The 144,179-nt window shown below is 44.3% G+C and overlaps 1 protein-coding gene across 1 annotated transcript; it reads right to left on the bottom strand.

Moving 5' to 3' along the window:
* Positions 1-41,538: 41,538 nt before the first annotated feature.
* On the bottom strand, positions 41,539-136,364 carry LOC122922779 (3 beta-hydroxysteroid dehydrogenase type 7-like). Its single transcript, XM_044273502.1, has 7 exons — positions 136,293-136,364; positions 112,048-112,218; positions 99,479-99,634; positions 94,574-94,682; positions 85,063-85,162; positions 76,612-76,774; positions 41,539-43,130 (listed from the first exon to the last, which is right to left on the bottom strand). The coding sequence occupies exons 2-7, from the start codon at positions 112,193-112,195 to the stop codon at positions 42,703-42,705; spliced, it is 1,104 nt and encodes a 367-aa protein (XP_044129437.1). The 5' UTR covers positions 112,196-112,218; positions 136,293-136,364; the 3' UTR covers positions 41,539-42,702.
* Between the last annotated feature and the right edge of the window lie 7,815 nt (positions 136,365-144,179).

Genomic DNA, 144,179 nt, shown 5'->3' with positions numbered 1-144,179 from the left:
CAAAAAACATATACGTTAAACGGATGCCTCAGACTGATGCCATACAGTGGCATCCGTTCACCATAGAGTTCCGTTGTAAAAAAAAAAAAAGTTTATACTTTTTTTTTTTACTGGACTCTGCAGGATACAAGAACGTGGTGTGCGGCATTTTTGTATTTATATTTTTTTTTTCTAATGTATACGTCAAATGGGGACATAAAATGTAATGTGAACCCATCCTAATTGTCTTACAGTACAGTCTGCATAATGAACTATCTTAATGTATGGGGCTTAAACCCAAAAGATATCACACAAAATATCAGAAACCTGTTGGTCTATTAAGAAGATGCAGGCACAGTGATGAATAATACTGGATAACCATTCAGTCATATATCATAAATATATATAACTTATTTAATTTCTATTAAGAATCTATATGGGACAGAGATAAGATATATATATATATACACACACATGTTAAAATACAGAGGTTTAAATGTAAACGTATAGTGAATATATGTAATTTTCTGAATGTACATTATTATATTTGCATTATATTATGTGTAGTATATATTTATGCTCATTTACATTGTTAAAATACATTTCACACAAGCATAGATTGTGACTGGGTAAATCTTTGGGATAACTATAAGACCAGATTCGCACCAGTGCTTTTCATTTCCATTGATTTGCTCGGTTATAGGAGCTGAACAGTGAACATGACACCGACAACGCCGATCAGACTCTGTTGACCTTTGGGTTTTCATCATAGTGCCTGTCATTTTACCGCACAAAATAGTACTGTATAATATGCTATTTTGTCAGTTTTTTATGATGAAATTTCCAAGCCTAACGGAGCCTCCAACACAGATATGGACCAGCCCTAATATGCTACTTTTCAAAATAGTAGTTAGTCGAAATACTTAAAAGAATTACAGTAATATTTATTTTATCCAGCACTAACCAGGTATGTGCAAGATTATCAGATAACATATACACTTAGCTAAATTATTATCTATTATAACTAATTAATTAATATCATAACTAATTAAACGGTAACATCAGAATGCCTCAGGAATACAGCTTAAATATACTAAAGTTCCTGACGATTGGGGCTATTATTGAGGATGAACGTTCCTGATAGTTGCCCTGTGTAAAGGTGCCATCAATCACCCGATGAACAATAAGGCCCCTTTCACACGGGCGAGTTTTCCGTGCGGGTGCGATGCGTGCGGTGAACGCATTGCACCCGCACTGAATCCTGACCCATTCATTTCTATGGGGCTGTGCACACGAGCGGTGATTTTCACGCATCACTTATGCGTTGCGTGAAAATCGCAGCATGCTCCTCTTTGTGCGTTTTTCACGTAATGCAGGCCCTATAGAAATGAATGGGGTTGCGTGAAAATCGCATGCATCCGCAAGCAAGTGCGGATGCGGTGCGATTTTCACGCATGGGTTCTAGGTGACAGTCTATTCACTGTATTATTTTCCCTTATAACATGGTTATAAGGGAAAATAATAGCATTCTGAATACAGAATGCTTAGTATAATAGTGCTGGAAGGGTTAAAAATAATAAAAAAGTTAACTCACCTTCTCCTCCTGTTCGCGTAGAGGCCGGTCTGTTCTTTAGCTGTGGCTGAAGGACCTTTGATGACGTCAGATCACATGCTCCATCACCATGGTGATGGACCATGTGATTGGAGCATGTGATCTGACGTCACCTCAGGTCATTCAGTCCACAGCTAAAGAACAGACCGGGATCTACGCTAAAAAGAGGAGAAGGTGAGTTAACTTTTTTTATTATTTTTAACCCTTCCAGCACTATTATACTAAGCATTCTGTATTCAGAATGCTATTATTTTCCCTTATAACCATGTTATAAGGGAAAATAATACAATCTTCAGAACATCAATCCCAAGCCCGAACTTCTGTGAAGAAGTTCGGGTCTGGGTACCAAACATGCGTGATTTTTCTCACGCGAGTGCAAAACGCATGACAATGTTTTGCACTCGCGCGGAAAAATCGCGCATTTTCCCGCAACGCACCCGCCTCTTATCCGGGCAAAAAACATGACGCCCGTGTGAAAGAGGCCTAAAACACTTGGGTGATAATTTTGGCCTGCACCCAAAAATCTGAGCATAACATTGTCCTTTGTAATCAGGGAAAAAGGGGTAAAAAGGGGTTATCCAAGACGTAATCAGACCTCCAGAAGTGGCGGACCCGCAGTGGTGATGATACTCAACTAGCCTCCACTACTGAATTCAGTTTGGGTGGCTTCTGCTTCCCTCTGTGCTGATATCAACATCTGTCGATGGGGGGACACTTGTCATATGGGACACAAGGGGAGCAGGTCACCGCTGCCGTCTATGACTGGCTGCAGCCGTCACATGCACCCCTGTTGACGAATGTTGATAAGTGCTGGTCCGGGAGCCACACAGACTGAATCCAGCGGCGTGGACCAGGTGAGTATCATCACTAGAGATGAGCGAATCGAATCCCACAAAGTGGAATTTGTTCCGAATTTCAGGATAAATTCGATTTGCCTCGAAGCCGAATTTCCTCGTGCTTCGTGTTAACGAATCAATTTAACCTGAAATAGTGTAAAAAACAAAACAAATCATACTTAGCTCCTCTCGCGCCGCACAAGATTTCGCTCCAGATCTTCAAGCAAGATGGCGGCGGCCTACCCATCACGAGCAAATGGAGGCAGTAAGTTTGATTAATTTTTTTTTTTAAATGTTAATTTCACACTGTTTTTACACTTATATGCCGTGATCATGTATGAACGCGGCATCTGAGGGGCACAATGGCGGGGGCGGCACTATCGCAGCTTCCTGTCATTGCACCAGCTACTTACAAAAAAATGCGCTTCGTGAAGAAGAATACGTCCATTTTTCGTAAAATTCGGCTGAATCGAACTTTTCATAAACTCGCTCATCTCTAATCATCACCACTGTAGGTCAGCCGCGTCTGGAGGTCTGATTTAGTCTCGGATAAGCCCTTTAAAGGGGTTTTCCAGGAATATTAACTCTTAATGGAAGGCTCCTAGGCTGCGTCATCCACTTAATGATTCATGGTTACCTGCTCTCTGTCATTCCAGTCCTTTGTACTGGCCCCCGTTCCTCTACCTTCCAGTCTCTTGCATGGATATAGTGACCTTAGCTGCTGCAGCCAATAACTGGCTTCAGTGGTGATGTGGCTCTTGGGGACATAAAGCTAGGCATTGGCTCTTGGGGACATAAAGCTAGGCATTGGCTGTAGCGGCGCAGGTGTCATTCTTAAAGAGGTTCTCCTTTTAATATTGACGACCTATTCTCAGGATAGGACATCAATATCAGATTGGCAGGGGTCCACACCTGGCACCGCCACCGATCAGCAGTATGAGGAGATGGCGCACGCAGTGTGCATGTGTCATCTCCCGTGTCTCTTCCTGCTGCTATGTCTATGGCAAAGCATCAGCGAACAGGAAGAGATTAGGGAGACAGCACATGCATACTGCACGTGCTGTATCCTCATGGGGATGTCAGACCCCCTCCGATCTGATATTGGTAACCTATCCCGAGGATAGGTCATCAATATTAAAAGCCCCTTTAAGTCCTTTAGTAAGGACTGCTTTACACACCTCTGTAATACATACAACTGATCCTTATCTCCCCTGACTTCAGCCACCTGGGGACAATAAGGAGGATGGTGAGGAGATGGTCAGCCACACCTACAGATATCGGTGGGTTTGGCTGACACAGCATTGATATGTTTGGCCAGCAATAGTCTTCTGCTCCAGATCTTAGGAGATTTCACATTGCTTTACGGTTTTGTGGCCTAAATAAGGGGTGGGCTAAAACATTTTTGAATGCTGGATCAAGGGCATTTCACAGAATTTTTATGTACAAATGTTTTTAGATTTTCTGTAGCCTCTAGACCCACAGGGATGACCTGACTTTCTGTGAGTGGCAGGAATTGGGAGCCACAGAGGTGTCTAATGTAAAAAATATTCAGCCTTTTTTTTTTTTTGCATTTGATTAACACAGTAAAGGCTGACGTGAGCACCTAATATTTAAATCCATTAAATTGGAGCTCTGGCGTAATTTTCTACTGTTTCGTACAGATATATCAGCAGCTAAAATTGGTGGCAAGGAATGATACTGATGAATGATGGGACTTAGACACAGCGGGCATAGTATGCTCTTAAAGTCCACAGGCAATACAATAGAAATACCTGATCCAGTGAGTAAGTGCATAGTATCAGTTCTTACATAGCTATATAAATCTCAAGTGTGTGCTCGAAGCAAACTGCTGCTGTCCTTGTTCATGCTGTCATCTACTTATATTTCCAGTTTTATTGCCTGCCTATTGCTAAAAAAGGACGATCCTTTATACTGTAATTACATTTAGATTATTACATCCTAACCCCACACTAGTCATCAGTTTTCCTTCTATAATAAAGAAGTGTAAAGATCTCATGTTCTGAAAAGTAAATATTCATTTCTGTATAGCTCAGCCTCTCATCATGTTTCATATATTGTTTAAATATTTACTTTCATATCCAATCTTCATGTCATCTGGTTTATAAGTTTGGACCAATAAAAGAAAATAGATGGTACCGGAGAGCAGTGCATCAGATTGGAGGTATCAGGTCATTAGATTCTAGGGAGGAGGAGGAGCAGCAATCAGGGGTAAATCCACAGGAGGTCACACCCGACCCTAGTGTTTGTGGGGGACTAAAAGCGTACCTGCCACAAAAGAAGACACCCAAATTCTAAGTACCACATTTCCATCCCTTGCCTAGAGGAATGCGTCTATGATTATACAGGGACAGCAGAGAGCTGCTCTAAAGATGATAATGGTTAAAGGGGTTATCCAAATGATTAATGTAACATAGTACATAAGGCTGAAAAAAGACATTTGTCCATCCAGTTTGGCCTGTCATCCTGCAAGTTGATCCAGGGGAAGGCAAAAAAAACCTGTGAGGTTGTAAAAAATCTCAATCAGACATCATGTAGTTCAGCTATGCTCAAACTGCGGCCCTCCAGCTGTTGCAAAACTACAGCTCCCAGCAAACACGAACAGCCTACATACAGCAGGGCACTGTGGGAGTTGTAGTTTTACAACAGCTGGAGGGCCGCAGGTTGAGCATGCCTGTACCTCACATGGATCCAGAGATCTCCCCATTCATTGCTCTGCTAGATTAATATCAAGCTGGCAGCTGAGGGGACGTGTCCATGTTTTTCCTATCACAACTTACAAGGCAGTTGAAGGATGAAACTGAGCATGTGCGGCCTTCTCAGTGAGACGGACAAAGAAACAAGAAAAGGAAAAAACAGCAGGTGGCGCTATACAGATACATTTATTGAATAACTCTGTAGCGATACAACATTTTTTATTACATGCAATTACAAAAGAATTCAGGTCCAGGTGCTGGTTTGAAAACGGTAGAATAATTTTTTGTGGGACAACCCCATTAATTAGAAATGATCTGTAACAGATCGCTTAAAATGCAGATTTACCTAATCTAGTAGTCATGTGCCATAATGACTGCTGTTAGTGTTGGGAAGATAACAGCTTGTAGTCCGCACCTTAGAATTGGAAAAGTGTATGTGCAGCGTGGCATCACCTTTCAGTATCATTTTACATTATGTTTTTATATTCTACATCTACTTCACTTACACTGATCTTGGGCTATAACTATTTTTTTATTGTCAGTTCTCATTCATTTAGCCGTTGGCTGCTAGACACCGCCTAAAAAGTTAACCAAGCAACTTCCCCCCCCCCCCCCCCCTCCCCCTCCCCAGGCTGCTGTATAGCCTCTGGGCACATCCCACACAGTGCAAACACTAACCCTAAGTTCACACCTGCGCGTTCAAACGCGCTGTAAAACGCTCAACACATAAAAAACCAATGCTTCCCTATGGGAATGGTTCTCACCTGGGAGTTTTACAGCGCGTACGATCGCGCTGTAAAACGCCCGACGCATAATCAAGTTCTTGAGCTTCTTTGGGGCGTTTTGACGCGCGTTTGTGGCCCTAGGACACTGCAGTCAATCACACAAACGCGCGTTTACTATTACAAAAAACGCGCATAAAAACGCGTGACAAAAACGCGCGTTTGAGAAACGCTCAGGTGTGAAAGCAGGGTAAATGAACAGGGGCTTGTTGGAGGTAGAAAACTAAAGCTGACAGGCAGCTCCCAAAATCCTGAGATAGGCCATCAATATCAAAATCCTGGACATCCCCTTTAAATGTAGACTCCACATATAATATAAATACTATACGTCTGTATATTTACATCTCATTACAGATGAGAGCCAGGCTAGAAATCGGCAGATCTGGCTTTCATTCCATATGAATTGCCTACTATATAATCTATACGGTAGATAGAATGGGACTGCCAGTGCTGCTGCTTGTTGTACCGTTCATTTGCCCCACAGAAAGGGGTTTTCATAATGAAAAAATTAATCTAAACCTTTTTCTTATATAATATAAATTTACAGTAGGTGTAGCAACTTCAATAGGATCTTGTTTCATTACTTACAGTAACCAACCAGAAATATCAAACAATAAAGCATTCTTTGGACTCCATGCAAAGAAGCTAATGAAGATGAACGGTGTTGCTTATACCAGTCAGTCTGGTAATTGCCTTAATATTCTAACCTTAAAGGGATTGTCCAGGATTTGGATATTGATGGCATTTCCTCAGGATAGCCCATCAATATCTCATCAGCGGGGGTCCGACACCCCGTTCCAGAGTAGTTTTGACGCTGGAACTACACATCTCTGTCCATTGTGTTGTGGATGGAGCTGGTTACTGCCGCTCTGCTCCCATTCACTGCAATAGTAGCAGCTCTGCAGTCCAGTAACTAGCTCCACTACACAATGGTCAGAGCTGTGTCGGTATGGCATCGGAGTTAGGGCTCATGCACACAACCATATGGATTTTTCAGTGTTTTGCGGTCTGTTTTTTACGGATCCATTGTTCCGTTTTTTGTTTCCTTTCCGTTTCGTATGGCATATACAGTATATAGTAATTACATAGAAAAAATTGGGCTGGGTATAACATTTTCAATAGATGGTTCCGCAAAAAACGGAACGGACACGGAAGACAATACGGATGCATTTCCGTATGTGTTCCGTTTTTTGGGCGGACCCATTGACTTGAATAGAGCCAAGCACTGTGATTTGCGGACAAGAATAGGACATGTTCTATCTTTTCACGGTACGGAAATACTGAAACGGAATGCACACGGAAACACTTTTTGCTGAACCATTGAAATGAATGGTTCAGTATATGTACCGCATACTGAACTAAAAAAAACGGCCCGTATACTGAACGCAAAATACTGTTGTGTGCATGAGTCCTTACAACGAATCAACTGATTGGCATGGTGCCAATCACTGTTGGGCACCTGCAGATCATTATGAGGATAGGCCATCAATTCCTGGACAAGCCCTTTAATATTCTAACCTGCTGTGGAAAAAGGAAATTGAATTTGATTACTTTCTCCAGGACACTGGAGTCATATGAATATGATTATTATAATTTTTTTTACTGTAACTCCATGTTCTGCTCATCTGTATTTTTCACTCTTATCTATAACATGTCCTCCACAGCCGGTTGAGACCACAAATGGTTTCACTGTCTAATGAAGACAGGTCTGCTAGCAATGCCGCTGAAGTAAGATGCCATTAGCTTTCCAATATATCCTTGATTGAGGGGAATCTTCTAAGATGTTTGGGACAAGATTCTAGTTTGGTAATACCGTACAAATGGTGACATACTTAGTGATATCAAGGAATGGCTGCCTTTTAGTTTGTGCAGCATTCATGTCTTTTTCCAGGATAAATATAGCTGCATACAGAGATATTTTCATTTGTAAGCGTTATGGTCTCCACCCCTCAATTCCACATGAATATTTACATTCCATCATCCAACCTGTCAGGTTTGCATACTTTAGAAATGCAGGTGCACTGAAGCTTGAGATCTTTGAACACTCCACTTCCTCATAGTTTACACCGGTCACTTCTTAGTTTTCTGGAATGCATCTCAGGGCACTTTCACACTAGCGTTATTCTTTTCCGGCATAGAGTTCCGTCCTAGGGGCTCAATACCGGAAAAGAACTGATCAGTTTTATCCTAATGCATTCTGAATGGAGAGCAATCCGTTCAGGATGCATCAGGATGTCTTTAGTTCAGTCTTTTAGACTTTTCAGGACGGAGATAATACCGCAGCATGCTACAGTTTTATCTCCGGCCAAAAAAAACAGAATTAATTTTTTCCATAGGAATGCATTAGTGCCGGATCTGGCATTCAAATTGCTGCATTGACTGATCCAGTATTCCGGTGTGCGCATGCGCAGACCTTTAAAAATGTAAAAAAAAATATATACTGGATCCTTTTTGCCTGATGACACCGGAAAAAAGGATCCGGTATTGCAATGCATTTTTCTGACTAATCAGGCATTTTTCAGACTGATCCTGATAAAAGTCTGAAAAATGCCTGATCAGTCAGAAAAAATGACTGAGGCAGGTAGTTCAGGCAACGGAACTGCCTGCCGGAATCAAACAACGCACGTGTGAAAGTGGCTTTAAAGATCTGGGGGAATCAAATCAGGCAATTTGTCATGCAAAATATAATTTAAGTCCAGGGGTTAAAAAAAATGGAAGGAGTAGGAGCTCCAATATGACGAAAGTCCGTTCCCTCAAGACTATATGAATTTCTACATGGAGAACTTCACTCTATAAACATCCGGTGGCTCTATAGGTCACATTTATCAAAATTGTCAAAGGGAAAAGGTAACCTTATCACTAGTGATGAGCAAAGTTTTCCAAAATTCGATTTGGCAACAAGAAGTTGAAGAAATTTGATTTGTTATGAAGTAATTCATCACGAATCGCATTCTATTTTATGTAGCGGGCACAATGAGGGGAACGGCGATCGTGTCGCCCCCAGTCATTGTCCCCCTCAAAATGCCGAGTTCAACGATGATCACGGCATCTCAGAGTCACATTGAGGCCTATCGGGTGAAAAAAAAAAAAGTACTCATACTCACCTCATCCATTTGATCGCGGAGAGGCCATCGTAATTGAAGTAAACTCGCCAAATCTTGTGTACGCTGACATAATGACGTCACCACATCATTGCACTGGGCGGACCGCACCTGACCAGCGTTATGACATTACACATCAGTGCGCGCAAGATTTGGTGCGTTTTCTTCCATCAAGATGGCCTCAATAGCCTGTCTGAGATCAAGTTGATGAGGTCAGTATGTACTTTTTTTTTTTTATTCGTAAGCATGAAGCGCGAGGAAAATTGCCTTCGTGACGAATCAAATTTTTCAAGAAATTGGATTGAAGTCAACATCGTTAACTTCGATTTGTTCTGAACTACTCATCACCCAAGGCAACTAAAGTTCATCAGAGTCCATCAGCAAGAACATTATTTGGTCTGAGTGTGTTTTCTTCTCAGAGAACTTTGGTCATAACATTTGTACCCTCTGCAGGATTATTATTTATTTTATTTGCTCACTTATATAGCGCTGACATATTTCGCATTGCTTTACAGACATTATCATCAAGCTATTCCCAGTGGGGCTCACAATCTATGGTCCCTATTAGTATGTCTTTGGAGATTATAAAAACTTAAACTGGAATGAGGGTGCATTTTAGTATCCATGTTACAGACAATATCGTGACCTCCTGTGGTTCTACTTAAGTTTTTCCGTATGGCATATACAGTATACAGTAATTACATAGAAAAAACTGGGCTAGGCATAACATTTTCAATAGATGGTTCCGCAAAAATGGAACAGATACGGAAGACATACGGATGCATTTCCGTATGTGTTTTTTTTTTTTTTTTGCGGACCCATTGACTTGAATGGAGCCACGGAACGTGATTTTTGGGCAATAATAGGACATGTTCTATAAAATAGGACATGTTCTATCTTTCAACGGAACGGAAATACGGAAACGGAATGCATACGGAGTACATTCAGTTTTTTGCGGAACCATTGAAATGAATGGTTCCGTATACGGAACGCAAAAAACGGCCCTCAAAACAGAAAAAAAAACGGTAATGTGAAAGAGGCCTTAAGCACATTTTTAAATTGTCTTGTTAGCTGATGAGTGTTTATTTTACATTGAGAACACACTGTAGCATATTAAGTTCAACCTTATATATTTTAAAATATATAATAATACAATAAAAAATATATCATAATAAAATAAAAAATTGAAAATAATATACAAGTGCATTATATCTTTCTGCTTACTGGTGCCAACCTGAGGGTTTCTGGACACTTTTGCTAATCACTGACAATATTTCACCTATCCTATGTGCCAAGCCAGGGCTCCTTTTACTTTGAATTTGCCACCATTCTTAGGCTTCATACATATGTTTGTATTGTAGATCAGAGTTCTCTGGATCTGTAAAGTTCTATTGGTATAGCTGTATGATACGCAGCCTTAGAGACTGTGCACTATGCCACGTGCTTTGTCAAGTTCACAAGGTCTTATGGCAGAAGGATCACAAATGATATTTAGGAAGTGCTAGTTTTGAATAGTTATATGGACCCCTATCCTATATAAAACTCTGTATATTAGTTTATGGTGGTTAGTTTAATACTCACCATGAAGGGGGTTACAGACACAGTGCAAATAGTGCATTAAAGGTTGCCTTATATCTGGTTTACCAGGAATAGACTAAGCAAGTGCAGCACACAGTGTTATTCTATTCAGATCTTTTTTATTACGTGTGTATAATATATTCATGCATAAAGGGCATCTGTCAGCAGATTTGTACCTATGACACTGACTGACCTGTTACATGTGCACTTGGCAGCTGAAGCATCTGTGTTGGTCCTATGTACATAAGTTCCCGCATTGCTGAGAAAAATGATGTTTTAATATATGCAAATGAGCCTCTAGGAGCAATGGGGGCGTTACTGTTACACCTAGAGGCTCAGCTTTCTGCAACTGCCGCATCCTGAGCACTTTGACTGACAGTGCTGGGCAGTGAAAAACATCATCATGCCTGACCATGTCAATCAAATTGGAGAAGGTGCAGCAATTGATCAGAAAGCGTAGTCTCTAGGTGTAACGGCAACGCCCCCATTGCTCCTAGAGGCTAATTTGCCTATACTAAGCCTCATTATTCTCAGCAATGCGGACACATGTGAACATGGGACCAACACAGATGTCTTCAGCTGCCAAGTGCACATGTAACAGGTCAGCCAGTTCCATAGGTGCAAATCTGCTGGCATTTCTTTTGATTGGACCTTTGATTGTGGATTTCCTGTGACTTCTGAGGCAGCGCGGTCCAATCAAAAGAAACGCTTTCACCTGTGTGAACTGTACCCACTTCACCATTGGGACCTGCGACGCCACTAAGCAACGTACTTTTTTGAGGCTTATTTATTATTTGCAAATCTGCTGGCAGATGACCATTAAGAATAATGAACCAACGACACTCTTGTACACCGTTACCATCCCTGTCCCCTCCACTTCAGGAGAACTCTTTCAAAATCCATTTGTAGCATGAAATGTCTTGCTGTATGTATTCCATAGATTAGATTGCATATAAAGTGTGCCTGTTACCCCGCTTCCCATGATTACCTGTCAGCGTGCTGTGGCATGGATATTAGACTTCGGTGTGCATGTAGTTGTTTCGCTATCATTTATTTGTCATCCTTTTATATATATATATAATTTCTTAATCATCCTTTGCTTTGTGAATGCTCAAAGTTTGGTGTATAATATAGAATATAAATATGCTGAATATAAAATAGCACTAAGCAGGGATGTAGCTAAAGGCTCAAGGGCCCTGGTGCAAGACTTCAGCTTGGGCCCCCCGTCCCTCAGTGCTTTGTGGCCAGGGGCAGGGAAGCGCATAGCCTTTATGCTGCCTGAGGCAAACATTGAAATGCAAGCACTTTCTATAATACCGGTGTCTTCTTATGGGGCACAAGGGTCTTTGGGCCGCTCAGGCTCCTGGGTCCAGTGGCAACTGCTACCTCTGCACCCCCTATAGCTACGCCCCTGGCACTAAGTAACCCTCTGTCCGAGCCCTATTAAGGTGTATCACGTCACTTTGAAGGAGGTCTATGATCTTTAAACATCTGTGTCCAAGACGATGCCCTGGACAAGATGGTCAGTGTTTGATCTGTAAAGATTCCTGTGGTCTGTTTTTTGCCCTCCGTGTGTCATCCATATTCCATATATACTGCTAGGCTGAAGAAGGTATTTCCAGAGCATCCTTTACCCATGCCAGTAAAAACCAGTGACAGAACATGGATGCCATCCGTTCTCTGTCAGTGGTTTTCACAAACCCTAAGGGCTCATGCACACAAACATGTACCAGTCAGGCCCATGCTGCGGCCCGCAAATTGCGGTCCACGACGTATGGGCACCAACTGTAGGGCCGCTGTATGCGTTCCGCATCCGACTGTCCACACCGCAAAAAATGTATTGCATGCACTACTTTTTTGTGGTGCAGAGGCACGGACAGAAAACCCACGGAAGCACTCTGTAGTGCTTCCGTGGGCGTCCAAATCGAGTCTCTGTTCTGCACGGTATCTCCCGGATAGCGGACCCATTCAAGTGAATGGGTCCACATTTGTGATACAGTGTGCACACAGCCGATGCCCGTACTGCGGGGGGGGGGGGGGGGGGGGGGGCTATGGTGGCACTGTTATACTATTGTGTCACCATAGCCCCCCATGAACTGTGCCTGCGTGCTGCTTATAGTGGACAGTGCCCTCAGACAATGAATGGGGCCAAACGGAAGCATTTTTTCCTCGGTATTGAGACCCTATGACTAATACGTACCCCGCTCCCCGCATCGCTCCTGATGCTTACCCGGCTACCACGGCTGGGAGTATGGAAGGGGAGGAATCAGGGCAGGTGCTGGGGTGGGCCAGTGGTGGTTAGTTGTCGGAGTTAGTGGGGCCCCATTCAGATTCTTGCTATGGGGCCCAATGATTTCTATGTACGCCCCCTGCGTGTTGGATCCGCATAATGGACCAAAGTAGTGCATGTCTCTGTCTCACGACAGACGTCTGGATAAACACATTAAAATCACACAGCACACATCTGCAAGACCCCCCAACAAACAGGCAGACCACATGGTTAGGTGTCCTGGAAGGCAAAACGAGGAATGAATAAAAAAAACAGAAGTCCTCTCCTGATTTTGGCTTCCAAACCTGCAGCACCAAACCTGACTGTGTGGCCGTACCCTTTTAAGAGGTGACTTTTGTGACCATAATATAATTTGGTCTAATGTACATTAAAAAGGAACTAAAGTTACTCTGCAAATAGTGTGGATTAGAAATGTCCTTTTGTGTATACAGCTACTGTGGGGAGGCGTGTGTTTCCATGGTCACAGACTACAAATCTGTATATAGTCTTGTCCTGCTGTCTGTTGGTTACCAAGACGAGAGGTGGATTTTTTAAGATTGTTTTTTGTTGCGATGACCAAATCTGTATGAGGTACCAAGCATTATTGTTTTGTATTGCCTTACTATATTACTATATAAAATTTTTCCATGTAATTGTGAATTTGCACATTTTGTATGTTTTTAAGCAAAACAGTGAATATGCATAATTTGCGTTATTTTTGTTATTTTTACTGGCTTGTTTTCACCTGTTGAAAGTTATATAAAGCAATATCAACTGATTTGCCTGGGTCATGTTTTATTTGCGTGATGTCTTTTCAGGAGGATTTAATATGCAAAGAGGTATCTCCCAAGGAAAGAGAACCATCTTGCTGGCGCCACCTTGTAGAAGTGGCTCCTTATGAGTCAAAATCCAACTTTTTAACAAGCTTTAGGCCCCTTTCAGACGAGCGAGTTTTCCGCGCGGGTGCAATACGTTAATGCGAACGCATTGCTCCCGCACTGAACCTAGACCCATTCATTTCAATGGGTCTGTGTACATGAGCGTTGTTTTTCACATATCACGTTGCGTGAAAATCGTAGCATGTTCTATATTCTGCGTTCTTCACGCAACGCTGGCCCCAAAATCATAGCATGTTCTATATTCTGCGTTCTTCACGCATCCACAAGCATCCACAAGCAAGTGCGAATGCAATGCGTTTTTCGCAGAGGGCTGCCAAGAGATGGCTGCCAGAAACTGAACGTGATCGCAGACAAAACCGACGGAACTTTCTAGCAAAATCGCGCATTTTTACGTCTGCAATTTCGTTCCACATTTCCGTTCCCGAAAAAAAATTGAACATGTCCCCTTCTTGTCCGCTATTGCGGACAAGAATAGGCATATTCTATTAGTGCCAGCGATGTGCGGTCCGCAAAATGAGGAACGCACATTGCCGGTGTCCGTGTTTTGTGGATCCGCAAAACACACTATGGACGGAGCCTTAACTGAATGGAGCCTTAACTGAACGCATCCGGACCTACTCCGTATCGCTCGTTTGCAAGTAGCCTTAGGACAGGAATGAGCAACCTTCAGTAGCCCAGCTGCTGTGAAACTACAACTACAAGCATGCAAACATAACCTCTATAATAGTAAATAAAGCATTCTGGGAGTTGTAGTTTCAGAACACAAGGACAATAGAAAATAGCCAAGCCAAAAATCCATTTGTAGACAGCTGATTCAGGGTGCTTGTTCCTGGTCAGTACGCAGTAGGATGCTGGCTGTCTGTGAGCGATGCCTTGCATGCAGGCCTTATGGATGCCTTATTTTTACGGATCCATGTTTTGGAGACCCCAAAATACATACGGTTGTGTGCATGAGCCCTTAAAGTGTGCCTGTGAGCCTGTCACGCTCGTGTGTGGGAGGAAAACACCACACCGAGCACAGGAGGGAAAGGGGGTACAGCAATAAGGCCTAGAAACTAGGGAAGGAAGATGGACACCTCTTAAAGAAAACCCTAAGGCCTCTTTCACACGGGCATCGCGTGTGAGGGCCGGATAGGATGTGGGTGCGTTGCGGGAAAATGCTTTTCCACACGAGTGCAAAACATTTGAATGTGTTTTGCACGCGTGTGAGAGAAATCGGCATGTTTGGTACCCAGACCGAACCCGGACTTCTTCACAGAAGGGTTAGGTGTTCTGTAGATTTTATTATTTTCCCTTATAACATTGTTATAAGGGAAAATAATATCATTCTTAATACAGAATGCTTAGTAAAATAGTGATGGAGGAGTTAAAAATAAAAAAAATTAACTCACCTTAATCCACTTGTTCGCGCAGCCTGGCTTCTCTTCTGTCTTCTTCTTTGAGGAAAAGGACCTGTGGTGACATCACTGCGCTCATCACATGGTCCGTCACATGATCCATGATCTCAAAGAAGAAGACAGAAGAGAATGTGGTTTTGGGTGTATTTTTACATATACCCATGCTGGATGAGAGAAATATCTCTGTAAAATTGACAACTTTGTATAAAACAAATGGGAAAAGTTGTCTTTTACAGAGATATTTATCTCACCCAGCATGGGTATATTTAAAAATACACCCCAAAACACATTGCCCTACTTCTTCTGAGTACGGCAATACTACATGTGTGACACTTTTTTGCAGCCTAGGTGCGCAAAGGGGCCCAACTTTCAATGAGTACTTTTAGGATTTCACAGGGTATTTTTTACGCATTTGGATTCCAAACTACTTCTCACGCTTTAGGTCCCCTAAAATGCCAGGGCAGTATAAATACCCCACAAGTGACCCCATTTTGAAAAGAAGACACCCCAAGGTATTTTGTGAGGGGCATGACATTCTACTGTCTGGGCATTGTAGAACCTCAGTGTCACGGAAGGTGTACAGAAAACTAGAAGACACAAAATGATGATCCGACTGACTGGATCCAAAACTAAGGAACAAAAGGGAGAGCCCTGCAACAGACCTGGCTCTCTCCCTAACTGCTCAGCCTATGCAAAAATCTCAATGGTAGATGATCGCATATCCTCGTACCTTGACTGTATAACACCTGAACACCCTATAATAGTCAGGGGACACGACCACCGGCTCCCTACACTTGATACGGAGGGAGTCAGGGTCACCTGGGATCCAGCAAACAGGAAAACACAAATGAATGAACAAAACTTATCTGTAGAAGACTCAGTAGTAGCATCCAGCATGCACACACTCCAGGAAGTTGTATAAACCGCAAAGTGAAGCAGTATGGGAAGGGATTTAAAGGGATGCAATCAGTGCAACTACATGACAGCTGAGAGAGGCTAACGAGATGAGAAAACGAAAGCAAAACAAAAGGAACCTCAAGTAGGAGGTTCTGAAGAACGTCTGTCAGAGCTTCTCAGATGTCTGGTGGTGACAGTATCCCTCCTTCTACGAGTGGACTCCGGACACTCAGAGCCCACCTTCTCAGGATGGGACCTATGGAAAGCACTGATGAGATGAGTGGCCTTAATGTCCGTCACTGGGACCCACATCCTCTCCTCAGGACCATAACCCTCCCAATGAACGAGGTACTGGAGAGAACCGCGGACAACACGAGAATCCACAATCCTAGAGACCTGAAATTCAAGATTACCATCAACCACAATCGGAGGAGGAGGCAAAGACGAGGGTACAATGGGTTGGACATAAGGTTTTAATAAGGACTTATGAAAAACATTATGGATCTTCCAAGTCTGAGGTAGGCAACAGGATTGATGACGGACAAGATTCTGTAAGGCCCAATAAGTTAGGACCCAACTTCCAGGAGGGAACCTTCAATTTGATATTCTTAGTAGACAACCACACCAGATCACCAACTTTCAGGTCCGGACCAGGCACACGTCTCTTATCCGCCACACGCTTATATCTCTCACTCATGCTCTTTAGATTATCCTGAATCTTTTGCCAAATAGATGACAAAGACGAGGAGAATCTGTCCTCATCAGGTAAACCAGAAGACCCCTCTCCAGAGAATGTCCCAAACTGCGGATGAAACCCATATGCACGAAAAAATGGTGACTTATCAGAGGACTCCTGATGACGGTTATTTAAAGCAAACTCAGCAAGGGACAAAAAAGAACACCTATCCTCCTGATTCTCCGCCACAAAACAGCGCAGATATGTCTCCAGATTCTGATTGACGCGCTCTGTCTGGCCATTCGACTGCGGGTGGAAAGCAGAAGAGAATGACAACCGAACCCCCAAGCGAGAACAGAAAGCCTTCCAGAATCTGGAAACAAACTGTGTGCCCCTATCAGAGACTATGTCTGAAGGAATACCATGCAATTTGACAATGTGATCAATAAATGCCTGCGCCAGCGTCTTAGCATTGGGCAAGCCAGGAAAAGGAATGAAATGCACCATTTTGCTAAAACGGTCCACCACCACCAGAATCACAGTCTTCCCCGAGGAACGAGGCAGGTCCGTAATGAAGTCCATGGACAGATGTGTCCAAGGACGGGAAGGAATGGGTAACGGAAGGAGAGGACCTGATGTCCGTGAATGAGGGACTTTGGCACGAGCGCAGGTCTCACAGGCTACCACAAAACCCTCAACCGACTTACGAAGCGCCGGCCACCAGAATCTCCGAGCGATGAGATCCACTGTGGCTCTTGCCCCCGGGTGCCCAGCAAGGACAGTATCGTGGTGCTCCTTAAAAATCTTGTGTCTTAAAGCGAGAGGCACAAACAACCTCCCAGGAGGACAAAGATCAGGAGCCTCTGACTGGGCTACCTGAACCTCTGCCTCCAATTCAGGATAAAGAGCAGAGACCACCACACCTTCAGCCAAAATGGGACCCAGGTCTTCAAAATTCCCACCTCCCGGAAAACAACGTGACAGGGCATCCGCCTTCACATTCTTAACCCCAGGGCGGAACGTGACAACAAAATTAAACCTTGAAAAGAACAAAGACCATCTGGCCTGTCTCGGGTTTAGACGCTTGGCTGACTCCAAGTAGGCCAGATTCTTATGGTCCGTAAACACGGTAATAGGGTGTCTGGCTCCCTCTAGCCAATGGCGCCATTCCTCAAAAGCTAACTTGATGGCCAACAACTCCCTATCTCCCACATCGTAATGTCTCTCTGCGGAGGAGAGTTTCTTCAAGAAAAAGGCACACGGTCGCCATTTGGCAGGAGAGGGACCCTGAGACAAGACCGTACCCACACCCACCTCAGAAGCATCAACCTCAACTATGAAGGGTAGAGAAATATCAGGTTGTACCAAGATGGGAGCGGAAGCAAAACTCTCCTTGATATTAAAAAAGGCCTTACGCGCCTCTACCGACCAGGAGGAAAAATCTACCCCTTTCTAGTCATATCAGTGAGTGGTTTAACAACAGAGGAATAATTCAAAATAAACTTCCTGTAATAATTGGCAAAACCCAAAAAACGCATCAGCGCCGACCTTCTCGGGGTCCATGTGAAAACCAGAAGCGGAGAGAAGAAACCCCAGAAATTGAATTTCTGGAACTGCAAACACACATTTTTCCAGTTTTGCGTATAATTTATTCTCCCGCAGGATGAGCAAGACCTGACGTAAGTGTTCCTTATGAGTTTTGAAATCAGGAGAAAAAATCTAAATGTCATCTAGATACACTAATACAAATTTCCCCATTAAATGATAAAAAATGCTGTTCACAAAATGCTGAAAGACGGCTGGAGCATTCATCAAACCAAAAGGCATGACCAAATTCTCAAAATTGCCCTCAGGGGTATTGAAGGCCGTCTTCCATTCGTCTCCTTCTCTGACCCTGACCAGGTTGTATGCCCCTCTTAGATCCAACTTGGAAAAAACTTTAGCCTCAACAATCTGGTTAAACAGGTCCGGGATCAGAGGAAGCGGATAAGGGTCACGAATTGTGATACTGTTCAGCTCCCTGAAATCCAGACATGGTCTTAAAGAACCATCTTTTTTCTTAACAAAGAAAAAACCAGTGGCAACAGGTGACTTCGAGGCTCGTATGTGTCCCATTCTCAGACTCTCAGAGATATAAGCACGCATAGCGACCCTTTCAGGTTGGGAGAGATTGTATAAACAAGATTTAGGCAACTTGGCGCCTGGGGTGAGATTAATAGGGCAATCGTACTCCCTGTGAGGGGGCAAGTCCTGAACACCACTCTCAGAGAACGCATCCGAAAATTCAGAGAGAAAAGATGGTACAGTCTTAGTAGAAACCTCAGAAACAGATGTCGTGAGGCAATTCTCTCTGCAAAAATCACTCCAACCATTTATTTGCCTCGCTTGCCAATCAATGGTGGGGTTATGTTTAGTGAGCCAGGGTAGCCCCAACACTAGAGGAGTAGGCAACCCGCTTAGGACGAAACATGACACATCCTCAACATGAGTATCACTCACAATCAAACGGATATTGTGAACTATGCCCTTTAACGATTTCTGAGAAAGTGGAACGGAATCAATAGCAAAAACAGGTATATCCTTTCCCAAAGTGCATACCTGGAAACCATGAGTTATAGCAAATTGATTATCAATGAGATTGACAGCTGCTCCACTATCTTCAAAAATCTCACAAAAAATGTTCTTGCTCTCTAGCGCCACCCTGGCAGGTAGGACAAAACGGGAACTACAAGCAAATGGAAAACCTTCAATTTCCGCATCAACCTTGCCAATAGTAACAGATGGAATGTTTTTAGAGGATTTTTTTCTTTTAGTTTCTTTATTACTCTCAAAAAACTGCCTGAATCTCCTAGAGGGACAAACATTTGCCAAATGATTTATACCTCCACAACAGAAACAAACCTTCCTATGAGAGCTGAATCCTCTATTGTCAGAGGCAAGCAAACCCAGCTGCATGGGCCCCTGCTCAGAAAGGATTGAGAGCGACTGAGACCCCTGTGCACTGAATGAGATCGCCACACTGTCCTTGGACTGAGTATGACAGTAAGGAGTGATCTCTCCTCTCTCTCTAAGACGCCTGTCAATACGAACGGCCCGAGACATGGCAGAGTCCAAGGAGGTAGGTCTCTCATGAAAGGCAAATGCATTTTTCAATCCCTCCGAAAGACCATGGCAAAATTGACTTTGGAGTGCAGCATCATTCCAACCAGTATCAGCTGCCCATCTCCAAAATTCTGAACAGTATATCTCTGCGGACTGTTTACCCTGGCATAAAAGACGTAGTCTAGACTCAGCCAGAGCAATACGATCCGGATCATCATATATCTGACCCAGGGCTAAAAAAATTCATCCACTGAACAGAGGGGCCAGAAGAATGGGGAAGTAGGCAAAAATGGAGTTTGCAAGCCTCTCTAAAACGAACAAAATTCTCACTACCCCCGGAGAACGTATCCGGGAGCGAGATCTTAGGCTACTTTCACACTAGCGTTCGATCGGATCCGTTCTGAACGGATCCGATCATAATAATGCAGACGGAGGCTCCGTTCAGAACGGATCCGTCTGCATTATATTAGCATATAAAAGCTAAGTGTGAAAATAGCCTCGTACGGATCCGTCCAGACTTTCAATGTAAAGTTAATGGGGGACGGATCCGCTTGAAGATTGAGCCATATTGTGGCATCTTCAAACGGATCCGTCCCCATTGACTTACATTGTAAGTCTGGACGGATCCGCACGCCTCCGCACGGCCAGGCGGACACCCGAACGCTGCAAGCAGCGTTCAGCTGTCCGCCTGTCCGTGCGGAGGCGAGCGGAGCGGAGGCTGAACGCCGCCAGACTGATGCAGTCTGAGCGGATCCGCATCCATTCAGACTGCATCAGGGCTGGACGGAAGCGTTCGGGTCCGCTCGTGAGCCCCTTCAAACGGAGCTCACGAGCGGACCGACGAACGCTAGTGTGAAAGTAGCCTTAGGCTCAGAACAAACTCCATGAACGCAAGCTGAACCGGTCACCTGAAACTGAGAAACAGTTTTACGGAGATCTGCTACCTCCAATGAAAGACCCTGCATGTGTTCAGTCAAAAGTGAAACCGGATCCATGCTTGAGACGGTTTTGGCGGTTTATAATGTCACGGAAGGTGTACAGAAAACTAGAAGACACAAAATGAAGATCCGACTGACTGGATCCAAAACTAAGGAACAAAAGGGAGAGCCCTGCAACAGACCTGGCTCTCTCCCTAACTGCTCAGCCTATGCAAAAATCTCAATGGTAGATGATCGCATATCCTCGTACCTCGACTGTATAACACCTGAACACCCTATAATAGTGAGGGGACACGACCACCGGCTCCCTACACTTGATACGGAGGGAGTCAGGGTCACCTGGGATCCAGCAAACAGGAAAACACAAATGAATGAACAAAACTTATCTGTAGAAGACTCAGTAGTAGCATCCAGCATGCACACACTCCAGGAAGTTGTATAAACCGCAAAGTGATGCAGTATGGGAAGGGATTTAAAGGGATGCAATCAGTGCAACTACATGACAGCTGAGAGAGGCTAACGAGATGAGAAAATGAAAGCAAAACAAAAGAAACCTTAAGGAGGAGGTTCTGAAGAACGTCTGTCAGAGCTTCTCAGATGTCTGGTGGTGACACTCAGGAAACATGACAGGTGCTCAGAAAGTCAAAGTGAATAAATTAATTTTTTTGCACCATAGTTTGTAAACACTATAACTTTTACCCAAACCAATAAATATACACTTTTTGCATTTTTTTTTTATCAAAGACATGTAGAACAATAAATTTACAACAGAAAGTGAAAAATGTCATTTTTTTGCAAAAATGTCAGTCATTTTCGATTAATATAAAAAAAGTAAAAATGTCAGCAGCAATGAAATACCACCAAATGAAAGCTCTATTAGTGAGAAGAAAAGGAGGTAAAATTCATTTGGGTGGTAAGTTGTATGACCGAGCAATAAACCATGAAAGTAGTGTAGTGCAGAATTGTAAAAAGTGGTCTGGTCATTAAGGGGGTTTAAGCTAGGGGGGCTGAAGTGGTTAAGGTGAGTTAAATGTATTATTATTATTTTTTAACCCCTCCATCACTATTTTACTAAGCATTCTGTATTAAGAATGCTATTATTTTCCCTTATAACCATGTTAAAAGGGAAAATAATAATGATCGGGTCCCCATCCCAATTGTCTCCTAGTAACCGTGCGTGAAAATCGCACCGCATCCGCACTTGCGGATGTTTGCGAATTTCATGCAGCCCCATTAAATTCTATGGTGCCTACGTTGCGTGAAAAACACACAAAATAGAGCATGCTGCGATTTTCAAGCAACGCACAAGTGATGTGTGAAAATCACCGCTCATGTGCACAGCCCATTATTCTACATGTCTTTGATAAAAAATGCAATAAGTGTATATTTATTGGTTTTCGCAAAAGTTATAGCGTTTACAAACTATGGTACAAAAATGTGAATTTCCGCATTTTGAAGCAGCTCTGACTTTCTGAGCACCTGTCATGTTTCCTAAGGTTCTACAATGCTCAGACAGTAGAAACACCCCACAAATGACCCCATTTCGGAAAGTAGACACCCTAAGGTATTCGCTGATGGGCATAGTGAGTTCATGAAAGATTTTATTTTTTGTCACAAGTTAGCGGAAAATGATGATTTTTTTTTTCTTACAAAGTGTCATATTCCACTAACTTGTGACAAAAAATAAATACTTCCATGAATTCACTATGCCCATCACAAAATACCTTGGGGTGTCTTCTTTCCAAAATGGGGTCACTTGTGGGGTAGTCATACTGCCCTGGCATTTTAGGGACCCTAATGCGTGAGAAGTAGTTTGAAATCCAAATGTGTAAAACATGCCCTGTGAAATCCTAAAGGTGCTCTTTAGAATTTGGGACCCTTTGCCCACCTAGGCTGCGAAAAAGTGTCACACATGTGGTATCGCTGTACTCAGGAGAAGTAGGGCAATGTGTTTTGGGGTGTCTGTTTACATATACCCATGCTGGGTGAGAGAAATATCTCTAAAAGACAACTTTTCCCATTTTTTTTATACAAAGTTGTCATTTCACAGATATATTTCTCTCACCCAGCATGGGTATATGGTACGGTGATACCACATGACTGACAGTTTTTTGCAGCCTAGGTGGGAAAAGGGGCCCAAATTCTAAAGAGCACCTTTAGGATTTCACAGGGCATTTTTTACACATTTGGATTTCAAACTACTTCTCACGCATTAGGGCCCCTAAAATGCCAGGGCAGTATAAATACCCCACAAGTGACCCCATTTTGGAAAGAAGACACCCCAAGGTATTCCGTGAGGGGCATGGCGAGTTCCTCTAATTTATTAATTTTTTTGGCACAAGTTAGCGGAAAATGATTTATTTTTTCTTTTTTTCTTACAAAGTCTCATATTCCACTAACTTGTGACAAAAAATAAAATTTTACATGAACTCGCCATGCCCCTCATGAAATACCTTGGGGTGTCTTCTTTCCAAAATGGGGCCCCTAATGCATTTTTAGACATTTGGATTCCAGACTTCTTTTCACGCTTTAGGGCCCCTAAAATGCCATGGCAGTATAAATACCCCACATTTGACCCCATTTTGGAAAGAAGACAACCCAAGGTATTCCATGAGGGGCATGGCGAGTTCATAGAAGATTTTTTTTTTGGCACAAGTTAGCAGAAATTTTGTATTTATTTTTTTCTCACAAAGTCTCCCTTTCCGCTAAAGTTTAATCTTTCATGGACTCAATATGCCCCTCAGCGAATACCTTGGGGTGTCTTCTTTCCAAAATTGGGTCATTTGTGGGGTGTTTGTACTGCCCTGGCATTTGAGGGTCTCCACAATAATTACATGTATGGCCAGCATTAGGAGTTTCTGCTATTCTCCTTATATTGAGCATACGGGTAATGAGATTTTTTTTTTCCGTTCAGACTCTGGGCTGAAAGAAAAAATGAACAGCACAGATTTCTTCATTCGCATCGATCAATGTGGATGAAAAAATCTCTGCACAAAAAAAAAAGGAGGGGAAAGGCGTCTGCCATGACATAGGAGCTCCGCCCAACATCCAAACCCACTCAGCTCGTATGCCCTGGCAAACCCGATTTCTCCATTCACATCAATCGATGTGGATGAATAAATTATTACCGGGATTTTTTTTAGATTTTTTTTTATATACAAAGTGTTTTCCAAAGCATATGAACACCGCCCCTGAGCTCATAAGCCTCGGCAAACGTATCTTTTTTACTGCAGAGGAGAAATCTCGTCTTGCAGCGCCGCATACACCAACTTTTGTGTAATCTGACAGCAGCGCAATGCTTCTATCAGAATGCACATCAGTGCTGCAGCTGGTTCATCGGTTGGTCCACCTAGAAGGTAAAAAACCAAACAAAAAAAACTGAACAGAACATTAACTTTTATAAACTTTATTGAACATTTGGAACAGAACATTAACTTTTTTGCTTACCGGTGATTAAGTGTGTGAGTAAAAGGGCCCTAAGATCCCTGTGTGCCTGTCCTGTGTCACGCAATCCCTATGCTAATAGTGTACCTGTGTGTGGTACTTCCGGAAACACTCCCCTAAGCATAGGGCAGGGTGGTCAGGGCAGTCAGGACAGAAATAGCGGGTGTCACGCCTTATTCCACTCCTGCTTCAGACACAACATCTTTTTCGGGGTGGTTCTTGGGTTGAGGTACCAGCAACGACATTGGGGAAATGTCGCTCGTGTAGACGGCTCACTACACTGGTGGATCGGGCCACGGAGCCTCCTGGATACAGGAGGTTCTCGATGATCTCTTCCTGAAATTTGAGGAAGGATCCTGTTCTCCCAGCCTTACTGTAGAGAACAAAACTATTGTGCATAGCCAATTGAATTAAATATACAGACACCTTCTTATACCAGCGTCTGGTGCGGCGGGACACTAAATAAGGAGCCAACATCTGGTCATTGAAGTCCACCCCTCCCATGAGCAAATTATAGTCGTGGACCGAGAGGGGCTTTTCAATGACACTGGTTGCTTGTTCTATTTGGATTGTCGTGTCTGTGTGAATGGAGGAGAGCATGTAAACGTCATGCTTGTCTCTCTATTTCACCGCGAGCAGTTCTTCGTTACATGAGGCAGCCCTCTCCCCCTCCTTGCAAGATGGGTGGTAACGAGCCGTTGGGGGAAGCCCCGGCGACTAGGTCACGCGGTGCCACAGCAGCCAATCTGTTCTATAAACAAATGCCTGAAGAGGGGCACACTTGTGTAGAAATTGCCCACATAAAGATGGTACCCCTTGCCAAATAAGGGTGACACCAAGTCCCAGACTGTCCAAGCTCCAGGGTCTGATCTTTACCCTCATAGACTCGAAATTTGTGCGTATAGCCTGTGGCCCTTTCACTGAGCTTATACAATTTGATCCCATACCGGGCGCGCTTGCTTGGGATGTATTGTTTGAAGCCAAGGCGCCCGGTAAAATGTATCAGAGACTCGTCTATGCAGATGTTTTGCTCAGGGGTATACAAATCTGCTAATTTGGTGTTAAGGTGGTCTATGAGGGGCCGAATTTTGTGGAGCCGGTCAAAAGCTGGGTGGTCTCTGGGACAAGAGGTGCTGTTGTCACTTAAGTGCAGGAAATGCAGGATGGTCTCAAATCGTGTCCTGGACATGGAAGCAGAGAACATGGGCATGTGATGAATTGGGTTTGTGGACCAATATGACTGCAATTCATGCTTTTTTGTCAGGCCCATGTTGAGGAGAAGGCCCAGAAAAGTTTTAAATTTGGAAACTTGGACGGGTTTCCACCGGAAAGACTGGGCATAAAAGCTTCCTGGGTTGGCGGCTATAAATTGAGTGGCATACCGATTTGTTTCTGCCACAACTAAGTCCAAGAGCTCCGCAGTCAAGAACAGCTAAAAAAAACCCCAGTGCCAATCTGATCTAAACTGTCTCAACCCGAACTCCAGACTGGGCGGTGAAAGGGGGAACTACTGGTGCGGCTGAAGTTGGGGGCTGACAATCAGGGTTTGCCAGCACCTCAGGGACTCTAGGGGCTCTACGGGCCTGTCTATGCGGTGGCTGCGACGGGGGAACTAATGCATGTGCCACCGTACCAGCTTCAACTGCTCTTCTGGTGCTCGCCACTTCACCATGTTGTACGGCAGTGCTGGTACTAGGTCCAGGATGGGCTGCGCTGCTGGTGTATGCCTCACCACATAATCCGACAGCGCCAGCCCCACTCTGCTGCCCTTGAAGCGGATCCTGCGCAACCTGTGGTCTAGCAACATGGGGCCGGGTACGCCTGGTGGTATCAGGGACCTCAACCTCATCGTCCGAACTTTGGGTCAGACTGCCACTGCTTTCTACAGGTTCGTATTCTGACCCGCTGGATTTGTCAGATGAGGGTTCCCATTCCTCATCCGACTGGGTCAGAAGCCTGTAGGCCTCTACAGAAGAATACCCCTTACTTGCCATTTGGTCAACTAAATTTAGGGGGTATTCCCTGAGACTACCCAAGAAAAAAAGCAAGCCTGTTTTACAAATGGGAGGCTAGCGAAGTACAGGAAGCAGCTGTGATTGATAAAAAATATCAAAACTGATTTTTTTTATCGCCGCAGCGCTTGTGAAGTGATTGTGCAGTGATAAAAAAAAAAAATATATTTGGTCACTGCGGTGGGGCGGGCGTGGGTGAACGCATGTGTGGGTGACCGATCAGGCCTGATCGGGCAAACACTGCGTTTTGGGTAGAGGACGAGCTAAGGTGACACTAATACTATTATAGATCTGACTGTGATCAGTTCTGATCACTTACAGATACTATAAAAGTACCAATGCTGATTAGCGATACGCTAATCAGTGACTGCGGTGCGGTGGGCTGGGCGCTATCTGACGCTAACTACCTAACAAAGGGGCCTAAACTAACCTAAAACCTAACTGTCAATACTAGTGGAAAAAAAAAAAGTGACAGTTTACACTGATCACTTTTTTCCCTTTCACTAGTGATTGACAGGGGTGATCAAGGGGTTAATTGGGGTGATGAGGGGGTTGATCTGGGGCTAAATGTGTTGTGTCTTGTGTACTTACAGTGATCTGTGCTCCTCTGCTGGGACCAACCGACGAAAAGGACCAGCAGAGGAGCACAGAAGCCATTTAACACATTATATTTATAAATATAATGTGTTAACTGGCTTGTGATTCGATTTTTTGAAAATCACCAGTCTGCCAGCGATGATCATTGGCTGGCAGGCTGGTGACAAACTCGTCCTTTAACTTTTGCCGGACCGCAATGCTCATGCGCGGGCCGGCTATGCGCGTCATCTCGCGAGATGACGCACTGAAGCGCGAAGGAGGAATGAATCGACCGCCTCCGGAACGCAATCCTGAGGTGGTTAAAGAGGTTGTCCGGTCCCAAAATAAAAAAAAAATGATGTGCTCCTAACACCCCTCACCATGCATACATATGCCCCCAATGCCTGTTTTTTTTTTTATGTCTGAGCTTTCCTTCCCCCCTGCAAGACACCACATTATCCTGGCAGATCTGTTTACTTTCTCCCCTTCTTGTTTTGTTGAATACATAACTTTATTGACACACAAGCCTGGCTGCACTGCACAGAGATGAGTCACAGGCTGGACACGCCCCCACTCTGCTCTGTTTGCAGCTGTTACACCCAATACAACTCCTGTGTCCATCTTTCTACACCCAGACATGAATCTACTTCTCACCCAGTGTCTAAATCCCATTACTGACCGTCCACAGGCTCTGCCCTCATGTGTATCTAATCCTATCCTGTGTGATACAGTCTGCTGAGCTGTGTATCTAATCCAATCACTGACCGTCTGCAGGCTCCTCCCTCACTATCTCCACAGTGTGATAAACAGCTGGAATCATCAAGCGTATTCGATCACATCTGTATCTAATCCTATCCTGTATGTATGCCTGATACAGAGCCTGTTGTGTGCGAAACTGCCTGCTGAAGTGTGTATCTAATCCCATCTTGTATGATCCTGTCTGCTGAGCTGTTTATCTACAGTAAACCCTTATGCACACGACCGTATCCATTTTGCGATCCACATTTTTTGCAGTCCCATTGAGTTCTATGGATTTGAGGTCCTAATTTTGAAGATCAGAATAGGACATGTTCTGTCTTTACTGGAACTGACATAAAAACACACTGATGACGTCCATGTGCTTTCCACATCCGTATGTCAGTTCTGTGAAAGATAGAACATGTCCTATTCTGATCCACATAATGCAGATCTAAAACCCATAGAATTCAATGGGATTGCAAAAAAAAATGTGAATCAGACACGGAAAGTATCCTTACTTAGTGGATCCGCGACTTGCAGACCGCAAAACAGATACGGTTCTGTGCACGAGCCCTATCACTTATACTCAGCGCCCATAACAGTGACGTCCACAGTGCCCCCATAACAGTGACATCCACAGTGCCCCCCATAGCAGTGACGTCCACAGTGCCCCTATAACAGTGACATCCACAGTGCCCCCATAACAGTGAAGTCCATAGTGCCCCATACCAGTGACATCCACAGTGCCCCTATAACAGTGACGTCCACAGTGCGCCCATAACAGTGACATCCACAGTGCCCCCATAACAATGACATCCGCAGTTCCCCCATAACAGTGACGTCCACAGTGCCCCCATAACAGTGAGATCCACAGTGCCTCCCATAAGTGACATCCACAATGCCCCCATAACAGTGACATCCACAGTGCCCCCATAACAGTGATGTCCACAGTACCCCCATAACAGTGACATCCACATTGCTCCCATAACAGTGACATTCACAGTGCCCCCATAACAGTGACATCCACAGTGCTCCCATAACAGTGACATCCACGGTGCGTACATAACAGTAACATCCACAATGCCCCATAACAGTGCCATCCAATGCCCCATATTTGTCAGCCAGTGCCCTCTTGTGCCATCCAGTGCCCCCTAGTACCACCCAGTACCCCCACTATGCCATGCAGTGCCCCATTTTTTGCCATACAGTCCCTCTGTCATCAATTGCCCCCCTTGTGCCATCCAGTTCCCCCATTGTGCCATCCATTACCCCCTTGTGCCATCCAGTGCACTCATTGTGCCATCCAGTACCCCTTTGTTTGCCATCCAGTGCCCCTGTTTGCCATGCATTGCCCCCTTGTGCCATCCAGTGTCCCCATTGTGCTATCCATTGCCCCCATTGTGCCATCCATTTCCCCCTTGTGCCATCCAGTGCACTCATTGTGCCATCCATTGCCTCTTGTGCCATGCAGTGCCCCCTTGTTTGCCATCCATTGCCCTCTTGTGCCATCCATTGCCCCCTTGTGCCATCAATAGCCCCTTATGCCATCCAATGCCCCCTTGTTTGCCATTCAGTGTCCCTGTTTGCCATGCATTGCCCCCTTGTGCCATCCATTGCCCCCATGTGTCATCCACAGTGCCCCATGTGCCATCCACAGTGCCCAATGTGCCATCCACAGTGCCTAATGTGCCATCCACAGTGCCTAATGTGCCATCCTCAGTGCCCCAGTGACATCCAGTGCTCCATGTGTCATCCACATTGCCCCAATGTGCCATCCACAGTTCCCTAGTGACATCCAGTGCCCCCATGTGCTATCAGTAGTGCTCCCATTGCCACCATTGCCATCCAAAGTGCCCCATGTGCCATCCACAGTGCCCAATGTTCTATCCACAGGGCTCCATGTGCCATCCTCATATCCCCAAAGTGCCATCCACAGTTCCACGGTGCCCCCCGCCCATGTGCCAGTCAGTGCTGCCAGTGAGATCCACAGCATAGCAATCAGCCACTATGGCAGAACGCTATGCTGTCACTCCTACACAGCGCTTACATCGTGCTGTGCAGGAGTCCGTACAGGCTTCACATAGAAGCCTGTACACTGCAGAGAGCGGCCCGCAATCCTGCGAATGCACACTAGAGTGGGGAGTGAAGACGGCTGGCCAGCGCTTCCTTCAGCAGGAGGCGGTGACGTCACTCGTGAGGATCCGTCTCCTGCTGGAGAAAGGAAGAGAAGACAGGAAGATAAGAAGACGGACTTTGCCTGGAAGCACAGAAAAGCCATCTGGAGGGACCACGTGACCAGGAGGCAGATCTTAAGAACAGCTGCACTCTGGAAGGTAAGCATGTGAGCAATAATCTTTCCTCCATAGGTTAGCTTTTAATCGCCAAAAAAAGGTTAAGCCTGGAGAACCCCTTTAAGGTTGAAAACACACATAGGTATTTTGTGGCAGTTTTCTGTGGGTTTTGTGAAATGCAAACACACAAGTGTTTTTGCCTAGTGGTATTTTTTCCTAATTGATGACATCCCCGTATCCAAAAGAAAAAAAACTCTAAACATAAAATGCCATAAAAAACATGCAGTATGAAAACAACTGCAAGCTGTTTCTATGGCGGTTTGGTGTGCAGGGACCCTAAGACCTCGTTCACATTTCCGTGTCCATTTCACATCAGTGAAAAATTCAGTCCGTGTTATATCCATGAAGATGTCTGTGAAGCAGGGCCGGCCTTAGGTGTTCAGGCGCCCTGTGCGAGATAACCTTGTGGCGCCCCCCCCCCCCCCAAAAAAAAAAAAACACTGCTTGTTGCTGGCATCATGGCATAGGCTGGCTGACTATCCAACCAAGTAGTTACCAGCCCTCACACCCCAAAGGCCGGTGTAATGTTATACTTCCCTAGTTCGTGAGATTTCCCTACCCTCGTCACTTCCGGTCGCACCGGACATGACGTGAGGAGGTGTGCCGCGCAGGCGCACAACGACAGGTTAGGGAAATTTCACAGCAGAGTGCGCATGCGCCAGGAGCCTCGCCGGCGGTTAGGGTAGGGAAAAACTATGGGCCAATGCGCAGGCGCAGTGATCGGATGGATGTTCTCAGCTGAACACCGGCCGACACTGCGCATGCATCGGGAGCCTCACCAGCGGTTAGGGAAGGGAAAAATTACGTACGGGCCAGTGCTTTTTCCCTACCCTAACCGCTGGTGAGGCTCCCAGCGCATGCGCAGTGTCGGCCGGTGTCCAGCTGAGAAAATTCGTTTCCAATGTAGTATTAATAACTAAACAATTAAATAATAAACATATTGCATTGTCTACTTACCACCAGGACAATAAGATGATCTGGACTCTGGCTGCAGTCTGGCTCTGGGGACTCCATTGTCACTCTCTTCCCCCCCCCCCTCCCTCTCTTGTCACTCTTTCCCCCCCGCCCCTTCCCTTGTCACTCTCATTATCCCCCCTCTCCCTTGTCACTCTCATTATTCCACCCGCCCTCCCTTGTCACGCTCATTATTCCCCCCCCCATCACTCTCATTATTTCCCCCCCCCATCACTCTCATTATTCCCCCCCCATCACTCTCATTATTTCCCCCCCCATCACTCATTATTTCCCCCCCCCATCACTCATTATTTCCCCCCCCATCACTCATTATTTCCCCCCCCCATCACTCATTATTCCCCCCCCCATCACTCATTATTTCCCCCCCCCCATCACTCATTATTTCCCCCCCCATCACTCATTATTCCCCCCCCCATCACTCATTATTTCCCCCCCCCATCACTCATTATTCCCCCCCCCATCACTCATTATTCCCCCCCCATCACTCATTATTCCCCCCCCCATCACTCATTATTCCCCCCCCCCCATCACTCATTATTCCCCCCCCCCATCACTCATTATTCCCCCCCCCCCATCACTCATTATTCCCCCCCCCCATCACTCATTATTCCCCCCCCCATCACTCATTATTCCCCCCCCCCATCACTCTCATTATTTCCCCCCCCCCATCACTCTCATTATTTCCCCCCCCATCACTCTCATTATTCCCCCCCCCATGTCACTCTCTTTCTTTCCCCCCCCCATGTCACTCTCTTTCTTTCCTCCCCCCTCCCCCCTTGTCACTCTCTTTCTTTCCTCCCCCCTTGTCACTCTCTTTCTTTCCTCCCCCCTCCCCCCTTGTCACTCTCTTTCTACTCCCACCTCCACCTCTAGTGTAGCGTGGCCGAGCTCTGTTAGGTCCGCGGTACAGGAGCATTTGTTTCCTGTACCCGGCCGGACTGAAAGGAAGTGCACACTAAGTGAGCACTTCCTGTCAGTCCGGCCGGGTACAGGAAACAAAAGCTCCTGTACCGCGGACCTAACAGAGCTCGGCCACGCTACATTAACAGGCGCAGGATTCTTTAGAGCGGCAAGCGCTCAGCCTCAGCCACTCAGGCGGCGCAGAATGAGGGGCGCCGCCAGCCGCCCCCAACTTATATAAGTAACTTTTTTTTTTTTAAACCGCAACGGGCGCCGGGCGCCCCCTGCTGAATATAGGAGGAGGGGGGGGGGGGGGAGAAAACATAAGTGCCGCCTCGCCTGCCCATATTACATTGCGGGCTGTCGGCCGCCCGGCGCCCCTGTTGCTATGGCGCCCTGTGCGGCCGCACAGCCCGCACACCCCAAAGGCCGGCCCTGCTGTGAAGCATCCCTGTTTGGTCAGTGTGTCTGTTTTGTACCCTCTGTGCGTCATCCATTTTTCACGGATGCTGCTTAGCTGAAAATTTCCAGTGCATCTCCTATCAATGGTCAGTGAAAAACGGATGCAACACGGATGCCAGATGGATGACATCTATTTTGGGTCTCATTCACATTTCCGTGTTAATGTCACGTCTGTGAAAAAAGCATACGTGTTTCATTCGTGAAGGATCCATGGTTGGTCCCTGTGTCCGTTTTTACCATCTGTATGTCATCTGTAACTCACTGACGTTACTCAGCTGAAAATTAATTTCCAAAGAATCTCCTATTAGGCCCCTTTCACACGGGCGTTGCGGATTGGGGCCAGATTTGCTCAGGGTGCATTCAGGGAAAATTGTGCGATTTTGACACTAAAACAAGTCAGTTTTCACTGCGATTGCGTTCCATGTTTGCATTTTTTCAGCATGGGTGCAAAACATTGTAATGCGTTTTGCACGCGCGTGAGAAAAATCGGCATGTTTGGTACCCAGACCCGAACCCGGACTTCTTCACAGAAGTTCAGGTTTGGGTTAGGTGTTGTGTAGATTTTATTATATAATAATAGCATTCTTAATACAGAATGCATAGTACAATAGGGCTGGAGGGGTTAAAAAAATAAATAAAATAATATAACTCACCTTAATCCACTTGATCGCGCAGCCCGGCTTCTCTTCTGTCTTCTTCTTTGCTTTGCACAGGAATAGGACCTTTGATGACGTCACTGCACTTATCACATGGTCCGTCACATGATCTTTTACCATGGTGATGGATCATGTGACGGACTATGTGATGAGCGCAGTGACGTCATCAAAGGTCCTTTTCCTGGAACTTCTGGGTACCGTTGGTGGACAGCCATTTTCAGGTCTCTACAGAGATGTTCAATTCGGTTTAAAGGGGTTGTGTAACATTTTTTTTAACAGACCTCACAGAGTGGCCATACCCGTGGAGGTGATCTAAGGCCAGGTTCATACTTCAGTTATTCCCATTAGTTATTGAGAGCCAAAACCTGTAGTGAAACCTACTCAAAGCTAAGGTATAATGGAAAGATCTCCATCTGTTCTGTGTTTTTGACCGGCACCTAGTTTTTACTTACAATAACTGATGGAAATAACTGACCAAATAACTGAAGTGTGAACACATCCTTAGACCTCATGCACACGACCGTTGTTTGGGTCCGCATCCGAGCCGCTGTTTTGAATGCGGACCCATTCACTTCAATGGGGCCGCAAAAGATGGCTCCGTTCCGTGGCCCCGCAAAAAAAAAAAAGTCCTATTCTTGTCCGTGCTTTGCGGACAAGAATAGGCATTTATATTGCGTTCCACAAATTGCAGAAGGCAACACGGGCGGCTTCCGTTTTTGGCAGATCCACGGTTTGCAGACCGCAAAAAACGGTATGGCTGTGTGCATGAGGCCTTACTTACCTGATTGGGTTTCGGCTCCATCGCGGTCCCGGATCTCTTGAAATCAGCATCCTGTTGATGAAGATCATGTGACTGATGATGTGCAGCTTCTTAACCATGGAAACTCATTTTCATGAAGTTCTTGATGCACAGTTCTTGATGTCACTTCCAGGGGCAGCTTGGAGCTCTGTAGTGAGTGATGAAGCAGAGCATGGTGATTTTTACATGCCACATGTGGCAGCCCTGCTTTGCGAGTGTGTGCACTCTATCGTCTTGTTGTTTCTCCTAGATCAGGGATGACCAACCCGCGGTTTTCCAGCTGTTGCAAAACTACAACTCCCATCATGCCCAATCTGCCTACAGCAACCAGCGTACAGCAGGGCATGGTGGGAGTTGTAGTTTTACAACCTGCGGCTCTCCAGCTGTAAGCCAGCCCTGTCCTAAATCCTTATCCTTTAAAATAGTAGCATAATGGATATGGATTGGGGAAGATCTTCATGTAGTGACTTGTTGCAAAGGTGGCATCCTATCACATTTCCAAATTTAAACTTACTGAGCTCTTCACTATAACCCATATAACTAACCAGTGTTTGTCTTCAGAGATAACATGGCTGTGTGCCTGATTTTATACACCTTTTTTAAGTGGGTGTAGCTGTAAGGTCAGGGGTACACAGCAATCTTGGCTATGACACCCACTGTGCAATTGGTTTTAGCAGTGGGGTCTGGGGTCACTGCATGACTTGTAAGCTGCCGCAACTGCAACCTGCCGTCCCCCAGAGCCAATATCACATCCCAGGTTTAGAAGGAATGCTGAGTGGTATAGTGTGGCCTAAAGGTCTCTTTATGTCAAGGTGCTCCTACCTGGATACTGCTGGACCACAGGCTTTGGCTCTGAAGCAGAATAAATGGGGAATCATTGAGGTATGAAGGAAAATAACTTGAGTCCAGACCTTGTGGTGAAATTCAATGGCAGCTTTACTTGAATAAACTTTCCTCCAAACGATTTGCAGGCTTTGTCTTTGTTCCAGCAGGCTTTAGCATAAACTGGCAGGCAAACTCAACTCTGCTTTCTCTCTTTCTCTGCTGTACTGACAGGCTTTCTTAATCACTTTGTTTTCTTTCTGTATGCTGCACTAAATTCTGCTTAAGTCTGGCTTCTGTAGTTCTGATCTACTCTGGTATCCTTGGATGGGGTGCCGTTGACTGTTATTCCCCTCCTGACACTCAGTAAACAACTTATTTTCAGCCGAAGAACAATTTCCTCTGACTGTTACTTCATTTAGGTCTCCTTGGCTCCAAAATAGAATAATCTAGAACTTCCATATCTCCTTCTGGTAGCAAGCAGGACTGGCCCACTTCTGCCCAAAGTGGGGAGAATGGAATCGTGAGTTCCATTCTATCTAAGTAAAGCTCTGCCATTTGCACTGCCACCTGCTGGTGGACCAGGCATATTACATGTAATAAACAGTTACATAGATTATCATTGCACAATGTAGTGGACCTGGACAGAAATACACAGATGACAATTATGTTAGCCCATTGGAGACAGTAGCAGGGTGCAGGAATGGTAACACCACTCCGGGGTGTTACACAACTGCAACAAATTTTGGGTTGAGATTGCTGCAACTTACAAATCACACTACAATTCCACTTAGATCAATGGCCGCACTATTAGACAACAATATTTAGTAACACAGCGGGTATTGTAGCCAAGATGGCCATGTAGCCCTAGCCTTAAAGGCTACAATCACTTTTTTAATTGGTCTTTATTAAATATTTTCAGCCCCTTTCTCTGTACAGCCTTTAGATTCTCTAGTACCAGGCTTTGTGTTTATACTGTTTCCTGTGAGGCAGCTCAGCTAACAGCTCCTTATCTATGATCTCCTGACTTCATAAACATTCATTATAGCTCAATTGGTATCTTACTGATAAGAATATGGCTTAAATAAGTGTTTGTTAAAGAAAAAGGAAACATAGCCAGCAGATAATGGCTCAAACGGAAAGTAAGATGCTCACAGCTAGGCAAAGAGTTAACCCTTTATCACAAAAACTGCAGAAAATTTTCAATAAAGACCCAATTAAAAAAAAAAGATTTTTAAAAATGCAATAAAAAAAAAAATGCCCCCAAAGGTGTTAATAGCCTTTGAACATGAACAGAACAATTATCAGGGGTGCCCACATATTTTTGGCCATTTAGTGTGTGACTGTGTGAAGGTTCTGAACTTTATAAACATACAGTACACTACTAACAAAAAGTTAGGGATATTTGGCTTTCGGATGAATTTGAAGTTCACGCTACAGTGATATCATATTGTGAAAGTAGGGCATTTAAGTAGAAGCATGCAATAGAGATTTCCTAATCTGAAACAATTTATTGAAACAAAAGCCAACAACAGTGGTTGGTATACCCCCACAGAAAAATTCTGTGTCTCAATAACTTGTCATGTGGCCTTGAGCATCAATTGCAGCTTGACAACGCCATCTCATGCTGTTCACAAGTTGACTTATTGTCTGTTGAGGCATGGCATCCCACTCGTCTTAAAGGGTGGCCCTCAGGTCATTAAGGTTCTGGGGTAGAGTTACGAGCCTCTACATGGCGATTCAGCTGATCCCATAGGTTTTCAATGGGATTCAGGTCTGGAGAAAGTGCGGGCCACTCTATTGAGGTACCCCAGTCTCCAACAGCCATTCCCTAATGAATATGAAATGAAGATGAATTTAGGCCTGTGTTGTTCATGCAGAGGCACAATGACTGGATTCATTATGTAATTCTAGTAGTATGGGCTTGTCACTGTACCATTCACAAAGTGTAGGGCAGTTCTGTATTGACTAGACACACCTTCCCACGCTATAATACCACCACCAAAGGCTTGTCTGATGACAACAGTGGCTGAAGCATGGTGACATCATTTCTGCTCAGCGTCAGGGCCGTCTTTGCTGCAGGGCAAAAGGGGCAGTTGCACCGGGCCCAGTTGCTCCTGGGGGCCCAAGGTAGCTCCGTTTCCCGATACACTATGCAGTCTTCTTCAGAACAACTTTCACGCAAGCACGTCATCGGCGCCGTCACGTGGTTGGTAAAGGGGGTGTGTGGTAAGTGGTGCCACGGCGGAGCAGCCAGCAGCAGGGACTAAGTCTCCGCCTCCGGAGCTAAAGGGATTGGGTGGTGAGTCACGGACTCACGTGACCACCAGTGACTCACTCACCTTACACAGGCAGACCTGCCACTGCCGCGCCAGGAGGAGGAGGTAGGTAGAGGCTAGAGCTGCACGCATATTGACTTTATTTATATTGGAAATTTATACCAGTCTGTCGGGTTGGGTTCTCTCTGTCTGCTGAACTGTGGCCTGGGGTCACCCAGCCACATTTACTAATCTTTGCTCAGGAGTAGTGTTGATCACGAATAGTCGAATTTCAAATTTTTATCGCGAATATAGGTACTTCGCAAATATTTCTAATATAGTGATATATATTCGTAATTTTGTTTTTTTTTTTAAATCAGTACACATGATCCCTCCCTGCTTCTAGCTTGCGGGCCAATGAGAAGGCTGCAGTATATTTGACTTTAGGAGTAGTGTTGTTTTGCGAATTTTCATAATGCAAATTCTAAAGCAAGAATATATAGCAATATATTCGAAAAAAACAAAACAAATATAGAGCAATTTAGCTAATATAGTGCTATAATCTTCTTTGTCTAATAAAATTTGCATTACGAAAATTTGCATATTACACGATCATTACCTTGCTGATTTTTCTAGTAAAAAAATCGTAGAATATAACGAATATTCAAATTTGCGAATATTAGACGAATATTCTACAAAATATTTGCGAAATATCGCAAATTCGAATATGACCCCTGCCGCTCATCACTACTCAGGAGGGCCCTCATAAATAAAGACCCACATGAACTGGTAATTTTTACTAAGGAATATAGTTTAACCATTTATGTGCAAAAGAGAAAATCAGAAGTAAGCTCCAATCAGATATCTGCACATAGACCAAGAGATGACTTAGTGACTTCTTTATTTCTCATTTGGACATAAACGGTTAAACTATATTCCTTAGTAAAAATGACCAGTCCACACCACACCATGAGGGCCCCCCTGAGCAAAGGGTGACACCAGCCATGGCAACGCCACTGCCTCTATCTGTAAGTCGCTGGAGTGCACGGCAGGCTCGCTTTTCTGAAGGAAGTGGAACTGTGAACTGTCTGAACTCTGGCTGTACAGTCAGTAGTGGCATGTGACACATGTGGCAATAATAATGTGTCTGCTGGCCTGCAGCCTGGTAAAGACCTGTGTCATGTCAATTATGCCATACATACGTGTACAGATACCGGTCCTGTACTCCTGTGAGGCTGCAAGGCAGGGGTGCGGTGTGGACCACTCCTGAGACTGCATGTGCTTAGGCCTCATGCACACGGCTGTTGTTTGGGTCCGCATCCGAGCCGCCGTTTTAGCGGCTCGGATGCGGACCCATTTACTGTGTGTTGTGTGTTGTGGTGGAGGGCGTGATTGCATGCTAGGGTGTGTGAAGGCGGGATCCAGGGGGCCCAAGTAAATTCTTGCTCAGGGTCCAACCCAAAGACGACCTTGCTCAGCGTGAATCGACTTTCATCACTGAACAGAACAGAGGCAAACTTGTCTTTTATCCAGCGTAAATGCTCCCTGGCCCATGCAAGACGATGACGCCTGTGGTCAGGTACCCTTGCAGGTCATCTAGCACTCAGACCACGTTGATGTACAGTTTTGAATGGTCTGACCTAAAACTAGGGTGCCTCTCACCTCCCTTAAATGTGCCTAGAGTTGTGTGACATTCATCATCCGGTTCCACAGGACATTGTTCACAATGAAGTGGTCATCACTGTGGGATGTGACCAAAGGACATCCACTTCTATGCCTTTCTGTGACTCTTCCAGTCTCTCTGTATCTCTGTTGCAACCTGCTGATGACACTCTGTGACACTTCTAAGCTCAGTGGCCACTTCTGTCTGAGAACATCCTGCTTGAAGCCTCGCAATGGCGAGGTACTGTTGATCAATTGTTACGTGTGGTCTTGGTCTCATGATGTCAAAATGTGAACAGCATGATGAGGAGTACTGTTTAAATACCAATTCTAATTGAATCAGGACATTTATTGGGTGATTCATGGATCAAACACCTGTTGTGAATTGTGCCATTGAGCTTCATGTTAGAGAACAGCAAGTTGTGCAAAAAGTACTGAAACACTGAACAGTTGGACATGTGCATTCAAAAGTTCATCTGTAAAGGTTAGAGTGCATTTTAGGTTTATCCTAATATTTCACCCACAAGCCAAATATCCCAAACTTTTTGTGAGTAGTGTATAATGTGAAATTAATCCTTATTGACTTTTGGAAATAAAAACTAAAAGAGTTGGAGTAGCACAATAATTTACCATTGCTTTAGTGATCATTCATCCATTTTACAAGAGTAGACACCTGGCAAAAACTTTTTTTTTTTTTTTTTTTATTCAGAATTGTTAGTGGTCACAGTGATTCTTGTTTCTTGAATAACACAAATGTATTTTATTCGAACAGTTTATTGGTTCAATCAAAGAGAAAAGCTTAATAGGAATACAGCATTGTACATTGTGACATAAATATAATACAGACACCTTCATCACATAAGGATTCACCTACAAATATATTTAATTCTTGTTGAGACAAGCAGGGAAAACATAATGAGTTCTAGAGCTTTAAGGCCCCTTACAGGCGAGTGCGTGTCACACTGCGAGTCCGCAGCGCAGCTCCCGGCCTGGCCTCCCAGCACTGACGGGGGTCACATAGCATTATATTGATTTATGATGCTATGTAACCCTTACAGTTCTGGAATGTATTAGATGACACTGACATAATGCTGTTAGTGTCATCTTATACATTCCAGAACTGTAAGGGTTACATAGCATCATAAATCAATATAATGCAATGGGACCCCCGTCAGTGTTGGGAGGCCAGGCCGGGAGCTGCGCTGCGGACTTGCAGCGTGACACACGCTCATCTGCAATGGGCAGGAAAAAATTGAAATTGTCATTGGCAGGGACTTCGTAGAGTCAGCAGAAGCAATAGCAGTGCCAAGAAAGTAGAGATTCTGTCTAAGGCCTCATGCACACGACCGTATGTATTTTGCGGCTCCCAAAAAACATCATTAGTGAAACTACATATGGTCTTGTGCATGAGGCCTATTCCTGTAATACTAATGAATGTTCAGGTACAAGATAAGGCTCCATTCACACGTCCGCAAAATGGGTCCGCATCCTTTCCGCAATTTTGCGGAAAGGGTGCGGACCCATTCATTCTCTATGGGGACGGAATGTGCTGTCCGCATCCACATTTGCGGATCCGCACTTCCGCATCCGTGCTTCCGTTTCCGCCAAAAAATAGAACATGTCCTATTCTTGTCCGCAATTGCGGACAAGAACAGGCATATTCTATTATGTCGGCAATGTGCGGTCCGCAAAATACGGAAAGCACATTGCCGCTTTCCGTGTTTTGCGGATCCGTGTCTCCGTGTATCCGCAAAACACATTGCGGACGTGTGAATACAGCCTAAGTGAACATACTGAGCCAGATTTACTAACACCAGTCTTAGGAAAAGTGGCGTGTCTTCTGGCTGTGTGTACGCCAAAAACTGAAATCCATACTAGCTATGAACTGGTGTAGATTTCAACTATAATTTAGTCCAGTTCCATGCATAAATTATAACTAATCTGCTAGGCAGTGGATGTGCACCCCCTTCCACTAAACACAAATTTTTTACTTTAAAATTTGTATTTGCATCACGATTTTCTGACAGACATAACTTTTTTTTTATTTCCTTCTACATAGTAGTATGACGACTAGTTTTGTGGGATTTATTGGTACCATTTTATTGGTATGAATGACTTTTTGATCACTTTCATTCAATTTTTGGGGGATAAGATGATCAATTATAGATTTTTATTTTTGTATTTTCAGATTTGAATAGTTCTGGCATTTTGGGACACAGCAATACTTATTATGTTTATTTTTTTATTTATTTATTCATTTTATATGTAAAATTGGGAGTTGTATTCTTAATAATTTTTTTTTTTACTTTTTATACACTAACTTTTAGTTCTCTTAGAGGACTGGAACCTACGATCTTCTGATCGCTTGTCCCAAAGACTGCAATAGAATACCATTGCAGTCCATGAGATTCTGGACTGCCAAGCCATGCCTCATGCCAAGCCGTGACTGAGGCACGTCTTTTCAGGCAATTAGCCAGGACAGGCCTTTAAACCTCTACAAGGCCCCAGGCTGTCATGGCAATTGTTCGAAGATGCAGAATTTTGGCGCCGGGGCTATGATCAGAAAGCAGAGGGAGTCCCCCTCCCTCTGCCTAACCCCACAGATGCCGGTGTCACTATTGATAGCAGTAGCAGATAGCAGGGGTTAAATGACTGGGACTGGCATCATCTCCAATTCCTGTCAATGCAGCCAGGCACCAGATGTGTTATACAGATGGCACCTGGCATGTAGGGAGCAAACTCAGCATGTGAGTTCGCTTGATAGATCCCCTTAACACTGACCATGTATATGTACGGGATTTTGTGTTAAGGGGTTAATAAATGTGCCTATTTGTGTGTGACACCAATCTGATATTGCTATATTAGTCCTGGACTTGAGTGAAAGGGTTTCTTCACTTTGGACAGTTCCATCAGCGTTTGGTCAGTGATTTCCATCAGTGATTGTGAGCCAAAACCAGGATTGGAGCCTCCACAGACATAAGGTATAAGGGAAAGATCTGCACCTGTTCTGTGTTTAGATCAACACCTGGTTTTGGCTCAGAATCACTGATGGAAATAACTGATCAAAACACTGAAGTGTGAATGAGGCATTAGAAGGGTTTCTTAAAGGGGATGTCTCACTTTAGCATATTGCATTTATCATGTAGAGCAGGGATCAGCAACCTCCGGCACTCCAGCTATTCTGAAACTACAACTCCCAGAATCCTCCTTTCACTTCTGTGGGAGTAACAAGAACCATGTAAGTTTGTATGCTGGGAACTTTAGTTTCACAGCAGCTGGAGTGCGAAAGGTTCCTAATCTCTGATGTAGAGGAAGCTAATACAAGCCACTTACTAATGTACTGTGATTGTCCATATTGTCTCCTTTGCTGGCTGGATTCATTTTCCTATCGCATTATACACTGCATTCTTCCAGGGGTTACAACCACCCTGCAATCCAGAAGCAGTGGCCATGCTTGCACCCTATAGGAAAAGGTGTCAGCTTCTCTGGTGGCAGGGACCACGGGAGTGCCCATAGTCCGGCGCTTTTTCCTATGGATTGCAGGGTGGTAGTAACCCCTGGGTATGAGCAGTGCATAATGTGATGGAACAATGAATCCAGTCAGCAAAATGGACAATCACAGTACATTAGTAAGTGCCTTGTATTAACTTTCTCTACATAATAAATGTGCTGAAGTGAGACAACCCCTTTAATGATAAGCAGACGGCAAAGTGTCCACCTACTGGGACTCAGGGGAAATTGCGCATTGCATGGTGCTCATACCTCAAAACTATATACCAAATCCTAAACCATCATGCCAATTAAAGGGAATCTGTCACCAGCGAGCTCCCTATCAAACGTTTTTTTATAAACATCTATTTCTGAGTGATACTTTTTCTTAATATACAAATTAGGCAATTGGTGCAACAAGGACCTTGACATTGCTCTTTTTGCACCCAAGCCTGACTCCTTTCTGTGGTTGGCCCTTCCCTGGCTGCTCTACCACTGCCTGGCTTTGTCAATCAAAGCAGCGAGGGAGGTGCTGGCCACAGAAATGAGTAGAACTTGGGTGCAACCAGAACAACGATGACACCCTAATTTGCATATTAAGAAAAAGTATCATGACTCAAGAATGTAGCCTCGGATCAACAAAAGAAAAGCAACTTTCTAATCTGGTGGACCACAACTATGATCCTATGCAAAAAGGTTGATAGAGAAGGTCCTGATGACAGGTCCCCTTTTATATCCTTTTAGAAAAACTCTGGGAATCTAGTTTAGCAATAAATTGCTATTTTTGTTTTAATTTTTCTTGACCTAGAATTTCCTGCTTTAACCATTTACATGTTCTTTGCTTACTCTCCTCCCAGGTGTAGAGGGGTTTGTAGCCAAAGTGTCTGAAGGCTTTATCAGTATCATAGCTGTATGAAATGGTGAGTAATTTCAATATGGTGAAAGTTATGAAGGGCTTCATATTCCAAAAAGGACTGACAATGAATTTTATTAAGCTGTAAAAGAAAATAATTAGCCACATCTTCCAGTACGGGATGTACTTTCCAATTTTTAAAGTAGGGTCGATTTCTGTTAGCAACGCATGGTTTAATTGGGCCCACTGTTTGAAGGGAGTTTCATCATAAGCGTAGTAGGCTTGGCCAGCAAGTACGTCTGGATGGAGTTGCATCTGCCGTGCTGCAAGTACGTGCATCCAAGCTATGTTACCTGGAATATAGTTAATATTTGCGTTTATCATTTATGACCATTTTGTGAAAACAATAGCCCAATCTATAGTTATATGGTGGTAATTAGTGTGAGGAATATGGATTAATATTTACTGTCAGCCATGTCCTCACACCCCCCATTTGCTGACAGATAGCAGAGGTAGTGAACTCCACAGGAGGGCCCTGCTTCAAAGCCCCAGCCTTATGGCAGAGAACTCCTAGCAGGCCACATTTATTTACATTTCACACCTCCAGTCAGACAACCCGGATCCTGCAGGAAAACCCCCAGCGGGAGGTATCCGTCCATGCTAGGATCAATGATACCTTCCAGACATGTTGGCACCTACATTTCATAAGGAATTATGAATCTCCCAGCCATCGCAGGCGCAAACCGGATACATATTTGTGTCCCGGTGGCCACGATGTACTATGGTCTTTGTTTGATGGGGGGATGCCAGGGAAAGGAGATATTCATATCTCCCCACAGAAACCAAATAACGGTACAATGTTTGGACTCTAGTTGTAGCCGGAACCCAGGTGGCTCAATTGGTCCCTAACCATATTTCTGCGACATTCTGGTCTGGGGCTGTGAGCCCTAAGGGGTTTTATGGGTCATTTGCTCCCAGCACCAGAGAAGGAGGGGTAGACCCTACCCATAGGCGGGAATGGGAGCGGCCGGCTACAGGTCATAAGCCCATGCAAGCCAGCGGGCGGTGTCTTTCTCTGAAGAAGGGTCACCTCGTGTAATGTGTTTAGGGGGACCAAGGAACTAGCTGAGATCGCGGCCCTTCATGTGACTACAGCTAAGAACACACCACAACCCAAAGGAACTTTCATCTTACCCGGTAACTGACTTTTACTGTGCTTAACCCTGTTTTACCCATATAACCTGCATCTGTAACCTCAGACCACTGTATATATTCTCTGTGTATATTGTGTTATATCTAGTGTGCCCTTACGGCGATTAAATATATAATTTAATCTTGTGCTATCTTGAATCTCGATCACAAATTCCCACGTCCGTGTTTCGGCCTAGTTATAAGCTACCCCGGGTTGGTTTCTCACCCTATATAATCTCGTTAGCGGACCGGGCTTATATCAAACGAAAAGCTGGTGGCAGATACCCCGGCTGAGGCAGCGCTGTTTTCACTGCGGCAGTGAAAAGGCTCTCTCAGCTTGTTGCCTCTCTGTGCCCGCGTGGACAGGAGGTGTGTATGTAAACTGCTCCAAGCTGACCTGCTCCTCTGGAGACTGTAACGTCACGTTTTTGGTAACCCGTGACCATACTGCGTTTCGTGAGCTCGACTTAGGCGATGCCAAGCGGGCACAAGGTGTGGTATTTGTCACAATTTTCAAAAATTCAAATCGAACGGTTTGCTGAATTTTAAAAAAAAATTTGGTTCAGTCCGAATTTAATCTCAGCGATAAAAAAACCCGGCTATTTCCTGGCTGCAGAGAGCCTTTATAGTGGTGTAGAACACTGTGCCTTGTAGTAACATGCATAGGGAGTCTGCTGTGGTAGTGAAACAATACTGTGAGTCAGTGTGACATGCAGATGACAGGCGTTGCTCTTAGAATCACTGCACACTTCACTTATTTGGGCAGTCACGGGGCCAAAACTGACCAAAAAACTCAAGTATGAACTCAGCCTTACAGGTCGATGTTAGCGCCAAGAAGAAGCGCACTCCTTTTACACCGTCGTCAGCTGATTCCACAAAGATGTCTACAGAACCTGATCTATTAAACGCTTATACAAGTAGAGCCCCGTGACAAAGTGGAGAGGGTGTCAGCAGTAAGTTTGTGTTGATGTCACTGATTATTTTGCCCTTCCTCTGATCCGTCAAAACCATTTAAAAAAATGGATCCTGTCTGTGGAGCATCCGCCTTCACTCGGTTAGCATTTGGTCAGTAATCCATTGGTATTGCTAATGCCAAAAAAAACAGGACTGGACTTAAAACAGAGATGACACGTGAATGGAATATTTGCATGTCTTCTGTGTTTTGTACCCACTTATTTAAAATAAGCCTTAGTATGTGCAGGTCTCACAGCCACTGTAACAGAACTATAACATCTATGATGTTCCCTTACTATAACATGTAGTAAGCACGGCAGGGATCATGTGTAAGACATGTAAGACGTCCGGGGGGTCCCGAAACATTGTGGACAAGGTCCGAGATGAGAGTTGCCCATGTGTTCAATACTGGATGTTATTGATGGCCAGCTCCATGATGAATCCCAGCACTTGGATTAGGTAGTCCTTACTGAGGAACTTCATGCCGTCACCTTGACGAGCTGGGTTGCTGATAAGTGGATACTAAAGTGTCTGAAGAAATGCGAGTAAAGACATTGGAATACATTGTCCACTTCCTTATCATCATTCCATAAAGTCTTGAAGTCCTCTGCGTGGATAACATAAGAAATGTCCATGCAAGGTTTGACGGGAACAGAGAAAACAAGCTCTGTGGCCGACACTCATCCAGACATATCATACCCGGTCCACATGGCTGCCAGCCACGTAAGGTCCTGAGTAGAGATGAGCGAACTTCTGTTTTAAGTTCGGCGTCTAAAGTTCGGGTTTGGATTAGCGGAGAATCCCGATCTGGATCCGGATATGGATTCCGACTTCCGTTGTGGTCCGTGGTAGCGGAATCAATAATCGGCCATTATTGATTCCGCTACCACGGACCACAACGGAAGTCGGAATCCATATCGGGAACCATATCGGGATTCTCCGCTAACCGGAAGCCGAACTTTAGACGCCGAACTTAAAACAGAAGTTCGCTCATCACTAGTCCTGAGAACTAATCACCAGCTTACCAAAACAACAAAGTTTCTTTGGAACCACGTCCCTACGATAGCCGTTATACAGGAAGAGTGGGAGGGAAGTAAATGTCTCTGGTAACACCTCCAATAGATCGTCCTCTGTGTACATCCTGCAGAACCAGCCAGTCCACACAGTCTGTTCCTCTGTGCTTGCCTTGGTGAGTGGAGGCTTGGATGAAATCTGTATGAGCACAGCCAGTGGAGCTCTGTCCTTTCCTTTAAGTCCAGGTAAACAGGAAAATTTTGCTTTTAGTTTCAGCTCTGAGCCCACTTCAATGGCAAGACCCTTCTGCGTCTGTGGGCAGACAGGTGCTTGGAATACTCTTTCAGTCTGGTGTATGAGAAATTATACATCGGTGTCACGCTGTACATTGAGTCCATTGTTTTTGAAGGAGCAAAGCAGCCTGTGCTGGATCAAGATTTGCCTCCAAAAGGGTGCACTGCAGGATTTTTATTTTAGACAAGCTTTGCGATGCAGACCGTTGATGTGCAGAGGTCAAGCTTCCGGCAAGATACCTTGAGCTGTGAAAATGACTGCTCCTTCGTGACGATTACCTACTTCTGGGAGTTACCACCCCATTGGTAGGTGTTCGCATATCCTTGCGATAAATGATGTTTCCGTTCACTGATTGTAAACAGAGATCTTGACAGACAAATGTATCAATCTCTGCCACCATCTTTCTAGGCCATGTCTCTAGTCCCCTGAACAGCCAGATATACCAGCATCTGTTCCAGGACATGAAGCAGTGGAATGACGTTGTTCATCCCGTAGTCCTGGTGACTGACAAATAACGTGGCCTCCTCAAAGGGCCTGAGCAAACGGCAGGTGTCACGCATGAGCTGCCACTGGCTGACATCGAAGTTACACAGGGGAGTACTCATCTCCGCTTGGAACATCAAGAAATTGTTTATGGGCTTTCTCTGTTCGTATAGTCGGTCCAACATATGGAGGGTGGAATTCCAACGGGTGGAAACGTCGCATATCGGCCTATGTTGGGCGATGCCGTTCTGCCACTACAGCTCAAGGAGGGTGTGCTATGCGGTGTACAAGTGGTTGAAGTGCATGCAAAGTTTCCTGGCCATTTTTAGGATGTCTTGCAGATAGTTGAAAGACTTCAGGAAACGCTTGACAACCAGATTGAACACATGTGCCATGCAGGGTGCATGGCTCAGCCCTTCTTGATGCAGCACTGACACCATGTTCTTCCCGTTGTCGGCCACTATGGTTTCCGATTTTGAGTTGTTGAGGAGAAAGCCAGGATTCGATTTGTTGATGAAAGACACAGAGCTGTTTCTCCCCTGTGTGACTCCGTTCACCTAGGCAAATAGAAGTGTAGAACAGCGTGACGCCGCCATGCCCTGCACATGTGGTATGCTGGAGGAGCACTGTGAATTGTCCCTGCAGTGGAGGCTGAGGACACGGTGGAGGATGAGGAGGCAGAGGCGGACATTGTCGCAGGACCAACAGCGTGAGAACGTGGAGGCGGAAGCGGCGTCACCTGGCCAAATTGCTGTGTGGCTGGGCAGGAACCACATTTACCCAGTGGACCGTAAAGGACATATATTGTCCTTGACCATAGTTACAGCTACCGACCAATTTTGCAAAAAAAGGCTGCATCACAAACAAATTTCACCACTGAATGGCTAATCGACGTAATTCGGTTCATACAGAAGAAGGTCTACAATCACCCATCAATTTTCCCCATAAAGGCCGTTTCACTAAAACATTTCACCAATGAATGGCTAATCGACGTAATAAAAGAAAGTCTACAATCAATCATCAAATTTCCTGTATTCTTTTTCCTATTAATAAAAAAAAATATATATAAAAAAATATATATAACAATCACAATTCACAGCAGAACGGCTAATAGGATGTACGTATCCATCCTATTAATACACTCTGTAAACCGCTGAACGGCAAATATTTTTCTTTTGCCACTAATACACAACAAAAAGGGCTTTAGAACATATAACTGCACTGCAAACAGCAAATATATTTTTCTTTTGCCACTAATACACGCCAAAAAGGGGTTTAGAAGATATAAGTGCAACACTGAACGGCAAATATATTTTTATTTTGCCACTATTACACATCAAAAAGGGCTTTAGAACATATAACTGCACTGCAAACAGCAAATATATTTTTCTTTTGCCACTAATACACGCCAAAAAGGGGTTTAGAACATATAACTGCACTGCAAACGGCAAATAGGCCCTTATTTTTTTCCCACTTATACACGCCACAGAAGGCTTTGGAACATATAACTGCACTGCTAAACAGCAAATATATTTTACTTATGCCACTAATACATGCCAAAAAGGGCTTTAGAAGATATAAGTGCAACACTGAACGGCAAATATATTTTTATTTTGCCACTATTACACATCAAAAAGGGCTTTAGAACATATAACTGCACCGCTGAACGGCAAATAGGCCCTTATTTTTTCCACTTATACACTCCACAGAATGCTTTAGAATATATTACTGCACTGATGAACGGCAAATATATTTTACTTTTGCCACTAATACACGCCAAAAAGGGCTTTAGAAGATATAACTGCACCACTGAATGTGAAATATATTTTACTTTTGCCACTAATGCACGAGCCTCAGTGGCTCACTGGAGCCACTGAGGAAGGGGAGAGAGGTCCCTGAAACGCGTCTGGCAGAGTTCACCCCCAAAAAGAAAGATCCGGATTAACTGTACAGAGCCGAGGACTATACCATTTGTGGAGCGCTCCATATAAATCTTTCGAATTGAGATCCGTGCGAAAGACCGGACCAAACAGGCAAGTCCCGCGAGACAAACACCACGTGACGCGGAAGTCTAGGACATGGACGCCAAGCGGGAGGAGAAGACGCCGGTACTAGGTGGTGAGTGAAAAATCTAAGTGGCGTTCCAGATACAACAGGGGTAAGGAACTCTTTCACGCCCTATCCACCAACTATACCTAATAATTACATGAACCGGCATACCAAGGTAACGTCCCCCGACTGTATCCACCGTCCGTGCTGTCCCGATTTCAGGGAACACCATTGAGGGAACACAGCGATATTTAAGTAACTGATATATTCAAGTTCATTCTCTCCAGTCCTATACCTGGACCTATTTTCCATGAACTATCAGCGATTTTTATAATCCAATCAATTGAAGGACCAGTTATCCATACACTTCATCTAGCTCCATTAGTGTACATCTCATCTGTGATTATTATGTATATCATTTTATTTTAGTTCATTTTTAGGATTTTTATTGATGTTAATAAATGTGTTTTTATATTATATTGCTGTAATAAATTGCCATGTTCTATGTGATCCACATAATTGAGTGCCAGTCTCATACTATCTTTCTCTAATTTTCCTCATACTGATTGGGTGATCAGTTTTTGACTAGAGCACCAGTTCCATACCGTAAAGAGGGTGAGCTAGTTTTGCACCTAGGGTCTTCTCGCATTATATCATTGCACAATTCCCATCCAACTTTCAAGCAACTTGTTCATGCATCTCACCTCCCCCCTCCTCAGTTTGTTTAACCACCTCCCGACCGCCTAACGCGCCGATGCGTCCGGGAGGTGGTTGATTTGTTCCTCCTGGACGCATCGGCGCGTCATCTCGCGATACCCGAGATTTCCTGTGAACGCGCGCACGCAGGCGCGCCCGCTCACAGGAACAGAAGGTAAGCGAGTGGATCTCCAGCCTGCCAGCGGCGATCGCTCGCTGGCAGGCTGGAGATGTGATTTTTTTTAACCCCTAAAAGGTATATTAGACGCTGTTTTGATAACAGCGTCTAATATACCTACTACCTGGTCCTCTGGTGGTCCCTTTTGTTAGGATCGACCACCAGAGGACACAGGTAGGTCAGTAAAGTCGCACAAAACACTACACTACACCCCCCCCCGTCACTTATTAACCCCTTATAAACCCCTGATCACCCCATATAAACTCCCTGATCACCCCCGCCTGTCATTGATCACCCCCCTGTCATTGATCACCCCCCTGTCATGCTCCGTTCAGACGTCCGTATGATTTTTACGGATCCACAGATACATGGATCGGATCCGCAAAACACATACGGACGTCTGAATGGAGCCTTACAGGGGGGTGATCAATGACAGGCGGGTGATCACCCATATAGATTCCCTGATCACCCCCTGCATTGATCACCCCCCTGTCATTGATCACCCCCCTGTAAGGCTCCATTCAGACATCCGTATGATTTTTACGGATCTATGGATACATGGATCGGATCCGCAAAACACATGCGGACGTCTGAATGGAGCCTTACAGGGGGGTGATCAATGACAGGCGGGTGATCACCCATATAGATTCCCTGATCACCCCCTGTCATTGATCACCGCCCTGTCATTGATCACCCCCCTGCATAGCTCCATTCAGACATCCGTATGATTTTTACGGATCCATGGATACATGGATCGGATCTGCAAAACACATGCGGACGTCTGAATGGAGCCTTACAGGGGGGTGATCAATGACAGGCGGGTGATCACCCATATAGATTCCCTGATCACCCCCTGTCATTGATCACCCCCCTGTCATTGATCACCCCCCTGCAAGGCTCCATTCAGACGTCCGTATGATTTTTACGGATTCATGGATACATGGATCGGATCCGCAAAACACATGCGGACGTCTGAATGGAGCCTTACAGGGGGGTGATCATCCCATATACACTCCCTGATCACCCCCAGTCATTGATCACCCCCCTGTAAGGCTCCATTCAGACGTCCGCATTTGTTTTGCGGATCCGATCCATGTATCCAAGGATCCGTAAAAATCATACGGACGTCTGAATGGAGCCTTACCAGGGGGGTGATCAATGACAGGGGGTGATCACCCATATACACTCCCTGATCACCCCCTGTCATTGATCACCCCCCTGTAAGGCTCCATTCAGACGTCCGCATGTGTTTTGCGGATCCGATCCATGTATCCATGGATCCGTAAAAATCATACGGACGTCTGAATGGAGCCTTACAGGGGGGGTGATCAGTGACAGGGGGGTGATCATCCTGATCACCCCCTGTCATAGATAACCCCCCTGTAAGGCTCCATTCAGACGTCCGCATGTGTTTTGCGGATCCGATCCATGTATCCATGGATCCGTAAAAATCATACGGACGTCTGAATGGAGCCTTACAGGGGGGGTGATCAGTGACAGGGGGGTGATCACCCTGATCACCCCCTGTTATTGATAACTCCCCTGTAAGGCTCCATTCAGACGTCCGCATGTGTTTTGCGGATCCGATCCATGGATCCGTAAAAATCATACGGACGTCTGAATGGAGCCTTACAGGGGGGTGATCAATGACAGGGGGGTGATCAGGGAGTCTATATGGGTGATCACCCCCCTGTCATTGACCACCCCCCTGTCATTGATCACCCCCCTGTAAGGCTCCATTCAGACGTCCGCATGTGTTTTGCGGATCCGATCCATGGATCCGTAAAAATCATACGGACGTCTGAATGGAGCCTTACCAGGGGGGTGATCAATGACAGGGGGGTGATCCGGGAGTCTATATGGGTGATCACCCCCCTGTCATTGATCACCCCCCTGTCATTGATCACCCCCCCCCCCCCCCTGTAAGGCTCCATTCAGACATTTTTTTGGCCCAAGTTAGCGGAAATTTTTTGTTTGTTTTTGTTTTTTCTTACTAAGTCTCATATTCCACTAACTTGTGTCAAAAAATAAAATCTCACATGAACTCACCATACCCCTCACGGAATCCAAATACGTAAACATTTTTAGACATTTATATTCCAGACTTCTTCTCACGCTTTAGGGCCCCTAAAAAGCCAGGGCAGTATAAATACCCCACATGTGACCCCATTTCAGAAAGAAGACACCCCAAGGTATTCCGTGAGGGGCATATTGAGTCCATGAAAGATTGAAATTTTTGTCCTAAGTTAGCGGAAAGTGAGACTTTGTGAGAAAAAAACAAAAAAAAAAAATATCCGCTAACTTATGCAAAAAAAATAAAAAATTCTATGAACTCGCCAGGCCCCTCATTGAATACCTTGGGGTGTCTTCTTTCCAAAGTGGGGTCACATGTGGGGTATTTATACTGCCCTGGCTTTTTAGGGGCCCGAAAGTGTGAGAAGAAGTCTGGGATCCAAATGTCTAAAAATGCCCTCCTAAAAGGAATTTGGGCACCTTTGCGCATCTAGGCTGCAAAAAAAGTGTCACACATCTGGTATCGCCGTACTCAGGAGAAGCTGGGGAATGTGTTTTGGGGTGTCATTTTACATATACCCATGCTGGGTAAGAAAAATATCTTGGTCAAATGCCAACTTTGTATAAAAAAAATGGGAAAAGTTATCTTTTGCCAAGATATTTCTCTCACCCAGCATGGTTATATGTAAAATGACACCCCAAAACACATTCCCCAACTTCTCCTGAGTACGGCGATACCAGATGTGTGACACTTTTTTGCAGCCAAGGTGGGCAAAGGGGCACATATTCCAAAGTGCACCTTTCGGATTTCACCAGCCATTTTTTACACATTTTGATTGCAAGGTACTTCTTACACATTTGGGCCCCTAAATTGCCAGGGCAGTATAACTACCCCACAAGTGACCCCATTTTGGAAAGAAGACACCCCAAGGTATTCCGTGAGGGGCACGGCGAGTTCCTAGAATTTTTTATTTTTTGTCACAAGTTAGCGGAAAATGATGATTTTTCATTTTTTTTCTTTTTTCCTTACAAAGTCTCATATTCCACTAACTTGCGACAAAAAATAAAAAATTCTAGGAACTCGCCGTGCCCCTCACGGAATACCTTGGGGTGTCTTCTTTCCAAAATGGGGTCACTTGTGGGGTAGTTATACTGCCCTGGCAATTTAGGGGCCCAAATGTGTAAGAAGTACCTTGCAATCAAAATGTGTAAAAAATGGCTGGTGAAATCCGAAAGGTGCACTTTGGAATATGTGCCCCTTTGCCCACCTTGGCTGCAAAAAAGTGTCACACATCTGGTATCGCCGTACTCAGGAGAAGTTGGGGAATGTGTTTTGGGGTGTCATTTTACATATACCCATGCTGGGTGAGAAAAATTTCTTGGTCAAATGCCAACTTTGTATAAAAAAATTGGAAAAGTTGTCTTTTGCCAAGATATAGACAGCTATAGTTAATTGGTACATTAAACTGTGCATATTTATGTGTGATTACAACAGTAAGTATTTAGTAAAGACTCCACAAGTTGGGGGGGGGCTGCGCACTTGGGAAGCTCAGCCTCTGTTGGTGGTGAACCTTGTCCCAGCCCTGCTTATAGGACACACTCTCCTTACCTGCGGACCAGACCTGCCTCCTACTGCCATCTTCCAGGCCCAAACTGCGGTGTCTCCCTTCACATTTTGCAGCCTTCTCATCAGCTAGGTCCCATAGGCTCTTAGGACTATTTTTCACAGGAGTCCGTTCAGTGTGAGAAGTATGCGCCCATGGACCAGAGGCATTATAATGATTTATAATGCTGTGTGATCCTGCTCGATCTTAACTCTAATGAGTTGTACTCACATAATGCTGTCAGTACAAATCATTAATTAAGCTCCGAGTGAGAAGGTGCTTGAGCAATAAGGGTATTAGCTTGGCTAGTTCCTAGCCTAGTCGTATTTTGTTGTCTGCCTTGTACTGACCTTTTCCTGTTTCCTGACTCTGATTCTCCACTGTCTTACCTGACCTGTGCCTGATTTGTTGTTCTGACCCTGTGCTGCCTGCTCTGACCTTGGTTCTGTTTCCCATATTTGCACAAACTCTACAGGCCCTGACTTCGGCCTGTTACTGACTGACTATAGTTTTGCTTGGCCCCTTGGTGCCCCGCATTGTTGTCTCTGACCCCTGTGGCTCAGCTACCAACCATGAAGTAACTATTCCAAGAGGTAGAGCTCTGATTATTCCCTGCAGCAAAGTCCAGATCCCCGTATAAAGGTTAAAGGGTGACTACCAGGGGATCAACAGAAAAACTTCAGTAGGTCTAGCTCAGGGTATAACTAGTTGGATTGACCTAGTGGTCCAACACACACTGCAGCAACATAAGGTAGCTATCGTTTCTGTTACAGTTCATGCTACATCTGTGCAGAGCAAAGAGAACTGACTTCGGTGTCGGCTCTGTGTTCTGCACTGAGGAGCAGCAAAAACCTCAAAACAGATGTCTGCAAATGAGTTTCTGGCTTAGGCTACTTTCACATCTGCCTTTTTGCTGGATCTGGCAGGGATCAACAAAAGCGCTTCTGTTATGATAATTCAACCGGCTACTTCTGTTCTGAACAGATCTGGTTGTATTATCTCTAAAATGACCAAGACAGATCCGGCACTAAAATCATTGTAAGCCAATGGGCGCCAGATCCATTTCCTTTTATGTCTGAGAAAACGGAACAGGCACCATTGACTTACATTGTGTTTCCTGCTGGATCCATCTTGATCAGCATCCCATGATGCACACAAAAACGCTGCTTGCACCGCTTTTGTGTCTGGCATGGGAACGCAACCAAATGGAACGGAGTGCATTCTGGTACAGTTTTGTCCCCGTTAGCAATGAATGGGGACAAAACTAATGCATTTTCCTCCGGTTTGGGGGTCCTATGATGGATCTCAATACTGGAATGGAAAACGCTGATGTGAAACTAGCATTAGCTATTCCTCAAGGCCCAGTTAACCACTTCATTCCCATGCAGATAGCACATATATACACGTTCTGGCAGCTCTTTAATAGCTCTTCACATCTCTTGGATTAAACCTTCTGCCTCTGCATTGCCGCTGTCACGGACAGTGTATAGTCCGGTAATGCCGACAAGGGACCAATTAGAATTTTCCCTTGCCAGCGATTGCTCTGTTTGCAGACTAACCAATCGGAGAGCGGCTGTGTAAAAAATGCCTGTTTCAGTCTCTGATCTACACTCTGCAGATCACTGATCAGAGCCTGAAATCAGGTGCCCCCTGGTTCGGTCCCCCTGCTGTATCTAATGGTGGTGACTCAGTTCCGTTTATTAATTTTAGGTTATAAATTAATAATTAGTAATTTTTTATTTTATTTTTCTTCTATGAAAAAAAAGTGAATTAACCCCTCTCTGCCACAGTCTTGGCATTAACGGGGTTAATTCACAGACTGCAGGATCACAGTTAGGCCTATTGCACACGAACGCGTGCCCTCCGTGGCCGTATTGCGGACCGCATTTGCGGATCCGCAATACACGGGCACCATTCCGTGCGCATTCCGCATCACGGATGCTGACCCATTCACTTCAATGGGTCTGCAAATCCGGAGATGCGGAATGGTGTAGATCGATAGCACAGAACGGAACCCTACGGAAGCACTACACAGTGCTTCCGTGGGATTTCGGCCCGTACTTACGTTCCGCAAAAAGATAGAACATGTCCTATCTTTTTGCGGAACGGCCGGATCGCGGAGAGATTAAAGTGAATGGGTCCGCAATCCGCTGCGGCTGCCCCACAGTAGGTGTTAGTGCAGGCATGCTCAACCTGTGGCCCTCCAGCTGTTGTAAAACTACAACTCCCACAATGCCCTACTATAGGCTGATAGCTGTAGGCTGCTCGGGCATGCTGGGAGTTGTAGTTTTGCAACAGCTGGAGGGCCGCAGGTTGAGCATGCCTGTGTTAGTGCATTGCGGCCCGCAATTTGTGGGCTGCAGCATGGCCACGGGGCGCACACGTTCGTGTGCAAGAGGTCTTAATGTTATAGCCAGCAGGGAGTGCTCTCATATCAAGGATATTCCCTCAGCGTACCCCTGCTAACTTTCCTTCACTGTGAATCCCTGTGACAGCTTGTCACAGGGTTTATATGCGTGGTGACCTCTTTCGGGATCTTCACTGTGACCGCAGCTGTCTAATAACAGCACAGACATCTGCAGTGCCATGGGGCACTAGCAGATCGTAATGTAACCCACAACTTTTATACGTCGGGTCACAGATAAGAGTTTACCGCCACCATGTATATAGCCGTGCAACGCTAAGCAAGTGGTTAAAAGGTTGAGCATTGGGATGCTACTTTACATCTGGTCTGACATCAGAGGTTCAGCTTTCTTTTCATTTTGGAAAGAGCTAATTTGTATAAAGGTTTCTTGGGATATATAGATCTTAATTAACATACCGGAAATCTTCCTCTGAGTTTGTACAATACTTGTTTCAGTTTGTTCACTGATCAAAATGACACATCATTATATTGTGGTTAACAGCGCCATCATGTGGACAAACTAAGACCTACCAGTTAGTTTCAAATCCAAATTTTCAGTTACTTTTTTTCTATTTCAGCATTAAGATTTCTGTGCATTATTATTACGTTGCTGTAGCTATGTACCAAAACACAATCATGCTAAAACTCTTGCAATTAACTTGTTGAGCCTGTAGATTCTTTATTTTATCAGAGAATTATGTGAAACAGGACCACAAGAATTACTTTGTGAAGGTGCATCGTGGGTGACGCCAAGGAGATGCAGCGGCAGCCGTGCGGGGAGCATTAGCGATGCGAATGTCGGGGAGCGGGATAAGTATAATCTATATGAGGTGCCTGGGCATTTAGGGGGGAGTCATTATTAGGGATGAACGAATCGACTTCGGATGTTTCATTATTTGCATAAAACTTTGTTTCAATACTGTACAGAGCGAGCACTCCATACAGTATTAGAATGTATTGGCTCTGATGAGCCGAAGTTATTACAAGGTATAATGTTTTTTTACAGTATAAATCAATTTCTGAAGTTATTATGCGAAGTCTCGCGAGACTTAGCAAAGTAATAACTTTGGCTCATCAGAGTCAATACATTCTAATACTGTACGGATCACTCGCTCCATACAGTATTGAAACAAAGTTTTATGCAAATTGACTTCGAATGTTTCATCCGAAGTCGATTCGCTCATCCCTAGTCATTATATTGGTTGGTTAACTCATTTAATGCAAGGCACTTACAAATGTATTGTTATTATCCATATAGCCTCCTATGCTGGCTGGATTCATTTTTCTATCACATTATTAGTCATGGACGAACATCGGCCAGGGCGGTTCGCGAACGCGACCGCGCAAACCCAATCAAATGTTTACTTTAATGGCAGGCGAACCTGAAGAACCTTCAGCTCATATTTGCAGCTACCAAATTCTTAGTAGGAGTGCACAAATTGTCCCACAACATGGACAGTGACATACCAGAGGGGGATCAATGACAAAAATTCCAACAAAAAATAAGGGGACGTTTTTATGAATCTTAAAAGGGAAATTCTCTGAAATGTGCCCTGTTGGAGCCTAGAAAAATTCTATTTTAGGCCACGGGAGTACGGGCCTTAAATATTTGGCATTCACCTGACATAAAAGAAATTCTGATTATGTGGCTCGACATTATGCGGTCAATGGATAAAAATTGTACTGTAGGCCACTGGACTACAGGCCCCAAACATTAGGCATTCACTGGACAGAAAAGATCAAGTGATTATGTGGCTGGAGGTATATAAGACAGTCATTGGATATCAATTTTACTGCAGGCCAGTACAAATACAGGTCAAATACATATGTTTAAATGAACTAAAAATATAAAATTGGATTAAAAACGTGGCTAACAAAAATCCCCCTTTTGAAAAAAACCCTAATGATAATAGTTGAAATTCGATAACACAAATGCTGCACTACCCAAATGCACTATATAGAAAGTATATTATTGATATACAAACCGGATTCCCAAAAAGTTGGGACACTATACAAATCGTGAATAAAAACTGAATGCAATGATGTGGAGGTGCCAACTTCTAATATTTTATTCAGAATAGAACATAAATCACGGAACAAAAGTTTAAACTGAGAAAATGTACCATTTTAAGGGAAAAATATGTTGAATCAGAATTTCATGGTGTCAACAAATCCCCAAAAAGTTGGGACAAGGTCATTTTCACCACTGTGTGGCATCTCCCCTTCTTCTTACAACACTCAACAGACGTCTGGGGACCGAGGAGACCAGTTTCTCAAGTTTAGAAATAGGAATGCTCTCCCATTCTTGTCTAATACAGGCCTCTAACTGTTCAATCGTCTTGGGCCTTCTTTGTTGCACCTTCCTCTTTATGATGCGCCAAATGTTCTCTATAGGTGAAAGATCTGGACTGCACACTGGCCATTTCAGTACCCCGATCCTTCTCCTACGCAGCCATGATGTTGTGATTGATGCAGAATGTGGTCTGGCATTATCTTGTTGAAAAATGCAGGGTCTTCCCTGAAAGAGATGACGTCTGGATGGGAGCATATGTTGTTCTAGAACCTGAATATATTTTTCTGCATTGATGGTGCCTTTCCAGACATGCAAGCTGCCCATGCCACACGCACTCATGCAACCCCATACCATCAGAGATGCAGGCTTCCGAACTGAGCGTTGATAACAACTTGGGTTGTCCTTGTCCTCTTTGGTCCGGATAACATGGCGTCCCAGATTTCCAAAAAGAACTTCAAATCGTGACTCGTCTGACCAGAGAACAGTCTTCCATTTTGCCACACTCCATTTTAAATGATCCCTGGCACAGTGAAAACGCCTGAGCTTGTGGATCTTGCTTAGAAATGGCTTCTTCTTTGCACTGTAGAGTTTCAGCTGGCAACGGCGGATGGCATGGTGGATTGTGTTCACTGACAATGGTTTCTGGAAGTATTCCTGAGCCCATTCTGTGATTTCCTTTGCAGTAGCATTCCTGTTTGTGGTGCAGTGTCGTTTAAGGGCCCGGAGATCACGGGCATCCAGTATGGTTTTACGGCCTTGACCCTTACGCACAGAGATTGTTCCAGATTCTCTGAATCTTCGGATGATGTTATGCACAGTTGATGATGATAGATGCAAAGTCTTTGCAATTTTTCGCTGGGTAACACCTTTCTGATATTGCTCCACTATCTTTCTGCGCAACATTGTGGGAATTGGTGATCCTCTACCCATCTTGGCTTCTGAGAGACACTGCCACTCTGAGAAGCTCTTTTTATACCCAATCATGTTGCCAATTGACCTAATTAGTGTTACTTGGTCTTCCAGCTCTTCGTTATGCTCAAATTTACTTTTTCCAGCCTCTTATTGCTATTTGTCCCAACTTTTTGGGGATTTGTTGACACCGTGAAAATTTGAATCAACGTATTTTTCCTTTAAAATGATACATTTACTCGGATTAAACGTTTGATCTGTCATCTACGTTCTATTACAAATAAAATATTGGCATTTGCCATCTCCACATCATTGCATTCAGTTTTTATTCACAATTTGCTTAGTGTCCCAACTTTTTGGGAATCTGGTTTGTATAACACCCCTGCTTTAATCAGTTGTTTTGGGGGGCAACTGGTTAATCACACCAATAGAAATTATTCGTTCCAATGTCGTTTGTCACTCTGTGTAGCTGAGGTAACGCAGCAAAACCTAAAAAAAATACTGCGCTACATAAATGCACAATATAGAAAGTATATTATTGGTATATAACACCCCTGCGTCAATCAGTTGTTTTTTTTTGGGGGGGGGGGGGGGCAACTAGTATATCACACCAGTAGAAATTATTTGTTCCAATAGCGTTTGTCCCTCTGTATAGCTGCGGTATCGCAGCAGAACCGCACACAACTGCTGCACAATACAAATGTACTATAATATACTTTCTATGTTAGAAAGTATATTATAAGTATATCACACCCCTCAGTAAGTCACACCTATCGATAGCACACCTGTGGCCCTATTAGGTAGCGTTTGGTGTCCCTAACAGTCTGTCCCTGCTCCACACAGCAACCTCTCCCTACACTGGCAAAAGACTGAATGTAAAATGGCGGCCAGATCGGGTTTATTTATAAGGTAGGGGGTATGTCCATGTGCTGAAATGTCTCAATTGGCTGTCCTGTACCACCTGATGGATGTGTCATGGGTCAAAGTTCTTCACAATGTAAAGGAATATGACACCGGCGGACATTGCCATATGTTCACCCATTCGGCGAACCGCGAACGAGCAAAGTTCGCAGCAAAACGACCGCTGGCCGAAACGCAAGGCCATCTTTACACATTGTACACTGCTCATTTCCATGGTTATGACCACCCTGCAATCCATCAGTGGTGGCCATGCTTGCACACTATAGGAAAAAGTGCCAGCCTCTCTGGTGGCTGTGACTGCAGGAGTGCACATAGGCTGGTGTTTTTTTCTGTAGTGTGCAAGCACAGCAACCACTGATTGGGTTTGGTACCGGCTAGGACCCCAGTACCAAACCCGACTTTGGATTCCTAATTTTAAATGTTTTTAAAGATGCAGACATTAAAACAGAATTCATTCACCGAAGTATTGCACGACTTCAGGTGAAATAATTTTTTGCCTACACGGAGACAGGTTCCCGTTTCAGCATTAAAACCAAAGTGTTTGAATCTATGATCCGAAGCTCAATTTATAGAGCTGAGGAGAGAAAATTTGCTTTGTTGTCTGAGAGGCCTCTTGGTTGGGGTCTGGGGAGGAGTGGTAATATTTTTCTTTATGATGTGTACTGAGTACACATGAGGAGTATTCTAGTCCAGGTGTTACAGGCAAAATATATGTAAATTAGTACAGCTTACATCAAGCAAAGCTAATTTGCATATCTTTGGATGTCTGGGAAAATGTATGCAAATTAGCTTAGAAAGCTTAACCTGCCTGACACCAGCAAAGGTAAGATATACTAATTCGCATATATGTTTCCCATGCGTAAAAATAGTACTCTCCCTGGACCCCGACCAATACCTCTCAGGCAGCTAAGTTAATTCTCTATGTTCTGCTATGTTAAAAAAAAGAATGCTACTTGCAGGTATGAGACTCTCAGTTTTCTTTGTTTTAGAAAGTAGACTGGTTTGCATGTCTCTTTTCAAGAGAAGAATTACACAGAAACAGAAAATAAATTTGCTCATTTCTTTTGTAGATGGCTATAACATAAGGAAGTGGTGGCTCATTAATGAAATATCAATATTTAGTTGATGCTATGCATCGTGAGTTTATATATTGATATCAGCGATTTAAATACTGTATTTTTCATCCTACCCCCTAATGTTAATAGGACCCCCAATCAGACCTCAGAACAGACCCCTAATGTTAAAAAGTTGCCCAATCAGACTTCAGATAAGACCTCCATATTAATAAGTCCTCCAATCAGACCTCCATATTAATAAGTCCTCCAATCAGACCTCAGATTAAAGCCCAATGTGAATGACCACCATTCAGACCTCGGTTCAGACCCAATGCTCAGATCAAAGTAAAAAAATAAAGCAACTTACGTCTCCTGCTCTGGCTTCCGCTGTCATTCAGCTCTCTTCTTGTTCTTCCTGCTGTGCGCCGTGCTGTGACCCAAAGCACACAGGGTGAATGCTGTGCGCAGTCACAGCACAGCGAGCGGCCGAGGACCAGGAAGCGGAGAGTACAGAGTCAGGGGAGAGTTGTATTCACCACTTCCCAGTCCTCCTGTACTATTGAGTACTTCCATAATGGAAGTGTTCATTAGTATTCGCCCCATAAAGTGTGTCTTATACGGCAAAAAATATGGCGTTATGCATTAAATGTGTTGTCAATTATTTGTTGAATGTTCTTTTTTTTCAAGCTGCAAATTAAGTCAATTTTTCCCCTAGTGAACACAAGATGGTGCAATTCACCATGTTTTAGTACATACACAGATAAGTGCACATACTCCATATATATATATATATATATATATATATATACACACACACACACACACAGCAGCTATTACACTGTATATGAAGCTTAGAGAAAAATATTTAAAAATGGCAATTACAGTACTTATTTTCAGGTTGTTGATACCACCAACCCTGGGTCAGGTAGACCAAGAAATATTTCAGATGAAATTGCCAGGAAGTTTGTCAGTTGGCATAAAATGGCCACTTACATATAATATACAGCACCTAGGCAATAAGCTGATATCTTGGCATAACCCCTTTTAACACTTTCCTTACCATCCAACTTAAATTGACATGGCGGCCGGGCACTTAAATATGGCGCCTGCAGCTGCGTGCAGCGGGAGCCATAGTCACCAGGTGTCTCCTGTTTAAAACAGCAGATACCCAGCACTAATTGGCAGTAATTCCGGTCGTGTACTTTCAACCCTTCAGATGCCGTGGTCAAACGGAAGCACACGTGGGGGATCTGGATGCCCTAAAACCCGGAAGTGCACGTGGGGCATCAGGAGAGCTGGAGCAAGTATGTGGCAGCCCCTGTCCTCCTGTGTGACAGGAGACTGCTGCATATTCGTTTCTATGGAGTCCCTGCTGCACGCCCCTGCAGGTGTCCCAATGATTCTTTAGTGGAACAAAATAAGGACATGGAGGCAACGCCAATTGAATAGTGGAGAAAAAAAAGGTTCTTTTAATCCATGTTGCAGCAGTCAATGTTCGCATCATCTCTAAATGATCAGCGTGGACTTAATCGTTCAGTGGCCAAGATTCAAGTAGTGGTCCCATGACAGTGGGGATGGTGTCTTTTCCCATTCTTCTGATCCATCAGAAGAACAGCCTAAAAAGTGATTCCTGTACTTTGAGCACCTGCCTTCAAACCATCAATATTTGGTCAGCATTTGGCCATCTGTGTCTGAAATCGGTTTTATTCAGATGGAAAAAAAAAAGTCCTGCATGCAGGACTTTTATGGCCTCTGGCCCCATGCACACTGCCGTGTTTCACAGCCGTGTGCGGGCCGTGGAACCGCGGCCTGGATCCCTCCTGAGAGCAGGAGCGCACGGCGTCACTGGTTGCTATGACGCCGTGCGCTCCCTGCTGCCGGCACAGTACAGTAATACACTGGTATAGATCATACCAGTGTATTACTGTATTGCGGCGGCAGCAGGGAGCGCACGGCGTCATAACAACCAGTGACGCCGTGCGCTCCTGCTCTCAGGAGGGATCCAGGCCGCGGTTCCACGGCCCGCACACGGCCGTGAACAACGGCCGTGTGCATGGGGCCTCTATCACACGGTCAGTATTTGGTCAGTTTTCTGCATCAGTATTTGATCAGTATTGGTAAGGCAAAAACAGGAGTGGGTCTAAAACAGTGATAACATGTGATGAAAATATTTGCATGTCTTCGGTGTTTTCGACCCACTTCTGCTTTTGGCTTTCAAATCCTGATTAAATCCTGATGCAAAATACTGACCGTGTGATAGAGGCCTTATGGACGCTCAAACGACAAGACCCGTTTTTTTGTTATTTTTCTGTTCTTCTGAAGGATCAGAAGAATGGAAAAATAAACAGTGATGTCAACACGGCCAAACAGGGACACTAGTGGCCCTGTAACAAAGTGGGGAGGGTGGCAACAGAATGAAGAGTGACAATAGTGGCCCCGGAACAGAGTGTGGGGGGCAATAGCAGTGGCAGTAACAGCACAAGATGGTGGCAGATCACAGTAGAAGCAGTAGCAGGTATGTTGCATCAGGCGGATGACAGCATCAGAATAGTTTTCTTTTTATATTTCTGTATCAAAGTTACTCATCATTATTGTGCATCTATCAATGACTAAGGGTACTTTCACATTAGCGTTTTTCTTTTCTGGCATAGAGTTCCATCCTAGGGGCTAAATACCGGAAAATAATTGATTAGTTTTATCCTAATGCATTCTGAATGGAGAGTAATCCATTCAGGATGCATCAGGATGTCTTCAGTTTAGTCTTTTTGACTTTTCAGGATGGAGATATTACCGCAGCATGCTGCGGTTTTATCTCCGGCCCAAAAAACGGAACACTTGCCTGAATGCCGAATCCGGCATTTTTGTTCCATAGGAATGTATTAGTGCCGGATCCGGCATTCAAATTGCCGCATTGACGGATCCGGTATTCCGGTCTGCGCATGCACAGACCTTTAAAAATGTGAGAAAAATAAATACCGGATCCGTGTTGCCTGATGACACCGTAAAAACGGATCCGGTATTGCAATGCATTTTTCTGACTGTTCAGGCATTTTTCAGACTGATCAGGATCCTGATCAGTCTGAAAAATGCCTGATCAGTCAGAAAAAAGGACATGCGTTTGCATACAGTTTGCCTGATCAGGCAGGCAGTTTAGGCAACGGAACTGCCTGCCGGAATCAAACAACGCAAGTGTGAAAGTGCCCTAAGGCCTCTTTCACACGGGCGTCAGTTTTTTTGCCCGGATAAGAGCCGGGTGCGTTGCGGGAAAATGCGCGATTTTTCCGCACGAGTGCAAAACATTGTCATGCGTTGCACTCGCGTGAGAAAAATCGCGCATGTTTGGTACCCAAACCCGAACTTCTTCACAGAAGTTCGGGCTTGGGATTGATGTTCTGAAGATTGTATTATTTTCCCTTATAACATGGTTATAAGGGAAAATAATAGCATTCTGAATACAGAATGCATAGTAAACCAGCGCTAGAGGGGTTAAAAAATAAATCAAAAATAATTTAACTCACCTTAGTCCACTTGAACGCGAAGCCGGCATCTCCTTGTGTCTCCTCTGCTGATGAACAGGACCTGGGGTGAGCTGCTGCATTAAATACCGGTTAAGGACCTTTGATGACGTCACTCCGGTCATCACATGGTACGTCACATGATCTTTTACCATGGTGATTCACCATGGTAAAAGACCATGTGATGACCGGAGTGACGTCATCAAAGGTCCTTAACCGGTATTTAATGCAGCAGCTCACCCCAGGTCCTGTTCAGCGCAGAGGAGACACAAGGAGATGCCGGCTTCGCGATCAAGTGGACTAAGGTGAGTTAAATTATTTTTTCTTTTTTTTTAACCCCTCTAGCGCTGTTTTACTATGCATTCTGTATTCAGAATGCTATTATTTTCCCTTATAACCAATAATGCGGATGCTATGCGATTTTCACGCTTCCCATTCACTTCTATGGGGCCTGCGTCGCGTGAAAATCGGACAATATAGAGCATGCTGCGATTTCCACTCAACGCACAAGTGATGCGTGAAAATCACCGCTCATGTGCACAGCCCCAAAGAAATGAATGGGTCAGGATTCAGTGCGGGTGCAATGCGTTCACCGCACGCATCGCACCCGCACGGAAAACTCGCCCGTGTGAAAGGATCCCTCCTGAGAGCAGGAGCGCACGGCGTCACTGGTTGCTATGACGCCGTGCGCTCCCTGCTGCCGGCACAGTACAGTAATACACTGGTATAGATCATACCAGTGTATTACTGTATTGCGGCGGCAGCAGGGAGCGCACGGCGTCATAACAACCAGTGACGCCGTGCGCTCCTGCTCTCAGGAGGGATCCAGGCCGCGGTTCCACGGCCCGCACACGGCCGTGAACAACGGCCGTGTGCATGGGGCCTCTATCACACGGTCAGTATTTGGTCAGTTTTCTGCATCAGTATTTGATCAGTATTGGTAAGGCAAAAACAGGAGTGGGTCTAAAACAGTGATAACATGTGATGAAAATATTTGCATGTCTTCGGTGTTTTCGACCCACTTCTGCTTTTGGCTTTCAAATCCTGATTAAATCCTGATGCAAAATACTGACCGTGTGATAGAGGCCTTATGGACGCTCAAACGACAAGACCCGTTTTTTTGTTATTTTTCTGTTCTTCTGAAGGATCAGAAGAATGGAAAAATAAACAGTGATGTCAACACGGCCAAACAGGGACACTAGTGGCCCTGTAACAAAGTGGGGAGGGTGGCAACAGAATGAAGAGTGACAATAGTGGCCCCGGAACAGAGTGTGGGGGGCAATAGCAGTGGCAGTAACAGCACAAGATGGTGGCAGATCACAGTAGAAGCAGTAGCAGGTATGTTGCATCAGGCGGATGACAGCATCAGAATAGTTTTCTTTTTATATTTCTGTATCAAAGTTACTCATCATTATTGTGCATCTATCAATGACTAAGGGTACTTTCACATTAGCGTTTTTCTTTTCTGGCATAGAGTTCCATCCTAGGGGCTAAATACCGGAAAATAATTGATTAGTTTTATCCTAATGCATTCTGAATGGAGAGTAATCCATTCAGGATGCATCAGGATGTCTTCAGTTTAGTCTTTTTGACTTTTCAGGATGGAGATATTACCGCAGCATGCTGCGGTTTTATCTCCGGCCCAAAAAACGGAACACTTGCCTGAATGCCGAATCCGGCATTTTTGTTCCATAGGAATGTATTAGTGCCGGATCCGGCATTCAAATTGCCGCATTGACGGATCCGGTATTCCGGTCTGCGCATGCACAGACCTTTAAAAATGTGAGAAAAATAAATACCGGATCCGTGTTGCCTGATGACACCGTAAAAACGGATCCGGTATTGCAATGCATTTTTCTGACTGTTCAGGCATTTTTCAGACTGATCAGGATCCTGATCAGTCTGAAAAATGCCTGATCAGTCAGAAAAAAGGACATGCGTTTGCATACAGTTTGCCTGATCAGGCAGGCAGTTTAGGCAACGGAACTGCCTGCCGGAATCAAACAACACACGTGTGAAAGTACCCTAAGGCCTCTTTCACACGGGCGTCAGTTTTTTTGCCCGGATAAGAGCCGGGTGCGTTGCGGGAAAATGCGCGATTTTTCCGCACGAGTGCAAAACATTGTCATGCGTTGCACTCGCGTGAGAAAAATCGCGCATGTTTGGTACCCAAACCCGAACTTCTTCACAGAAGTTCGGGCTTGGGATTGATGTTCTGAAGATTGTATTATTTTCCCTTATAACATGGTTATAAGGGAAAATAATAGCATTCTGAATACAGAATGCATAGTAAACCAGCGCTAGAGGGGTTAAAAAATAAATCAAAAATAATTTAACTCACCTTAGTCCACTTGATCGCGAAGCCGGCATCTCCTTGTGTCTCCTCTGCTGATGAACAGGACCTGGGGTGAGCTGCTGCATTAAATACCGGTTAAGGACCTTTGATGACGTCACTCCGGTCATCACATGGTACGTCACATGATCTTTTACCATGGTGATTCACCATGGTAAAAGACCATGTGATGACCGGAGTGACGTCATCAAAGGTCCTTAACCGGTATTTAATGCAGCAGCTCACCCCAGGTCCTGTTCAGCGCAGAGGAGACACAAGGAGATGCCGGCTTCGCGATCAAGTGGACTAAGGTGAGTTAAATTATTTTTTCTTTTTTTTTAACCCCTCTAGCGCTGTTTTACTATGCATTCTGTATTCAGAATGCTATTATTTTCCCTTATAACCAATAATGCGGATGCTATGCGATTTTCACGCTTCCCATTCACTTCTATGGGGCCTGCGTCGCGTGAAAATCGGACAATATAGAGCATGCTGCGATTTCCACTCAACGCACAAGTGATGCGTGAAAATCACCGCTCATGTGCACAGCCCCAAAGAAATGAATGGGTCAGGATTCAGTGCGGGTGCAATGCGTTCACCGCACGCATCGCACCCGCACGGAAAACTCGCCCGTGTGAAAGGGGCCTAACAGTCAAAAGCACATGAAGTAGTAAAAAGTCCATGCTTAACGAATAAAGTCCTTTGTGCATAGGTCCTTGTAGAGGTTCAGCACATGCAGCATTGGTCAAGAGGGTGGACCCCCGAAATGTAGCTACATGCTTGCTAGGCACTACATGTGCTGAACCTCTACAGGGACCCATGCACAAAGCACTTTATTTGTTAAGTATGGACTTTTTACTACTTTATGTACTTTTGACTGTTAGGCCTTGTCGCCCCATTCACACAACCGTATTTTTGATCCACATCCAATCCACATTTTTTGCGGAACGGATGTGGACCCATTCATTTCAATGGGTCTGCAAAAAATGGGACAGCACAACGTGTGCTGTTTGCATCTGTATCTCAGTTCCGCATCTCCGCAAAAAAAGATTTTGCGGCTAAGAATAGGCATTGTTACAATGGGTCTGCAAAAAAAAAAAAAAAACGGATGCAACATGGACATTACACAGATGTCATCCGTATTTTTAGCGGATCTGCATTTTGCGATTCTCAAAATACATATGGTCGTGTGAATGTAGCCTTAGTCATTGAAATATGCACAATAATGAGGAGTAACTTTGATAAAGAAATATAAAGAGAAAACTATTTGGGGTTTTGGTGAGACTTTTCATGTATGGTCTGAATTGAAGTCTAGTTGGGATATCGACGTGTATGCACCTTTGTGGTCCTGTTGTGCTATAAAAACTTTTGTGTGCCACCGTTTATTGAATTTAAGCATCAAAATAGTGGCAGCTGCACGTGGGCAGAAGTATTGGGCCATTTGTCACATTATTCCGGTGTGGCAGCACACTACAGTCAGATCACTACTGCCTAAATGATCTAGTCTGTTGTATCAGGCACCAGTGTCTGGAAAGTATAAAGGTTAGTCTACTTTCACACTCGCGTTTTGGCTTTCTGTTTGTGAGATCGGGAGGGCTCTCACAAGCGGTCAAAAATGAATCAGTTTGCATTCTAATGTATTCTGAATGGAAAAGGATCCACTTGGAATGCATCAGTTCAGTCTCCATTCCGCTTTGGAGAGGGAGATGGTGTCCATCTGATGAAACTGAGCCAAACGGATCCGTCCTGGCACACAATGTAAGTCAATAGGGAAGGATCTGTTTTCACTGACACAATCTGGCACAATAGAAAACGGATCCGTCCTCCATTGACTTACAATGGTGTTCTAGACAGATCCGTCTTGGCTATGTTAAAGATAATACAAACATATCCGTTCTGAACGGATGCAGACGGCTGTATTATCTGAACGGATCATTCCATGACGGATCCGCACAAAATGCGAGTGTGAACGTATCCTTAGTTTCTCAACATTTTGGGTTGAAAGATGAGTTCTCTTTGTGGTAACTCTGCCACACTCCACACTAAACACTCGCTCTGATGCCACACTACTGGCGGGGCAGGAAAGCTTGCCCAGGGCAAACTTGGCCAGTTGCGGCCACAATTCAAGTTTAGCTGCCCAGTAGTCCATGGAATCTTGGATCTGGGGCGACTGATTCTGGTTCAGGTTCTTCTCCATATCCTGCTGCTGGGTGGTTTCTTCAGTAGGTGACTTAAATTGCTGCTGATGGAGCTGGTGCTGCTCCTGCCCCCTCCCCCCTCCAACAGTCATGGCAGTGGAGCGTAAGCTCAGAGGATCCCCCGGTCAGACCATCGTGACGATGGGTGATGGTGCGTGTCGGCAGCGACCAACTGACTACAGAGGATGTCTCGACAGTAGTTGAGTTTTTCATCCCTCTCAGAAAGTGTAAAAAAGGCCCCCATTTTGGACTGGTAGCAAGGATCTAACATTGTGGAGAGCCAGTAGTCCTCCCTTTGCAGAATGGTGATAACGCGGCTGTCACTATACAAGCAACTCAGCATGCATCTGGCCATTTGCCAAAGGGACTTGAAGGGATTCCCTGTCTCCATTTCCACTGCATACTGTAACAGTCTGTTGGGGTCATCTGCATCGTCTTTGTCGTCGCCACCCTCTAGCTCTTCATGCTTCTGCCTTCCTCCTGTACCACCTAGTTCTGTATGGAATTCTTGGGCGTTTATGTCCTCCTCCTGTGCCAATTTAGCCTCCACAGGACCCAAGTGGCCGTGAGATGTAGGCACCATGTCTTCTGTCCCCTCGCCAGTCAGATTTATCATCATCCCCTCCAGGACCTGGAGGAGCTGAATGACATCATTCATCCCATAGTCCTGGGGACTGACAAATAAAGTGGCCTCCTCAAAGGGTCTGAGCAAAATGGCAGATGTCAGGCATGAGCTGCCATTGTCTAACTTCAAAGTTACACCGGGGAGTAGTCCTGTATATCTGCATCATCAAGAAATTGGTCACATGTTTCCTCTGCTCATACAGGTGGTCCGACATGTGGAGCTCCAATGTATGGAAAACTCCCATATGAAGTGATGTAGGGGAAGACCATTCTGCCTTTGCAGCTCAAGGAGGGCTTGTTTTGCATGGTAAGAGTGGCTGAAGTGCATACACATTTTCAAGACATTTTGCAGTTGGGTGGAAGTCTTCAGGAATCGGATGACAACAAGACTGAAGACATGCGCCATGCAGGGCGCATGGGTCAGCCCTCCTTGACACAGCGCAGACAGAATGTTCTTATTCATACTGTTGTCTCTTTGCAATCATCTTGGTGATCGGTTGCTGATGAAACATGTGATGAGTAGGAGGAGCATCAAGAGCAATAGAAGAAGGGAAGGAAGCCCTGATTGCTGGAGAGGGCATGTGGGCCACTGGGAGATGCAGTGGTTGCTGTGTCAGGCTGTACCACTATGTTAGTGCCACGGTTTTCTCAGGCCACTTTATGGTGATGATGCATGTGTTGATGCAGGGCCGTGGTGCCAACATTAGCACCCTGACTGCGATTAACCTTCTGCTCACATATCCTACATACTGCCATAACGTCCCCCAGCTACTTGAGAAAAAACTTCCCATACTACCGAGTATGGCGTTTCACCCCCACCACTCTGTGGTGACGGCCTACCGCTGTATGAACTGTTGCACCTCTAGTTGTTTCCTAACTGCTGTCTCATGGGCCTGCTGCCACCCTCACTCCCTGATAAGGATGATAATTCCCCCTTTTCACCCAGCTCTTACGTACGATCTGCTACATCATAATCCACTGCTGTCTGGTCATCACTTTTGTCACCCTCCCCAGTCTCATGGCCATGTCTCTGACCACTTGCAACACATTCTCCAACCCAACTGTCATCATCGCTAGTTGCACGCCTAAGGACTAGTGTAGTGGACTGCACCTCCAAGTCTTTGCTGGGCTGTAGCTGCTGACTGTCTTCAATAAGCTCGTCCTGGCTGAAAAGCAGAGCAGATTCGGCAGCCAGGAGGCAATTGCAGGACAGGTAAGGACACAGAGGTTGTTCCTGGGCAATACCAACTGTGTATAGTGTCAGAGGGAACCCACCGATTCCTGGCTGTGTGTATCTGTTGTCACCTAAGATGATGCTGAAGAGCGAGTCAACCATTTGAGTACAGCTGGATGGTTGGTCAAAACACGACCACTGGTTGACAGTGGGAGCTATGGCCTGTTGCTGTGGCTGCTGCTACCACCACCCCTTATTCCGCTGATACTTGCTCCAGCTACAGGAACATTTTTGCCACTGCCTATTCCTTTTGAGGGCCCAGGCAACTGTCTGTTGGCCATAGTGTACAGTAACTGAATCAGTAAGGGTACTTTCACACTAGCGTTTTTGTTTTCCGGTATTGAGTTCTGTCACAAGAGCTCAATACCGGAAAAAATGGATCATTTTTATCCTAATGCATTCTGAATGGAGAGCATTCCGTTTGGGATGCATCAGGATACATCAGTTCAATCCCTCTTACGTTTTTTGGACGGAGAAAATACCGCAGCATGCTGCAGTTTTCTCTCTGGCCAAAAATACTGATCACTTGCCGGATCCAGCAATAATTTACATTGAAGTGTTTTCGTTCCGGCATTAAGTGTTCCGGCAAAACGGATCGGTCTTACCACTATGAGCATGCGCAGACCTTTAACCCCTTAAGGACTTGGCCCTATTTCACCTTAAGGACTTGGCCCTTTTTTGCAAATCTGACCAGTGTCACTTTAAGTGCTGATAACTTTAAAACACTTTGACTTATCCAGGCCATTCTGAGACAGTTTTTTCGTCACATATTGTACTTCATGACACTGGTAAAATGAAGTAAAAAAAAAAAATTTGATTTATAAAAAAATACCAAATTGACCAAAAATTTGTAAAAAATTGCAAATTTCAAAGTTTCAATTTCTCTACTTCAAATTCCTTAGGCATCACGCTGCCTTCCATGCCATCGGGTCCCCCCTACAGCCGGATCTATAGATGACGTACTGGTACGTCATGAGTCCTTAAGGACTCGGGAACCATGCCGTACCGGTACATCATGGGTCCTTAAGAGACGGATCCGGTATTTCAATGCATTTGTCAGACGGATCTGCATCTCAGTTTGCGTCCTGCGACAGAACTGCCTGCTGGAATCCTCTGCCGCAAGTGTGAAAGTACCCTAATGTAACAGATTAAGTATGAATAGCGCAGTAGCTGAACTAGAAAAACATACCTAAATATTAGACCTCCTGTTGACAATGAGTCTGATGCACAGTAAGTCTATGTATAACAGAACAGATTAAGAATGAATGGTGCAGCAGATGAACAAGATGTAAAGGGCAATTACACTGAGCCTGCACTGTCCCTGCAGTCTCCCTATGCTCTCCTTATGCCTCCCCTTCAGTGTGTAAAAACTCCCCCTACGATCTCCCTCTACACTGTCCCTATTCAATATTTTACAACTAAAAGCTTTGTTAACCACTGTCCCTAGCGATTGGCACATCTATACTTATTCCCAGCTCACAGTAAAATGGCGGGATTAAACTTTTATAGGGCTGTGACACCATCAGAGAGATTTGCTGATTAGCTGGCTGCATGGTATTATGGGTCATTGTCACGGTGTGGTTCACTGTGACGTGGATTGCCATGCAGGCTGGCTGCACGCCTTTTGCGTACTGGCTGTGGTGTCCCGTGCAGGCTGGTTGCTTTTGGCTGTGTGCTGGCTGCAGTATCTTGTGTGTTCCTGCCCGTGTGTGTGTGTGTATACCCACCTTTGGCTGTATTGTCTCCCTGTCGGTATTAAGGTCTGTTGCGCTCTTGCATAATGGCTGCGGTGCTCCATGTATGCTGGTTGCTAGGGGCAACGTCCTTTATCACAGCTAGGTATGCTGCGGTTTCTGGTTACCTCTGACCTGTTTTGGTACCTCCCTGTTTGGTTCTGCTGGGGTTAACCTCCCCTGTTCGGTTCCTGGGTGTGTCCTTTCAGGTGCGCTCGTTAGGCTGCTATTTCTGCCTTTGACGGTGGAGCATTTGGGTCGGTCTGTGGGTGTTTCACCCTTCTTCTCTGTCTGGTCTGTCTAGGTTTGCCTTGCCAGGTTTTTCCCTTTTCTAATGACCCCAGGGGTCCGGCCATCTACACCTTGGTATGTTCTGCCTGGTTCTGTAAACTGTCTCGTCCTGGAGGCCCTCCCCCTTGGAACCTCCGGCACGTGACAGTCATATCACATTACCGAGCTTCTTACTTTCACTTTGTAGCACATGTAGCTTTTTTTTTACAAAAGAAATGATTCATTACCACGAAGCACAATAAAATATGGATCAAATTAAATTAGATTAACTTCAATTCACTGAGGAAAATTACTGTATTTTTCTTTGTACTGTATTTTTCGCTTTATAAGACGCACCGATGATAAGATGCACCCTAGGTTTTAGAGGATGAAAACAAGAATTTATTTTTTTTTTTCATCAGACCTCATATCAGATCAGACCCCCATAAATATCAGGACATTGGATCAGACCCCCATATCAGCCCTCCATCTCAGACCCCATCAGACCTTATATCAGCCCTTTATTTCAGACCCCCATCAGACCTCAGATCAGCCCTCAATGTGAGACCCCCATCAGACCTCAGATAAGTCCTTTATTTCAGACCAGACCTCAAATCAGCCCCCATTGTCAGACCCCCCCATCAGACCTTATATCAGCCCTTTATTCCAGACCCCCATCATACCTCATATCAGCCCTTTATTTTAGACCCCCATCAGACCTAAGATCAGCCCTCAATGTGAGACCCCCATCAGACCTCAGATAAGCCCTTTATTTCAGACCAGACCCCTATCAGACCTCAGATAAGCCCTCATTGTCAGACCCCCCCAATCAGAGTTCCTTGCCAGAACCTCCATCAGACCTCACATCAGAATAAAATAAAAAACTTCTCTTACCTCTCCTGCGCCACGGCTCCTCTCCATATCCTGCAGCAGTCGCGCTCCCATGTCTTCTCCGCCCGCGAGTCACCTGACTGACTGCAGCGTCAGTTCATAGTGCGTGCACTACGTCCTGGCGCTGTACGGGGTCAGGACAGTGCAGCGCCGGCCCCAGGAATGAAGACCGGGAGGGTGAGTATTACAAGCGCTTGCAGCACTTCATTCCCTACTCCCGGCACCTAAAGCATACTAGTGAGCGCTTCCATAATGGAAGCGCTCAGTAGTAATCGCTTTATAAGACGCACAGCACAAAAAAGTGCGTCTTAAAAAGCGAAAAATACGGTAACTGTCAGAAGAAATGCAGAGTATTGCCGCAATAATCATTTACATATGCTGTTTAATAAAATTGAAAGCACCCCCCCAAAAAAAAAAATTTCATTGCGACCGCGTGGACAGTAAAAGTACGTAAGTGGACGATTGAGGCGTGATGCTTATTTTTAACACACAGGTAGATTGCTGCCACACTGTAGGTATTGCTGCAGTAATCACATATATATGCTGCTTAATTAAATTGAAAGCACCCCAAAAAAAAAAAATATTGCGACTGCAAAACTGGAAACTGAAAATACGTGAATGGATGATTGATGCATGACGTTCAATTTAAGCTTAACACACACAGGTAGATTGCTGCCACACTGTGGGTATTGCTGCAGTGATCATGCATATATATGTGCAATATATATATATATATATATATATATATATTTAGCACACATATATACATGATAGATTGATTTTTCCCTCTCCCTGACTCCCTATCATCATTTTCTTGGCAGACACTGTAAGACCCAACCACCCTCTTTCACAGCCCAATACAGGATGGCGTTCTGCTTGTTCTGCTAGGGCACCTCCCTGCTTGTTGCAGCGCTGATTGAAAAAATTGACAAACAGCCAGGATGAGACAATCTGGGAAAGCCATCCCCCCACTTCCTCTCAGGGTCATGTGAGAACCCTTCTTCTTCCTCCCTAGAGCTTTTTCCCCACTGACATGTGCACTAAAATGTGCCGTTTTAGTGGATTTGTCTGAAACTAACCTGGAAAGATTTGGGTTCATCTGCCGTCTAAAAAAAACAGCAAAGTTCTGGTTTGCTCATCCTTAGGGCTCATGCACACGACAGTATTTTGCGTTCAGTATACTGGACGTTTTTTTAGTTCAGTATGCGGAACATATACTGAACCATTCATTTCAATGGTTCAGCAAAAAATACTGAAGTGTCTCCGTGTGCATTCCGTTTCAGTATTTCAGTATTTCCGTGCCGTGAAAAGATAGAACAATGTCCTATTCTTGTCCGCAAATCACGGTGCTTGGCTCCATTCAAGTCAATGGGTCCGCAAAAAAAACGGAACACATACGGAAATGCATCCGTATGTCTTCCGTATCCGTTACGTTTTTGCTGAACCATCTATTGAAAATGTTATGCCCAGCCCAATTTTTTCTATGTAATTACTGTATGCTGTATATTGCATACGGAAAAACGGAACGGAAAAACGGAACGGAAACAAAAAACAGAACAACGGATCCGTAAAAAACGGACCGCAAAACACTGAAAAAGTTATACTGTCGTGTGCATGAGCCCTTAGCCTGGATGTATTTCTGGAGTGTAATAATATTACAGATTATAGTTACTAGAATTCTGGACAAGGGTCGTTGATCCAGGGAGTTAGGCTAGGTCTACATGACACCATTTGTTGCGCGACAATTTTGTCGCACCAATGTTGCACGACAATTTTTATAATGATAGTCACTGCAACATGCTGCGACTTTGATGCTACAGTCGCAAAAAATCCATTCGAGATGGATTTTTCGCCAACTATTGCGTCGTAGTCGCAGCATGTCACATGTCGCATTGCGACACCATAGGCTACCATTATAAAAATTGTTGCACGACAAATGTTGCAGTGTAGTTGTGCCCTATCTGTCGCGCGACACATGTTGTTGTGTAGACATAACCTTAGGCTGCATTCACACGTCCATGGTGTGTTGCGGACCCGCAATTTGCGGGTCCGCAACACACCAGCCCGTCACCCCCCATAGAAATGCCTATTCTTGTCCGCAAGCTGCGGACAAGAATAGGACATGCTCTATCTTTTTGCGGAGTTGCGGACCTAAAGATCGGGGCCGCGCACCGCAAAATTGTGGAACAGATGCGGACCCATTCTGCGGACGTGTGAATGGAGCCTAATTCTGATTGCCTGATTGGAGTCAGGAGGGAATTTTTTTCCCCTATGCTTCTTCATCTTTTCTGTCTTTTGATCAGAAAAATGGCTGACACCATTTTGAGAAATTGAGAAATCAAATCGCCAAAAATTTGGATTCAGGTTTGACCCACATTTTTTGAAAATTAGATAATTTTTTAATCAATTCTCTATTCTCTATATATAAGATATTCAATAGAAAGTGTATTGTCAGCTAAACAAAGGCTGCATGAACGTACCCAAATACTATAGGTTCAAACTAAAGAAATGCTTGTCTGTCAAATATAATTCTTGTGGTTCTTTCTTTAACCCTGCTTTCACACCTGAGCGTTTCTCAAACGCACGTTTTACGCACGTTTTTGTTGCGCGTTTTTTGTAATAGTAAACGCGCGTTTGACGCGCGTTTGTGTGATTGACTGCAGTGTCCTATGGCCACAAATGCGCGTCAAAACGCCCCAAAGAAGCTCAAGTACTTGATTATGCGTCGGGCGTTTTACAGCGCGATCGTACGCGCTGTAAAACGCCCAGGTGAGAACCATTCCCGTAGGGAAGCATTAGTTTTCATGTGTCGAGCGTTTTACAGCGCGTTTGAACGCGCTGTAAAACGCTCAGGTGTGAACTTAGGGTAAAGGATAGTGTTTTACATTCATTGGGGAAGATGTTACCTGTGTAATTTAGCTGTAAAGACAAGTCTGTTTTGCTTAGAAACAAATTAGCCCAGATTATGATTAATCTTACCAATATATGTGTAGCTTTGTTCTATATTTTCAGATTGAAAGTTGTTAATGCGATTACAATTTGATTTGGCAGATTTGTAATTGTTCAATGTATTTGGTGACTTTTCACCATAGATGGAACTTGGTCGAATCGCACATGTTGTCAATTTATTTCCATTGCTGGTCTGCAAAAGAATATAAAAAAGTGACAAGTTGGTCACTGAATATTGTATGTAACTTACAGGTACATACAAAGTAAATACCGCACACTAGAGGAAATACAAGTAACCTGCACCCTGTCTAAATTCTCAGGCTCAGGGTTTCCACATACAGTTCTTTTATGCAGTTTTTAAAATCAAGCCAGGATTTTCGAAATCTTATCCACTTTGCTTTTACTGTAAATGTTGCAGATTTACCTCCTGAAATTCCACTGAGGAGAATCCACAGCATTAACATCACGTGTGGCTGTAAACTTAAAGGGGTTGTCTCACTTCAGTAAGTGGCATTTATCATGTAGAGAAAGTTAATACAAGTCACTTACTAATGTATTGTTATTACCCATATTGCTTCCTTTGCTGGCTGGATTCATTTTTCCATCACATTATACACTGCTCATTTACATGGTTACAGACCACCCTGCAATCCATCAGTGGTGGTCGTGCTTGTGCAATGGGCGCCTTCCCCTAGGGCCCTCTATATCTATAACGCGTCCCAGATGTAGGTATGCCGAGTGGTATAATGCGGCCTAAAATATCCCTTTATGTGTGTCACGGTGCTCCTACCTGGATACCACTGGACCCCAGGCTTTAGCTCCAAAGCAAAAAAGAGGGAATAATTGAGGGATTTGAAAGAAAGATGGAGTCCAGACCTTGTATGTAGTTGAACAGCAGCTTTACTTGAATAAACCTTCATCATAAACAGTCTTCAAGCTTTGTATTGGTCCCAGCAGGCTTTAGCATGAAACTGGCAGGCAAACTTCACTCTGCTATATCTGTTTCTCTCTGACTCTGCTATACTGACAGGCTTAAATAGAATCTTTGCTTTCTTCTTGATGCTGCACTTTCTCTCTGTAGTCTGACTCTAGGTGATGCCAGGGAACCTTCCTCCTGGCTCTTGAAGCTTCAAGTATTGACCTCCATTGCCAGCAGAGCTTAAGGTGCTCTGGCTGGCGTGGGCTCGTCCAGCAGACACGTGCCCCCTGCACATCTGTCCTCTAGCAGGGGGTAAGCTAGACTGACTAGAAATTGGTCCCCACCCTTCCTGCAGAAGAAGGGAGCCATCTACCTCTCCAGAGGGGAGGGGGGGGAGGGCTTAGAATTGAATGGTAAGTTCCATTCAATCTAAGTATAGCTCTGCTGTGTTTTCTGCCACCTGCTGATGAACCAGGCACATTACATATTAACATAACAGTTACATAACAAAAAAGGAATGCACACTGTGGAGGACCTGGAATAAATACATAAGATGACATGAGGTTAGACCAGTAAAGACAGTAGCAGGGTGCAGAAGTGTAACACCACTCTGGGGTGTTACACCTGCACACTATAGGAGAAAGCGTAAGCCTCCCTGGTGGCCCAGACCATGGGAGCTCACATAGGCTAGTGTTTTTTTCTATATTGTGCAAGCACGACCACAATGGATTGCAGGGTGGTCTGTAACCATGGAAATAAGCAGTGAATAATGTGATGGGAAAATGAATCCAGCCAGCAAAGGAAGCAATATGAACAATGCAGATAAGGCTACTTTCACACTGGTGTTTTGATTTCCGTTCGTGAGATCCATTCTGGGATCTCACAATCGGTCCAAAACGGATTCGTTTTGAGGTTTAATGCATTCTGAATGGAAAAGGATCCGCTCAGAATGCATCAGTTTGGCTCCATTCCGTCTCCATTCCACTTTGGAGGTGGACACCAAAACGCTGCAAGCAGCGTTTTGGTGCCCATCTGACAAAACTGAGCCAAACGGATCCATCCTGACACACAATGTAAGTCAATGGTGACAGATCCGTTTTTCACTGACACAATATGGCACAATAGAAAACGGATCTGTCCTCCATTGACTTTCAATGGTGTTCAAGACGGATCCGTTTTGGCTATGTTGAAGATAATACAAACGGATCCGTTCTGAATGGATGCATGTGGTTGTATTATGTGAACGGATGCATTTGTGCAGATCCATGACGGATCCGCACCAAACGTGAGTGTGAAAGTAGCCTTAAAGGCAATTTTCACCTTTTGGGGGGAATTTTTTTTAAAATTACTGTATGTACTCATTTTTAGCTAAAAATTATTTTTTCAATTGGTCTTTATCACTAATTTAGAACCCCTGTCTCTATGAAGCCTTGCGTTTCTCTAGTAGCAGGATCTGAATTTTCACTCTGTTCCATCAGGAAGATCAGCTGATGCCTCCTTATCACTGACTGCCTAAAAACTCATAGCTCAATTGTTATCTTACTCATAAGAATGTGGCTTAGGCTACTTTCACACTTGCGTTTTGGCTTTCTGTTTGTGAGATCCATTCAGGGCTCTCACAAGCGGTCCAAAACGGATCAGTTTGCATTCTAATGCATTCTGAATGGAAAAGGATCCGCTCAGAATGCATCAGTTTGCATCAGTCCAGACTCCATTCCGGTTTGGAGACTGACACCAAAACGCTGCTTGCAGCGTTTTGGTGTCCGTCTGATAAAACGGAGCCATACGGATCCGTCCTGGCACACAATGTAAGTCAATGGGGACGGATCCGTTTTCACTGACACAATCTGGCACAATAGAAAATGGATCCGTCCTCCATTGACTTTCAATGGTGTTCAAGACGGCTCTGTCTTGGCTATGTTAAAGATAATACAAATGGATCCGTTCTGAACGGATGCAGACGGTCGTATTATGTGAACGGATCCGTCCATGACGGATCCGCACAAAACGCGAGTGTGAAAGTAGCCTTACATAAGTGTTTATGACCTTTTAGTAATTTAGAGCTAGGCACGATTCACACAGCTAAACAAACAGTTAACACTTTGTGACAAAATGGCTCAATATTTTTTTAATAAAGACCAATTGAAAAATAGATTTTTAGCCCAAACTGAGTTAAATGCAATCATAACAAAATTGTGTACATAGCCTTTAAATGTACTTGAAATGCTACAGATTTTTGACCTTATATCCATACAATGTGGACATGCACTAAATTAGCTAATTATTTTCAGTTGCTGATACAGCATCAATATTTTCTACAGTGTAATAGAGACAATAGAAAAGAGTTAAGGTACTGTATGTTCACTTGATGGATTTTGAAAATCCACCTACAAAATTCAGAGTGGAATCCACACTTTTTTTGGGCAGTTTTTGACACTTTTTTTTAATCTATACATTACAAACCTGCTTGTGGTTTTTGGCATGAAAAAACTGTGCAGAAAATGAACAAAATACACATGGATATGCACCGATCAGGTTTTTTTTTTAATGCTTCCCTTTCATTTCAATGGGAAATTCAGCACAGATTCCACCCCGAGATAGGACATGCTGCCTCTTTTCTCCATGTGGAAAAAAGGCAAGTGCTGCTTCTTATTGAAATGAATGGGAGGCTGTTTTGAGGCTTTTTTTTGGAGATAATTTTGAAACATGGAAATGTGCCAAAATCAGCGTAAAAAACTCAGTGTGAACTGACCCTCACTGAGGCCTCATGCACACGACCGTTGTTGTGTTCCGTGTTCGTTGCTCCGTTTTCCGTGATTTTCTGCGGACCCATTGATGAGTCAGTGGAAAATTCGGAAAATGCACCGTTTGTCATTCGCGTCCGTGATCCGTGTTTCCAGTCCGTGAAAAAAATATGACCTGTCCTATTTTTTTCACTGACAACGGTTCGCAGACCCATTCAAGTCAATGGGTCCGTGAAAAAACACGGAGGCACACAAGATTGTCATCCGCGTCCGTGATCCGTGTCCGTTTTTTTTTCTATCATTTGCAAGGCAAACTTGACTTAGATTTTTTTTCTATTTCCTTCGGTCTGGTGATCCTCCAAAAATCAAGGAAGACACACGGAAACAAAAACGGACACGGATCACGGAACACCGGAACCCCGTTTTGCAGACCGTGAAAAAATAATGTTGTGTGCATGAGGCCTAATCAAAATGAGCCAGAAATCACAATATGCCACATTTATAAAGGTTTTTAGACCCTTATTGTCCTCTTGTGTTAGTAGAAATGGAGTATGGTTTAAGATGAGTCAGCATGTGGCAAAATTACATCAATATTTTTGGGCAAAGTGTCTAATAATGCACTAAATTTATTATTCACCATGACACACTGGGGAAGATTTATTAATAGTGTTGCACACTGCACTGTCGTAACATTAGATCAATTTACCATTCTGGCGCATGGACCTTTACAAATGTAAACTATATTAAATTCTGCGCCAGATGTACACTAGAATTCTGTCCATGTGCCAAAATCTGTCTGAGTTTCAGAACTGTGGTATGCCACTAAGGCCTCATGCACACGACCGTTGTGTGCATCCGTGGCCGTTGTGCCGTTTTCCGTTTTTTTTCGCGGACCCATTGACTTTCAATGGGTCCGTGGAAAAATCGGAAAATGCACCGTTTTGCAGCCGAGGCCGTGATCCGTGTATCCTGTCCGTCAAAAAAATATGACCTGTCCTATTTTTTTGACGGACAACGGTTCACGGACCCATTCAAGTCAATGGGTCCGTGAAAGAACATGGATGCACACAAGATTGGCATCCGTGTCCGTGATCCGTGGCCGTAGGTTGCTTTCATACAGACGGATCCGAAGATCCGTCTGCATAAAAGCTTTTTCTGATCTAAGTTTTCACTTCGTGAAAACTCATTTCCGACAGTATATTCTAACACAGAAGCGTTCCCATGGTGATGGGGACGCTTCTAGTTAGAATACACTGCAAACTTTGTACAAGACTGCCCCCTGCTGCCTGGCAGCACCCGATCTCTTACAGGGGGATATGATAGCACAATTAACCCCTTCAGGTGCGGCACCTAAAGGGGTTAATTGTACTATCATATTCCCCTGTAAGAGATCAGGGCTGCCAGGCAGCAGGGGGCTGACCCCCCCCCCCCTCCCCAGTTTGAATATCGTTGGTGGCACAGTGTGCGCCCACCATCGCCCCCCCCTCCCTCCCTCTATTGTAATAAATCGTTGCTGGCACAGTGTGCGACCACCATCGCCCCCCCCTTCCTCCCTCTATAGTTAAAAATCGTTGGTGGCACAGTGTGCGCCCACCATCGGCCCCCCTCTCTCTATAGTAGTAACAACCATTGGTGGCAGTGTGCGGCCTCCCATTTCCCCCCCCCATCATTGGTGGCAGCGGAGTTCCGATCGGAGTCCCAGTTTAATCGCTGGGGCTCCGATCGGTAACCATGGCAACCAGGAAGCTACTGCATCCCTGGTTGCCATGGTTACTTAGCAATAGTACAATTGTAGAAGATTCATACTTACCTGCTTGCTGCTGCGATGTCTGTGACCGGCCGGGAGCTCCACCTACTGGTAAGTGAAAGGTCTGTGCGGCGCATTGCTAAAGAACTGTCACTTACCAGTAGGAGGAGCTCCCGGCCGGTCACAGACATCGCAGCAGCAAGCAGGTAAGTATGAATCTTCTACTGTTGTACTATTGCTAAGTAACCATGGCAACCAGGGCTGCAGTAGCTTCCTGGTTGCCATGGTTACCGATCGGAGCCCCAGCGATTAAACTGGGACTCCGATCGGAACTCCGCTGCCACCAATGATGGGGGGGGGGGGAATGGGAGGCAGCACACTGCCACCAATGGTTGTTACTACTATTGAGAGAGGGGGGGCCGATGGTGGGCGCATACTGTGCAACCAACGATTTTTAACTATAGAGGGAGGAAGGGGGGGGCGATGGTGGGCGCACACTGTGCCACCAACAATTTTTAACTATAGAGGGAGGAAGGGGGCGATGGTGGGCGCACACTGTGCCACCAACGATATTCAAACTGGGGAGGGGGGGGGTCTGCCCCCTGCTGCCTGGCAGCCCTGATCTCTTACAGGGGAATATGATAGTACAATTAACCCCTTTAGGTGCCGCACCTGAAGGGGTTAATTGTGCTATCATATCCCCCTGTAAGAGATCGGGTGCTGCCAGGCAGCAGGGGGCAGTCTTGTACAAAGTTTGCAGTGTATTCTAACTAGAAGCGTCCCCATCACCATGGGAACGCTTCTGTGTTAGAATATACTGTCGGAAATGAGTTTTCACGAAGTGAAAACTTAGATCAGAAAAAGCTTTTATGCAGACGGATCTTCGGATCCGTCTGTATGAAAGCAACCTACGGCCACGGATCACGGACACGGATGCCAATCTTGTGTGCATCCGTGTTCTTTCACGGACCCATTGACTTGAATGGGTCCGTGAACCGTTGTCCGTCAAAAAAATAGGACAGGTCATATTTTTTTGACGGACAGGATACACGGATCACGGCCTCGGCTGCAAAACGGTGCATTTTCCGATTTTTCCACGGACCCATTGAAAGTCAATGGGTCCGCGAAAAAAAACGGAAAACGGCACAACGGCCACGGATGCACACAACGGTCGTGTGCATGAGGCTGGCTTCACACGGGCGTGACGGATTTGATCCGGATGCGTTCAGGGTGTGTTCAGTGAAAATGTTGCGATTTTGTCACTAAAACAAGTCAGTTTTGTCTGCGATTGCGTTTAGTTGTTCAGTTTTTTCCGCGCGTGTGCAATGCGTTTTGATGCGTTTTTCACGTGCGTGATAAAAAACTGAAGGTTTACAAACAACGTCTCTTAGCAACCATCAGTGAAAAACTCATTGCACCCGCACTTGCTTGCGGATGCAATGCGTTTTTCACGCAGCCCCATTCACTTCTATGGGGCCAGGGCTGCGTTACAAACGCAGAATATAGAACATGCTGCGATTTCAAAGCATTGCAGAAGTGATGCGTGAAAAACAACGCTCATGTACACAGCCCCATTGAAATGAATGGTGCCAGATTCAGTGCGGGTGCTATGCGCTCACGTCACGCATAGCACCCACGCGGAAATCACGCTCGTGTGAAAGGGACCTAAGGGTCCATTCACACGTCCATTGTTTCTTTCCTGATCTGTTCCGTTTTTTGCTGAACAGATCTGGACCAGATCTGGACCCATTCATTTTCAATGGGTCCTGAAAAAAATCAGACAGCACAATGTCTGATTTTTTTTCAGGACCTATTGAAAATGAATGGGTCCCGATCTGGTCCAGATCTGTTCAGCAAAAAACGGAACAGATCAGGAAAGAAACAACGGACGTGTGAATGGACCCTTAGGTCCCTTTCACACGAGCGTGATTTCCGCGCGGGTGCCATGCGTGACGTGAACGCATAGCACCCGCACTGAATCCGGCACCATTCATTTCAATGGGGCTGTGTACATGAGCGTTTTTTTTCACGCATCACTTCTGCAATGCTTTGAAATCGCAGCATGTTCTATATTCTGCGTTTGTAACGCAGCCCTGGCCCCATAGAAGTGAATGGGGCTGCGTGAAAAACGCATTGCATCCGCAAGCAAGTGCGGGTGCAATGCGTTTTTCACTGATGGTTGCTAAGAGACGTTGTTTGTAAACCTTCAGTTTTTTATCACGAGCGTGAAAAACGCATCAAAACGCATTGCACACGCGCAGAAAAAACTGAACAACTAAACGCAATTGCAGACAAAACTGACTTGTTTTAGTGCCAAAATCGCAGCATTTTCACTGAACGCACCCTGAACGCATCCGGATCAAATCCGTCACGCCCGTGTGAAACCAGCCTTAAACTGCGCCAGATATATAACAATGGCTGATGCGAGCTGATAAATCAGTTGCATCTTTAGACTGTGTAGTCTATCATGTTTACGCCACCTAGTGGCCTAGTCAGCCCCACCTATTCAGGGCTCCCTCAACAGTATTACACAATTACAGTATATACAATGACACTATATACAGTAACATGACATACAGTATATAAAGTATATGTAGAAAACGGAGGAAATGGAGTGAGCGATCTTGACTAGGCTTAGTAGTGAGGGTTACACGGGAGGAGCGGGTTGCTGGGTGTGGGGGTGTGTGTGTGGGGTGTTCAAATATTTGCTGTGAGGCCCAGTCAGTTCTAGTTACACCACTAACACGTTACACACCTACACACACACACTTGGGTAAAATTAATAGGCAGCCAATTGTCTTATTTTGTCAATATGTTTTTGAAGTTTGAAGGAAATCTGATCTTTTAGCAAAAAGCCAAAAATCACAGCTAAACACACAGGGGCAGATTTATCAAAACTGGTGTAAACAAAAACTGGCTTAGTTGCCCGTAGCAACCAATCAGATTCCACCTTTCATTTTCCAAAGGAGCTCTAAAAAATGAAAGGTGGTATCTGATTGGTTGCTTGGTTTAGTTTTACTTGCACCAGGTTTGATAAATCTCCCCCATAGATTATACTTGCATTGCATTACCTGCTTCCCATTAGCCAACAGGGTTAGTTTTTCAGCTTGAGCCTTCGTTTTTCCGTATAAAAGTAATAGTTCACCAGAGTAGACTGTGTCTTCTGTGATCCTTAAAATAAAATGTGCACAGATGAGTAGAAACATCTCAGAACAGCCTGGGTAAGTCAAAGCGTTTTAAAGTTATCAGCACTTAAAGTGACACTAGTCAGATTTGCAAAAAATGGCCAAGTCCTTAAGGTGAAATAGGGCTGAGTCCTTAAGGGGTTAATTGACCCAGTCAATCTGCCAACATCTTGTATTGAAAAGCTCCAGCTGATAATGATGAGTCATAAATATTTATGAGCTCCTGACTCTCCCCGCCTACCTGCTGCAGATTGACAGTTATTTTCCATAGGAATCAGCAGCAGGTGGGCAGGGGAGTGGGTATATCTCTGAATTAAATAAACGCTGGACTCAATGACATCACGCTGGACTCAAATCAGCTCTGTAGCATGTGGCATCTTTGTGTGTATATTATGAGGTAACCATCTGTCATACCAGTAAGTGAATACATCTAAGGCACTTTTTAGTAGTTAATGATTCTATATAATTAGTTAGATTATAATCAAATATCCACATGACAGGTTCCCTTTAAGGAAGATCAAGATATGAAAAGTTGGGCTAGATGTGGCCGCCTTTGCTCACTGTGGAAGACTCAGCGAATAGTCTTATAGGGGATCTCCGACAAAAAATATTCTGCAGTTTTCAAACTAGCATCTAAATCTGAATACTTCTCTATTTGCGTGTACCGTAATTAAAAATTTTGCATAGCCAGTGAGTTATTCAAAAAAATGTATCTGTATAGCATCACAGCATCACTATCTTTTTTTTCTTTTTCTTATTTCTCTGTCCATCTCACTAGGGTGGATGCTTCTGCTCAGTTCCTTTCCTTCAACTGCCTCCTGAGTTGTGATAGGTAGAGAGCTGCATCAGAAAGCACCCCCCCCCCCCGATCTACCAACTTGATATAAATCTAATAGAGCAATTGAAGCAATGAATGGGGAGATCTCTGGATCTATGTGAGGTACAGGGCTTTGTTAGAAAGAGATTGCCATGTATAATATAATGTGTGATTTTTATAAAAAATCTGATTTGTGGCTGCAAAGAAGTTTGTCTTGGAATTTATCAGACTTCTGGCCTGCAGTTGATTTTAGGCATAAGCCTGTACCATTGCATTTTTTTAAAATCTTGGAGACTCTCAACATGGATTATAGTAGGTAGATTTATCAATGCAAAAGATTTTCTTTTAAAAAAAAAAAAGGGGTTTTATTGCACAAAAGTAGTAAAACGTCACGCCATGTTGCGGCAGAATCTTCAACTTCTTCCCTGATGTAGCCAAGTCTTAAAAGGGGGCATGGCATGCCCGTCTCATTCTTCATTTTCTATGCCTGGTTTAGGCCTAGAAAAATGGTCTACATGTAAGACAGCAAAGGCTGGCGACTCTACATAACTTTGGCGATCCACCACCAGCAAAGGAACCTATTAAAACCATCGTCAAAAATGCTGGTCCAAATAAATGTATTATGTATTTGATATTGCTGTAATCATACTGACCCGGAGAATAAATAGACATGTTATTTATGCCAAAAAAATTTACTCTGCAAAATTTATAACATAAACTCAGTGGCCGTATTGCTGTTTTTTCCCATCTCCCTCCCAGAAAGAGTTTATAAAAGTTAATCAGGAAGTTTTGTGTACCCCAAAATGGCACCATTAAAAACTACAACTTATCCCACAAAAAACAAGCCCTCATAAAGCTACATAGACGGAAAAATAAAAATGTTATAGCTCTTGGAAAGCGACAATGAAAAAAGACAGAAAAACACTTGGTCAGTAAGGCCCAAAACAGACTGGTCAGTAAGGGCTTAAGTATATATGGCGCATCACATGAACTAGATAAACAAGCCTATATATTAGCCCACTTGTTGACAATGAGTCTGAAGCACAGAAAGTATATGCAGAACAGATTAAGAATGAATGGCGCCGCAGGTGAATAAGATGCACAGGGCGATTACACAGAGCCTGCACTGTTCCTGCATTCTCCCTATGCTCTCCGTACAGTGTATAAAAACTCTCCCTAAAATCTACCCGCACTGTCCGTATCCAATATTCTACAGTTAAAAAATTGCTAAAAAAACTGCCCCTAGCTCTTGACACTTCTCTCCCTATGCTCAGTTCACAATGAAATAGTGACGACCGCTCGGGATGAGGCTTTAATAGGGCTGCGATTGGCTGGAGGCACGGTATTATGGGTCACGTCGCATTCCGGGGCTTCTTACTTTCACTTTGTAACACGTGTAGCCGACATTTTAGGAAAAAAAATATTCATTCCCACAAAGTGTGAGGAAATTAGGATTTGTTGCTAATCGAATTTTTCCTGAAATTCGGATCAAAGTCAATTAGGTTCATTTCAATTTGCTCAAAACTATTCATAATAATTAAGGATTTTTTTTTGGACGAGTTTTTGTTAATGTTCTGTTTTACCATCGAGTGGGAGTGGGAGTGGGGTGGCAGAGCTCCTTTTGATTAGTGCCAAGGAGGTCTGTATTTAGAAATGAGTTTTTAGGGCTAGGGCACTGAACTGACTTTCAGTCCTTATTAAATGAAAGCCAAGCTAAAATATATGTAAAGAGTAGTCTTGTGTGACCAGATAGTTTCACGTTTTGGCAGTGGGATTGATACCTTGATCTACATGTTAACTGGACCATAAAAGGAGGCAATGAGTAAAACATTAACAGGTAACTACAGAGATGATGGATCAAGACATGAACACATTTATGATCACATATTCACCTTTGACCCTTGAAAAGGCGTTAATATGTCCACCATAAACATTATGTATGGTATGTGCATCAGTGAGAAGCGCAATGGAAAAAGTCACTAGAAAGTGACACCAAGTTCAGTAACCTCGGTCAAGTGAATGGCCATGAACATTATCCAGTGCTATCAAATGAATGTATACTGCAAGCAACTCAAACTCTTGAACTCCATTTATGTGGATGAAGTCAGTAATGTTAATATTGTATGTCAGCTATGCAGGATGCCTTCTGATGTCTCAGTGCCACAAGGTAAGCTGGGTTAATGAATTACATTTTGAGGCCAAAATCTCAATATATAATTACCAACCTGGCTTTTGAAAACTATTTTTCTTCAGTCTGTGTGTGTGTGTTTGGGGGGGGGGGGGGGTTTGCAGGTAAATCATTAGTCAGAAACACAGAATTGGTGATTGGGCACTTCATTAGGTTAAAAATTAATTGGGAAAAATCACAATATATAAATCATTTAATGTGGGAAAAGTCAATAATCAGCTATTAATATATACAATAATATATACAAATACAGTACATAAAAAAAAATCACAGAATAGAGTGGCCTTACTAGGAGGAAATGCTCAAACCCCAAATACTGTAGCGTATTTATAACCAGTGGAGCAGATCCTCCACATGTGATCCGTTGCTAACGGCAATCCCCAGAAAAAATGCATACAATGAAGGATGCCGGCAGCGGACCACATGTACCACAAAAACATCCTACACAAAAGATCAATGCAAATGGTGCACCACACTAATATGCAACTGACAGTACAAAGCTAAACCCTCACACTGATGTTACAAAATGAGATTTTAGCCAATATATTCCTGTCAGGAACATATAGGAGCCTGTGCACCCCGCGAAGGTATCTCAGTGAAGTGTGGGACCTACCGCTAACCTACCTATAGTGTGTGAACACTGTCCGATAGGTGCCAAGGTCTGGGGATTGCCGTTAGCAACGGATCACATGTGGATCTGCTCCCCCGGTTATAATATTTGGGGTTTGAGCATTTCCTCCCAGTAAGGCCACCCTATTCTGTGATTTTTCTTGATATGTATTGAATGTGCAGACGCTTATCGTTGGTAACATTCTAGTGCACCTGGTAGCCTGTGTCACATGGCCTGCCATAGGTGGGGCTCGCAGCCTCCTCCCCCCTCCCATTGTGTTAGTGATCTTACTTTGGAGGTATGTGGGAGTTTGGCTGTGAGTCAGACCTTGGAACCTTTCGGACAGTGTTCACACACTATAGGTAGGTTAGCGGTAGTTCCTGCACTACACTGAGATACCTTGGCGGTGTGCGGGCTCCGATATGTTCCCGACAGGAATATATTGCCTAAAATCTCATTTTTTAACATCAGTGTGAGGGTTTAGCCTTGTATTGTCAGTTGCATATTAGTGTGGTGCACCATTTGCAGTGATCTAAATACAGTACATTACTTTATAATGTTAATCCCCTATTTGAGTCAATAAGGGGTAGAGTAAGGCTACTTTCACACTAGCGTTCGATCGGATCCGTTCTGAACGGATCCGATCATATTAATGCAGACGGAGGCTCCGTTCAGTACGGATCCGTCTGCATTAATAACTTAGAAAAAATTCTAAGTGTGAAAGTAGCCTGAGCGGATCCGTTCAGACTTTCAATGTAAAGTCAATGGGGGACGGATCCGCTTGAAGATTGAGCCATATGGTGACATCTTCAAGCGGATCCGTTCCCATTGACTTACATTGTAAGTCTGAACGGATCCGCTCGCCTCCGCACCTGCCTGTCCGTGCGGAGGCGAGCGGAGCGGAGGCTGAACGCCGCCAGACTGATGCAGTCTGAGCGGATCCGCTCCATTCAGACTGCATCAGGGCTGGACGGAGGCGTTCGGGTCCGCTCGTGAGCTCCTTCAAACGGAGCTCACGAGCGGACCGACGAACGCTAGTGTGAAAGGAGCCTAAAAGTATAGCAGGGGCTTCACCTATCACTGATCATATACATTTTGTGAAAATAGTTCCCTTTATATTGCTACACTCTGAAGTTTGGATTTCAAAAATAACTAAATAATATATAATATTTGGAAGGGGGGAGGGTTATATGGTGACAAGGTCCTCATAGAATTTGCAATGAGGTGTTGCAACTGCTAGAAGAGAATGGGGGTTTTGCCCTGCTTTATTGGGCCAGGTATTTTTGCCAGATCAGCTGTGTTATGTATCAGTGATTGTAGACCCAATGTGACAACTGATTGGTTTGACTTTGGGTTAACCCTAAGGAGTAAGGATGTTATTCTGGCACTGCCCTGGTATTCACCCTTTCACTCCTATACAGGGATTTGAACTTTACTGCAGGGGAGCAATCCGACTGCCACCTCTTGGGAAAGTCCCAGTATAGTTGGCATCTGACTCAGGATGCAAAAACTGCGTCTAAACTACAGGAAACTGCAGGAGCAGTCTAAACAGTCACGTAGGCTTGAATGCTGTTTTTTATTAGAGATTCAGATAGCACACTAGTAGTGTAGATGAAGGTAGACACAGAACAGACTTGTAGAGAAGGACATAGACAGACACGGCAGACAGACAGGGTTAACTCCAACACAAACTGAACTGAAACTGGAAATGTAGGATAGAACAGGCAGGGGGGAACCCGGCTTCAGCACAATAGGAACACAGGCAGGTAATAACGCAGGATAAACACAGGTAAATCGCAATAGCACTAGACTATAAAACACTTTTATGAGTCACCAGGGAACCTAAAGCTTAAAGGGGTTCTCAGGGAATTAAGAAAATGAAAATACACAAATATTACTTTATTATAAATATATTCCCAAATACCTTTCATTAGTTATAATGGCTCATTTTGTCTAGGAAGCAATGATTAGGAGAAACAAAATGGCTGCCATCCTGTTAGTACACACAAAGCCTGTCTAATCACACAGGAGGACAAGTTACTTCACAACACTAAGATAAAGAGCTTCCTTAGTTCCCGTAGAACCCTTTTAAGCGCCCTCTGATTGGGGAGGGTACCTTAAATGCCCAGGGACCTCCAGCCATTGGCTGGGGAAGAATTTGGAACTTGCCTAAAGGCAAAGAAGGCATAGATACTGGAAAGCTGGCAGGTCGGGGGTTGGGCAGTATGGTGAGTAACACGGTGGGTATGGACCTCTGTCCTAACAAGTTGTGTCAACTAAGGGATCTTAGTTTGTGTATACTATTAAAAATGAGTTTTTACAAAAGTTTTGAAATACAGAGCGTTACAATAGTTAATAGTCTTGGAGTATCTTGGAGCATTATCTGCTGTAATACATACATAAGTAGTAGGGCAGATAAGGAGTTAAGATCACTTTACAATTTACACCTACAGTTGCGCTGAAATACATTGTTGGGACTGCTGTGCCTGCGCACAAGAGTCCCCTCCGTTATGTTAGTCCAGCACAGCAGTCCTGACTATTTCAGCACAGCTTTGAGAGCTGACAGTGTCCCCCACAGGGCCGTAGAAAAATAGAAAAAGAGAGATCTGGACTCCCTATGTGTAGTACTACTCATGTATTACTGCAGATAAAAGTCCAAGATTATGGTAATAGATTCCCTTTAAAGATGGAATGATTAAGTTTTAACTATCTATTTAACTAAAATTTAATATATCCAAGTTAATATTCCTCAGATATATGCAAGTGTGGTTAAAAAGATTTAAAAGTGTTATTCATCTTCAGATTTTTTTAAAATACTTCCTCCAACCAAGAGACTTTACCTGCTCCCCAATGCTTGGTTCTGTCTTCAATGGGCTTTGGCCCCCATATGTAAACTTTCAGAATGGACTGGGATCATATGCACCACTGCAGGCAATGACTCGCACATTTCTGCATTGACATGCCTCCATGGCAGAAGTTTATATGTGGGGACCGAAGAAAGAAGTGAAAAAAGAGCTGGAACTGAGCATCGGGGAGCCGCTATTTTTGCACCCCTCAACAGATCCCGCTGGGTGGGTTAGGTTTTATTTAAATAATAATCTGAAGTTAGAAAACCACTTTAAAAAATAGTCTTTCTTTTTAAGGAATTTAAGTTGAGGCTTCTGGGAATAATTATGAAAATAAATCCAGAAGCTGTATCTCAAGCTGTAAGTAGTTGCATGAAGTTCATGATGTCATCTTGTCAGAGGTGTGAAAGGTGCATATTGTTTCTCTGAGTGCCTAACATTTCTTTGGAGATCATAGGCTATATTGTACACCTGACTTTTTTTAACTCTACAGGTTTAATGAAATCAGTCCTAGGTGTAAAATGGGAAAAAGCAGACCATGTACATTTATTTTGGTGGTGCCCTAAATTATTTAGATAATGGACTGATATTACAGTTTTTGAAATAACAGTCCCAAAGTATCTGCTTGTAGGCATCCTGGGGTATACAGCAAAACCAGTTCAAAAATAGTGGTAATTTGATTATTATTTCAGGATAGATTATTAATAGCAAAAAATCTGGAAGAATACAAGAACACTTACGAAAAGAGACTAGTGGTACATAATAGGAAAGTAGAGAAAATGATTTTCAGAATAAAGATATGAGTAGGCTATATGATCAGATGTGTGAGCCCTGGGTGAAGAAGATTAGGATACAATATAAGCAGGGAGTATTTTCTACATTTCTTCCTTTATTTTCTCTCCCCCTCCTTTTTCTGGTACGGGGAATTTGGGTGGATAATAGAAGTTTATAGCTTTTGATATTGTGCAAAATGGAATAATTGTATTATAGTTTTAAAATAACATTTCTAAAAAAAAAAAATAATTCCTCCTAGTCTACAAAGCTCTCCACAATGCTGAACCATTATACATGTCTACTCTTATGTCGATCTGCTAACCTACTCATTCTTTTTGATCAGATCATGACTCTCATCCTCCATGATTATATATTCTTACTCTTGACTTCAGGACTTCTCCTGTCCTGCATCCATTCTGTGGCCCATCAGACGTACTCCTACTACTATTACCTGTTTTAAGCTTGACTTGAAAACACATCTTTTCAAAGATACCTATGTCATATAATATTCCTTGGGAACATGGCCATATCACAAACTGACCTGATCACAGTTATCAGTTCTTACTATTGGTGATGAAATACTATGACGTGGCATTATGTGTAGTGTTTATAGTGATAGAAATCTCTATATAGGCAACTACAACCAGTGATTTGAAAGCCACACATGGCTCATGACCATCTCCTGTGTGGCTTGCCATAGCAGCCCCGAGTGCGCACAATACTATATGAAATTAACATCACAGGCAAATACTAAACACAGGACAGGGCAGATCTGGTGGGATAAATACCGGCATGTCAAATTGAAATCTCAATTGCAAATAAAAGGCCATGATCTTGTGTTTTTTTTTTATATTTAATATGTAAATATGTATTACTTGAATGTAGCTTTTAATCATTAACCATCATAAGTTGAAAGCGGTTCACATGGTATAAAGGTGCAGACTTAAATACAAGCAGGGGCGGACTGGGAACTTAAAGTGGCCCTGGAAAAAATACTAAAAGTGACCCCAAAGTGGTCCAAGTTGATGGAAGGCAGGGCCAACACAAGTAGACGGGGCCAGCAATACCATATTTTGACACACTATACCACCCCAACAGAGCCAAATACCACAGTCCACCACAAAATACATTCCCAAAAACGTCCACTGACCGGCCGTGAGGAAGGCTCAGGCAGCCCCCTGGGCATCGGTCCAACGGGAAATTACCCTGTAAGGTGTATGGCCAATCCGCCCCTAAATACAAGAGGTTCCTCAAGTTACAGTACAATATTAACGTGTTTTAGAATGATCATGGAAATTTGAGAAAATTGTAAGTTGAGACCTTAACTCTATGGAAAACTGGTAATTGGTTTTGAAAACCTAAAATGCCAATAAAGAATAGTAAGCAGATAACTGATGTAAATAAAGCAAGTCCTTACACATAATAGAAATAACTACCAGAAGTGATTTTATGTAGAGTACAGGGGCTTCTTCAGGGTCTTATACAGTAAACCAAGTATAGAAGAAATATAAAATGAATCTACCCTCAACTGGCATCCACTCATCCTGGCACAGTAAAATGCCCACGCTGACTGGCTAGATCTTTCAGCCAACTATGTTTGCTACAGAGGTTTGTAACATTGTACTGTATTTTGAATGTGGTTTCAAGTTACAGTGGCCCAGGGAAAACCACTTTAACCTGAGGCCATTGTAACTTGAGGGACCACTATATTGTATCAACAGATAGAATTATGGTGATCGTTATTATCAATCAGATTTCCGTTAAATCTGTGACCACATTCTCTGTTACACAATCCTCACACTTAGGCCTCATGCACACGGCCGTGGTTTTGGTCCGCATCCGAGCCGCGGTTTTTGTAGCTCGGATGCGGACCCATTCACTTCAAGGGGGCCGCAAATGGTGCAGACAGCACTCCGTGTGTTGTCCGCATCCACTGCTCCGTTCTGTGGCGCCGGAAAAAATATATAACCTGCCCTATTCTTGTCCGCTTTGCGGACAAGAATAGGCAGTTAAAGGCTGTCCGTGCCGTTTTTCGCAAATTGCAGAACTCACACAGATGCCAACCTTCTGCTATACATTGATTGGGCATTAGAACTCTCTTTTTAGGGTTTTGTCTCAAAACATTCATTCTGTATTAACAAAGCAATGGAGATTTTTCTTACCTCAGCATTGGATCACAATTTTTATTTGGTCCTACTGCTGCTATTGAACTCGTGTAGACTAAATAAGGCACATTCATGGCCAGACATGCATTGATAACATTCTCGGTCCCTGTGTGTATAATAAAAAACAATATTATATGCATTTGAGTACTTTAATCAAACACTCTAAAAAAATAGAAACAATAGAAAGTGTAACTCATTCTTACCACTCGGCATTCCTAAAAACCTGGAACACGTTGCATTTTGTAAGCAGATTTGTACCTGGCTGACCTGTTACATGTATGCTTGGCAGCTGAAGGCATCTGTGTTGGATTCATGTCCATATGTCCCCCCATTGCTAAGAAAAATGATGTTTTAATATGTGCAAATGACCCTCTAGGGGCAACAGGGTTATTGCTATTACATCTTTTCCACTTTGATTGACATGGCCAGGTGTGATGAGGTTTTCACTGTCAATCCAGGTGCAGAAGGCATTGCAGGTACACAGAGAGTTGAGCCTCTAGGTGTAACAATAATGTCCCTTTTTCTCCTAGAGGCTCATTTGCAACTTATTTTTCTCAGCAATGTGAGCACATAAGAATATGGGACCAACACAGATGCTTCAGCTGCCAAGTGCACATGTAACTGGTCAGCCAGTGTCATAGGTACAAATCTGCCGACAGATGCCCTTTAAAGGGAAACTGTCACTAGGATTTTGTGTATAGAGCTGAGGACATGGGTTGCTAGATGGCCGCTAGCACATCTGCAATACCCAGTCCCCATAGCTCTGTGTGCTTTTATTGTGTAAAAATTTAATTTTTTATACATATGCAAATTAACCCGAAATGAGTCCTGTCCCTGACTCATCTCACGTACAGGACTTCTCAGGGTAATTTGCATATGTACCAAATCGTTTTTTTTTACTCAATAAAAGCACACAGAGCTATGGGGACTGGATATTGCGGATGTGCTAGCTGCCATCTAGCAACCCATGTCCTCAGCTCTATACACAAAATCCCGGTGACAGGTTCCCTTTAAGTTTTTTGAACTGTCAAGCCATTATTACAGGGGAAGTAAACTGCCATCCAACAACAGGTTTTAAAACACCTATTAAATGTTTTACTACTTCTGAGCAGTGTAGTTTATTGCTTGAAATGTCCATAGAGCACATTATATGTGGGACAGACATCTAAACAAAAATTTGCCTCAATGAATATAGGTCTAGTATCAAAAGACAGAAATATGGTAGTCTGTGCGGCATTTGTATGATAAGATATTTTTTAGGTATTTTCAGTGTTATGTTATATATTTCATCAATATGTCTATGCTTACTCTATTTAAACCCAGTAAGGGGGAAGAGCCTCCAAGTCCCGACACATCGTGTGGTTGGGGTGGAGGCTGAAATGGTGCTGGACTCGGCATCCAGGAGCACATCATTCATGGGACAAACTAATCCTCTTGCCTCCAGGCTGTGCTAGGATTGCTGGGGGTGCGGCAATTTAGCTTCCAGCCCTCCCCTAATGCACACAGGTACTGTATGTCTTTGGGGATTATTGTGCATCATGGTTTTATTGCAGTTTTTGTTGCATTTGAGGCAAAAATCGGAACAAACCCGCAATGTACAAGAACTGTTAGGAGAAGGTAAAGGGCCTTTGAGATAATGTGTGCATGTCACATGACCAATCATGTCAAAGAGACATTTTTCTCCTTCTCTGCCTAATTTTGTAAATCTGAAGTGTGTCACTTTATGTGGTAAGAACTTTTGAATACTTTTCCTTATCCAAGTGAATCTGAGATTGTTTTTTTTATTACACATTGTACTTTGTGTTAGAGGTAAGATTCAGTTGATATCTTTTTCATTTATTCAAGGAAAATTTGGAAAGATTAGCAATTTTCTAAATTTGAATGTGACTAAATTTAATACAGATAAACATACCTCACAAAATAGTTATTAATTAACATTTACCACATTTCCACTTTAAGTTGATTTTGAATTTTAAAAGCAATTTATAAAATTTTCTGGAAAATTTCCAAAATTGACTTTCTAAAAGACCGGATTAGTTCTGAAGTCACTTTAAGAGGCTTACTTAATATAAACTACCCATAGATGAACCTATTTTAGAAACTGCATACCTCAAAACTGATTTTAGAACCTTTGTTAAACCCTCAGGTGTTCCACCGGAATTAAAGTAAAATGGAGGTCAAAATTAAAAGTTTTTCCTGGAACAGCAAGGGTTAACAACAAAAAACTATATTGATTACCTTGATTCTGCAGATTCTGAGTAAATAATTTTAATTGGCATTTTCAATGATTGGCGATTCAAGCCATAGATCGCAATAATAGAAAGCATAACAATGTACGCCTACGCAGTAGGCTAATCAGTAGGACAATGGTGTACATTAATAGTTTGCATAGTGAGTAAGGTCTGTAACAATTAGACCGTAACATCAAGAAGGTAAAAAAGGGGGGGGGGGGGGGAGAAACGGGGGGGGGGGGGGGGGAAGAGGGGGTGGTAGGGTAGACCCTGTCACAGGTCATCATAATTCAAGGGACCCAGTTTGCCTTGCGAATGATGCTTTGCCCTAATCTCAATCCAGGATCGGGAACCTCCCTTCACTTTAGGGGATGTAGTTTGAGTTATTGAGCCATGGACTCCAAGTGAGAAGCCTGGACTTCAGAGGAATAATAGTGGAAGGCACTAGGTTTTCATACCTGCACGATTTGTTAACATATGACCTCTGCTATGGTTGGCGAATGATTCTGCAGATTACAGAAACACTGCATATATGATCGTAAACTGCTGTATGAGCACACAACAGATCTTAGAAGGGAAGGAGTACCGTATGGCTTTTGGAAGGCAGATTTTGTTGAAATGGTTTTCAGGCACCATGTTGCATTTGAAGCGAAAAGCGAATTTTTAACGCGAATATCGGCACTTCAAGAATTTGCAAATATTTAGAATATAGTGCTACATATTTGTAATGACGAATATTCATTATAATTTTTTTTAACACAGTACACATCAGGTGATCTTCTTCTTCTAGCTTGTGGGCCAATGAGAAGGCGTTGTCACTGCTTGGTAACATCCCTAGCAACCAATAGAAAAGTTGCCTGCCCCTTACTATACAAGTTGCACGTATTGCGAAAAAATATGCGCATCATTAATTGCCGAAAATTCGAAAGCGCAAATATGTTGGAGCACTCTATCTGAATATGAAGCTATTCTAATGTTCTGCCGTGTCAACCATTTTCTCCTTACCAGCTTGAAAAATTTAGCATAAGTAACCCATGTCGGTATTTTACACTCATTACGCGAACAATACATAGCCGATTTTCGCAATCAAGAATATCATCTCAAATTTGTGAATATATGACGAATATTCTACAAAATATTCAAGAAATATCGCAAATTCGAATACTACACCTGACGCTCATCACTTATTAACAGGAGTAAAAGATCACCTCATTTTGCTTCACATTTTATCCTGAATATGACAACAGCTCATATGTGGTTGTAAACTGCTGTATGGGCACACAGGAGTGCTCAGAAGGGAAGGAGCGACATCTGGATTTTCTAACCTGGAATTTGCTAAAATGTTTTTTAAAAGCCATAACATTTTTATTGACTGAGTTTTGTGCTAATTTTTATGGGATGGGGTAGTTTTTATTGGCACCATTTGGCTTTTTGATAGTTTTTAATCAATTTTTTTAATGAGGCGAGGTGAACAACCATTGCAATTCTGTCATTGTTATTTATTTTTATTTTTTATGAGGTTCACCATACGGTATATTTAATATATGACATACATATGATCTTTTTTACCCTTTTTTTTGAGGATGAGGTGACAAATTATATGTGGTTTATTTTTTCATTTTTTTTTAACCATTTATTAATTATTGGATACTAGGTAAAGCAATTTTTTTTGTGAGGATGAGAGGATGAACTGTAGCTCCAACCTCACTGGCAAAATCACGAGTGGCCTTGGCGGTGAATAGTAATGGCAGTGAGTGGGACCATATGCTACAGGCAAGGGGAAACAAGACATAATGGAAGAAAGCTGCTGGAGACAACAGAACTGGCAAAAATAACATAAATGAAAGTGTGACTATAAAGCAGTAACAACATTGAAAGCATAACACATCACTAAAGCATGAGAGGGCATTGTAGGGTGGATGTCCAGTCCAAGGCTTATTAACATCTATTTACATTTTTAGTCACACCCACCCGTCCCAATTAACATTTATTTGAATATTGGACAGCTTTAAAACGCAAATTGTAAAATAAAAACGGAAAAGGTGATATGAAAAGTAAATCAGCAGTTGTGCTCCTGGTATCTACACATACATCTATCTATGTATGTATCAGTATAGTGTATGTTTTTTAACGATAACAACAAAATAATAGTAATAAAAGTTAAATATACAGGGTAGCTATATGGGGAGTGGTTAATTCTGACCTTGCTATGAAGCCCCACAATTTCTGTGTACTCTCCAGGTGACAACCAAGTGCCTCTCTTTCTCTGGAGAACCTAACATTCACATACATGATGTGAACAACCAACTGAATTCAGCCAGATCGCCGCTAACGAGCACTCGTAGTAAAGCTCGTTACCAATGATCTGGCAGTGTGGTACTGCCCCAGATTACCTGATGAACTAGCACACACTCATTTACAGGGCAATCCAGATTTTTAAGCAGGCAAACAAGTCAGTATGGGGATGAGTGATGACATTAGCGATCACTCCTCCCCATACTATGGAGGAGATCGCTGCATATAATAGCAACAGTCTCCTCCACTAATCAGCAGGCTATTGCCAGGAAGGAACACTTCCTTCCCAACAACCTCCTGAAAAATCTTTTACTGTAATACAGTCTTAAGGCAGCAATATTGACATGAAATGATATGAATAAAATTTTCAACTTACCTCCAACATTTATAGCTTCTAGTTTCTTTAAAGGAAATCTATTATAACCTTCCACAAGAGCAGCAGTGTGAATCACTACGTCAACGCCTTTAACAGCCGATGAAATCTGGTCAAAGTCAGTAATATCTCCTTTAATTAAAGTAACTGTGGTAGATGCTAAAAATTTCAATAAGAGACAATGGTGAAGTCAGAGACCCATTGGCAGACATTTACCAAAGTATGTAAGCTATTAATGTGGCGTAGTACAAAGTCACAAATATTTTGTGACATTTTTATTTAACCTAACCCCATCCCTTCAGCCCATGGCCCTTCTGCTGGCCCCCTCTTGCCCCTACCTGGTGTTGCCTGAGGCGATCGCCTCACCTGGCCTCATTGGTGGCTTACCTCTGCCCACGGCCCACCGGATTTGCTTTTATTTATGACAGAAACGGGTGGAAATGATAGTTCAAATCTAGTTTTAAAATCTTATGTAAATGGTGCAGAAATTTTCCATGTGGAAATTAACCTGCAGTGAGGATTTTGAAATCTGCAGCGTACCAATTGTTTATGCAAGGTGAAATCTGAGGCAAATCTTCCACAAAATCTGCAGGAAACACATGCAGATTTTGGTGCCTATTTGGTGCAGAAATGCAGTTAGAAGCAAATGAAAATCTGCATAAATTTAAAGGGCATCTGTAAGCATATTTGTACCTATGTAACCAGCTGACCTGTTACATGTGCGCTTGGCAGCTGAAGGCATCTGTGATGGTCCTATGTTCATATGTGCCCGCATTGCTGAGAAGAATTAGGTTTTAATATATGAAAATGAGCCTCTAGGAGCAATGGTGGCGTTGCCTTTACAACTAGAGGCCAGGGGCGTACATACAGGGGTCGCAGGGGTCGCACTTGCTACCGGGCCCGGCACTCCAGGGGGCCCGGCCGCCTGTGGACCCGCCCTGCAGTAGTGCTGTGCCTGTATAACCCGGGGTGTGCCGGCCTGGGGCCCGCCCCCCCCCAGTGTTGAGTTTCCTTGCTGCCAGCCCTACCCTCCCTTGATTCTCCTCCCCCTGAGTCTCCTCCCCGGTCGGCGGTGCGGCGTGCCGGACATGACGTTGAGATGCAGGGAGAAGGCGCCGGAAAAGAAAGGAAGAGGGAGAGCGCTGCGCAATGAAGTCGGTCTGGCTTTCAGAGTGAGTGAGGTCTGATGGGGGCTCAGAGTTGGGTAATGTATGTAAAGTTATGACTGGTGACTTGTGCTATGAAGTAATGGGGGGTTTTCTGTTGTCTTGGGGTGCAGCTCATTTGTGTAGGCACTTCTATTGAGCTTCTAGTATATGCTTGGATGTAGCAGAGCTGGTTTTGTCATGCATTTCTTTTGCCTTCATATGGGAAAATACTTCATTGGCCTATCAATGGTTTTATAACTAATTCTGCTATATTTCTGTAGCCTACAACCTCCGACTGCCCAGTTGGGCTGAAACTACTACACCCAACATGTTCTGGCAGTAATAGTAAATGGATATTGGAGCAATTCTGAGCTACTAGTCTATATAATACATATGTAGCCTACATATTTATTATATAGACTAGTAGCTCAGAACTGCACCAATATCCATTTACTATTACTGTCAGAACATGTTGGGTGTAGTAGTTTCAGCCCAACTGGGCAGTCGGAGGTTGTAGGCTACAGAAATATAGTTAGTTATAAAGCCATTAATAGGCCAATGAAGTATTTTACCATATGAAGGCAAAAGAAATGCATGACAAAACCAGCTCTGCTACATAATGTAGCAGAGCTGGTTTTACGTGGGAATACCGTGGGTTATACCGAATATCAACCTCTTGTATATAGTAATATACAGTATATAAAATTATATATATATATATATATATATATATATATAGTACAGACCAAAAGTTTGGACACACCTTCTCATTCAAAGAGTTTTCTTTATTTTCATGACTATGAAAATTGTACATTCACACTGAAGGCATCAAAACTATGAATTAACACATGTGGAATTATATACATAACAAAAAAGTGTGAAACAGAAAATATGTCATATTCTAGATTCTTCAAAGTAGCCACCTTTTGCTTTGATTACTGCTTTGCACACTCTTGGCATTCTCTTGATGAGCTTCAAGAGGTAGTCACCTGAAATGGTCTTCCAACAGTCTTGAAGGAGTTCCCAGAGATGCTTAGCACTTGTTGGCCCTTTTGCCCTCACTCTGCGGTCCAGCTCACCCCAAACCATCTTGATTGGGTTCAGGTCCGGTGACTGTGGAGGCCAGGTCATCTGGCGCAGCACCCCATCACTCTCCTTCATGGTCAAATAGCCCTTACACAGCCTGGAGGTGTGTTTGGGGTCATTGTCCTGTTGAAAAATAAATTATGGTCCAACTAAACGCAAACCGGATGGAATAGCATGCCGCTGCAAGATGCTGTGGTAGCCATGCTGGTTCAGTATGCCTTCAATTTTGAATAAATCCCCAACAGTGTCACCAGCAAAGCACCCCCACACCATCACACCTCCTCCTCCATGCTTCACGGTGGGAACCAGGCATTTAGAGTCCATCCGTTCACCTTTTCTGCGTCGCACAAAGACACGGTGGTTGGAACCAAAGATCTCAAATTTGGACTTATCAGACCAAAGCACAGATTTCCACTGGTTTAATGTCCATTCCTTGTGTTCTGTGATCTGAGCTGCTGTTAACCTGCGATTTCTGAGGCTGGTGACTCGGATGAACTTATCCTCCACAGCAGAGGTGACTCTTGGTCTTCCTTTCCTGGGGCGGTCCGCATGTGAGCCAGTTTCTTTGTAGCGCTTGATGGTTTTTGTGACTGCCCTTGGGGACACTTTCAAAGTTTTCCCAATTTTTCGGACTGACTGACCTTCATTTCTTAAAGTAATGATGGCCACTTGTTTTTCTTTACTTAGCTGCTTTTTTCTTGCCATAACACAAATTCTAACAGTCTATTCAGTAGGACTATTAGCTGTGTATTCACCTGACTTCTCCACAACGCAACTGATGGTCCCAACCCCATTTATAAGGCTAAAAATCCCACTTATTAAACCTGACAGGGCACACCTGTGAAGTGAAAACCATTTTAGGTGACTACCTCTTGAGGCTCATCAAGAGAATGCCAAGAGTGTGCAAAGCAGTAATCAAAGCAAAAGGTGGCTACTTTGAAGAACCTATAATATGACATAATTTTAGTAGTTTCACACTTTTTTGTTATGTATATAATTCCACATGTGTTAATTCATAGTTTTGATGCCTTCAGTGTGAATCTACAATTTTCATAGTCATGAAAATAAAGAAAACTCTTTGAATGAGAAGGTGTGTCCAAACTTTTGGTCTGTACTGTATATATATATAATAAGGCTGTTAACAGCCTGCATTTGTGGGAGGGGCGTCTGGCTATTTATCCCCCTACATGCCGCTCAGCCAGGCGCCCGAGCCTCACGCAGTACTGCGGCATCGCGCTCCCTCCTCCGGTCAGTATTGTCACTTCCGGGTTACCGTGGTCACGTGCCGCCGACGTCAGCCTCGCCACACGCCAGTCAGGTAATCGGGGTGCAGCCTGCCCCGCTCCAACTGTGTATCGCGTCCGGCCGGGTCTAGGTCCGGTGGTGCAGGGTTGAGATGCCGCTCTCCCCCAGTACGTTCCGCCCACGCAATTACAGGCGGCTGGGTTGGGGGAGCGGTGTCCTAGCTTCGTGCCCTTCCGGTCACATGCCGCTCAGGATATGTGTCAGGTAGGATTTAAAGGCTCAGTTAGTGTTAGAGCCAGTGTGAGGCAATTTTTGAGACTGGTAATTAAAGTCTAAACTGTGCTTCCAGCGCAGGAGGTGTTGACAAATTCAGGTTTTTATGTTGCAGGGGTACTCCCGTTTTCTGGGGGGGGGCAGCTTCATTTGGGCTCCCCAACCCCTCCAGCGGGTTACCGGCGGGTTAAAACACCGTGCATGTGCTCGTTCAGAGCTCAGGGCAGCGTTACATAGGCTGGATAAAAAAATAAAATAAAATGTGTATGGTATGGATATGTGTGAACATGTTTGTGTGTGTGTATGTATGTATGTATGTATATATATATATATATGTGTGTATATGTATATACATATGTATATATATATATATATATATATATATATATATATAGCAGAATTAAGCATCATAGTACCAGAATTTGCGGTCTAGGTGGGGGAGCTTTTTACTTTACTGTTTTAAGTCAGCGGGTTTTCGTTTCGTGTCCCTGGATCGCCCAGGTTGTCAGTGTCCCTGGATCGCCCAGGTTGTCAGCGTCCCTGGTTCGCCCAGGTTGTCAGCGTCCCTGGATCACCCAGATGGTCAGCGTCCCTGGATCGCCCAGGTGGTCAGCGTCCCTGGATCGCCCAGGTGGTCAGCGTCCCTGGATCGGCCCCGGTGGTCAGCGTTCCTGGATCGCCCAGGTGGTCAGCGTCCCTGGATCGCCCAGGTTGTCAGCGTCCCTGGATCGCCCAGGTTGTCAGCGTCCCTGGATCGCCCAGGTTGTCAGTGTTCCTGGATCGCCCAGGTTGTCAGTGTCCCTGGATCGCCCAGGTTGTCAATGTCCCTGGATCGCCCAGGTTGTCAGTGTCCCTGGATCGCCCAGGTTGTCAGTGTCCCTGGATCGCCCAGGTTGTCAGTGTCCCTGGATCGCCCAGGTTGTCAGTGTCCCTGGATCACCCAGGTTGTCAGTGTCCCTGGATCGCCCAGGTTGTCAGTGTTCCTGGATCGCCCAGGTTGTCAGTGTTCCTGGATCGCCCAGGTTTTGTCCCCTTTTTTTTTTTTTTTTCCTAGGGTTTTACATCTATTCTGATGTCGGTTGTTCCTTCTTTTAGATTGGGCAGTTGTTTCAGCGTCCCTGGATCGCCCAGGTGGCCAGCGTCCCTGGATCGCTCAGGTTCTGTCTTCGTTTAAATGTCTGTATCCCTGGATCGCCCAGGTTGTCAATGTCCCTGGATCGTCCAGGTTGTCAGTGTCCCTGGATCGCCCGGGTTGTCAGTGTCTCTGGATTGCCCAGGTTGTCAGGGTCCTTGGATCGCCCAGGTTGTCAGGGTCCTTGGATCGCCCGGGTGGTCAGGGTCCCTGGATCGCCCGGGTGGTCAGCGTCCCTGGATCGTCCAGGTTGTCAATGTCCCTGGATCGCCCAGGTTGTCAATGTCCCTGGATCGCCTAGGTTGTCAGTGTCCCTGGATCGCCCAGGTTGTCAGTGTCCCTGGATCGCCCAGGTTGTCAGTGTCCCTGGATCGCCCAGGTTGTCAATGTCCCTGGATCGCCCAGGTTGTTAGTGTCCCTGGATCGCCCAGGTTGTCAGTGTCCCTGGATCGCCCAGGTTGTCAGTGTCCCTGGATCGCCCAGGTTGTCAGTGTCCCTGGATCGCCCAGGTTGTCAGTGTCCCTGGATCGCCCAGGTTGTCAGTGTCCCTGGATCGCCCAGGTTGTCAGCGTCCCTGGATCGCCCAGGTTGTCAGCGTCCCTGGATCGCCCAGGTTGTCAGCGTCCCTGGATCGCCCAGGTTGTCAGCGTCCCTGGATCGCCCAGGTTGTCAGCGTCCCTGGATCGTCCAGGTTGTCAGTGTCCCTGGATCGCCCAGGTGGTCAGCGTTCCCGGATCACTCAGGTTGTCAGCGTTCCTGGATCGCCCAGGTGGTCAGCGTTCCTGGATCACCCAGGTTCTGTCTTCGTTTTCTAAAGCCACCCTTCGGGGTATTCAAAAGGAGGGGAAGGGGTCCGTGAGCCATAGGCAACCTGTGTCCGGTAAATTATTCAGGGATCTTTTTCGTCATTGGATGGTAATCCTTTTTGGGCCCTTCACTAACCTGATTTTGAAAGCGGCCATGTACAGACGTGGACAAAATTGTTGGTACCCTTTGGTCAATGAAAGAAAAAGTCACAATGGTCACAGAAATAACTTTAATCTGACAAAAGTAATAATAAATTAAAATTCTATAAATGTTAACCAATGAAAGTCAGACATTGTTTTTCAACCATGCTTCAACAGAATTATGTAAAAAAATAAACTCATGAAACAGGCATGGACAAAAATGATGGTACCCCTAACTTAATATTTTGTTGCGCAACCTTTTGAGGCAATCACTGCAATCAAACGCTTCCTGTAACTGTCAATGAGACATCTGCACCTCTCAGCAGGTATTTTGGCCCACTCCTCATGAGCAAACTGCTCCAGTTGTGTCCGGTTTGAAGGGTGCCTTTTCCAGACTGCATGTTTCAGCTCCTTCCAAAGATGCTCAATAGGATTGAGGTCAGGGCTCATAGAAGGCCACTTTAGAATAGTTCAATTTTTTCCTCTTAGCCATTCTTGGGTGTTTTTAGCGGTGTGTTTTGGGTCATTGTCCTGTTGCAAGACCCATGACCTGCGACTGAGACCAAGCTTTCTGACACTGGCTAGTACATTTCTCTCTAGAATTCCTTGATAGTCTTGAGATTTCATTGTACCCTGCACAGATTCAAGACACCCTGTGCCAGACGCAGCAAAGCAGCCCCAGAACATAACAGAGCCTCCTCCATGTTTCACAGTAGGGACAGTGTTCTTTTCTTGATATGCTTCATTTTTTCGTCTGTGAACATACAGCTGATGTGCCTTGGCAAAAACTTCGATTTTTGTCTCATCTGTCCACAGGACATTCTCCCAGAAGCTTTGTGGCTTGTCAACATGTAGTTTGGCATATTCCAGTCTTGCTTTTTTATGATTCGTTTTCAACAATGGTGTCCTCCTTGGTCGTCTCCCATGTAGTCCACTTTGGCTCAAACAACGACGGATGGTGCGATCTGACACTGATGTTCCTTGAGCATGAAGTTCACCTTGAATCTCTTTAGAAGTCTTTCTAGGCTCTTTTGTTACCATTCGGATTATCCGTCTCTTAGATTTCTCATCATTTTTCCTCCTGCGGCCACGTCCAGGGAGGTTGGCTACAGTCCCATGGATCTTAAACTTATGAATAATATGTGCAACTGTACTCACAGGAACATCTAGTTGCTTGGAGATGGTCTTATAGCCTTTACCTTTAACATGCTTGTCTATAATTTTCTTTCTGATCTCTTGAGACAGCTCTTTCCTTTGCTTCCTCTGGTCCATGTCGAGTGTGGTACACACCATATCACCAAACAACACAGTGATTACCTGGAGCCATATATATAGGCCCAATGGCTGATTACAAGGTTGTAGACACCTGTGATGCTAATTAGTGGACACACCTTGAATTAACATGTCCCTTTGGTCACATTATGTTCTGTGTTTTCTAGGGGTACCATCATTTTTGTCCATGCCTGTTTCATGAGTTTATTTTTTTACATAATTCTGTTGAAGCATGGTTGAAAAACAATGTCTGACTTTCATTGGTTAACATTTATAGAATTTTAATTTATTATTACTTTTGTCAGATTAAAGTTATTTCTGTGACCATTGTGACTTTTTCTTTCATTGACCAAAGGGTACCAACAATTTTGTCCACGTCTGTATCTCACCTTTTATGGATTCCTCCGGCCCGGTGAGGTTCTGGCGGGTTCAAATCGCCATAACCATCCTCTGAAGCAGCATCTGTTATGGGGCCAGGGCCATTACACTCCCCTGCTACCTTCCACCAAAACCATTCAGACGGGACCCCCGTCTGAGGTAAATGCTATCCCACGCTGAACGATTGGTGCCCAGTTCAGGTGCTGCATCAACTGCTAGGCCTCATCCAAGGTTTATCACCAGATAGCCCGCTCCTGCCACACGCAGGCAAGCTTCTCAGCACCCTCAGTTTATATCTTTCATCCGTGCCCTCGCCCAGGGTCTAGGCTATGACCCCAGGGTAAATTCGGGCCACTCATGTCGCTAGGGGCAGACTCCGCTGCTTCTCGGCATCAGGTGCCAGCTCATGTCATCCGGTCCATGGGGCGGTGGCGGCCCTCCTGCTTCACTAGGTATATACCCAATCCTCGAGTAGAGATATCTCGCGCCTTTCGATCACTGGCTTTGTAGTTTGCAAAAAAGTGTTGTACCTAACTGATGTTTTTTGCCCCCTTTTTCACTGGTGTACCCGCGCCGTGGCTCCCGGCACAATTCAGCCACTATGTTCAGGGCAGGTGTCTCTGCGTGCGCCGACGTTGTCCTAGCCCTGACCATAAATAATAAGGCTGTTAACAGCCTGCATTTGTGGGAGGGGCGTCTGGCTATTTATCCCCCTACATGCCGCTCAGCCAGGCGCCCGAGCCTCACGCCCCTCCCTCCCGCCCTTTTTCTCTAAACTCCCTTCAGGTATGCCCCCTTTTTCACTGGTGTACCCGCGCCGTGGCTCCCGGCACAATTCAGCCACTATGTTCAGGGCAGGTGTCTCTGCGTGCGCCGACGTTGTCCTAGCCCTGACCATAAATATATATATATATATATATATATATATATATACACACACACACACGCGGCGGGTTGGGGGGGGGGGGGCGTCGACGGGGAGTGGGCCCCATGGATCAGTTTTGCACCGGGGCCCCATGGATTGTGTGTACGCCACTGCTAGAGGCTCTGCTCTCTCTTGCTCTCTTTGCGACTGCCACAACCTCTCCAATTTAATTGACAGGGCCACGCAGTGAAAACTTCATCACACCTCCCTCTAGGTGACAACGCCCCCATTGCTCCTAGAGACTCATTTGCATATATTAAAACATAACATTTCTATTTTTATTCTATTTTTATTATTATTTCCATCTTTATTTATCCTAGGTCCAAAGTAAATTCGCTCGAAACTATCCAAGACCTATCGCCGTACAGCATTAAAACCTATGGGCTCCAGCAAGGCAAATTCGTTATCACCGAAGTCTTGAGAGACTTCGGTGAATAACTTCGGCCATTGATTTTTAAACCTCAAAACCGATATAAAAAATGGATCCAAAATCAGCATCGGTACGGACTGGTATCCCAGTAGCCAGGGCCGGCTCCAGGTTCATGTGGGCCCTTGGTTGATAAAGTCTCAGTGGGCCCCCTTGTGGCATTTTGCACGGCGCTTACAGCAATGAAACTGCATGTATTATAGATTAAATACCTTACCCACAGCCTGCTACAGAGCGGATATATGTGAATCAGTCCTTACGTGCCTACTTTTATTTTCTACCCAGTGTTTCAGTCCCTCAGGTTTACTCACAGATATGTGCCCCCTCACAGTACATATGCAAGATATAACCCCTTCATAGTAGATATGCCAAGATATGTACCCCCTCATAGTAGTTATGCAAGATGTGCCCCCTTCATAGTAGATATGCCAAGATATGTGCCCCCTCACAGTAGATATGCCAAGATATGTGCCCCCTTCACAGTAGATATCCCTAAATATGTGCCCCCTCACAGTGGCCTAGTGCCCCCTTCACAGTGGTTATGCCGAGATGTGCCCCCTTCACAGGAAGTGAAATAAACAAACAATAAATACTCCTCGCCTCAATCATCTGGCTCCTCCCATGATCTGCGCTCCCCATCAGCAGCAGCAGGATACTGTGACACATTGCGCTGCTGTGTAGGAGGCGCAGAGGCTGATTCCTCACCTGCCCGCTCCTCCTCTTACACAGATCAGCAGGACGATGTGTAAGAACATCGCGCTGCTGCTGCTGCTGTGGAGCGCTGGCAGCTCAATGGTGGAGCGGGGAGCGAATAGTTCCCTGCTTCAGTGGCATCCCTAGGGTGTGGCACCCGGGGCGGGTCCTTTCTCTGGCACCCCCCATACTTAAAAAAAAAATGGTACCCCCTCACAGTAGTATTGCCCTCATTGTAAACCTTCACAGTAGTTTTGTACAGATGTGTGCCCCCTCACAGTAGTTATGCCCACATTGTGCCCTCTCACAGTAGTTATGCCCTCTCTGTGCCCCTTTCAACATTGTAATGCCCTATCTGTGCCCCCTTCACAGTAATAATTCCCATTATGCCCCCTTCACAGTAATAATCCTCATTGTGCCCCCTTCATAGTAATAATCCTATTGTCCCCCCTTCATAGTAGAAATCCCTATTGTGCACCCTTCTCAGTAATAATGCCCACTGTTCCCCCTTCACAGTAATAATGCCCACTGTTCCCCCTTCACAGTAATAATGCCCATGGTGCCACCTTCGATGTAGTAATGCCCTCTGGCTCTGTGCTCCCTCCATAGTAGAAATTCCCATTGTGCCCCCTTCACATTAGTAATGCCCTCTGTGGCCCCTCCAGAGTAGTAATACCCTCTATGGCCCCTCCATAGTAATAAAGACCTCTGTGCCCCCTCCATAGTAATAAAGACCTCTGTGCCCCCTCCATAGTAATAAAGTCCTTTGTGCCCCCTCCATAGTAATAAAGACCTCTGTGCCCCCTCCATAGTAATAAAGACCTCTGTGCCCCCTCCATAGTAATAAAGTCCTTTGTGCCCCCTCCATAGTAATAAAGTCCTCTGTGCCCCCTCCATAGTAATAAAGTCCTCTGTGACCCCTCTATATTAAAAACAAAAAAACACAGTAACTACTCACCTTGTCCCATTCCTGAAGCCCACATACCTCTTTTCCCTGCAGGTACAGATCGCTTTGCAGCACTGTGTGGGCAGAGCTTATGCAGATTACTGGACTGCAAGCTCCGCCCACACAGGCTGGCAGCGCCATCCGTGCCTGTAGGCTCAATGGTGGAGCGGGGAGAAGTCTTCCTGCTTCACCATTCAGAGCGCCGCCAGCCTGAAGAAGAGGAGGAGCGCGGGGAGCTGAGCAGTGGTGACCGGACCGCAGCTCCCTGCGCTCCAGCAATGAGCGCTTCCATCTGTATTGATGGAAGTGTTCATTGCTTCTGGCCTCTGGCAGCTGTGCTGTGGGCCCCGCAGGAACTGTCGGCCCCGGCACTTGCCCGAGTATGCCAGGTCTGACAGCGGCCTTGGTGGTAGCGAAGCCGACTTCAGATCCATGTTTTAAAGCTTAAAAATGAAATCCCGAAGTTATTCGGCGAAGTCCCACTGGACTTCGGTGATAACGAATTTGCCTTGCCTCGGAGCCCATACATTTGAATGCAGGTCATAGACTAATCTCTGTATAGCAATCAAACAAAGTTTTGAACAAATTGACTTCGGATCTAGGATCCGAAGCTCGATTCGCTCAACACTATTTATTATTATAGATTGTGCTGTGTTTCTGCACCAAATCCACACCAAAATCCATATTTGCTACCTGCAAATTTTAATGCAGATTTGCCCTAGATGTCACGCACCGCAAAGGGCAAAATCTGCTCTGAAATTCCGCACAGTTGATATGCTGATGGGAATCATTTTTATTATTCAACTTGAAAACCATTTTAAAACTGGGATCTGAAGTTGGCTTCGGTACCCAGGTACCAGCCGATACCAAAGACGACTTCAAAACACAGTTTTATAATGGTTTTCAAGTTTAATAATTGAAGTCCAAAGTTATTCCATGAAGTCTCATGAGACTTCAGACATAACGAATTTCACCTCCGCGAAGGCAATAAATTTGGATGCTGTATGGAGACCCGTCTCTGTACAGCATTCAAACAAAGTTTTGAATAAAGCAACTTTGGATGTATGATCCGAAGCGCACTCCGCTCAACACTAGTTAGGTGTTTGGATGGGTGCAATGCAGGGCATGTAGAGTTCAATGTGCAATGGCCTGTGTATGGTGCAAGAGTCAGTAAGCAGGCCAGATTAAATTCAATAAAAGTCTCTTTATACTGTGGTGCAAAATAGGAGTTGTAGTATATCTAAAATAGCAAAACACAGTTCCAACTGTACACAGTGCAATTCTATCCCAGATAGCGATGTATGGATTTAGGCAAGCATGGAAATTATGGCCCTCTTCTCACACTATGTTGCTAGAGTCTTTCTCATTAGAATCTGTGGCTGGCAACTGTAATTTTGCCATTATACATGTAATGCACATGGTGGTGTATAGGTTGAATGATACAACTGGCCAATCTGTTCCTTTAATGTGTATCAACTGTAATCCTTCCACAGCGGTAAAGTCTGAATTGCCCTCAATGGCGGTTTCCATACTGACTGACTCTTGGTGCTAGACCAGGGATCAGCAACCTTCGGCACTCCAGCTGTTGTGAAACTACAATTCCCAGCATGCTCCATTCATTTCTATGTGAGTTCTTAGAAGAGCAGAGTAAGTATGCATGCTGGGAGTTGTAGTTTCACAACAGCTGGAGTGCCGGAGGTTGCCTACCCCTGTGCTAGACCATGTAGATTTCTGAACTTATTCCTTTCGCTCTTTTCTCTCTTGCTGTAAATCAAACAGGGACTTGTTAGTCTTTGAATCCTGAGGAGCAAGGAGAAAGAAGATATGAACTTTGCTTCCTTCCTGTCCCTTCTCCCTCCTCAGATTTTCCTAGAACACTCTAGAGCTAGGAGTGGAGCCAGCCGCCACCTAGCAACCTCTTGCAAAGGGCTATGAGAATTATTTAACTCCGTTACCATACAGAGCTATGCTGTGAATATACAATGCATTAACAATACATGGCATAACATTAGATTACATCATAGAAAATAAAACCCAGATATCCCCTGCTCCGGGAACTGTACTTGACTATGACCTTGAATGATAATTTCTTGTATTTACCTGTTTCTAGATTTCTTATAGCTTCAGTTTCATTGAGATCAAAAATTTTAACCTCCTTCACATACTCTTCTTTGAGTAAAAGTTTTACAATACATTCTCCAAGAAAGCCACATCCACCTGTGACTAAGTACACCAGATCGTTCGCCATATTGAGGATAGTATAGGAACTGCCTGTTATAAAATGACAAATTTATTCGATAAGGAATAAAACAGCAGAAAATGTAATATCAGTAGTTGCATTTCTCACTAGAGTCATGGCGAATATGATGGACTGGGTTTCACAAAGTTTCCTGAATATAATAGCAAAGCATGCTACACTATTTCAGCCATTAAAGACCAACCAAAAGCAGACAGAACAGAAGTAAAGTATGAACAGAGCCTCAGCACTGACATCTTGTCATATGACAACTACTTTTTGAATTGTGATCTAATGCACATTTAGCCTGTTGATGCTACCATTGAAACATTAACCCACTAACAACCTGGCAAATATGCAGTGAATTGGCCGGAAAAATACCATTGTACGCAACGTTTTCAGTTCTGCTGATTCTTGCCGTATTTGCCGTGGTGCAGCCGGATCTGTTTAATAGGGGCAACGGGCATTCAGGTAGCGTCCTGCAATGCCAGATTCAGAGAACTCTGGAAGGCTCTTCCCTAGTGGAACAGGCTGCCGGATATCTGTAATGCTAGTGTGAAACTACCCTTAGGCCTCATCTTCAGTTTGTGCTCAGACTTAAAAACATTTTGGCATACTTGCTGTTAGGTATGAAATAGGAGTACCTGCACCATATCCCCCAGCGGTAGTTGTTCTTGGGGGGGATATATTAGGGTTAGAATGAACGAACGATAAACAATGAGCACCACCTTAATGGGTTATCCCATGACGAATATAAAAAATGAAAATCAGACATCATATAGTACATGACAACCTCTTTCTAAGGGCACATGCACACGACCGTATGTATTTTGAGGTCAGCAAAACATGGATCCGCAAAAAATACGGATGACGTCCGTGCGCATTTTGTATTTTGCGGAACGGAACAGATGGCCACTAATAGAACAGTCCTATCCTTGTCCGTTATGCGGACAATAGTAGGACATGCGGACATATGAAAATGGAATGCACACTGAGTAACTTCAGGGTTTTTTTGCAGACCCATTGAAATGAATGGTTACGCATATGGTCTGTAACGGATCTCCTGGCACCCTGACTGGGTAACTCTGTTGATGGATGCTCCTAGTGCTTCCCAAGGGCTCCAAGCACTCCGCTCGACACCGTAACCACCACAGGAACAAGGAACAGGAAGAGCTCTTACAAGAGCTAGGGGTTATAGCCAGGGGAATATACAGCGTATAGTAATCCCCACACACATGAGACTAGGCTCTATGTTGAAGGGAAAACAGGAACTCTTTAATGGGTTATTTTTCAGCCTTTTATGCAGGTCTCCTAGCAAGGGACACTCCCCCTGGGGGCCTTGTAGAAGACTGTGACAGTTTATATATTAGCCAATCACATGCATTTACAGTATTGAAACCTTCCCAGCAATTGTACACAAAACCCCCTTCCCTCTGTCTGTAACGCAATCAACAAAATACAATGGGCATTGTCTTTGACGCAATCAACAAAATACAATTACCAAAACACAATAGGTTCTGTCTGTTATACAATTACCAAACATAATGGGCTAAGTTAATCACTCACAGGCAGAAAACACAAATTTTTCCCAAAACACAAAAAATACCTCAAAACCCCACATATCCCCATAATTTATACAGCTCTGATCTAGGTGAACAACATATCCAAAAATCACCCAGATCCAAACAGGGGTTCCCGAATTCCATGGAAGTCACATTTGGCCAACAGCAAGCACGGCTTCCCTGCCCAAAACAGTTCTACAGATTTAGGCTGTGCGGCCCGTCTGTCTTCTCCTTCAAAGTTAGTATATGGGTCATAATCCTGAGGCAAGAGGCTGGCAAACAGACCCCTCCAAGACCCAGTTGTGAGTTTTTTTTCGCCACACAGTTGGCAAAAAAAAACTGGAACAGACATGGAAAGAAAATACGTTCAATGTGCATGAGTCCTAACAAAGCTAGAACCAGCCCTGTACCTCACATGGATCCAGAGATCTCCACATTCATTGCTCTGCTAGATTTATATCAAGGTGACAGCTCAGGGGAAGTGTCTTTTCTGCTGCAGATCAGGGGGCGTGTCCATGCTCTACCTATCACAGCTCAGGAGGCAGTTAAAGGATGAAACTGAGCATGTGCGGCCTCCTCAGTGAGTAGGTCAAATAAACATAAATAAAAAAACTGCATTTGGCGCTATGCAGATACATTTTATTAAATAACTCAATGGCTCTGTTAAATTTTAAATTCTATACTATTACAAGCGTATTCAGATCCAGGTGCTGGTTTGAAAACGGTAGAATATTTTTTGTGGGACAACCCCTTTAAAACAAAGATTAGGAGGGGACGGGGATTTAAAGAGAGTCTGTCATTAGGAAATCCATTGATAAATCTGACACAATGCCTTGTAAGGCTAGCTTGGCTGAATGTAATGACACCTTTCACTTAGCGATCTGATGTTTAAAGGGGTCATCCAGTTTTTACTAAGCGATGGCCAATCCATTATGGCAGCAATCTGACATCATGCACCCCACCAATCAGCTGCTTAGGTGTAGCTATGTCACTTGAAGTCATCGCTGGAACTACACAGCTTTGTCAATTGTGTACTGGAGGGTGCTAGTTCCATCGTGCTGCTCATATTGAAGTCAATGGGAGCATCACTGCAGTGACAAGCTCTGTCCACTACACAGGTGACAGAGGTGTGTAGCTTCTGCACTGACCAACATAGGTACACTTAGAATTAGTTAATTAGAGCCCCCCTCAGCCCACCTGCACCGAGTGGCCCTACCCTGATTCATAGATCTATTATGAAGGCTTGGCTTGGGAAAGTTAATAAAAAATGTACCCTTATGATATAGCAACCGATATTTTGAGCATCAGTGGTGACATACAGATGTAGCAATCCTCATCTTGATCCCTAAGTGAGCAAAGGGAGGAAACTTTAAAATGACTCTTTTCAATGGGTCGTGATTAGAGTTGAGCGAACACCTGGATGTTCGGGTTCGAGAAGTTCGGCCGAACATCCCGGAAATGTTCGGGTTCGGGATCCGAACCCGATCCGAACTTCGTCCCGAACCCGAACCCCATTGAAGTCAATGGGGACCCGAACTTTTCGGCACTAAAAAGGCTGTAAAACAGCCCAGGAAAGAGCTAGAGGGCTGCAAAAGGCAGCAACATGTAGGTAAATCCCCTGCAAACAAATGTGGATAGGGAAATGAATTAAAATAAAAATTAAATAAATAAAAATTAACCAAAATCAATTGGAGAGAGGTTCCATAGCAGAGAATCTGGCTTCCCGTCACCCACCACTGGAACAGTCCATTCTCAGATATTTAGGCCCCGGCACCCAGGCAGAGGAGAGAGGTCCCGTAACAGAGAATCTGTCTTCATGTCAGCAGAGAATTAGTCTGCATGTCATAGCAGAGAATCAGGCTTCCCGTCACCCACCACTGGAACAGTCCATTCTCAGATATTTAGGCCCCGGCACCCAGGCAGAGGAGAGAGGTCCCGTAACAGAGAATCTGTCTTCATGTCAGCAGAGAATTAGTCTGCATGTCAGCCACCACTGCAACAGTCCATTGGCATATATTTAGGCCCAGCACACACACAGGCAGAGGAGAGAGGTCCCGTAACAGAGAATCTGGCTTCATGTCAGCAGAGAATCAGTCTGCATGTCATAGCAGAGAATGAGGCTTCACGTCAGCCACCACTGCAACAGTCCATTGGCATATATTTAGGCCCAGCACCCAGGCAGAGGAGGGAGGTCCCGTAACAGAGAATCTGGCTTCATGTCAGCAGAGAATCAGTCTGCATGTCATAGCAGAGAATGAGGCTTCACGTCAGCCACCACTGCAACAGTCCATTGTCATAAATTTAGGCCCAGCACTAGTGTTGAGCGGCATGTCCCATATTCGAATTCGCGAAATTTTGTGAATATTCGAAAGAATATTCGTAAAATATTCGCGATTATTCAAATTCGTTATTATTTCGCATATGCGATAATTCGAATTTTCGCATCGCATAATACATATGCTATGCAAAATTCACATGTGCGCTAATGAAATCGCCTTACGAAGATTCGCAACTCAATTCAATCACTAATGTATGAATGCAATGCCCTTTGCCTCTGTTCTGGGACAAGTGTAGATATTCGCATGTGCGCTAATAAAATCGCCTTACGAAGATTCGCACCTCAATCACTTTCTAGGGAATGTGAGACTTTTGGGAATCAATCGAGATACAGTGGGGGGTGATGACAGTAGTTGACAGAGTACAGATCAATGTAATCTGTAAGGTGGAAAGTAAAATAAAAAATACGAATATTCGTAAATCGAATTTTACGAAGTTCTACGTATTCGCGAATATGGTGCTATACTATATGAATGCACAGGCCTTTGCCTCTCTGTTCTGGGGACAAGTGTAGATATTTGCATTTGCGTTAATAAAATCGCCTTACGAAGATTCGCAGCTCAATTCAATCACTAATGTATGAATGCAAAGCCCTTTGCCTCTGTTCTGGGACAAGTGTAGATATTCGCATGTGCGCTAATAAAATCGCCTTACGAAGATTCGCAACTCAATTCACTAATGTATGAATGCAAAGCCCTTTGCCTCTGTTCTGGGACGTGCCGATATTCGCATGTGCGCTAATAAAATCGCCTTACGAAGATTCGCGCCTCAATCACTTTCTAGGCAATGTGAGTAAGATCTGAGCTGTTGGACCTTTGGGAAACAATCAATTATATGTGTACTGTAATTTTGTGTGGGGGGGGGAAAAAACAAAAAACGAATATTCGTTTTTACGACTATATAGCACTATATTCGAAATATTCGCGAAATCGCGAAGTTGCGATATTCGCGAAAAAAATTTGCTTTTCGAATATTCGCTCTCAACACTACCCAGCACCCAGGCAGAGGAGAGAGGTCCCGTAACAGACAATCTGGCTTCATGTCAGCAGAGAATCAGTCTGCATGTCATAGCAGAGAATGAGGCTTCACGTCACCCACCACTGCAACAGTCCATTGGCATATATTTAGGCCTAGCACACAGGCAGAGCAGAGAGGTCCCGTAACAGACAATCTGGCTTCATGTCAGCAGAGAATCAGTCTGCATGTCATAGCAGAGAATGAGGCTTCACGTCAGCCACCACTGCAACAGTCCATTGGCATATATTTAGGCCTAGCACACAGGCAGAGCAGAGAGGTCCCGTAACAGACAATCTGGCTTCATGTCAGCAGAGAATCAGTCTGCATGTCATAGCAGAGAATCAGGCTTCACGTCAGCCACCACTGCAACAGTCCATTGTCATAAATTTAGGCCCAGCACCCAGGCAGAGGAGAGAGGTCCCGTAACAGACAATCTGGCTTCATGTCAGCAGAGAATTAGTCTGCATGTCATAGCAGAGAATCAGGCTTCATGTCAGCCACCACTGCAACAGTCCATTGGCATATATTTAGGCCCAGCACCCAGGCAGAGGAGGGAGGTCCCGTAACAGAGAATCTGTCTTCATGTCAGCAGAGAATCAGTCTGCATGTCATAGCAGAGAATGAGGCTTCACGTCAGCCACCACTGCAACAGTCCATTGGCATATATTTAGGCCTAGCACACAGGCAGAGGAGAGGTTCATTCAACTTTGGGTAGCCTCGCAATATAATGGTAAAATGAAAATAAAAATAGGATTGAATGAGGAAGTGCCCTGGAGTCCAATAATATATGGTTATGGGGAGGTAGTTAATGTCTAATCTGGACAAGGGACGGACAGGTCCTGTGGGATCCATGCCTGGTTCATTTTTATGAACGTCAGCTTGTCCACATTGGCTGTAGACAGGCGGCTGCGTTTGTCTGTAATGACGCCCCCTGCCGTGCTGAATACACGTTCAGACAAAACGCTGGCTGCCGGGCAGGCCAGCACCTCCAAGGCATAAAAGGCTAGCTCTGGCCACGTGGACAATTTAGAGACCCAGAAGTTGAATGGGGCCGAACCATCAGTCAGTACGTGGAGGGGTGTGCACACGTACTGTTCCACCATGTTAGTGAAATGTTGCCTCCTGCTAACACGTTGCGTATCAGGTGGTGGTGCAGTTAGCTGTGGCGTGTTGACAAAAGTTTTCCACATCTCTGCCATGCTAACCCTGCCCTCAGAGGAGCTGGCCGTGACACAGCTGCCTTGGCGACCTCTTGCTCCTCCTCTGCCTTGGCCTTGGGCTTCCACTTGTTCCCCTGTGACATTTGGGAATGCTCTCAGTAGCGCGTCTACCAACGTGCGCTTGTACTCGCGCATCTTCCTATCACGCTCCAGTGCAGGAAGTAAGGTGGGCACATTGTCTTTGTAGCGTGGATCCAGCAGGGTGGCAACCCAGTAGTCCGCACAGGTTAAAATGTGGGCAACTCTGCTGTCGTTGCGCAGGCACTGCAGCATGTAGTCGCTCATGTGTGCCAGGCTGCCCAGGGGTAAGGACAAGCTGTCCTCTGTGGGAGGCGTATCGTCATCGTCCTGCCTTTCCCCCCAGCCACGCACCAGTGATTGACCCGAGCTGCGTTGGGTGCCACCCCGCTGTGACCATGCTTCATCCTCATCCTCCTCCACCTCCTCCTCATCCTCGTCCTCCTCGTCCTCCAGTAGTGGGCCCTGGCTGGCCACATTTGTACCTGGCCTCTGCTGTTGCCAAAAACCTCCCTCTGAGTCACTTCGAAGAGACTGGCCTGAAAGTGCTAAAAATGACCCCTCTTCCTCCTCCTCCTCCTCCTCCTCCTGGGCCACCTCCTCTTCCATCATCGCCCTAAGTGTTTTCTCAAGGAGACATAGAAGTGGTATTGTAACGCTGATAACGGTGTCATCGCCACTGGCCATGTTGGTGGAGTACTCGAAACAGCGCAACAGGGCACACAGGTCTCGCATGGAGGCCCAGTCATTGGTGGTGAAGTGGTGCTGTTCTGTAGTGCGACTGACCCGTGCGTGCTGCAGCTGAAACTCCACTATGGCCTGCTGCTGCTCGCACAGTCTGTCCAGCATGTGCAAGGTGGAGTTCCACCTGGTGGGCACGTCGCATATGAGGCGGTGAGCGGGAAGGCCGAAGTTACGCTGTAGCGCAGACAGGCGAGCAGCAGCAGGATGTGAACGCCGGAAGCGCGAACAGACGGCCCGCACTTTATGCAGCAGCTCTGACATGTCGGGGTAGTTGTGAATGAACTTCTGCACCACCAAATTCAGCACATGCGCCAAGCAAGGGATGTGCGTCAAATTGGCTAGTCCCAGAGCTGCAACGAGATTTCGCCCATTATCACACACCACCAGGCCGGGCTTGAGGCTCACCGGCAGCAACCACTCGTCGGTCTGTTGTTCTATACCCCGCCACAACTCCTGTGCGGTGTGGGGCCTGTCCCCCAAACATATGAGTTTCAGAATGGCCTGCTGACGTTTACCCCGGGCTGTGCTGAAGTTGGTGGTGAAGGTGTGTGGCTGACTGGATGAGCAGGTGGAAGAAGAGGAGGAGGAAGCCGAGAAGGAGGAGGTGGCAACAGGAGGCAAAGAATGTTGCCCTGCGATCCTTGGCGGCGGAAGGACGTGCGCCAAACAGCTCTCCGCCTGGGGCCCAGCTGCCACTACATTTACCCAGTGTGCAGTTAGGGAGATATAGCGTCCCTGGCCGTGCTTACTGGTCCACGTATCTGTGGTTAGGTGGACCTTGCCACAGATGGCGTTGCGCAGTGCACACTTGATTTTATCGGATACTTGGTTGTGCAGGGAAGGCACGGCTCTCTTGGAGAAGTAGTGCCGGCTGGGAACAACATACTGTGGGACAGCAAGCGACATGAGCTGTTTGAAGCTGTCTGTGTCCACCAGCCTAAATGACAGCATTTCATAGGCCAGTAGTTTAGAAATGCTGGCATTCAGGGCCAGGGATCGAGGGTGGCTAGGTGGGAATTTACGCTTTCTATCAAATGTTTGTGAGATGGAGAGCTGAACGCTGGCGTGTGACATGGTTGAGACGCTTGGTGACGGAGGTGGTGGTGGTGGTGTTGGTGGTACATCCCCTGTTTGCTGGGCGGCAGGTGCCAACGTTCCTCCAGAGGCGGAGGAAGAGGCCGAGGCGGCAGCAGCAGAATAGGCCGAGGCGGCAGCAGCAGAAGAGGTAGCAGGGGGAGCCTGAGTGACTTCCTTGGTTTTAAGGTGTTTACTCCACTGCAGTTCATGCTTTGCATGCAGGTGCCTGGTCATGCAGGTTGTGCTCAGGTTCAGAACGTTAATGCCTCGCTTCAGGCTCTGATGGCACAGCGTGCAAACCACTCGGGTCTTGTCGTCAGCACATTGTTTGAAGAAGTGCCATGCCAGGGAACTCCTTGAAGCTGCCTTTGGGGTGCTCGGTCCCAGATGGCGGCGGTCAGTAGCAGGCGGAGTCTCTTGGCGGCGGGTGTTCTGCTTTTGCCCACTGCTCCCTCTTTTGCTACGCTGTTGGCTCGGTCTCACCACTGCCTCTTCCTCCGAACTGTGAAAGTCAGTGGCACGACCTTCATTCCATGTGGGGTCTAGGACCTCATCGTCCCCTGCATCGTCTTCCACCCAGTCTTGATCCCTGACCTCCTGTTCAGTCTGCACACTGCAGAAAGACGCAGCAGTTGGCACCTGTGTTTCGTCATCATCAGAGACATGCTGAGGTGGTATTCCCATGTCCTCATCATCAGGAAACATAAGTGGTTGTGCGTCAGTGCATTCTATGTCTTTCACCGCTGGGGAAGGGCTAGGTGGATGCCCTTGGGAAACCCTGCCAGCGGAGTCTTCAAACAGCATAAGAGACTGCTGCATAACTTGAGGCTGAGACAGTTTCCCTGGTATGCATGGGGGTGATGTGACAGACTGATGGGGTTGGTTTTCAGGCGCCATCTGTGCGCTTTCTGCAGAAGACTGGGTGGGAGATAATGTGAACGTGCTGGATCCACTGTCGGCCACCCAATTGACTAATGCCTGTACCTGCTCAGGCCTTACCATCCTTAGAACGGCATTGGGCCCCACCATATATCGCTGTAAATTCTGGCGGCTACTGGGACCTGAGGTAGTTGGTACACTAGGACGTGTGGATGTGGCAGAACGGCCACGTCCTCTCCCAGCACCAGAGGGTCCACTAACACCACCACGACCATGTCCACGTCCGCGTCCCTTACTAGATGTTTTTCTCATTGTTATGGTTCACCACAACAACAAATATATTATTTGGCCCAATGTATTGTATTCAAATTCAGCGGGATATAAATTTGAGGCCTAGTATTTAGGCGCTGGGTGACCGGTATGGATTTAGTGACAGAATTAGACTTGGAAATGCACAGAAGCGTGTGTGTGAAGTTATTCTGAATGACCCTATGTGCACCTTCAATATGATCTACCCTTTTAGGGATAGATTTCAAATAGCTCTGATATAGCAGAAACGACTAAATTATGAAATTGCTAAATTGGGAATTGTATTTCAACCCAGAACAAAAAATGTGCTTTGACGGACACTAAATAACTTTCCCAGCCACAACAGGACAGCGGTAACGAGAGATTTAGCGGGATATAAATTTGAGGCCTAGTATTTAGGCGCTGGGTGACAGGTATGGGTTTAGTGACAGAATTAGATTTGGAAATGCACAGTAGCGGGTGTGTGAAGTTATTCTGAGTGACCCTATGTGCACCTTGAATATTATATACCCTTTTAGGGATAGATTTCAAATAGCTCTGATATAGCAGAAACCACTAAATTATGAAATTGCTAAATTGGGAATTGTATTTCAACCCAGAACAAGAAATGTGCTTGAACGGACACTAAATAACTCGCCCAGCTACAGCACTAGGGACAGATTTAGCGGGATATAAATTTGAGGCCTAGTATTTAGGCGCTGGGTGACAGGTATGGGTTTAGTGACAGAATTAGACTTGGAAATACACAGTAGCGGGTGTGTGTGAAGTTATTCTGAATGACCCAATGTGCACCTTGAATATTATATACCCTTTTAGGGATAGATTTCAAATAGCTCTGATATAGCAGAAACCACTAAATTATGAAATTGCTAAATTGGGAATTGTATTTCAACCCAGAACAAGAAATGTGCTTGAACGGACACTAAATAACTCGCCCAGCTACAGCACTAGGGACAGATTTAGCGGGATATAAATTTGAGGCCTAGTATTTAGGCGCTGGGTGACAGGTATGGGTTTAGTGACAGAATTAGACTTGGAAATACACAGTAGCGGGTGTGTGTGAAGTTATTCTGAATGACCCAATGTGCACCTTGAATATTATATACCCTTTTAGGGATAGATTTCAAATAGCTCTGATATAGCAGAAACCACTAAATTATGAAATTGCTAAATTGGGAATTGTATTTCAACCCAGAACAAGAAATGTGCTTGAACGGACACTAAATAACTCGCCCAGCTACAGCACTAGGGACAGATTTAGCGGGATATAAATTTGAGGCCTAGTATTTAGGCGCTGGGTGACAGGTATGGGTTTAGTGCCAGAATTAGACTTGGAAATACACAGTAGCGGGTGTGTGTGAAGTTATTCTGAATGACCCAATGTGCACCTTGAATATTATATACCCTTTTAGGGATAGATTTCAAATAGCTCTGATATAGCAGAAACCACTAAATTATGAAATTGCTAAATTGGGAATTGTATTTCAACCCAGAACAAGAAATGTGCTTGAACGGACACTAAATAACTCGCCCAGCTACAGCACTAGGGACAGATTTAGCGGGATATAAATTTGAGGCCTAGTATTTAGGCGCTGGGTGACAGGTATGGGTTTAGTGACAGAATTAGACTTGGAAATACACAGTAGCGGGTGTGTGTGAAGTTATTCTGAATGACCCAATGTGCACCTTGAATATTATATACCCTTTTAGGGATAGATTTCAAATAGCTCTGATATAGCAGAAACCACTAAATTATGAAATTGCTAAATTGGGAATTGTATTTCAACCCAGAACAAGAAATGTGCTTGAACGGACACTAAATAACTCGCCCAGCTACAGCACTAAGGACAGATTTAGCGGGATATAAATTTGAGGCCTAGTATTTAGGCGCTGGGTGACAGGTATGGGTTTAGTGCCAGAATTAGACTTGGAAATACACAGTAGCGGGTGTGTGTGAAGTTATTCTGAATGACCCAATGTGCACCTTGAATATTATATACCCTTTTAGGGATAGATTTCAAATAGCTCTGATATAGCAGAAACCACTAAATTATGAAATTGCTAAATTGGGAATTGTATTTCAACCCAGAACAAGAAATGTGCTTGAACGGACACTAAATAACTCGCCCAGCTACAGCACTAGGGACAGATTTAGCGGGATATAAATTTGAGGCCTAGTATTTAGGCGCTGGGTGACAGGTATGGGTTTAGTGCCAGAATTAGACTTGGAAATACACAGTAGCGGGTGTGTGTGAAGTTATTCTGAATGACCCAATGTGCACCTTGAATATTATATACCCTTTTAGGGATAGATTTCAAATAGCTCTGATATAGCAGAAACCACTAAATTATGAAATTGCTAAATTGGGAATTGTATTTCAACCCAGAACAAGAAATGTGCTTGAACGGACACTAAATAACTCGCCCAGCTACAGCACTAGGGACAGATTTAGCGGGATATAAATTTGAGGCCTAGTATTTAGGCGCTGGGTGACAGGTATGGGTTTAGTGACAGAATTAGACTTGGAAATACACAGTAGCGGGTGTGTGTGAAGTTATTCTGAATGACCCAATGTGCACCTTGAATATTATATACCCTTTTAGGGATAGATTTCAAATAGCTCTGATATAGCAGAAACCACTAAATTATGAAATTGCTAAATTGGGAATTGTATTTCAACCCAGAACAAGAAATGTGCTTGAACGGACACTAAATAACTCGCCCAGCTACAGCACTAGGGACAGATTTAGCGGGATATAAATTTGAGGCCTAGTATTTAGGCGCTGGGTGACAGGTATGGGTTTAGTGACAGAATTAGACTTGGAAATACACAGTAGCGGGTGTGTGTGAAGTTATTCTGAATGACCCAATGTGCACCTTGAATATTATATACCCTTTTAGGGATAGATTTCAAATAGCTCTGATATAGCAGAAACCACTAAATTATGAAATTGCTAAATTGGGAATTGTATTTCAACCCAGAACAAGAAATGTGCTTGAACGGACACTAAATAACTCGCCCAGCTACAGCACTAAGGACAGATTTAGCGGGATATAAATTTGAGGCCTAGTATTTAGGCGCTGGGTGACAGGTATGGGTTTAGTGCCAGAATTAGACTTGGAAATACACAGTAGCGGGTGTGTGTGAAGTTATTCTGAATGACCCAATGTGCACCTTGAATATTATATACCCTTTTAGGGATAGATTTCAAATAGCTCTGATATAGCAGAAACCACTAAATTATGAAATTGCTAAATTGGGAATTGTATTTCAACCCAGAACAAGAAATGTGCTTGAACGGACACTAAATAACTCGCCCAGCTACAGCACTAGGGACAGATTTAGCTGGATATAAATTTGAGGCCTAGTATTTAGGCGCTGGGTGACAGGTATGGGTTTAGTGCCAGAATTAGACTTGGAAATACACAGTAGCGGGTGTGTGTGAAGTTATTCTGAATGACCCAATGTGCACCTTGAATATTATATACCCTTTTAGGGATAGATTTCAAATAGCTCTGATATAGCAGAAACCACTAAATTATGAAATTGCTAAATTGGGAATTGTATTTCAACCCAGAACAAGAAATGTGCTTGAACGGACACTAAATAACTCGCCCAGCTACAGCACTAAGGACAGATTTAGCGGGATATAAATTTGAGGCCTAGTATTTAGGCGCTGGGTGACCGGTATGGATTTAGTGACAGAATTAGACTGGGATATGGCCAAAAAATAAACAGACTATTGCTGGTTAAATGCACTTGGTGTGACAGCTTCACCCTGATGTAGGCTTTAGCCAAAAAACAACCACACCATTGAGGGTTAAATGCACTTGGTGACAGGCGCAGCTTGCCCCTGATTTAGTATATGGCCAAAAAATGAACAGACTATTGCTGGTTAAATGCACTTGGTGTGACAGCTTCACCCTGATGTAGGCTTTAGCCAAAAAACAACCACACCATTGAGGGTTAAATGCACTTGGTGACAGGCGCAGCTTGCCCCTGATTTTGTATATGGCCAAAAAATGAACAGACTATTGCTGGTTAAATGCACTTGGTGTGACAGCTTCACCCTGATGTAGGCTTTAGCCAAAAAACAACCACACCATTGAGGGTTAAATGCACTTGGTCGCAGCTTGTGCTGGCGCACCACAAGACACAAAATGGCCGCCGATCACCCCAGAAAAATGTGACTGACAAACGGTCTGGGCAGCCTAAAAACAGTGAGCAATTGAGGATCAGCAGCTCAATGATCCACAGCTGCAGATCGATCAGTTAATCAAGTCCTTTGGAGGAGTTAATCTGCCTAATCTCGCCCTACTGTCGCAGCCGCAACCTCTCCCTACGCTAATCAGAGCAGAGTGACGGGCGGCGCTATGTGACTCCAGCTTAAATAGAGGCTGGGTCACATGGTGCTCTGGCCAATCACAGCCATGCCAATAGTAGGCATGGCTGTGATGGCCTCTTGGGGCAAGTAGTATGACGCTTGTTGATTGGCTGCTTTGCAGCCTTTCAAAAAGCGCCAAGAAAGCGTCACAAAAGCGCGAAGAAAGCGACGAACACCGAACCCGAACCCGGACTTTTACGAAAATGTCCGGGTTCGGGTCCGTGTCACGGACACCCCAAAATTCGGTACGAACCCGAACTATACAGTTCGAGTTCGCTCATCCCTAGTCGTGATATTACAGTGAGATGTGATATTGCATTACTCCAGACCTGAGGGTTTATTATACAGTACATTGTAAATACTGTAGTAATGTGTTGTATATTGTTATGTATCTTCTTATGTTTTGGCTGTTTAGGGAGATAAGGTTGGCAGGAACTGGGCTAACCGCCCTGTTCCTTCTATCTTGGCAAAAGTGGGCTGATCCTGCCAGGAGGGCAAGTTCCAGTTCAGACTGCAAAGAGAGAAATCACATGTGAGAGCTTCTACTCCTAGCAACCATGTCTAATTCTCCAAAGAGATTTTCAAAATCCAGAACACTGCTTTCAGAAAGTATCAATGTGATCAGTGAAACTAGAGCTTTATAGACACTGCTGTAAGGTGAGGGACTACGACTCAGACACCCATCATCCAATCCTCCTCCAGGCCAGACTAGCATCAAGCCTGTATCACACAGTGGACACCTACTGTATATCCACAAGTGCCTGCTAGTGCTATCAAATTGCCATCCAACCATCCACCATACCTTCTCATTTGGTGCCAAAGAATCTGCACTTTGTATTTAATTATTAAAATACTGTTTGATGTGCCACAAGTAATAATTTGCACTAAGTAAAGAGAGTTATACTTTTACTGCTCAACTGATTCTTCAAACCACCTATCCACTGCACCGATCGCAGGGAGCTATGGCTTGAGGGAGTACACTGTGGGACAACATCTCATCAGGGTCGCTCCACTCCCATCCTCTGCAATGGCTCCTCAGGGGCTCACTGCAATATCACACTGAAGTTTAGAACTGCTACATCTGTTTTCAATACTGGTTAGCACTCTGGTTTTTAACTTGAGACACACATGGTTTTGCTCTGGTATTTTTTGTTAAATAAAAAACCATAGAAACCACTAACATTTTTTTCTATATCACATGCAGTTTTTATGGCATTATTTTAATTGAGTTTTTTCATTTTAACCCTCTACAGAAGATCCCAGAAAAAAACATCAAACATTAAAATCATGCGTTTTTAAAAGTGTATGACAGAGTTAAAAAATTACAACTAATTAACAAAAACGCCAGAAGAAAAGTCCCACAGACTTTCATTTTTCTTGACACAGAACTTTTAACGCCAAAAAAAAAAAATTGCCATTAAAAATCTACATGTGAACCTGCCTTCTAGTTTTTATGACGGTCACTAAGGGGCCTTAGGCTGGGCAGCGGCCTTTTAACGGCTGCGCGATCAAGTGGATGAGGTGAGTAATGTTTTTATTATTTTTTAACTCTCAAGTGACATTTCACTTTGCATTCTGTATTAAAGAATGCTATTATTTTCCATTATAACCATGTTATAATGGAAAATTTAAAGTAAAGGGGACCCGGGTCGCTCATCCCTTGTCTCCTTAGCAACCATGCGCAAAAATCGCATCGCATCCGCACTTGCTTGCGGATGCTGTGCGATTTTCACTAAGCCCCAATTATTTCTATATTTCTATGGGGCCTGCGTTGTGTGAAAAACGCAGAATATAGAACATGCAGCGATTTTCATGCAATGCAAAAATGATGCGTGAAAAACATTGCTCATGTACACAGCCCTATTGAAGTGAATGGGTCAGGATTCAGTGCGGGTGCAATGCGTTCACCTCACGCATTGCACCCGCGCGGAAAACTCACCCGTGTGAAAGGGGTCTTAGGTAATAAGTGGTAGACTGTCATCTGTTTCAGTACACAGGCGCACTGCTACTGCAGTATACTGACTGAGCATCGGTGTTGCTTCAATAAGGATATGGCCGGTGGCGATGTGTCGCGGTTATAATGTGGCTGTGCTGCGTTCGAGTACCGCACAGGCAAAGGGGCTGCAGCAGACTCTAATTAAACTAATGAATACTGCACTGTTCAGTGGGACTGTATTGTTAACTCCCACATGGTATTGATGGTGGCACACATTTATTTGGGCCGCACAGTACCTGAAAATAGTCACAACCATGACGACACTATAATTACTTGGAGAACTGTGACAGTAATATATATATATATATATATACTGGGGGCACAGGGATACAGTTTACAAATACTGAGGACACCATGACATATACTATTGGGAGTCACTAAGAGGACCATTACTGGAGAGGGCACTATGGGGGCCATTGAGTAAAAAGAGGCACAATGGGGGGCATTATGTATAGTGGGGGCACTGCAGAGGTTTGAAACTACTATTAAAATCAGATAAAAGGCTACAAAATGGATCCACACACTAATGCAAAATGGCCACAAAAAACAGTTTATCTATTTTTAATGGTTGTTTTGCTCACTTTTGTGTGAATGTACCCTTGGAGTACATCCACATATAATGGAAGATTTTATTGCAAGTCCGCAGCAAAAAAAAAGTGACTAAAACAGCATAATATACAGTAGATATAAAAAGTCTACACACCCCTATTAAAATGTCAGGTTTCTGTGATGTAAAAAAAATGAGACAAAGATAAAACATTTCAGAACTTTTTCCACCTTTAATGTGACCTATAAACTGTACAACTCAATTGAAAAACAAGCTGAAATCTTTTAGGTGGAGGGAAGAACAAATATAAAAATAAAATAATATGGTTGCATAAGTGTGCACACCCTTAAACTAATACTTTGTTGAAGCAGCTTTTGATTTTATTACAGCACTCAGTCTTTTTGGGTATGAGTCTATCAGCATGGCACATTTTGACTTGGCAAGATTTGCCCACTCTTTGCAAAAACACTCCAAATCTGTCAGATTGCGAGAGCATCTCCTGTGCACAGACCTCTCCAGATCACCCCACAGATTTTCAATGGGATTCAGGTCTGGACTCTTCTTTAGTCTTCTTCTGGTGAAGCCATTCCTTTGTTGATTTGGATGTATGCTTTGGGTTGTTTTCATGCTGAACGATGAAGTTCCTCTTCATGTTCAGCTTTCTAGCAGAAGCCTGAAGGTTTTGTGCCAATATTGATGCTGCCACCACCATGCTTCACTGTGGGTACGGTGCACCAAACATATCTTTTGGAATTATGGCCAAAAAGTTCAACCTTGGTTTCATCAGACCATAGTATATCTAATGCCTTGGAAATTCCTTTGTACCCTTCTCCTGACTGATACCTTTTAACAATGAGATCCCTCTGATGCTTTGGAAGCTCTCTGTGGACCCTGGCTTTTGCTGTGGGATGCGACTAAGAAAACTTCAGGAAAGACCAACTAGGGCAGCTGAACTTTATTTGGGGTTAATCAGAGGCACTTTAAATGATGGCAGGTGTATGCTTACACCTATTTAACATGATTTTAAATGTGAATGTGATTGCTTAATTCTGAACACAGCTACATTCCCAGTTATAAGAGGGTGTGCACACATATGCAACCGCATTATTATCATTATTATTATTATTTTCTTCCCTCGACCTAAAAGATTTCAGTTTGTTTTTCAATTGAGAGGTACAGTTTATAGGTCACGTTAAAGGTGGAAAAAGTTGGAAATTATTTATCTTTGTCCCATTTTTTTTACAGCTCAGAAACCTGACATTTTAACACGGGTGTGTAGACTTTGTATATCCACTGTACATGTATATGGCTCTGGATTTGACTCTCTGCATTACAAAGGGTGATTTCTTAAATTATCATCCACTTTGTTGGTACTATCCAAAACAAGGAGAGACATCCAGCTTTCCATAAAAAAGTGATAGCCTTTATTCTTTATAGCAATAAAATATCCAGTAACACAGTACAGATACACAGCGTTAGCGTCTACATGTTTCAGATCTTAAAATGTGACCCTTTCTAATGATCATAACCATTTTAAGATCCAAAACATGTAGACGCTAATGCTGTGTGTCTGTACTGTGTTATTTGATATTTTATTGCTATAAAGAATAAAGGCTATCACTTTTTTTTGGGAAGCTGCACGACTCTCCTTGTCTTGGAATATTCTCAGTGCCTGAGATCTGTGCCTCCCCAGGTGATTGCAGGTGAGCTTAGCCCTTTACATTGCTGGTACTGTACAACACTGCGGATCTGCTGCATGAAAATCCATGATGGCAAATCTGCGACATATCAACCACCCTTAGTGAGAGACCTGCTGCTTTAACCCCTTCCCGCATTATCACGTACATGTACGTGGGGGAATGTGGTGCCTTACCGCATCCTCACGTGCATTCACATGATGGATCGGTCGGGTGCAGCTCCTGTTACTGATAGCCGGGCCCCTGCTGCATCCACCGGCATCGCCTGATGCGGCGATGCCGGCGGATTAACCCTTTCACATGCCATGGTTAGCGCTGACCGCAGCACGTGCGGGGTTTACAGAGGGAGGGGCTCCCTCTGACTCCATTGGCCCCCCGCGCTGCTCTGACAGGGGGCCGATGGTTGCCATGGCAGCCCCGATGCCTTACACAGGCATCGGAGCCTGCCAGGTACCAGCAGGTCCAGCCTGAGGGCTGGGTCTCCTAGGCAGCTGTCAGCGTCTTACTCTGTAAGACGCTGACAGTTCAATTCAGTACAATACATAATGTATTGTACTGAATTGAAACGGGGTTCTAACCCTGAAAAGGTGAAGTCCCACAGTGGGACAAACATAAAAAGTTTAAAAAAGTGTTTTTTATAATAAAAAATGAAAGTTTCAAGTAAAAAACAAAAAGCGCCCTTTTCCCAAAATAAAGTAAAATTATTTTTTTTTAATGGGGAAAATAAGAAAAGTATACATATTAGGTATCACCGCGTCCGCCTCGACTGGCTCTATAAAAATATCACATGATCTAACCCCTCAGATGAACACCGTCAAAAAAATAAAATAAAAATGGCGTCAAACTTCACTAAAAGTGCAACACCAAGCGATCAAAAATGCGTATGCCCCCAGAATAGTACCAATATAACCATCACCTCATCCCGCGAAAAATTAGACCCTACATAAAAAAATAAAAAAAATATGGCTCTCAGACTATGGAGACACTAAAACATGATTTTTTTTGTTTCAAAAATGATATTATTGTGTTAAATGTAAAAAAAAAAAAAGTAGACATGTTAGGTATTGCCATGTCCTTAACAACCGGATCTATAAAAAAAAACAAAAAAAAAATAAAAAAAACACATAAACTAACCCCACTAACCCCTCAGGTGAAAACCATAAAAAATAAAATAAAAACGGTGTTAAAAAAGGCATTTTTTGTCACCTTACATTACAAAAAGTGTAATAGCAAGCGATCAAAAAGTCATATGTACCCCAAAATAGTGCCAATCAAACCATCATCTCATCCTGAAACATGATACCTTACCTAAAACATTAGCCCAAAAAATAAAAATAAACTATGGCTCTCAGACTATGGAGACACTAAAACATGATTTTTTTGGGGGGTTTCTTGTTCACAAATGATATTATTGTGTAACACTTAAATAAAAAAAGTATACATATTAGGGATTGCCACATCTGGAGCGACCTGCTCTATAAAAGTATCACATGATCTAACCCCTCAGGTGAACACCGTAAAAAATAAAATATAAAAACGGTGTCAAAAAAGCCATTTTTTGTCACCTTACATCACAAAAAGTTTAATAGCAAGCGATAAAAAAGTCATACACACCCCAAAATCATACCAATCAAACCATCATCTCATCCCGCAAAAAATGAGACCCTACCTAAGACAATCGCCCCCAAAAAAACTAAAAAAAACTATGGCTCTCAGACTATTGATACATTAAAACATGATGTTTTTTTGTTTCAAAATTGATATTATTGTGTGCAACTTAAATAAATAAAAGAAAGTATACCATTTAGGTATTGCCACATCCGCAAGAACCCGCTGTATAAAAATATCATATGACCTAACCCCTCAGGTGAACAAAAGCCATTTCTTTGTCACCTTACATAAAAAAAAAAATATAAATCAAGCAATCAAAAAGTCATATGCACCTTAAAATAGTACCAATTAAACCGTCATCTCATACCGAAAAAAATTTGCCCCTACAAAAATGTAAAAAAATCTATGGCTTTCAGAATATGGAGACACTAAAAAATCTTTTTTTTCAAAAATGCTTTATTACGTAAATCTGAAACAAACAACCCAAAAAATTCATATTTGGTATTTTTGCGTCCTTAACAACCTGCTCTATAAAAATACCACATGATCTAATCTGTCAGATGAACGTTGTAAATAACAAAAAATATAAACGGTGTCAAAACAGCTATTTTTTGCTAACTTGTCTCACAAAAAGTCTAATATAGAGCAGCCAAAAATCATATGTACCCTAAAATAGTACCAACAAAAATGCCATCTTATCCCGTAGTTTCCAAAATGGGGTCTTTTTTTGGAGTTTCTACTCTAGGGGTGCATCAGGGGGTCTTCAAATGTGACATGGCAGCTTAAAATTATCCCAGTGAAATCTGCCTTCCAAAAACCATATGGCGTTCCTTTCCATCTGCACCCTGCCATGTGCCTGTACAGCAGTTTACAACCACATATTGGGTGTTTCTGTAAACTACAGAATCAGGGTAATAAATCTCGAGTTTTGTTTGGCTGTTAACCCTTGCTTTGTTAGCAGATTTTTTTTTTGTAAAATGGAAAATCTGCCAAAAAAGTGAAATTTTTAAATGTCTTCTCCATTTTCCATTGAGGCTGGGTTCAAACCTGAGCGTTTTACAGCGCGTTCCTACGCGCTGTAAAATGCTCAAAAGGCAAGAAACAATGATTCCCTATGGGAATGGTTCTCACCTGAGCGTTTTACAGCACGTACGATCGCTCTGTAAAACGCCCGACGCCCCAAGAAGTACAGGAGCTTCTTTGGGGCGTCTTGTCGCGCGTTCCCGTACATAGACTTCAGCGGGAACGCGCTACAATGGGCGCTCGCTTGTCTCTGTATGCGCGATTGCAAACGCCCGTACAATCGCGCATACAGAGCGTATGTTCAAGTACGCTCAGGTCTGAACCCAGCGTAACTCTTGTGGAACACCTAAAGGGTTAACAAAGTTTGTAAAATCAGTTTTAAATACCGTGAGGGGTGTAGTTTCTAAAATGGGGTCATTTTTGGGTGGTTTCTATTATGTAAGCCTCACAAAGTAACTTCAGACCTGAACTGGTCCTCAAAAAGTGGGTTTTGGGAATTTTCTGAAACATTTCAAGATTTGCTTCTAAACTTCTAAGCCTTCTAACGTCCCAAAAACTGAAAAATAGCATTTACAAAATGATCCAGACATGAAATAGACATATGGGAAATATAAAGTAAAAACTATTTTAGGAGGTCTCACTAAATTTTGGGTAAATGTGGTATTTTTTATAAATAAAAATGAAATATTTTGACTCAATTTTACCACTGTCATGAAGTACAATATGTGACGAGAAAACAGTCTCAGAATGGCCTGGATAAGTAAAAGCGTTTTAAAGTAATTACCACATAAAGTGACATGTCAGATTTGCAAAATTAGGCCTGGTCCTGGCCTGTGTCCTGAAAGGGTTAAGCATCTATAGGGTGTATTTTTATTAACTTTGCCAAGCCAAGCCTTCATAATAGATCTATGAATCACAGTGTCCCAATATGAATTACTAACTAGAGATATTACAACAATTATCTATTCTGGTAGTGCAATCTGCAAGGGCCCTGCAAGACACTGCAACGGAGATCAGCAACCACGGGCACACCTGCTTCTGTGAAACTACAACTCCTAGGATGCACAACTCAGTTCTGGGAGCTCTGAGAATAGGCGAACGAGTGTGTATTTTGGGAGATGTAGTTTCAGCTGGATGGCAGCTGTAGCTGATCCCTGCAGTATGAAGTATGTGACTGGTACTTCATGGATTAATATACTCCTACTTTTTTTTATATTGATTATAATTTTTCCATAGATATGAATGTTTTATTTATTGAACAATTCAAGTTTTTTTGTCCATTGTATGCTTTTATTTTTTTTACTTTTATTCTTTATTTTTACATTCAATATGTACAATGCTTAACCTAGAAACTACAACAGCAAGAAGGACGAGCCGTAAAGTTATGCAAATTGAAGAAGTAGCTGGTGTCACTAAGATCTGCAAGGGATCAAATTTTCAAGGACCGAGCTCCAGTCTGTGGCAAGTGCAGGGGACATAAAAGCCAGATTGAAAGCAAAGTTTTTAGTCACATGAAACCTCAAAAATCGGATCAAGTCATGTGGGGTGATTGTGTGATATCTTCTGTTCTTCAAAGTGCCAGTTATCACCACTTGTCACAGACTGAGGCCTATTGCACACGGCCGTTTTTTTTTTTCCCGTTTACTGGCCGTTTTTTGCGTTCCGTATACGGAACCATTCATTTCAATGGTTCCGCCAAAAAAACGGAATGTACTCCGTATGCATTCCGTTTCCGTATTTCCGTTCCGTTTTAACATAGAACATGTCCTATTATTGCCCGCAAATCACGGTCCGTGGCTCCATTCAAGTCAATGGATCCGCAAAAAAAACGGAACACATACGGAAATGCATCCGTATGTCTTCCGTTTCCGTTCCGTTTTTTCCTGAACCATCTATTGAAAATGTTATGGCCAGCCCAATTTTATCTATGTAATTACTGTATACTGTATATGCCATACGGAAAAACGGAACAGAAACGGAAACACAACGGAAACAAAAAACGGAACAACGGATCCATGAAAAACGGACCGCAAAACACTGAAAAAGCCATACGGTCGTGTGCAATAGGCCTGAGAGGGACAGAATCTTTGAACTGAGAGACCTTGATGTATCACGCCGGCAGATCGCTACATTCCTAGGCTGAGATGTCAACACTGTTTAACTGCAAGTAAAATTGGACATCACATTCCAAACTTAGCCACTGAGCTTAAAGTCAGATGTCCATCTACATGTGTTTTATTGACTTCATGCTAACACTCTTAAAGGCTATCACAGGGCACAGCAAATTGTCAATGGAGGCTATAATGGAGGTCTATGCTCTTCAGCGATGAGTGCCACTTTTGTCTGGGATGCAATGATAGCCGGAGATCGGTCTGGAGAACACGTGGTCAATGCCATGAAAAGGCTTTCACAAGCCATAATTCTGGAATGCAGGGCTTGTTAAATTTCCCCCATAGAAGTATAAATAAAAAGTTATACAACTCATACTTTGTGATTCTTACTTTTTTAAATATATATTTTTTGCTGCCAGTGAATAAAATAACCTTTTTTAGATTCAGAGATTACAAACCTGTGCATAACTTCCTTGCACTCAGATAAGATGATATACTGTATTATCCAGCCTAGGGGTTGCAATGTCAGCTAAATACATCTGTTGCACATATCTCTCTGGTGCCTTCACAGATTTTGGTGCCTGTAAATCAGTTCCATTAATCTGAATGTTTTTTTGTTTGTTTTGTTTGCAGCAAGCACATCCATTTTTGCAAGCCCAATTCATGTGAGTGAAACTGATTTTCTTTCAATTGCAGAAATTTCTGCAAGAAAATCAGCTGCGTGTGAAGGCCCCCTATTAAGGGCTCATGCACACGGCCATAACTGTTCTTGCGGTTCGCAAATTGCTGATCTGCAAAACATGGATACCAGACATGTGCATTCCGCATTTTGCGTTACGGAACATCCTGCAATCTATAGAACAGTTTTATTCTTGTCCGTAAAACGTACAATCATAGGACATGTTCTATTTTTTCCTTTTGTGGCCCCATTGAAGTGAAGCTTTTTTTGTGGATCGGATGCGGACAAAAAACATGGTCGTGTGCATGAGCCCTAAGGCCTCTTGCACACGAACGCGTGCGCCCCGTGGCCGTGCCGCGGCCAGCAAATTGCAGGTCGCAATGCACGAACACCCACCGTAGGGAAGTCGCAGCGGATCGCGGAACCATTCACTTTAATGGGTCCGCGATCCGGCCTTTCCGCAAAAAGATAGGAGATGTTCTATCTTTTTGCGGAACAGAAGTACGAGACGAAACCCGACGGAAGCACTCCGTAGTGCTTCCGTAGGGTTCCGTTCCGTGCTTCCGTTCCGCACCATTCCGCATCTCTGGATTTGCGGACCCATTGAAGTGAATGGGTCCGCATCTGTGATGCGGAATGCACACCAAACAGTGCCCGTGTATTGCGGATCCACAAATGCGGTCCGCAATACGGCCATGGAGCGCACACTTTCGTGTGCATTAAGCCTAATGGTGAGTAATTGAAACACAAAGCATATTGTAGAACCTTTCATTTGTAGTGATTAAGGATAATTTACATAGAATTAAAAAGACCAATTAGATCACATAGCAACAATAGGAACAAAAAAAACATAAAATGAAAATGTAATATTTATCATTTTCAGCACATAGTCTCACCTGATCTAGTCAGTGGCTGACTTGAGGACAGACTCAGCCTTTCTGTCCACTCCCTGTGGCATCCTGTCTTCACTCGTGTATAAAGTTCTCTGATGAAAGTTCACCAGCCCAAGTGTCACCGAACTCTTAGGGTGTGTTCACATGCAACAGAATTGTTACAGTCATTTCTGTACCTGAAGACGTATTACATACATCTGAATGGAGTTGCTTCTGCAGCAGAAGCATGGATTTCTGGAAGCCCCAAAAAGTTGTAGGAGACAGACACAAAAAGTTGTGCTTGTATATATCCTACCATGTGAGAATAAGGGTATATTCACACATACAGGTTTTGTTCAGTTATTTTATGCAGTATTTGAAGGAACAGATTTTAGAAAGGGTACCAGCACCTGTGCAGGGTCTGATGCAGATTTTTTGCAGCGGAAAAACCCACAATGGGTCTGCTGGTTTTCTGCAGAAGCAAAATCCACACAAAATGGGAAAATCCTAGTGGAAATGCTGTGAGTTTGTAGCAGATTTCACTCTCTGCATTGCAAATATTGAAGTCCGCAACATAAATTAACATGCTATAGATTAAAAATGTATTTTTTTTAAATTCGGGTCGATATGTTTTGCCCTTATGTTTAAACTGTTTTTATTTAATGCTCATGCATGCAACATGTTTATATAGCATTTGTTCATACATGTGAATTGTATATATAACAATAAAATAAGTATTCAATAATGGTACAGCCATATTCAATAAATTCTGTGTAGCGCGGGGTATATCCCCGATTTCAACCCTTCAAGCTGCGAGCACAGATAAGAATGTTTTGCCTTTATTTATTGATGATTTTTAACAATGTAGAATTAGGCTTAGCATTTTAGAAGCAATTTTTCAAATTTTCAAGAAAATATAAAAAAACGTATTTTTAAAGGGCAAAATCAGATCTGAGATGACTGATGAGCTTGCATAATAGAAACCACCCATAAATTATCCAATTTTAGAAACTAAACCTCTCAAATTATTAAAAACTGATTTTGTAACCATTGTTAACCCGGAAGGCAATCAATTAGATTAAACATAAAGATAAAACGTAACCTTTAATAATGTTACCATGAGGGTCCATTCACACGTCTGTAAGAGTTTTGCGGATCCGCAAATGTGCATTCCGCAATTTGCGGACCGCACATCGCCGGCACTATGCAAAAAGCATAGATGTGGTAGGCAATAACAAGTGGTCGGTAGTGATGTCCCGAACTGTTCACGGCAAACATGGCTTGTTCGCGTTCACCGCGGCGGGCGAACATTTGCTATGTTTGGTCCGCCCCCTATACATCATCATTGAGCAAACTTTGACCCTGTACCTCACAGTCAGCAGACACATTCCAGCCAATCAGCAGCAGACCCTCCCTCCCAGACCCTCCCACCTCCTGGAGAGCATCCATTTTAGATTCATTCGGAAGCTGCTTTCTCAGTGAGAGGAGGGAGAGTGTAGCTGCTGCTGATCTAATAGGGAAAGCGTTAGCTAGGGCAGTGTTCTGTGTCCGCAGACTCATCTGCTGTAAGGACAGCGTCCTGACAGCGCCCCAAAAAGCCCTACAGGGTGTCACAGACAATACCTTGCAGATAAAAAAAAGTCAATTTATATTATTTATCTGTGATATAATCGCAGTTTCAAGCCAGTGAGTGACTGTGTGGCCCACAGACAGTACTGTGTGCACACCATTCATACAGGGTGTCACAATACCTTGCAGATAAAAAAAAATTCCATTTATTATTTTTCTGTGATATAATCCCAGTTGCAAGCCAGTGTGTGTCTGGCCCACAGACTGTACTGTGGCCACTGGCTAGGCCACCGCTCATACTGTTACACACTCATACCACACACTGGCCACCAATGAGTTAATACAATAGAAGGAGGGGGGGCACACTGGCCACCAATGAGTTAATACAATAGAAGGAGGGGGGCCAGGGGGGGCTGCACTGGCCACCAGTGAGTTAATACAATAGAGGGAGGGGGGGCGCACTGGCTAAAGGATAGTCCAGTTATACATTACTGGGTGCGGTGAGGTTCCCGCAACGCCAACACTTAAAACACAAATAAACTCCTGCCCATCTAGGCGCTACCTAAACATAATACGTCCCTACCTCACTCATAGAGCTCAATTCACACATGGACATTATATGCGGCTTTCCTCAGCCAACATCAATACTGCAGCCTCAAGACTGTGGCAACTCCAGTACCTTTTTGGGGGAGTGTGGCCCAGTAGTCCTCCAGACGCTGGGCGTGCAACCCTCGTTCTCTAGGTGTCGCTAGATCCTCCAAACCTCAGGCTATTCAAAGCCTTGTGGCCCCTCAGTCCTCCTGACTGATGACTGAGACCACACACAGAGCCTCTGCTTCACAGAACAGTCTCGCTCTCCCTCCCCAGACTGACCTACTCTGAGGCGCTTTATGCAAACCTGATTACAGCAGGCCTCACCTGCGATCACCTCAGGTAGCAAGAAAAACCCATACTGGAAGGGTGTGGACTGAGAACTCCCTTTACCAAGCTTAGCCACCAGTCCAAGTAAAATCCAGCCCAGAAAATGTATACAAAAATGTCTCAGCAAACTATGCTTTGCTGAGACTACTGCCACTCTCTGGATTTTATATGCCTCACATATCTGAGATACCTGAAGTGGGACAACACACCTTCCAGCACTGTTCACATTACCACACCTTACACTACTTGATCGATACAACATCATACCTGATCGTATACAAACACTTTGATGTTTTAAACCACGTTCAATATATTTTGGGATTGTTAGTTGATTTATGCCCTTTATGGATTAAAATCCAACTCTGCATCAACTATGTAATTCTCAATGGGAGTTTTGCCATGGATCCCCCTCCGGCATGCCACAGCCTATTGAAGTCAATGGCGGTTCGCCCGGTTCGCCCGTTCGCGAACATTTGCATAAATTTGCGTTCGCCGTTCGCGAATGGAAAATTTTATGTTCGCGACATCTCTAGTGCTCGGCGGCACTAAATCAGGTGCTCGGCGGCACTAAATAAAAAACCATATGTCCTACCACAATCCTGGGGGTTCCAGTGCACATCCATGAATCCCGGAGGGAAAGCACAAAACGGTTGACTCTTATCAAAATGAACAAAGCCTGGATTGCCCCTGACTTCTGTACTTTACCAGAGGAATGCGGCTGTATATAAAGGCACTTTAAAGGTGGCTTTTATGGTGTATTGAATACACTGCATTCACATGCACCCCTTCCACCACAAAAAAGGGTATATGGTTCAATCTTCCTTTTCTCATCCTCCTCCATCATATTAACATGCTTATTAGGCTGCCCTTGCTCCTAATGTTTTAGTGGGTTAGCTCGGCAGCAGGCCCTCAACCATAATTTTTTCGATGGTCAGCTCAGCAGCAGGCCCTCAACCATAATTTTTTCGATTGTCAGCTCAGCAGCAGGCACTCGCCCATAATGTTTTAGATGGTCAGCTCAGCAGCAGGCCCTCGCCCATAATTTTTTTCATGGTCAGATCAGCAGCAGGCACTCTCCCCTACCACCACAAAAAAGGTTATATGGTTCAATCTTCCTTTTCTCGTCCTCCTCCATCATATTAACATGCTTATTAGGCTGCCCTTGCTTCTAATGTTTTAGAGGGTCAGTTCAGCAGCAGACCCTCAACCATAATTTTGTCCATGGAGAGTTCAGCAACAGGCACTCGCCCCTAATGTTTTAGAGAGTCAGCTCAGCAGCAAACCCTCAACCATAATTTTTTCGATGGTCAGCTCAGCAGCAAGCCGTCAACATAATTTTTTCGATGGTCAGCTCAGCAGCAGGCCCTCAACCATAATTTTTTCGATGGTCAGCTCAGCAGCAAGACGTCAACATAATTTTTTCGATGGTCAGCTCAGCAACAAGACGTCAACATAATTTTTTCGATGGTCAGCTCAGCAGCAGGCCCTCAACCATAATTTTTGGATGGTTAGCTCAGCAGCAGGCCCTCAACCATAATTTTTTCGATGGTCAGCTCAGCAGCAGGCCCTCAACCATAATTTTTGGATGGTTAGCTCAGCAGCAGGCCCTCAACCATAATTATTTTGATGGTTAGCTCAGCAGCAGGCCCTCAACCATAATTTTTTTCGATGGTCAGCTAGGCAGCAGGCCCCTTAACCATAATTTTTTCGATGATCAGCTCAGCAGCAGGCCCTCAACCATAATTTTTTCGATGGTCAGCTCAGCAGCAGGCACTCGCCCATAATGTTTAAGATGGTCAACTTAGCAGCAGGCCCTCGCCCATAATTTTTTTTCATGGTGAGATCAGCAGCAGGCACTCGCCCCTAATGTTTTAGAGAGTCAGCTCAGCAGCAGACCCTCAACCATAATTTTTTCGATGTTCAGCTTAGCAGCAGGCCCTCACCCATATTTTTTCCATGGTCAGATCAGCAACAAGCCATCACCCCTAATGTTTTAGAGTCAGCTCACCAGCAGACCCTCATCCATCATTTTTTCGATGGTCAGCTCGGCAGCAGACCCTTACCCCTAACGTTTTAGAGGGTCACCAGCAGGCCCTTGCTCCTAATGTTTTTGAGGGTCACCAGCAGGGCAGCAATCATAATTTTTCAAGGGTGTGTATGATGCTCTCCTTTATGTGTAATAAAGGGTGTATTGGAGTTCCTTGTAATTTTTGGCAGCCCTTTCACTTAGTGCATAGGCTTTATGCACTACCTGAACAATTGTACCACAATGTGAATGAGGCCCTCTTTTTTATGTGATATACAGGTTGTATCAGAGTGCCTTTTCCTTGTAATTTTTGGCAGCACTTGCACTTTACATATATATATATGTAAATATACAGTAAAGAATGTTTCCTAACAATTTTTCCTCTAACATCGATTTTATCTTCGGTTTTGTGCGTATTATTGTCAGTCTGTAAAATTGGCGTACTACTCGGACAACATCGCTCCCAGCAGCGACCTGTGAGTCCAAGATGCATCCAGACATCCTCCCCATGCTGTTCATGAACCATTTCACTGGTGTTTCCATCAATTTCTGACCAATTTCTGAACCAGACACCCTGCCCTCTTCAGACCAGGGGGTGCCTGGTTTAATGCTCGGGTTCTCCTATTGACTTCCATTGTGCTCGGTACAGCATGCGAGCTTCCCAGGGTGTTCTACTCGAGCACCCGAGCACTTTGGTGCTCGATCAACACTATTAGTCACATTAATAAACAGAGTTTTTCATTGCAAACGTTACCCTGTAGATGAAAAAGTGTGGAATACTTACAGATCCCCCCTTTTACAAGAATCTATACATATAAAGAAGGCCTCATGCACACGACCGTTGTGTGCATCCGTGGCCGTTGTGCCGTTTTCCGTTTTTTTTCGCGGACCCATTGACTTTCAATGGGTCCGTGGAAAAATCGGAAAATGCACCGTTTTGCAGCCGAGGCCGTGATCCGTGTATCCTGTCCGTCAAAAAAATATGACCTGTCCTATTTTTTTGACGGACAACGGTTCACGGACCCATTCAAGTCAATGGGTCCGTGAAAGAACACGGATGCACACAAGATTGGCATCCGTGTCCGTGATCCGTGGCCGTAGGTTGCTTTCATACAGACGGATCCGAAGATCCGTCTGCATAAAAGCTTTTTCTGATCTAAGTTTTCACTTCGTGAAAACTCATTTCCGACAGTATATTCTAACACAGAAGCGTTCCCATGGTGATGGGGACGCTTCTAGTTAGAATACACTGCAAACTTTGTACAAGACTGCCCCCTGCTGCCTGGCAGCACCCGATCTCTTACAGGGGGATATGATAGCACAATTAACCCCTTCAGGTGCGGCACCTAAAGGGGTTAATTGTACTATCATATTCCCCTGTAAGAGATCAGGGCTGCCAGGCAGCAGGGGGCAGACCCCCCCCCTCCCCAGTTTGAATATCGTTGGTGGCACAGTGTGCCCCCACCATCGCCCCCCCTCCCTCCCTCTATTGTATTAAATCGTTGGTGGCACAGTGTGCCAACCACCATCGGCCCCCCTCCCTCCCTCTATTGTATTAAATCGTTGGTGGCACAGTGTGCCAACCACCATCGGCCCCCCTCCCTCCCTCTATTGTATTAAATCGTTGGTGGCACAGTGTGCCAACCACCATCGCCCCCCCCTCCTCCCTCTATAGCAGTAACATTGGTGGCAGTGTGCGGTCTCAACAGTAGAAGATTCATACTTACCTGCTTGCTGCTGCGATGTCTGTGAACGGCCGGGAGCTCCTCCTACTGGTAAGTGACAGTTCTTTAGCAATGCGCCGCACAGACCTTTCACTTACCAGTAGGAGGAGCTCCCGGCCGGACACAGACATCGCAGCAGCAAGCAGGTAAGTATGAATCTTCTACTGTTGAGACCGCACACTGCCACCAATGTTACTGCTATAGAGGGAGGGGGGGGGCGATGGTGGTTGGCACACTGTGCCACCAACGATTTAATACAATAGAGGGAGGGAGGGGGGCCGATGGTGGTTGGCACACTGTGCCACCAACGATTTAATACAATAGAGGGAGGGAGGGGGGGCCGATGGTGGTTGGCACACTGTGCCACCAACGATTTAATACAATAGAGGGAGGGAGGGGGGCCGATGGTGGTTGGCACACTGTGCCACCAACGATTTAATACAATAGAGGGAGGGAGGGGGGGCGATGGTGGGGGCACACTGTGCCACCAACGATATTCAAACTGGGGAGGGGGGGGCTGCCCCCTGCTGCCTGGCAGCCCTGATCTCTTACAGGGGAATATGATAGTACAATTAACCCCTTTAGGTGCCGCACCTAAAGGGGTTAATTGTGCTATCATATCCCCCAGTAAGAGATCGGGTGCTGCCAGGCAGCAGGGGGCAGTCTTGTACAAAGTTTGTAGTGTATTCTAACCTGAAGCGTCCCCATCACCATGGGAACGCCTCTGTGTTAGAATATACTGTCGGATCTGAGGTTCACGAAGTAGCTCATATCCGACAGTATATTCTAACATAGAGGCGTTCCCATGGTGATGGGGACGCTTCAAGTTAAAATATACCATCGGATTGGAGAAAACTCCAATCCGATGGTATAAAAGAACTCCAGACTTTACATTGAAAGTCAATGGGGACGGATCCGTTTGAAATGGCACCATATTGTGTCAACATCAAACGGATCCGTCCCCATTGACTTGCATTGTAATTCAGGACGGATCCGTTTGGCTCCGCACGGCCAGGGGGACACCAAAACGACTTTTTTTTTCATGTCCGTGGATCCTCCAAAAATCAAGGAAGACCCACGGACGAAAAAACGGTCACGGATCACGGACCCACGGACCCCGTTTTTGCGGACAGTGAAAAAAAACTGTCGTGTGCATGAGGCCGAAGGACGTATATATGTGTGTATGTATGTTCCGCGAGCACTCAAAAACGCAACCATCGATTTCAACGAAACTTGGTATACACATCCCTTGCTACCTGGAAAGAAATCTTGTGGGGGTCACAGCTCTCTAGGATGCACCTTTTCTGTGATATTACCAAAAAATGACCTGCATTAGCCAATACAAGCCTGGAAGTCTTTCTCTTCATATCCCAACTGCCATACACACGGTCACATGTCCCTTATCAGCCAATAGAAGCTTGCAGGCCCTTAGTCTCCACATACACACAGTTTTACTCCAGTTTTACATAACAACCCAGTCATTTTTCTTCACTGCTGTAGGTCAGCTTTAGGCTATGGCTACACAACTACATGTGACGTGCGACAATAAGTCGCACGACACATAGGGCACAACTACACTGCTATATGTGTCGCGCGACATTGATGTTGCATCAATGTCACGTAACAATTTTTATAATGATAGTCTATGGTGTTGCATTGCGACATGGGACA

This window comes from Bufo gargarizans, unplaced genomic scaffold (genome assembly GCF_014858855.1).
Source record: "Bufo gargarizans isolate SCDJY-AF-19 unplaced genomic scaffold, ASM1485885v1 fragScaff_scaffold_703_pilon:::fragment_2:::debris, whole genome shotgun sequence".
Classification (NCBI taxonomy): Eukaryota; Metazoa; Chordata; class Amphibia; order Anura; family Bufonidae; genus Bufo; species Bufo gargarizans.
The sequence above is the reverse complement of the archived record's forward strand: the minus strand, read 5'-3'. Positions and strand labels throughout refer to the sequence as shown.

What these genes read in the sequence shown, in the direction of transcription:
- LOC122922779 (XM_044273502.1), bottom strand. Translation starts at nt 112,195, where the DNA reads ATGGCGAACGATCTGGTGTACTTAGTCACAGGTGGATGTGGCTTTCTT. An exon ending in TATAAGAAATCTAGAAACAG is followed by an intron (nt 99,635 to 112,047) that starts GTAAATACAAGA and finishes TGAAATTTTTAG; the next exon opens with CATCTACCACAGTTACTTTA. An exon ending in AGAAGCTATAAATGTTGGAG is followed by an intron (nt 94,683 to 99,478) that starts GTAAGTTGAAAA and finishes TTATACACACAG; the next exon opens with GGACCGAGAATGTTATCAAT.